Source organism: Amblyomma maculatum, chromosome 11 (genome assembly GCF_055883805.1).
Source record: "Amblyomma maculatum isolate TAMU_Amacu chromosome 11, ASM5588380v1, whole genome shotgun sequence".
NCBI classification, from domain to species: domain Eukaryota; kingdom Metazoa; phylum Arthropoda; class Arachnida; order Ixodida; family Ixodidae; genus Amblyomma; species Amblyomma maculatum.
Window position 1 is genome coordinate 63,181,104 of NC_139354.1, and position 144,179 is coordinate 63,325,282.

The window sequence follows — 144,179 nt, forward strand, 5'->3', positions numbered from 1 at the left end:
TGACTTTCGTTTTTTTTCTTTCTTACATTTAGAGCTGCTTAACTAGATAGGTTATTCTTGTGCTTGTACTAATAAATGTAATGGGTAGCGCTTTCTCCCACAGTAGAAAAGCAGCGGTTACATTGTTCCTCATTCAGCTATCTGCACAATGAAGCCAGCTTATATGACAAACACTCTACTCACTGCTTTATGCCAATCAGGTTGAGTGAACAGCAAACATGGCACAATAGAACTTGCCAGCGAGAACAATGCAAAAACTGTAGGCTTAAGCCTAAAATAACTTTGCTTTCCATATAATAGTTGTGGAGTTGTTTTTCTACTGCGCTATATAAATACTTGAATCAATGAATTTCTTGACTCTTCTTTTGTATTATTCATTGCAGTCAAGCCGGTTCAAGATGAATACATTTTAGCTTGCTTCAGTATAAATCTGCGATTATGTGCGCGGAGCACCAGTGCGCTTAAAAACAAGATGAAGGCATGCTTGGCGCTGACGCTTATCTTTTTTGTGGTTTTATGCCTTGGAAAGAAGCTAAAAAAATATGGTAAGTGGGTGACGTTTCAACTATTTTGTCTCGTGTTCAATGTTCCTGCTCTCTACGCAGCGTAGTGAGCCAGGTTATTTATTGAGTCCCCAGAAAAAAAAAATAAAAAATTTGTGCCCTTAGTCTGTTTACGGTAAATAATTATTATACACAGAGAATGCAGATAGAACATGAAATGGAAGCAGATTCAGTTGCCCGCTCCTAATAGTGTAGCTGTGTGAAGTTGCTAACCTGGAACTAAATAAAAATATCAAGCCATACAAATACCGGAGCAAAATCTCACCAATATATAAAAATGTCCAATAACCGCACAAGTGGAATTGCGTTAGCTGATTGTTTTTCAAGCAAAAAAAAGCTCCAAACTTTGTGAAACGTTCCATGCAGAGCAAATTAAATTCTTGCTTAAAAAAAATTGTTATATGTCAAGCTGAAGAGAATATCTTTCCGCGCAGCGTACATAGAATAACGCGTATGTGTGACTGAATGGCCATAGTAAAAACACCAACATGTATATTACGTGTTCACTGAATGCCCATAGTAAAAACACCAACATGTATATTACGTGTTCACCCGAAATAAACGACTAATCCAAGAATACGTGCGTGTCAATAACGAAATGCTACGAACAATTTGCGCGAGGAAATCTAGCTAGCATGCCTCCTTTAAATACTGAAGGAATAAAGGAATGTGTATTTAGGCCGGACGGTTCGGCAGGTACCTTAAGAAACGCCTATAAACAGGCTTGTGGTATTAGAAAACAAAATTTGACACGAATTCAACACTGCGGCGGGCGCTAGAAATATTCGAAGACAAATAATTTTACAGTTGAAAAGCAAAATTCTAATGTTTTACATGCAATACCTGCATTCTGTTGCTCTATGAAAAGTTGTCCGTAGTCACAGCCAATAACGTATTCATAAAATGAGTATTCTGAGGCCTCAGCAGCGCGAGAACATATGGTGTTTTCCCAGCAGAACTACACTCAATTAAACAATTTGAATCAATCTGGAATTCTAAATATTAACTCGCGACCAAAAGCATAGGCTGTGTAGGTATACTGTGAAGGTAATATTTGTGTACCAAACAAAGAAGCATAAACTAGAACGTTAAAGTACTAGGTGCGTGGAATGTGTCGCTTGCTTTTAACAAATTAGAATTGGGAGGTGAGTTGTAAGGCATAATATATGCGCTACATATGTTACTTAAATCAATTGCGATCAAGTTGTTTTTGTTTCCAAATTTAATAAACGCGAACATATTCCTAGGTACAAAAACCATGAGAGATTTGCTTAATAAGGGGTACTACATTTCAATCATTGTAACGAGTTCAGTGTTTTAGTAAATGCTTCCTAAACGTTGGCTGATTACCGAGCTACAAAGGTATTTTGAGCTATACTGTTCACGTGGTTGACAATTTCATCCTGAAAACGATTTTTTTTTTCTGTTTTGGAAAACATAGTTGCAGGAAGTGTGTAGGTATTTGCAGAAATGTTTCATTCAACATTCATATAACTATAACCAGCAACTGACGCCAAGAAATGCACAATTGGTTTGTTTCCATTGTGAATTAAAGCGAAAAAAATGTAATCATAAGGATAACACCTAAGATAGACAAATGTAAAACAACCACATGGTGTTTGCGGTATTCTAATCGGTTAATATTAAGCTGAAAACATTTCCTTTTGTGTGTCAAGGGCTCTATGTTTAGGCCGTTAGATAAGGTTTTGATCCTATATCAGGAGCATAAACCATAAAACAGCCGTGTCATAACAAAAGGTAGTTTACTGGGTATTGTTATCGGTGCGGTTCAGTGCGAACTGTTAACATGATCGTGAAACAAATGTATAGTATATAAGAAAAGCCTCGACCATACTTGCTGCGCAATCCGTAATCTATTGCTTGAGGGTTGTGAAATGCTGCGGCTTTCGTTCTTGAGAATATGTTGAAACACCAGCAAAAAGATGGCCATTACCATTCCGGGCATCATCGTGGACGATATATTTCAAGTGGATTCATTTTAAAATTTTGTGTGACAGGAATATCACCGCGCTACACTCGCGGGACGCTGCTAGAATTCAAATCTATGTGTAAAAAAGATAAACATTTGCTGAGATTTTCAAGTCGGAAAAAATTTGATCCTTACAGCGATTCGCAGCACCCCAAACATAAATATCCCATTATTTTCCCGGCAATTTGTTTAGAGTTTAAAATTCTACTATACCAGGACTGTAGACAGCAAGATCGCTATTACAACTGTACTATATAAAAGTTCTAATCATATCTTTCTTCCTGGCTTGGCTCTCTGCAGAGCTCTATGCACTGCCTATGCGGAACCATATTAAAACTTCGACGCAGCAATGCAAAACACAAGCTGCAAACGTGCTGTGACACTTCTTACTTTCGCCTTTCTAAGAAGCGCCTGTGTTTTGACGGTCTGTTTTCGCGGTTGCTAATATTATAGAACAACAGTTGCCCGACACTTTCTAGTCCGTGCGCAGTGTAAAATGATCTTCTCAACATAAAGCCAGTGCATAAACAGTGCGGTTCAGAACATAAAGTTGGTATCCATCAAAATATTCTGATCATAATGAAAGAAATCATACTAGCCAAAAGCTGATTTTAAAAGCAATAGTTCTGATACACTTTGAAATAAAAACGTTTCCTGACTGCCGCAGCAATAGCAATATGTTTACTGACTAAAATTTTGTTGTTTATATATTTCTCCTTTACAGCAGGCGTTTGTTTTCGGCATAAGCATACAAACTCTTAAACTAGGCTTTGGCATTCATTAGTGTCCTGTACCATTTTTGCAGAAACGCCGAGAGTAAGGTGTTTACCGTATCCCTTAACATTTGTGTTTTGGGCTCTTACTTTTCTTTGGCAATGGTATATGTTTTCATTAGGTGCACATTAGGTGTTTGCTAAGCATATTTAATTTGATCACTTTATATTAAACTTTTGTTTTGTATTTGTTGCATACCTTCATATCTGTATTAAATTTTGGTTTCCTTGTAAAAAGTGCTGGATCGTCAAGTGTTGTGCGCAATGTGAGCAATATTCCTACACTGAATACTCTGTACTACGCGGTGTGACGCCGTCAGGAGAACATGGTCGAAACGCGAAAAATTCTGCTATGAGTAGCTTGACGCGCACCGATTCCTGATTTCTTCTGTTTCCAGCTAATCCTAGAAACAAAGCCATTCTTTTAGGAATTTGGCGGAGCATGCTTCCATTTATTGACCTGCTGAACCTTGGCAGAACAAATGGTTTGCTGCGCTGTCAACTGATTGAAGAGCCATTGCGAGCACTGATGGATAAAATCTCTCTGCCCGCATGACTGAAATATATCCCAACTCAATGCGCTAAAAGCAGGATCAGGAGAGTTACTGGTCACATAAGCGTGAGCCTACAAAGGTTTCGGGTCCTTGGAGATGAGGATGGCGAATATTGCCTGTCGCACCACAAATTCGTTCCCAAATTGAATCGCTGCGACTAAGCTATGCAGCTTGCCAAAGTGGTTCAATTTCTGGCCGGAGAGCACTGCTGCGGTTGCAGAACCACCAAGGCACCATCTCTACGTTGGCTACGTTTATTGATGAGATCACTCAACAGAGGAGACTCCCCATCACAGAGAGGCAAGGCAGAGCAAAGACGACTAAACAAGGGGGGTTGCCTCCAGAAACTCAAATACTTACATCGAATAATATGTGAGGTTCTACCACACAGTTCATAGGCGCGTGTCCGTAGAAATGGTGATCATACTAACGAAAATTCCAGATGTTTATCCTTTTTTTGTGACTATGCGCAATCTTGCCAGTAAGTCTAGCAGTGCCGCAAGCTGAGGCGTTTAAAAAAATTGGGAAATTTGTCGGAGCTTTAGCGTTTTCAAGCGCGCCAAATGTGAGCCGCGTAGGCGGAAAATGTTGATTACCAGTTTGTTTCGCTGGTTCATACATTATCACACAGAATTTAGTTAAAAACTGACTACGCACTTACAAAGCCTTGGCGGATCCCTTGTGAGCTGTGAAGGCGCCGAACAGCCACCGCATGATGAAGCCCCTCCTGCGTGGACTTTAACATATTTATCCGCACTTCTTCTCATGCAACGATAGCGTCTGTACGCTCTATATATACGGTATTTAATACACGGATACGTGCACCGCGCCGCCACGGCACCACTTATCGACCACCTTTCGATTTCTCCGGTCCCATGCTCTTCATGACCAGCCGGTGTGTTACAACTGGCCATCCGGTCACATCGAGCTATTTTGTCACCCCAATGTCATGCCATCCTTAGATGCAATCTTAGCGAGGTTTGCGGGGCAAGGCTTCATGGTCTAAACCTTGCAAACAATTGCTTCGACGTGACGTTTTTGGCGTAGCTCTCACACTAATGCAGCAGCTACAGACCACAACCATTCGCGGAGTTCTTACAGCTGAACTTTGCCTTCGCTGCTCGCTTTTGCCATCGCTGGGAGCTAAGGGAAGCAGCCGGTACAGATGTGGTAAAATTTCTCGCCTGACGTAATGATCAAGAAATTAATAAATCATTGTGTAAATGATGTAAATGCTTTTGTCTTCGTTGAAATTGCTCCCACAGTCTTCGCAATAAGTCATAGTTTCAGAAATTGCATTCGAAAATTTGAAATATTCGCTAGGGGCTGAAGAGCCAGGTTTAGCGGGGAGAATATTTGCCTCTCTTTCTAGCACCTCTTTCGCTTGCCAGTCGCTATTCGTGGGGAAATGTTTCTGGTCTAAACGTTGTTTTAGCACGAGCCACACATTACGTATCGCCTGTGAATACGCGTGCATGTGGAACGATGGTCAGTTGGCAACCAGCGAAGATTCTCTTCAGCGCAATATTGACTCTGCTTACAGAAAGAGCTATTAAACCTAATTATGGACCATTTTAGGCAACTTGCGATATGTTATCATTTTTAACGACAGCGTCCTTGCCTCTCCACAGCTCCGCCCTTTGAGCAGGTAGCCATCCTATTGTTCAGTGAAACCGCCTTGAACAATGCCGCTAAAAAATTGCGAGTGTCCCTTGCCAGTCTTATGCCCGAATGTGGTTTCCCGATGGGCTGTACTGTGCAGAATGTTTCAGACCCTGTTTCTTACTCTCCTGTATCAATCTTTCTAAACTTAAAAGATGTCTAATCCTTACCATTTCTACAGTTTCACCTCATCCGCACCCCAAAGAAGATACTGAATACCGAAAAAAACCTTCACCGGCTGATAAACGTTTTCATTCTCAGCGCTACCAGATTAACCTATCTGCAATTTCGGCACATTATACAACTGTGTTCACTTTTGCTCAAAAAGCCAATGTTTCGGTGCCACCAACTTCGCAGATGTCACATAAGATCAACACTAGTTACACGACCTTGAGCAGGCAGAAGTCCTTAGAAGAGTGACTGAGATAGCTGTGCTTAGTGCGATGCAACACTAGCTTGGTATCCTAATTTTACATTGCAGCACAGCCTAAGTGCTTGGCTGGACGTAAATGACTTTAGGCTATGTCATATTTCAATCATTCAGTCACTGTTTTATAATCACTATGCATTACATTATATTATACCAAAATGTCTATAATTTTAGGAATAATAATGTATAAGTATCATATTACACCATTCTCAGGATCTTGCGGTATGCTTCGAATACATGGCTGCATACTGGATGTGCGTTAATCTGTTTAATGCGACAGCAATAAATTCATTGGGATAAAAAATGGGGACGTGTCTCCGTGAGAAGCGTAGTATGGCGCAGAAAGAGTTAGCGAAAATTGCAAATTCCTCGGCGTTGATGGTTGCGCCTTGTTCCCTATACTATAAGCTGTGGTTTATTTAAAATGCTGTACGCCAATAATTAGATTCCTTTAGCGGCTAAAGGAATATTTTTATGTTAGAATTATCGTTTTACACCGATTCCCCTTTAAATAGGGATAAAGTTTTCATACATACGCTAAGAAAGTAAAAACCACAAAATTTGGTGTTATATTTAGAAAGAGCAGGTTTATTTACGTATAATCAACATCTCTGGCTACAACGTATATCGATAGCCTACATCGCACCTTTCATTTATGAGGTTCCAATCAAAATTAGTGCTTTATATAAGAACTAATTGTTTTCCCCTCCTATTTTACCTGCATGGCTGGTTAGCATTCTTATCCCATTGAATGGTTTGAAATATTTAGGGTGGTTAATAAAGCCAGTTTTTACCGTGGCTGAGCTCTAGGACGTGCGAGTAATATTACGTAATCAGAAAATAATCATATTCACAACCTATTTACCTGGGCTCTTGCTGCAACATTTAGAACTAGTGCTCATACAGCACTCAAGAAGAAGAAAGAAGCCGGTAGCTAGAAGCAACTTCATACTGCTCCTAAACATATATCGCCGCTTGAATTCTGCAAGTATATATCCATATATACATAACTTATTCCTCAATAAACTTCAATCTTATGCACTATACAACTAGACATTCTGGGCGGCCTTGGGTCTCGCGAACTAGGACAAGACAGCTGCTGGCATAAATATGTCTAAGAAGAGAAACAATCTATCTTCCTATGTCATCGTACCTGAATGTAAACATTGGATAACGATTGAACTGTATTCAGTTATTCTGTGGAGGGACGGAAATGCATTCACATAGATTTCTGCACGAAAATACTCAACCGCAGTTTTGAATAGTTTGGAGGACAAATTCAGAATTGCCAGAAGGATTGAAACAAAAGGACGCTTTCATTTACCTCTTCTGATAACTGCGGACAACTTAGCGGTGCTAAATGCGTCCGGTGAGCATATGCGAACTCCTTCTCAGGTATGAAGACTCCAGAGTTTATGCAAAACCAAGGCCGATACACATCCCAAGCCACGGTAAAAGCACAAAGGAACGCTGAGGCACACTAAGCTGTCTTTGTCACCTAAACAAAAAACTTTAGAAATATATCGGGGCTAGTGTGTGTGAGCTCATGACTATAAGACACACTTTATTTAATATTTTGGTAAGCAAATTAGACAACAAAAATAATTTTACTTTCCAGACTTATCCCTCGGAGTGTTGTCCTGTTGTGAGCTGTATTACGACCCCGGAAAAATTTCCGCGATTTGAAATTACCAAAATTCTTAGTAATTACTACAAACATCTTGTTGTGACTAATACGTCTGATAAAACTTGTAATCACCACAATCACCCCTTACAAAAATAGATATTGAATTTCTATTACGCACGTAATGTGTTTTTGCTGAGTCATCAAATACTCAAAGGAGATTCAAGATTAGATGTGTTTTAACATCAGATCCGCAACAGACTTTCCTTTGAGATCACACAAGAAGTTTTGTGCTTGGAAAACGCAGCAGTTTTTTGGTGTAGGAGCTAATATGGAAATACATTGACTTTCTCAAATGAGGAAAAGTATACATCACTAAGTGAATATATATTTTTTCCTCGTTAACTGCACACTTTCAAAGCCCTATGTTTTCATTTCTGTTTAGCATATGTAGGATGTTGCCTAAGAAACAACTTTTATGTGTTTTAACATGACATCCGCAACAGACTTTCACTTGAGATTACGCAAGAAGTTTTGTGCTTGGAAAACACAGTATTTTTTATAGGAGCTAATGTGGAAATACATAGACTTTCTCAAATGAGGGAAAGTATACATCACTAAGCGAATGTATATCTTTACTATGTTTTCATTTCTTTTTCGCGTACACTGTAAAAACAAAAACAACTTTTTGGGCAGTTGCTTCATTCAAAACACGCTAACACCCTCAGTCTTGGGCGTTTGGGCCATTGCAAATCACTTCTTGCGTAGCGAAGGGGTGCTATGGTTGGACAATATGCTTTAGGGTGTTACGGGCAAGGATATTGTTGTGTACGCGACCCGACGCACTGCCACACCGCCTCCAAGCAAACGGACGCACGGCCGCTCCATTTCCAATGCCTCCTTGCACCTGCGAGCAGGCCGCTTCGGAGAGACCAGCGGGGCCCTGCGCCGACGACGACGTGCGGACGTAACCCGAGCCGTGCGTTGCCTCTGAACTGGACCGTCCTGGGACCATGTGCGCGACCAGGGCACGAGAAGCAATGACTTCTTTACAGGCGCTCGCGTTTCTCTCTTTCCTTCTCTTCCCTCTCTCCCAAAGCACAATAAAGTAGTCCACCCAGCAACCGAATCGAGAGGTTCCTCGCTCACGGGGCTCCGACGCCCCGAACATAACAGATATCACTTAACATGCTGGAAGTGGGGCTGGGTAGCTTCGTAGCCTTTCATACACAAGTGGCGCTGCTGATATAACCCAACACCTTAATAAAGCACCACAAATAACGCTAAAATTAAAACTACACACAAGTGTTTTTTAAAAATGAAACTGAAACTGAAACAAAATTTCACTGCTAGGAGGCCGCCGGTAGCTACCCACTACCAATGCTCTTTTCAAATTTCACAATATGGCCGTTAGCATGATGGGGTTCGTTTCGACCACATTTCGGCGAATGATGAATGTGCTTCTTCGATTGTTTACCGTCTGGAAATATGTTGCGTTTCGCGTGCATACCTGTTACAGAAGTGAGTAGGCTTGTGAAGTGCCTTCTAGATGTGGTGTTTAACGCAAACGGGCATTTATCGTGTCCGCAAGTGTCCGTGTTTCTTTGTGATTTGCTCAGGCGGAAGGACTGCTGCATCGGGTCATGTTTGAGATGTTAAAAAGAAGGCATGGACGAGTTTTGTTTCTGCGTGACTAAGAGGTATATGCGCCGACTACATTGCCCTCGCGCTGAAATCGCACTGGTTGGTTCGGTGCCGGTGATACGAAGGTGGACAGCGCAATGCATCGCTGAGACGATCGCCTGTAAAGGTAAGCATATTCCTGCGCACATTGCGCTTTGTGGGAACAGTGTCCTAACTAATTGCTGCATTCTGTGTCTTTTTGTGCCGGAATGCTCCGGAATGTGCTGTAATGAAAAAGTGGGAACTGCGCTTGTTTTCACCTGGCTGCCAAAATGACATCGCACATGTGGTTAGATGTCGCGGCGAGTTAGGCTGATTTCGCGCAAGAACATCAGACTCAACTTTCTTTAACAGAACTAATGTGTGTGATACGTTTTCCTTGCATTTAGTACGCGCAGGAAGTTCATGAAACCATTTTAGTTCGACAGTTTGATATTTCGCACAGTTTGCAACCTCTCGGTTTGTTCTACCGTTTCCGTTCGTGCCGCAAGGTCCATGTTGGCGTACTTTTATTCTCCTCGCACCCTAGGCTCCTCTCTCATACACTTCGCGCTCACTCACCTGAAACCACCTTCTTCCTTTTTCTTTTCTCTTCTTCGCCTCCTTTCACTCGGCGCGGCGCCGTGGACCCCCCCCCCCTCCTTTTTTCTTTTCTTTTTACTCGGGGCATAGGTGCGCTCCTCCGCCTCCCGTCCTGCTGTTCGGGAGCGTCCCCCCAGCCATTCTGTTTACACTTTTGTTCTCCGCGGCCAGTCAGCGCGGCATGCCTCTGAGCTCGCTCTCGGCCTCAAAGGGCGTGGTCGGCCGGCTTGGTTGTATAACAGTTTATTCCAAACTGCGTAAACTATATGCCGCTATCATCAACCTGTGACTTTCCCGGCTTCAAGATTTGCGTTTTTAATCACAATGGGAGCATTTTTCATATTACCGGGATCGTATTGCGCGGTTGCATGGAATGTGAAGTTGCATTTTTACTGTGTGCGTTTGTTATGGCATTTACTTCTGCTCTCGAAGAATCGTTTAGCTATGTATTTTATTTTCAACAAGACTTCCAATAAGGCCCTTGTATACATGCTAAGTGAGCTGGTGAGGTTCAAATCATCCAATTTTCATTATTTTTTGGTCATATTTCAACACAACTCTTTGACCGCATTACTTGATTTTTGTAGTGTTTTTAGTAGTGACGACTAGAATAAATGGATATTTGCTACTGATGCCTGAGCATTCAAGTAGAGGTCGACAGCTTGAATTCTGTGTCCAAACATTGTACCGGATGTTGGTATTACAGAGTTTGGGTGTGACCAGATGTTTACTTTTTTTTGCTTAAATATGCATATTAAGCGGTTATAATAGCCCTAGCCGCATTTTTACCTACTTTAGTCATTACAGTGCGCATATTGCAGGCAAATATGCGACTTACTGTTATTAAACATTTCCATTGATTGAATGAAACGCCATACTTGTACAAGGTTTGAGTCATCTCATGTGACACTGCTTTGGCTAAATATATTGAGACTTGTATATGTGTGTTACATCGTTTCCTTGGTTGGTTGGTAAATTCCTATGCAGATCCCTCTTGGTGATAGTGTCCTGGTGGAAAAGACCACCCTAGATCGGTTACGTACGGACTGAAAAGCAACAGCGGCAAAATTTTCAAGGGCATGATGCGGGCAATGTTCACCGAACAACTGAGAGGAAAGCCCTCTACGACAAGTGAAGCAACCTGAATAAAGATGCAACGTGCAAAGAAGTTCTGGAGCCTGTTCGGGTAAATGATATCACCGGTAAGCACGGCACTGTAGCAAATTGAGCATGTGAGCAGTAAATGCCATCTGTGTGACACTAATTTAATTAAATGCCTCTTCTCTATTCTCAGGTTACACTTGTGGCCATTTAAACACCACTGTGGTGAAAAAAAATGAGGAGCCTGTCGTCAATGGTTGCATGCAAAATTAAATAATATGTGAAGTTTGGACTTCATCTTCAACTGACGATCTGAAAATCGAATTACTTCAAAGCCTTCTGGGATAATTGCAGTGTCAGTGGCCATAACAGTCCACTACACTAGGGTGCGCACTAGAATCTCTAGGGACATTAGAAACACATCAAACAATACACATTATGGTGACAATAGCCACTCATGCATTAAGAGTTCAAAAACAATTCATGCACTAAGAGTGCATCAGAAACACGGTGGCCAACTTTCTCGTGAAACTGATCAAGAATGCATCAAGAAAATGTATTGAAATGTTAATGTGCATAATGAGAAATGTATTCAACATATAATCAGAAACTCATTAAGCTTTTTTGTAAGGGACTGGACAGATACACCTACTGCAGGCCGAAATAATCTTTAGCATGCCTCCAATTAAACCCATTTTGTGCTAGCTGCATCCACTTGTCCCCTGCCAACTTCCTAACTTCATCCGCCCATCTAGCTTTCTGCCATTCCCACCTATACTTTGCCATAGTCGGAATCCAAGTTTTTGCCCGAAGTGGCCATCGGATATAGTGGCAGATTATTCGCCTTTTAGTCGTATAACTTCGATGAGAATTTACATTTTATGGTGAAGTCTCATATATATATATATATATATATATATATATATATATATATATATATATATATATATATATATATATATATATAGCATAAGTAAATAGACGTACTTGGTTGCTGCTTCATACTGTTTCCAAGTTTATGCGACTTAAACAGCATCGCTACTAAAAAATACAGCATTGTTGTGATAACACTTTATACAGAGGGATCATTTTTACCAATGCTTTATTTAATAACACATACGAATTTAAAATTCTGTAATTGAGTCAACGGCTGCTTCTTGTTCCGGTTGATGGCGTATAAAATTTACCTTCTCGAATATACTTCTTTTCTTCACTACAGTCAATTTCGAATAAGAAGCTGGATCTCAATTTGTTGCGGCTCGCGGTCCTAGAAACAAAAATTATCACATTAATAGACATTGTCTCTTCTTGGACAAATAAAATACATCGCCCTTAATGTCTTTCATAGCTGTAAGGTGTAGCAAAAAGGGCGTTAGAGTAGGTGCTTGTGCAAAAGTTTAATATGGAGGCCTGCCTTTTTGGCGCAGTAATATAGGTATGTACCTAATGTTTTGTAGGATAGTTTACAAAGTGGATCATGTGGATCTGCTTGGTAATAAAGTGTGCCCCTGTAATTGAACTTTATTCTGTTATTTGCGCCCTGTTCTCTGCCAAAAGGCCTAGGGTGCCGACAACACTGTCGCTTAAGCTTCTCTGGCCATGACGGCAATGTAGATACATTTTGTTCTTAAGCGTGTACTTATCAGGTAAACAAATGTGCCGACCACACGTCAATGTGTATCCTCGAGCGTGTGCCTTTCAGTAGTTCAAGAAATAGAAGTTCAAGTTTTAATCGGTCGTGCTGAGACAAAGACAAGGAATTATCACAATGGCAATTGAAGAAAAGAATTTATGGAGAACACACAACGCCATACTTTCATAACTCACGACTGCAGGCTTGAGGCGGTGCATAAACCATAAAATATAAATAGCACATAGGTTCACTGTTACGAGAGGAGTCACCGTCTACATACTGTATATATCCCCTAACATCAAAAGCGCGTGTAGAGACTGGGGCAATATGAAGCAGATACAGCCATCTACTGTAGTAAACGGAATAGTATCGAAACAAAGGCTGCAGATGCCGGAGCGAAAATTTTATGTTTACATCCTTGAACTCTCGTCGACGAGATGTATAGCTTTTGTTATTTTTCGTATCTATGATACCGTCTTTAATACCAACATAAGTGCAGCTATCACGACAGATCCACGTTAGAATTTCTCAATCCAGTTTTGTAGAAAGCATGATGTGGACTCAGGAGAAAAACGTCAAAACGTTCATGACAATAAAACCAGGATGTGTCAGCATTAGTTACCTGTTTTGAGTTCTGTGATAACCTGCATCCTACTGAACATACCGTGCCACCTTTATTTTATTGCGAATATTTTGAAACATCTTGAAATAAAACTATATGAAGTCAGTCACTCATTCCGAGTTTATTTCGTACTAATTTGGGTGCGTAAACATATCTTGGAAGCTTTTCTGCGTGATCCTCCAAAGATAATTGCTGCAAACTATCACATTAAGGTAGGATATCATAAAAAAGCAATTTCAATTTCAAATCTAGCCATGCAAATTATGAGAACTAGTATTCTATGTTCTGACTCGCATGTCTACTATTTCCTATCAATTTATGCATTTATCTGCTGTCACCTTCTAGCAGCGCTGCATATTAATATTCTATTGCCATTCAAGGCATTTTTGTATTGGAATGCTAGTATATCTCTCACCTTGAGCCAATATACTTTGGCAAGCGGTAACCGTTCTTCAGTTGTATGGGAAATGTGATCTTGGTTATAGAATTGTACAATATTATCCAGCCAAAGTACTAGGGATGCCACTTTTGGCCCTTTTGTCTAAAAATGTGGTGAAATTGAAACACTGCACTTTCGTTCTGTTGAAACAAAAAGGTACGCATTTATTTTTCGCCTTAGTTAATTGCCCAGGCGTAAGGACGTACGGCGGTATGCAAGGCTAATCACTTGTAATTTAATGTGGATTTCATCAGTATCGCGGGAAGAATATTTAAAAAAATGGCATAAAAGATTATCAGAGTGCTCAAGAGGGGACGCAAGGCGCGTTTAACAGCCCATTTGCATTCCTGGAAAAATTGGATAATGTTTGCTTAGGTTAGTTTTTGGGGAAAGGAAGGAGCAGTGTATGGCTTTTCAGTGGACACCTACGCTTCTATGAGATACGCATTTCTTTGGTTGGAATCCCTACCAAATTCATGCTCAATGGGAGCCGAAATTATATGCCATCCCTCTGAATGAGGCACAAACAACTTTGAGTCTTCATTTTGATACCAATAATTCTTTGTATTTTTATGCAACATTGTATTTTTCAAATTCGGTTACGGCGATGGTTTTTTGGCCCAACGAGCTCTACACGCTTCGTGTGAAATGCTGCGCCTCAGCGACCTCGCAGGGTTTTTATTATGACCTGTTCTGTCAAGGAGAGCTATTTGCACCATATTCATGTAGGTATAAAGAGTAGCAGAAACAAATAAAGGGCGTAGGACGGGAGCATCCAGTCTAACAAGACACTGCGTTGTTAGGTGCTACAGGCCTAAGCTTGAAACTAGAGCATCACCACGAACTAATTCGCTTCCGGTGGATGCTTCAAGCGCAATACTGATAATGGTAATAAAATCAGATATCTGTAGTTAACAGGAAGGGAAATATGGCAGAGACGAATCAAAATCATGTGCAGCGGAAATGTGCTATGCGGTACAGTAAGATAGAGGAAACTGAAATATTTGAAGGCCAGTTTTGATATGAAAAAAGATTTCATGTAGCATGTGCACACTTCGCTCGTTCACCTCGAGTAAAGAGGTAGTGCATTCATGGCAGACGAAAAAGCATGGAACTTATAAAACAAGAGCGGACCGACTAGTGTGATGTATATAGCCTAGAATATGCAGACGTACCTCAGTTAATTTGCTATAGAAATTTTGAGTTGGCACAGTTTTACTGAGGCACATCTGACAAACTTTTGTTTAGTAAAGCATTCATATACAGCTACATATAAGTATGGTTTATGATACGCTTAGGTTAGTTGTGTCTCCTTCCCTGACAGGACACATTCTGCTTTAATATAGGCTGCAGGTGCATCATTGTGATCACGAAGACAGTAGCTTCTATTATGTTCGACTTACCGTATGGAGATATGCCGCGAGAACGTGCTGATCTACAGCCGGTTGTTTCCACTGCCACGTGAATGGACCCAGTTGTCACCTACCATCACAGGCTTCGGCTGATGTCGCCCTGTTGATGAAGTTTGGCTGAAACTCATCACCGTAGGATAGAGAGGACTGTGCATACAATCTGACGACAGTGATACACACAACTAAATGCGTTTCACTCAGGTAAGCAATTAATAGTCTTGCTCGTATAGTGTTACACAATCTAATAATTTGTAGATAAAACAAAAACAATCGCATTTTATAACTAGACTGCATTAGGACCCTAAAGGTCATGGCATCTCATTGCCTGCAGCCTCGAAGAGTCAAACCCAATCCTGAAGCCCCATCCTTATCATGCGAACGATGTTGAAGTGCGTCACACCGGCCAATAAAATATCCTTAAATTTTGTTCTTGACCCATTTTCACATTGCCTAGATTTTATGCATCCTCAACTCAACCAAAATATTTCAAGAAGCTCCATTTACTTCCCCCTATAAAGCACAATGCTTTAAGAGCCTGAGATGGAGCAGAGCATGTTTTATGTAGTGGTGCACTTATTGCGGGTTTAGTAATCAGAAACCATGCAGTAGTCGACATGATCTAGAAGTTGACAGTAGGCAGAAACTCGCCACCCTTTAAGTGACGGATGCTTCACAAGAGGCACATTAGATTTTCTTCCTACCAAAGGCGCTTCTGAAATTGTTTTCAGAACCAGGATACTGCCGGTAATACTTTTCGGTTACAAGACAGTCATCAGACAAACTACGTAGTCATGGAAATGCCTGAGCTCTAAATTGAAACATCTATTATGCTACTCACCTTATGCACTATAATGCGTTGGTGCTACCGGGTTTCGACACAAATTTTCGAGATAACCCTACAAGATTGTTTTTGCAAGTGTAGGAAGCATGAAGCTTCATGAACAAATGGAAAGTCAGAAAATAAACTGATATATTGGTCTTAGTTGATAACAAAAGTGCTGACGGTCTCTCTAAGATATCGTTTGCCGTTTAATAACATTAAGGTTTTGAGCAACAATTTTCCTCATACTTTAATCTGGATGTGCTTTAGCGAAGTAATTTCCGGAAAACCATATGGTGTGCCTTCTGGTTTACATTTCATAAATTTATACTTTCACAATACTGAAAACCATTTTGGAGGGCTGCATAATTAGGCCGTCAAAATATATATTCTGAAGCTTACAATTCCCTATTTACACTTTAAGCTAAAATTCAGAAAACATTACCGCTGCAGCAATAAGTTTTCTCCGGACTTTGATCGGTACGCGAACAACGGCATAGGCACGCAAGTATTTTTCCTCTTTTTATATTTTGTTAGCTTTGTTTTACACATTTAATGTTGTTTATTTTTAATGCGATATTTTAAATGCATTGCTCCTCTAAAAGTGCGGCGTTTACGTTATGGGCGTTGGCGTGGTAATATCATCAGCTAGCTTTTGATGATGGGAGATAAGCTAGAAACTTAACCCACTGGGACTCTGATCACTTGTCAGGCACAGTACGTATTTCTCGACTACGCTTGTATGTTTGTATTGCATATATAATGCGAACTTGGCATTTGACGGGCTTGGTCGTTAAGTTATCGGGACCAACGTCTGCATGCTAATGTGAATGTTTGTGATATTAGAGGCAAAATGCTGAAATTATTGACTAAACGAGCCCAACTTCAATCTATCAGAAGGAGATCCAGGAAGGAAGCACGAGCGCTCTTGTGCCCTAATCTGAAAGGTGGACCTTGTGGCCCCTAAATTCTCTTTCTGCGGCAAAGGTCAAATTCCCTATAATCGACTTATGTATGAAGGATGCAAAAGATATCCATAATTCATTCATGACTCACCAATTTTATTGTTTCTCGTTAAATGTGTACCTATGTTACTGCTGTACGCATTGATGCGTTATTTTATAATACCGCTTCAAATGCGTCATTTCCAATCCCGACAGTGGTCTGTCAGGGTATTGGTGAATTTGTTGAATTACTTCATCTGCGTCATGATTAAAAATTTAGGCGACTGTTGGTTTTTCTAATGCAAACTTGGCCACAGGTCAATGGAATTTCGTAGACAATTTTTGTAGCATTCAAAGTATCTGTTGACATGTCTGACGCCGGAAAATTTACAGGCTGAACGGAATGTGGCTTCCGCCTGTTTTTGGATGGCCGCACAAAGAAGAACAAATTTGGACAGGCGGAGACAACATCAGCATTATCATCATGATCATCAAGCCTAAGTGCTTGTTTTTGCCAATCAGAAGTTGTGGGTATGTATGAGATTATGGCTACCTTTCGTTTTCACACTAGTGCTTTTTTTAAATAGTGTGGGACCTCATGGAACTAGCCAGCCTAACGCAAGCTTGAGAGGGCAGCTTGTGGTAACCCTGACGCTCTCAGGCTAGCAATTTGTTCATGAAAAGCTTTCTGATCGTTATGCAGACTTTATTTCGCAAGGCCTTATGTCAGATAAGAAACGGCTACCCTATATGTAACGGCTTTTTATTTAGCAGAAGTGTAATTCATCAGCGAAACACCTGGCAATAAAACGCCTACTAAGATGATCCCTCAAAGAGTGAAAGCCCAGAGTGAAAAACGGGCATTTTCTCTTTCCGCTGTTTGGTACTGAAGACAGCTCAGTGGCCTTTTTAACACATTTACAATTTTAGCAAAGCACATCTTGAATTGGCAATTTTTGTGAAAGTCAGAGTCATCTACATATCTAAATGTGCGAGGGTGAAGGTTACTGAGGCTTGCTTTCACTGAGCACCCCTAGTTCCGCATCATCAAGTTCTTGTTTTCTTTGTAGCTTCCCCTTCTTGTGCATGTACTGCATTTTTAAATATTTAATAAAGCATTCCGTAAAATGGTCACTTTTTCCTTTGTAGTCTTCCCTGCTGTGGTCGAGTTATTTTTCGTTCTCGTTTGCCACGAATAATACTTCTCTCGGAAGAGTCTGGTTTAGAGGAGTACAGCTTGCCACAAGTTCGATCGACACTGCTGGTCTTCTGAGGAGCCACTGTGTGCGTTCTCTGGTTGGGCAAACAGACACTAGTAAATGCGTTGGACAGACGCTTTATTAGTATTATGCTGACTCCGGGCCAATTCGCTGAGGAATGAGGGATGTACACTTTTAGATGCATATTTCAGTATTCTTCTTCACGCGGTCTTGCGGGAGCCACTGCGCCGCCTGCCAATCCTGTTTATGGGGTTGTTATTTTACGGGAACTAGGCAATGAAAGATGCTGGCACAACCAAATCGACCGAGCCTTCTCCAGGCACCCAATAATCGGCTATTTTCACACGCAAACGTGTGGGAGGCGCTGCGATTACGCCATTCTTGTGCTATTTGTATTCGTTTTCTGAAATAAAGCTAACAAAACTTTGCATTCGCACAAGTTGCACCTACACCGACCACATCCTCTGTGGACTTTAGATCTCGTTCATTGGACATGCGTGAAGTTTGAAGAGCTATGGCTAGGGTTTGAACGGGAACGCGCCTTGGCGCCATTCACATATTGTTCGGCGATATGCCTTCCCAACTGAGGCTTTAGTGTTTTAACGCGGTAGCGTTAAGGAGCTGGTGTCGCAGAAAAGCCGGTGTCGTCGGCGGCGTTGGCCGTGAGCGATAAATCCCGGCATGCACTTCATAAATAAAAAGCAACTTCCAAGATGGGCTGGGTGGGAATCGAACCAGGGTCTCCGGAGTGTGAGACGGAGACGCTACCACTCAGCCACGAGTTTTTTTTCTTTATTTCCTGACCGAGGACGTACAGAAAAAAGATACATGTGACATCAATAACATGACAAAATAAAAGGTCAAGCATTGACTAAAAGCCTCAGCCTTCCTTAGCTGAAGTTGTCGGCTTAAAAATTCCTCATATGTGACAACCCTTCAAAACTAACTAACCCTTCTGGCTCTAGTTTTAAAGCTTTCTGTTCGTCCACATATGCCCGTATGCTCTCTCTAAAGAGCTGTCTCGCTGAACGTGCATCGACGTCACCGTGCTCTACAGCCATTCTGCTTTTCCATATGCTGTGGAGAGCCAGTAGCATCAAAAGATCCAACGGTGTATCATTGTTCGCTTCTACTGCAAGAATCGGATACCATGTGGGCTTATGGGTAGTTCTTTTTTAAGCGTCCTCTGGAGCACGTCCCATAAATATACGGCATCCCAGCATTCGAGAAACACGTGTTCAATCGTCTCCTCTTTCCACTCGGCCAAGAGTTCGATGCTTGAAAGTGGTACAAAAGCGCTTCTAGTGAATGCGGTGTTGCCTTAGAAACGTGCCGTAGAACGTTATACTGCGGTGTATATCGGTAATAGGCTCCCAAAGCATCGCTGGGAGGCGCTGCTGCTCCTGATGGGCAACGCCATCTGTGGCAGAAAAACAGACTGGGACGCCTCCGGCTCGGCTCGCTGCCTTCGCGACGTGCGCCGCGCGCTTTCTCTCGAACGAGCACGCGCCCTGACGCGCCCCCGCAGGCGCATCGTAACATGCAGCCTGCATTCCGTCTTGATTATTGGACAACCTGCCGCGTATTTCCATGGAGGAAACGTAATTATAGGCGAGAAAATGTTTATTCACGTCTGCACTGTAGAGCAGACGACAGACGGCGATGAGTAAATATTGATTGTGAATGCGTTTCCCAAGTTAGCGAAAACGTGGGAAGTCTATCTCGAGGTAAGTGAGCTATGCAACTATATCGTCGTATACAACATGTTTAAAAACTGCGGAAGTATTATCAGTACTCTGAGATAAAGTTGCTCACTTGTTGATTATCGTTTTGGCCTGTAGCATGAGATCTACATACAGTTTTGCTTTTATTATTACGATGTTACTAAAGCAAATCTTGCAGTAGAAGAATAAGCTATAGTCCCAAGGAGACGTTTCTTTAAAGGATTGGATTGGCACGAACGCTAGCAGTCTCAAAAGCACATGCGTGCTCCGCGCGCTGCACGCGACATAACCGGCTGGCTGGCTCGGAAGGAAGGTGAGATCCAAGCTTGTACTACAATCGTGCTTTATGTCGGTTCTTACTGAATGGTTGTGCTTTGTTTATATTTGGTTTGCATTTACGAAACCTGTGACGCGAGTAGGGTGCTCCGTGCGAGTAGTGTCAACCGAGCCATAACAAGGATCGCTTTTGTATTGCACTTCCAAAATATCTTGGTTATGAATAACAATAATGTTGGTTCATTTATTGGCCAATTTGCGGAAATCTGTAAAAGCGGCTCAGCCAAGCATGTTCCCCCCCCCCCCCCCCAAGAAAAAAGGCCTCGTTCCTAGATATTTTCTTGGTCGTAGGGCACATTCACACATCATTATCGGTCGCGGACATCGCACGCTGGATATCTGTTGATTTGGTTGCTTTCAGAGCACTCGCAAAGCAGGGAGACAGCACAGAAAATCGGCAAAGCAAGACACGCGCGGAGCGAAGAGCAGGATAATCCTCCACCCCCTTCACTTCGTATAGATGGTGTTAAACCATTGTACTCTTTTGATGCCTCTTTAAGACGTCGTTGTCAACTGTCAAACATTTCTGAGTTTATGGAGAAGGGGAAAGTTGGCCCTTTTCGTTTCCACAAAGAACGCGAGACTTCTCAGAATGCTGTCATGCGGTTGGAAAACAGGTCTTGCGGAAACGCTTCCAATGAAATCTGCAAAGTTCCACACGTGAGCCTCGTCTTTTGGCGCTTCGCCTACTATTGTGGCTACCCATGACACAATGCTACTTAGTACCTCCGCTTCGCATCAGCAGAAGCGTTTTTGTATCGCCAAATAACTGCAAGGCGCAACTCGATCGCCGCACGTGCACAGGAAGCTAGCGGAGCGTCTGCTCCGGCAAAGTCCCATCGTTTCACATTTCGCCACCATGCCAGGAATGCGGCGCTGCCATCGCGCGGCGAAACTTGAGCTTGGGTTCCCTATTATGAGCATGTTACTTACAGAAGTCGCAGTTACACGAGTAGCGAAGTACGTTTCCGCTACATTTCTTCTGCGCTCTGCGCCCATGCAGAGCCATCTTGCGGCATACACAGAAGAACCCCTCCTCGCAATGTGCGGCGCTGCCCCGACACGTGGCGCGCCACTAGCCCCTGACGTTTCGCCGTGCACCCTCACGGGTTGTAGAATCAAGCGTCTTTCCTTTCTTTAGATCACTATCTTCGCTCACCCGCTTCTCCCCTTCGGGCCGCGCGGGTACCGGTGCGAGGATGCCCCAATACCCTTGCGTTTAATAAGTTTTCTCGCTCTCTCCCCTTCCAACATCCAGCGTGCGTCACTCGAACAGTGGTGTTTAGGCGACGCGGCTCCTCTTTCCGCTCACAGCGCGATTGCTAGGTGCAGCGTCTGATGCCGGACGCCTCTGACGTGATCGCTGCGCCGTAGCGCTTCTGCTGGGAAAGCCTCCCCTGCGATGTGTGACTGACCGACATACTCAGTGCGTGTGAACGCTAAAGGAACACGGGAGCAAGAAACGTTGTAGTGTGCACAACACAGCGCGATAATGTAGATTGTGAGAAGCACTTGTTTGAACAAATAATTAGAAAAAAGTTGTACAGTGCACTTAGAAGTGTTGAGTATGAAAACTGTCTTTGTGTGACTCAAGAGCATACCGAGCGAATGAGTGGGCGGTGCGAACGAGGTGCAATAACGCTATCGCGTTCCACTCTTGAAGGCGAAGCTTAAGCCTCCTCCAAATTTTTCATCATCAATATGGTCATCCATATACTAATACCTTTAACAGCATTCTGTTAATTTAGCTGTGAAATTTGAAACTTTTTATATATGTTTATATTTTAATACATCTCCCAAACATTCTGTATTTTATTCTTGAGCACTTGAATAATAAATTTAAAACTACACGAAAACCAAAATGTTGAATCGCGTTCTAATGCTGACTGGCTTTTTTCCCAACGATGGGTTCTGTTTCTTGTGTTTTCGATTAAATTTTTGCACATTGGTATGCTAAGCGTTCGATGCTTAGGATCCGGATAAACGAAAGGCCAGCACCAAATTAGAATGGAATTTGAAATAATATTAGCAATAACACGTATGTCGGGGCAGATAAATTTCTAAATATTGTTGCCATGGCGAATTTTTTTGGCTGGTTCGACAAATATTAGCTTATTACGTCTTCCTTCACCACAGCTTGAGGACGTGCCGCCTGGGCATGTAAGGCGCGGCTCTTCCTGCATGATTTGAAAAACGAATCTCTCTAAAGTTTTCTTTATTAGCGCTCGGCCAGCTGGGATGGCTTAATGAGAAGATTGGTGTGTATGGTTTACATCCTTTAACGGCCTAAAGCTACTCGGGTCATAAGAAACACCGTAGTAGAGGGCTTCGGGAATTTTGAGCACTTGGGCTTCTTTAACGGCACTGGCATCGAGCAACACAGAGACGCCTTGCTTTTCGTCTCCATCGGAAAGCGACTACCATGGCAGGGAGTTCATCCCACATCTTTGGGCACAGCAGCCGAGCGCCCTTACTATTGCACTCCTACTGCGGGGGTTTAGAAAAAAAGAGATTCATTAGAAGTTGTTCTGGCAGCGCAGGTTTTAGATTACGATTCCGTGACGAGTACGTTGATAGTGGTTAGTGGGCCTTGCAGGAGACCAACAACGACTACAGCAATGATGTTACACAATAAAATCTCAGTTTGGCTTCATCGACCAGATAGCCGTCGGCGTCACGGGCGAGTAGCTTCATTTCCTCAACATACCACTGGAAAACCTCGTTGGTAAGCCTGGTTCTGCTTCAGAAGAGGGTCTTATTATTTGAGGCCATGATTTTGACTGACATGACTTGTCTTGTTGACCTTCCACCCAGACATCACGATTTCTCGATTCCTATGTTCGTGGTGGTAAGGCTATCTATTGAATAACACGTTTATGACATTCGCCGAGTAATCCGAGCAGCTTAGAAATGCACAAGGCCACATCTACATGGTCGAAGGTTTTTCAAAAATTATTGTTTAGTTCACGTTGAAATGTCGGCGGCATTGAAGCTTATTAGAGAATTGGCAACATACTTTGGTGGATGTTGAACCACTGAAACATAGCTGGGTCCCAGCAAATTCAAAGCGTCATATTCCACGCAGTTTAAACAGCAGCGTCAGACTAAGCAGTAGGTTCGCACTTGGGTCTAACTAAACACTTTATTGGGTGTACATGCCCTTGAATAAAAATAATTCGATTTGCGTTAATGGCCGTTAGTTCAATGAACTATGCTGAAGAAGGGATCGCCGACGGGGCATCTAATCTCAACTGCATGGCGGAGAGTAACTGTCGAAATAGGAGTCGAACATCCCGTACTTAAATGTTTAAAGTTTCAGAGCATATGGCTGGAATCTTCGGAAACAGTTCGGCCTACTTTTTTGTCAAGCCCGGAACTCAAGCACTAGAGTTCACTTCAGTTCTTAGCGGTGCGTCTAGCGGAACAGTTTAGCAAGACTGTGCAATGATTCTAATTACCAGCGATATTTCGCATCTTTTCTGTGACATCTTTGCAAATTACGTTTTATATACTTACATTTCATGCAGGTTTTTTCACACTCTCTTCGATCAGGAAAATTGTTTCCGCTAAAAGTGCAGCTTCGGGTTCGATAACATTGACCACTCCGAGGGTCGTAGTAGTACACGTAGTAAAGAGTACCCGCGCAGTATGCTAACGGGCGAGGAGCATTGCAGACTTTTACTGGAAAAAAGAAACAAGCATTTGTTTTATAAACATGTATAGCTTAGCAGCACGTTATATAACATTATCACCGTCACCTTAAAGTAGCTTTGGTGCGCGCAACAAGAAATTTTAGCGTGACTCTGGATTCAGCCAACCGAGCTTATAGTTTGGTTTATTTGGTTTAGCAGGCATTGTTTGGGTGCTCAATTTTCACATGGTTACAACCTTTACGTTTGAGGAACACCAAAAAACACTACCTAGAGTGGCACAAACCTTAGGTGCCTACCGCAAATAATTCCTGAAAGGGTAAATACATCTGCGACATTTCGTACCATACTCTTGCATCATGGCGTATTATTAACGCACAAAACCGTTAAAAAAGCTGTATTTGGAATCAATAGTTTCATGCTTTCAATGCGTGGGCTTGAATTTGCCGGTCATTAAGAAATTAGTTAGATACCTACAGAGAGTATACTATGTGCTTTTAAATTCAGCCTTTTTGCGCTTATAATGCATGTTCTGTGCAAGTGGCAGGTTTGGCTTGGTTTGTGGGGCTTAATGGCTCAAAACAACTCTGGCTATAGAGACGCAGTAGTGGAGGACTCCGGAAACTTTGACCACCAAAAGTTTTTAAACCTGCACTGACATCATTCCGGGCGCATTGCTTTTTGCCCCCATTAAAACGCGGCCGCCAAGACCAAGATTCGATCCCGCATCCTTGGGCACAGCAATCAAGCGCTGTAACAATTGTTCCACTCCGAAGTGGTAGGTGCTACCTACACAGCTGCAGTTTAGATCCAGCACCGCAAGTATCCCTTTCAGGAAAGGCGCATCGCAGTGTTGCGCATTTGCGTTGTGTTTGTCTACACTATCACACAGTGGAAGGAAGGGTAAGGGAAGGAGCAGTTTTGGCGACGCACTGATTTGGCGATTTTCTCTTGAATAGGTGCCGAATTATCAATTTTTAACCCAGTACGAAAATTTACAAGCACTCAGTCAGAAGTCAAAAGTAAAATATAGGCAATACATTAGCATGCTTAAAGTATTATAGGAAAGCATTGCTAATTATCATTCTGTATTGCTGCCAAGTGATGATTTTTAGTTAGGAAATAATTGTTATTAGGTGTGCCAAGTAGCAAGGGTAAGTAGAAGTGACTCTCATCAGGTCTTCTTAGAAAGACTAGTGAGTCCTCCTCACTCTATCAAAGAATTACCTTCCTGTTATGCAGGGCTTTCATCTTATGCATAATGCTCTCGCATTACACCTCGGAACAATCTGACTGATCCGGTACCCCATGGTGGTACTGAGATGGTACGTTCGTGCAGTAACCCAAGGAATGCGATTAGAATCCAGCTTAAATGTCTTCGCCAAATTTCTTTGCCACTTTTGAAGTACTCAGTGATATCGCTGTAATGAGCTTGCGCTTCGATTTATTGTATCAGGAACCTCCAGAAACCCCGCCATTCGAAGTAGTCAGGACGTCTTAAGCCACGCCGATCAATAATCTCTCGGCCATGTGACATCCAGACCACCTGCCAATAGAGTGCGAAGCTACATCACGAGTCTAGTGAAAGTTTGACAATCTCAAAAGTGAACTTAGCAGGTAAGCCTTCATTATTACTACAATTCGACAGTTTTGTGACGCAGGCAGGACGCCGCAAAGCTGCTTTCTTCAGAGTGCGAACTCCAATTTGTTGTATAAGCACAAGTTTAACTAAGAAATGTCAACTTAGCGGCAATAAAGTGTTGAGGGCCTGCTTTGCATAGATGCTTCACGCTTGCCACTCAATATAATCGACAAATCAGGAAGGATAGGTTTATTTAGTGCCTAAATACAAACTCGGGCTTGGCCGCTCACACGCAACAGCACATGTCTATAGGTTGGTGCTCCTCCAGAGTTTGATTCTTTGTGCGAAACTGTCTGTACTGCGAGAGCTTTGACGAAAAAAGTCTTTTTAAAGAACTTCAGAAAATGTGCTGCAATGAAGGCGCAGATGTTGCTACAGCTTTGTTGCCAGGCCAGTTAGTGACAAGAATATTACTATATATTCTTTTATTAAATTATGTGATTTAAAGAACAACATATTTTGATAACTCACCTTTACTGGTACAGCAGTTAGGGCACTTCACGTCTACGCGCAACGATGCAGGATTGAATCCTGGCCGTTGCGGCCGCTTTTTGAGGGGGGCAAATAGCAAGGCGCCTGTGGGCTGTACGATGTCAGCGCACGTTAAAGAACCCCAGGTGGTCGAGCGTTTCAGAATCCTTGTCGGGAAGCTAGAGCAGCCCAGGAATGAGCTACCGAGTGAAATGAATCCCAAACAAAGACTGATATTTATTATTCCTGTTCGCACTAGGCGCCTTCATGCTTCACCCTCTATTCTCTGGTGAGGTCCTCCTCACTAGAGGCACGCGGCGCCCGTCATATAGATCGCCATACTTCCTCTCGGCGTCTATCATAGCCTAAGTCGCAACAAACAAACAACCGCAACCCCCAAAACAAAGAAAATATTTTGATACATCCATAAACAGAATGAAATACGTGAAGTGTTCGAAAACAATTCGATCAACTTGCATGCTGATTGACTAAAGCCAGGCCTCATTTCTAAATCGATATTTCTTGAAACGGAGCCCAACCAATGCAGCTCACCTTAATTATGAAGTTATGCGCACGTTGAAGGATTGAGTGCCGCTAAGCAGTCCATTCGTGGCGAAGCGTTTGTAATGGTGAGACATCTTTCTTAAAACTGGACCTTTCGGCAAGGCTTACTCAAGCATACGAGCGTTCTTTTTTGCTTTATCTAGAAGGCTGTAGGCGATGTGAGCTGTCGCCCGTGTCATGTCTTGAGGTGCGGGAAATATTTTCTTCCGCCATGAGAAAGATAACGGAACTTTCCTATAAGTGTAACTTGGCGCTTATTCAGATCCATATTATGTCTATTTGGTGGAGTTTAAATTCGAACTTCTAAACTGCTATACATTTATCTTCAATCAATTACACAATACCACAGCGTCGCCAGCTGCTTCAGTTACCGTTTTAGTTTGGTTTAGTTTAGTTTATTAGGTTCAACGTCCAAAAGTGACTCTAACAATTAGGGGCGCAATGTGGAAGGCTCCTGAAAATTTCTACAATATCAGGCTCTTTAACCTGCACTGACATCACACAGCGCCCGGGCCCCTTGCATATCGCCTCCATCGAAAAGCGGCCGCCACGGCTGGGGCTCAAGCCCACATTCTTGGATTCAGCAGCCGAGCGCGATAACCGCTGAGGCACCGTAGCATGCCTGTTGTTCGTTTAGTAGACGTGCAGCAGGTATTGATACACGCATTTGATTTCTGTTCAATTCTATGCTACCAGTATTCATTTCGCGATCAAAACAGTAGGAATGTTGCGTTCGCTGTATTAAATTTGGGAGCAGAGGTACACTTCCCATATTCTGTTCGGTTCGTAAAATAGCACCGTTCTCATACCACCCCAGGTGTTCGTCTCTGCAGTACCGCAACATATACATTTTCTACTTTTTCTTCAGTTAGTTATTAGCTGTACAAGTCTTTCTTTATGCTTAAATATAATGAGATTCGCATTTTTGAGAACAATGATACGCTGCCCGTACATTTGCATATTGTTCACCCTTGTATTGTGCTCTAAACTTCGTTTGCCACCTGCTAATGTGATTTTTATGCTTGCCTCTGCTTCCTGTCGCACGTCGGTTTGCAAGACACGCATCTATTTTGCAGCTGGGAGGTCGTGATAAGCCCTCGTGCTTCAAACACAGGACTGCAAAGGAGGCAGACAGGCTTCAAGCTTTTTGTTTGACTTGGAAGTGTACCTTTTACACCGCTACGTGGGAAGGCGTCCCACCGTTAATTACCTGCTTTTTTTTTAGCGCTACATTGTGTTACTGATAATTATTTGGTGAACGGGAAAAATACTTTTAGTTATATTATTCTTATTGAACAAAATTACAAACTTTCGCAGAACATTCTTTTTGAAGATTTCTGTTGCAGTAACCGCGAGTTTCATTAAAATCCTAGCGGTCACATTTCAGGAAATAATGTTCAGTAAAAACGTTTACAAATGCACACAATGCTGAAGAGAACGCTACAATCATACCTACCACTGCGGCACACTGAATCGCATGTCTCTTTGGAACGGAAAGTCCCTCTAGGACTGCACGTGCGGTAGCAACGCCGGCTTCGGGGGTCAAACACAAATGTCAAACGATTGCATCTGCCAGTCGGAGCTGAAATTCGCCTACCATTGCATCTGACATCTGAAAAGCAGAGAGGTAAACGACTGTTTCGGCACACTTGTTCGAATTTTCGTAGCAGTGCTTTACGTGGAAAAATACCATCTGAAGTAGTGTCGAAGAAAGTTATACCGTTATAAAAAGGCGTCAGGCGTCTGTGGCTAAACATTGACGCCAAAGTATCAGCCATTTAGGTTTTGCTGTCGACTTTCCCCATAACAATCTTCCGCATTTTCATTTTCTTGATGACTATACGCTTCCTTCAGGGTACAGCGGTCGCCACGTTATGTACTGACATAAAAGACGTTCAGTGCGAAAGCAGTTGCGCCATCGCTAACACCGATCAAGCGGAAGAACCGTCTCGCCGAATCTTGTTTGTGTGGTCACTCTGATTGGCTAAGCTGTTAGAGAGGTTACAATTGCGGGGCATAGCGTGCCTAATTCAAACCAAGTATGGTATAACGGCTCCTACGCACGAGCTCTCCCACGGGTCTTTTCAGTTCGCCAACAAAGACAGTGATGTAGCCTGAGTAACAGTGGCTGCTCACGGCCTCTTGTAGTGTTTTCACACTAAGAATCATTGCAACAGATTCCAACCGGTCGAAATAAATCGCAGGCACTCAGGTTGAATAGCAGAACGTCTTAGACGGGAAGGTATTGTGCCGAGTACCTTCCCACAATATAACGACGTTCAAAGGCGGTAAGACATACGCCATTTGATGCGGCGGCTCCCAGATGGCTTCACAAACCCGTTGTCTCCGCAATCAAGCGCCCCGTTCCATCGTCGCTCATCTCGGAGGCCATAGGTAAACATCAGCCATTTGCCCTAAAGGCTTCCAGATGGCGCCACATTTACAGCAGAAACGGGAGCTTTTTGTGGTGTCGTGCTATCGTAGCCTTAATATAGATAATCCCTGCAAATGTTTTTGAACCAGAGAAAATAACTACATCACTATATAACGGCAGTGAAAAGCGAAAAACCCAGGAATGCTCAGGCAAATGTGAGGCTAGATGTTTTCCTGAAGATTACACAGCTCATAGTTGCGAAAATCAAGGTTAACCAATAGGGAAACATGTATGTTCCCAGCTGCCCATTTGTAGCAAGGAAAGCACAATTTTGGCTTATGAAAACAATCACAAAGAAGAAAAATAAATACTGTTTTTTTTCCTTTAGTGAACCAAATATGTCTTGTGAACCCTTAAGACAGAAATTGCAGGCATTCCAGAAGGGAGGTTAGATGACTCGTAAAAGCTATCTGAGTGCTTTTATCATTTATGTATAAACCGGATAATCGTTAAATGCCATAACTGAAGTGGTCTATCTTTGTCTCCATGTTTCCTTAAAGACAAGACAGGGCTGAGATTTTTCTATCATAATGCTTACCTCGTTAGATTGTACTTCATTTGCCGTTACGTAGTCAGCAAGCGCACGCAACAGGTCTTTATTCTGTCCATCAGCCCGCTGGACGCTAGAATAACGTAGTTTAGCATTTCTTCAGCATTTAAGGCTAAAATATTTATTTAGCGTTCGTGTGTTTCTCTATCTCGTGAAAATTATTGAATAGTTCGTAAATGATCCATTGAGCCTCCTTCTATTTCGTGCTCAGGTTTTTCTCTTGGTGGTAACTATTTCATGGGAATAGTTGGGCTGTTATTTATAGCTTAGTTTGATTTCAGTTGACGGTACAAACGATATTCTCACCAGGCTTTCGCTCTTACGTCCCTTACCGCCTTCGTGTGGCACCGAAATTTCAAGCAATGCATTTTATATCTAAGAATGTAGATATTGAAAGTATCTCCTCATTATTACTCCGTGTGTGTTTTAGATAAGGGTAACAAGAAATGTTTCGAAAGAAAGTCGCAAAGCACTCAGTCATTTAGAGTCTCTACTATATTTTAGTTAAAAAAAATATATATACTGGTTTCTAGCTAGCAGCACCTTTATTTCTTGCATTTTACCGGTTCTGGTGCGCATTTATCCCCTTCCTTCGTGCTCTGTTCGGGTAAGCAGTCTACATGTTGTATGTCTATATACACCAATATACAAACGTTTTTCAGTTATTTCTTCCAAGAGTGCAATTTATTTCATTATGTGCATCATGACACCATGACTTTAAGAATTGGTTGCAATGCATCGCTTTAATAACGGCGAAGAGGTGCAAATTTACGAAGACGTGCAAGGTTTTTAGATTGTGCTCGAGCGCGCGAAATTTAAGACTGTTAAAAAGTTTCAGATTACTGTAATTTCTGCATTTTAATATATTGGGACCAACTTTCAAGCAACGCCATTCAAAACTTGAACATCCATAGCAGCAGCAGCCGGAAACGCAGTGACTACGAACATTTTCCTGATATCTGAAATATACAAAGCTTTTTTCAAAATATGCAGTCAGCTGCTCAACAATACAACATCCCATCCAGTTGCTTTAAAGCTGCATACTTACCGTATCTCTGAGGCCTTCGTGCACTGCATAGGGCAATGAACAAAAAAATGATCACCGCCACCGATGCTTTCATTTTGCCTTCTACACAGTTCTGCTTCGTTGAGCATATTTATACTGAAGCAAGCGAAGTACCACCTGTGGGAATAGCTGTACTCATGTCAAAGCTAAGAAAAAAGCACTGACCAAACATTTCTTCTTTGGTAGCAAAAAAAAAAAACAGCTATAGCAGCAGTGCTACAGTGAGGGCTAAAGAATATTTGTTCTTTACGCTTGAAGTATTAATTTATTGTTCGAGAATATAATGCTTATTGTGCAGCATTCATTTCGCCCTTATCGCTATGTCCTTAAGAAAAAAAAAAGCTTTTGTCATGCTTCTATTTTCTGGTACTTGGGTGTACAGCCGTGCAGGGTACTTGCATGACCTACGTATGAAATGTGTTATAATACTGTCCATAGACTGTGAGAGCATCTGTGCAAGGTTCCTCGTGCAGGAAACCACGACACTTCACTAAGAAAAAATACCCTAAAAGGTATCCAACTTAGTCAGCGCGTAATGTTAATTTCTGAGAACAGAAATATGTCACCTGCTTTCAAACAGAATACATAGCCGCAACGTAGGACGATAAAGCTGTCAAAATGAAATTTATTACAGGCACCTTATTAAGCTTTTGTCTCACAATAGTGTTGGTGCTTGGCACATTAAAGCATATGTCACTTTTTAGTGTCGCAATTATCCTAGCATTATTTCAGTGGCTAGGTTACACGTATTTCCACTGGAAATTAAGGGCTATGTTTTCAAACATTATTCCTCTTTTCAATCCTACAGGAATGTTGAAATTTATTTTTCAGGTTGCGTATGGGTACATATTCCAGAGTGCCAATATTTTAAAAAATACAACAGCATATTTTTTTGAAAAAGCTTATCTAGGGATTAGCTTCAGTTAAGTCCGGTTTGGTTGTGAAAGTAATAATAGCATGGCTACGTTATAGTTCTGCTGCCACTCTTCTTTTGTTTTCTGAACGCATCGTTACCGCCTAGTTTCATACCTACGTTCTTTTTGGCTGATTGAACACGTCGAGAAAGAGACTTCACTGTTCAAAGCGTTCATTACAATCCATTCTGAGTCGTCACCTGTTGGGGACAATTCAAGAGACGCGCTACACGTTCGTCTAGCTGCATCTTGAGAGTGCCCTCGAGCGAGACGCTGTTCCTTTCTTCATTTCCCTATTGAAAAAACCTATTTGCGGTTTTAATAGGTCCTGTATGAAATAATATTGGAGTACGCAGGAGCCGAAATGGGGCATAAAGGACACATAAAGAAGCATGTAAGCCTAGTAGGTGGACGCTCAGGATATGCATATAGGTCCTGTTTCTCCTTTGCAGACTCCTTTAGCTCCTGTATATCACATGTGGGATATATATTAGGAGTTATCGGAGTCGTGAATAGGGCCTGTGTACCATAATAGAGGAGTTAGATGGGCTCCTTAATCAGGATTTGTTTATTAAAGGTCGAAAAGCAAAGTTTGATATACGCATGCGGTGTCCCAGCTAAATTGAATCAAGAATTAAAAACAAGAAAGCCTTTTTCAAATTTGGGTGAATCGAACATGAAAGTTTATTTTTCATTTCGATCTGCATGCGCTCCTGCGAGCGCATGTAGTAATTACAATCAACAATCGCTGCACGTCTTCCAACCTTATGGCGCAAGTTCATATCTTTAACTGATGACGAGTCTGCAATGCGGAAATGCAGGGTATAAATTCGCCTTTCCACATGAACATAAGTATGCTCGAGCATAACTCAAAACCCCCCTCGCCGCCCACCAAACTATTCATTGATAGCTGCATATCAACAGCGATGTTTATTTAAGGGTTTGCATATGCAAAATCATGATGGGAAGTGAAATACTGCCGCCGCTGCTCCGCTGGCAGCATGTGAAATAAAAATGTGATATATGACAAGCGGCTCTGTACGAAATATATCTGTAGAAGAAGAAAAAATGCGCTCTAAGACGGCGAAAAAAATAGCCAGTACGTAACATATTCGCACCTTCTTAGGTGTACGTGCAAAAAAACTGATACGTTTGAATGATAGATGATAATGCGTATCTGTGGTGATAGAAAAAATAAAGGTTCAACGTGTTTACAGGGCAATCGTCGAAGGACGACCGCACTTGATAAAAAGATGCAATGCGAAACAGCAAAGTAGCAATAGGAAAGGACGAATATAAACAAACTAACCAACTGGCAAGCTTGTCATCGACTCTGTTTTTCTGCATGTTGACTTCGCCGGTCACCTCTACCGTGCCCAAGACTTCAGAGACGCCCTTTTGGAACGGGATGGATTTGGAATAAGCTCTATCAAACAATTTCAAATGTCGCATGTCTGGATGGTTACATGTAAATAGGCGCACTCTAAAGCAAAACTAGTCTCATGTGGAGATTAATTGGTTAAGAACCGCCGCTGTGTTGATGTGGATCCGGAACCGAAGGAGATAAAGGCGAAACATCTCTGGCTGCCTGAACATTTGGATAACTCCTTTATTCGTGAAGCTCTACAAGATTATGGCAAAGTCATCTCGATTTCGAGGGAAAAATGGAAAGTTGCCGATATGGAACAGATGAAGACGCTCAGCCGAGATGTGACTTCGACTCTAGCCGAAGGGGTTAACGTTGGTTGACGTTCCACATCAGCTAACTGTGTGTGGAGTGCAGAGCGTCGTTTTGATACCTGGCTGACCACCTCTCTGCCTCCGCTGCAGCCGTGTAGGGCACATTCGTTGAAACTGCCGTACGCCGCGTTGCGAAGATTGCTGGCGTTTCGGCCACACAGCGGAAGAGTGTGTGATTACATACGCGGACAAGGTTCGGCACCGAGTCCGGCCTCCTGACGATGCATTACGGGAGCACATTATGGACGCGTCTGAGATAATTGATGCGTCTGACGACCTTCCTGCTGGCGTTGTGGCCAAGTCCTCAAGTGCTACTCCACAGGCTACTGAGGAACAAAATACTGCTCATGTGTCCGAGGGTAATTGGAACAACTCAGCGTCTAAGGCCTTGGACGAGATGTGTCAAGCTTCCGACAAGGAGCCAACCGCAGAAGATACACCACTCGCTCGCGAACACCAAGCGAGTGCCACCGCGGATATTGTGGCCCCTGTGGCCGTTGCTGTGCAACAACGTCTAGACCAGGGCCCAGTTCCTGTGGCTGACGGGCTCGCGGCTGCCGACGAGCCAGTCCTGAAACGCCGTGCATCATGTGCCTCGAGTTCATTGAGGAGGACGATCAAGCTGGCAACAAACATCGTCGTCGCGGTCGAGCGTCGAAGCACAAAGGGAAGTACTGGCGTTCACGGTCTAGGAGGCCTAGCGGTGGTTCGGGGCAGCTTGGCCGTCTTCCTAAAGCCAAATGGAATTGTAGGCAAAAGTATGTGCTGTCGCCATGGCGGTCTCTGAAGAGATAGTGCTTGCAACTCTCAATGTACGGGGTCTTAGGTCTCGCCAGAGACAGATGCAACTTCGCTGACTTTTGCATAGCAGGCGTCTAGATATTGTGGCAGTGCAAGAGACAAAGATAGAGAGAAAGGAGAAAACCGAGAGGGCGCTACAGCCCTTTTTGGCAGATTTTAATGTCATTGTTGCGCATGCTGTGAACTTGTCGGCAGGTTGTTTTCTGTTTCTGAGAAAGACGCTGCCTTGTTCTGGCCTAACTTATAATATCAACACCGAGGGCCGGTGTATATGTTGCGATCTTCTACTCTTTAGGAAGCCATGGTGGATAGTTATTGTTTATGCTTTCAATACTATGACACAGCGCATAAATTTTTTGAACACATAGCCAGCTCACTTGACTGTGACCGACATCTTTTGCTGATGGGCGACTTCAACTGTGTTTGCAACACCATAGATCGTTCTAGTCCAGACACACGCATTGACAGGAGTGGGGAACTTTTGTTCCGTGTTACGGAAGATGCGAGACTGGTTGATACAAGGGCATCCTGCCGTGCTTCTAGATCATTCACCCACATTCAGGGGCATTCTCACGCTCGTCTAGACCGGATCTATGCATCTTGTACATTAGTTTCCCGCTGGCTTGTTTGTGTGTTTCGTTTTCTGATCATAGCATGGTAGTAGCCCCATTCAAAGCCCATGACCATTCAAAGTTTAGGCCGCAGTGGGAACTTTGGAAGTTAAACTCATTGCTGGTAAAGGACCAAGAATTTATCATTCGTGTGCGCTCACTGCTCCAATCTTGTTTTTCCAGAAATCTACCATTGTTCGCCGCTTGGGAAATGTTCAAGCAGCAAGTACGTGCGCTAGCAATTGGACATGGCTCAATTAAATCATTCTACAGGAAACATCAGGCGGAGGCACTTAACAAAAACCTGTGTAACCTATATGAACTAGAATGTGAATCCCCTGGATCATATACGGACGAAATCGCTAGTGTCAAAAGGGAGTTACAAAGGCATGATGCGGAACGATACAGGGATGCCTTAATTTGATTTCGTGTCAAGCGTGCTTTGCACTGCGAATGGCCGATGCAGCAAGCTTTGCTTGAACGTCATCATGCGACTGCAAAGCTGATTCCCGGATTAATGCATAATGGCACATTGGTTACGAATACGAATGAGGTTACATCCGCACTCGTGGATTATTACTCGATGCTGTTTAGTGCCACTCCTACTGTAAGAAATTCTGACATTATCTCGCGTTTCACATCCTTGGTGACCCATTTATCACAAGATGATTGTTCTGTAATTAGTAGCTCTTGCACGCAGCAAGAGGTAGAAGTGGCAATTGATCAATTACCTCTCTCAAAAACGCCTGTTCCTGATGGCACATCCCCTGAATTTTACAAAGCTTTTAAAACTGTTCTTGTTCCTATCCTGATAGATGTCTTCGTGATGAGTTTTGATCTAGAAACCCTTCCCGAGACTTTTACAAACTTCCACACGGTCCTAATTCTAAAGAGTACTGAAGAATAAAATTTACGCTCAGTGGAAGGCTATAGACCAATCACACTGGCAAATGTGGATTACAAGATTTACGCCAAAATTTAGTCATATCGCCTACAGTTCGCAATGACGGTTCTCATTGGTCCTCACCAGACGTGCGGCTTGAGGGGCCGTGCCATACAAAGTAATGTACACATTGCGCGCACAATCCTCGAATCGTGCTCCTGCTCTCATGATCAGGTTGCTTTACTTCAGGTCGACCTCGCAAAAGCATTTGATCGAGTTCGTTGTTCTTCTGGAATGAGCGAACCTCGGTCCTATAGTACTGAAGGGGCTGCAACTTTGCTGTAGAAATTGTTCGACTCGCCTAATTGTAAATGGCCACCTATCAAGCCCCGTACCAATCAAGTCTTCTGTGAAGCAAGGCTGTCCGATGTCTCCGCTGCTTTTTGCTCTTTACTTGTAGCACTTTGTCAGAGTGTTTTACATAACAGTAGTATCCATGGATTCCCTCTCCTGGGAAATGAGGTTAAAGAGCTTGCGTATGCGGATGATCGTGCGTTTTTCTGCACTGACAAACCAAGCATAGAAAAAGTTATATCCAGCATAGAACAATTTGGCATTGTTTCTGGTGCTCAGATGAGTCAGTCCATGAGTTCCGGCCTTTGGCTTGGTTCATGGGGCTCAACGCCACCCCTATATGCAAGAGTTGAATGGTCATGTGTGCCCCCTAAATATCTAGGCATTCCACTGCACGCTTTTAAGTCAAGTGCAAATTACTGGAAACCGCACGTGCCAGTCGTCCAGCGTTATGCTAATTCATTTGTCCCTTATTTGCTTTCAATATTCGGTCGGGCTCAGGCCTGCAACACGTTTTTGGCGACAAAACTTTATTATGTGCTTCAGGTCCTCCACTGTGCTAGGCATTACATCCAGCGTTTTCACCGCATATTTGCGACGTTGATTTGGTCATCCAATTTTGAACTGATTCGACGTGATAACCTATTCAGACCTGTTTGTGCAGTGGGGCTCGGCTTAGGGCAAATGTATGTAAGGCAGTTAGTTGCCCGTTTCTTTTTTTCGTGATTGTTCACATCTGATTATTAGAGCATTCCTACAAGTTAATTTCATGAATCTGCTTCCCGACTTAGTGGTTTCTTCAGATTTTACTGATTGCCCGCAGTTACTAGGATTTATGCAGGAAGTTTATGCTTCGGTGAGGTTTTTGACAGTGCAATTCTCGAATGAGTACTTATATTCTGTTTCGCGCAAGATACTATACAAGAATTTGGTAGCAATGCTTTTTTGGCAAGCACTGTATTGTTCTGTACACTTTGGCTTTAAGGGTCATGATGTGTTAAAGAGGATGCGCAAAATGCAGATTTCTCCTTGCACGAAAACATTTTTTTTTAAATTACACACCGAAGCTTTACCTGTTAACACGACTCCATATAAAAAATATTATTGTATCTTCTGTAAATTGCCGGGTGTGTGATGTGCCTGAAACAATTGAGCACTGTTTCTGTTACATCCACAGTAAGTAGGCGTAGGCTTGAAGAAACAGTTTTATTCACAGTGCTGCATATTGGCAGCTAGAAATAAACTCCCCCCCCCCCCCCCCAGTACAGCGCATGACAAACGCATATATACACACACAGCAGCCTGACACATGCGCAGAACAGACAGATGGTGATACCATTATATCTTATCACACAACAGTAAACGCACGTGTCGCACCCCAGATACCGACACAACACTTCCTCCCCTACTAGATCAAAAACGGTCATAGCCCCAACGCTCCGGAGGTCTCCTTTCCCTGTTGCTCCGCCTTAACGGAATAGGTTCATTATCAGATGGCAACTGATCCTGTGGGCTGGGTCCAACCTGAGGTGCAGGCTGCGCCGAAGGCATTGGAGGAGAGGCGATCTCTGATGCGTGTGGCAGGCACATTTCTTTTGCAATTGGTTTTTCATCATCAAGAACAGAATATCGCAAATGATCAGCATGCACAAAACGCACTTTGTTTCCAATGACAACCAAGTACGTAGTGGGGGACTTTACACGCGTAATTTTTCCAGGACGCCAGTTCACCGAATCACCGCGCACGGAACGCACTAGTACCCTGTCCCCAGCAGCAAAGGATCGTGGCTTCGCTCTACGCTTATCTGCAGCCTGTTTCACCCTTTCGCTTTTCTCTGTCATTGCACTTGTCAATTATGGTCTCAACAAGCAAAATCTGGTTCGCAACTTTCTTCTTAAGAACAATTCAGCCGGAGTCTTTCCGGTGAATGTGAGCGGCGTTGTTCTATAACAAAATAGGAAATTGTCTATTCTGTGCTGCAAGGTTCTTGTAGTTCCCTTTTCTCTGTCCTCCAACAACTGATTGAATAGTGCAGTCTTTGTTCTCTGCACAGCCCGCTCCGCCGACCCATTCGACTGTGGGTGGTACGGAGGGGTGCATGTGTGCTTTACTCCATTTGCTTTCAGGAAGTTTTCAAAGTCAGCAGCACGGAATTGCGGCCCGTTATCAGTTACAACTTCAACAGGTAGACCATGGGCAGCAAACATGGATCTTACAACTTCAACAGTCCTAGCGGCCGTCGTCGTTGTACACACCTTCACTTCCAACCACTTGCTATATGCATCAACTGCTAAAAGGAACATTTTTCCTTCCTTCTCGGCGAAATCGAGATGAACCCTTTCCCAAGGGTGTTCGCACACTTTCCAGGGAGCCAAGGGTGCTGGTTGTGCTGCAGGTTGAACAGTTTGACAAATGCGGCAAGTTCGTACAGTTTGTTCCAGCGCTTCGTCGATACCTGGCCACCACACCATTGACCTTGCGACTATTTTCATCTTCGTGATTCCAAGGTGCTGCTCGTGCAGCAAGTTTAGTACAACACTGCGCAAACACTCCGGGACGATTACTCTGTTTGTCCAAATAATGCAGCCCGCTTCAATGGAAAGTTCGAAGCGTCGAACCCAGAAAGGCTGCAGGTCCTGAGAAACAGATTTTGGCCAACCATGCCATATCATGTCGCGAACCACCGTTAGCAGCCTGTCGCGCGTTGTTTCCCGTTCAATGTCTTTTGCCGTCAAAGGAAGCTCGTCAAGTGTAGAAAAATAAAAAATGTCTTCAGTCTGCTCTGACGTTTCTGGCAAAGGAAGTCTAGATAAGGCATCGGCATGGCCAATTTCCGTACCAGGTTTGTGCGCTATTTTATAGCTGTAGTTCGCGAGGAACACAAACCAACGGTGCACCCTAGCAGTTGCCACAGCACTGTTGTTTCTTTTCGGGTCGAAAAGTACGGTTAGTGGTTGATGGTCTGTCAACACCTTAAATGTTCTACCATAGAGGTAGTTATGAAACCTTTTCACACCAAAAACAATACTCAATGCTTCTTTTTCGATTTGGCCATAATTGCGCTCTGCAGGTGACAGTGACCGGGATGCAAATGCAATTGGTTTATCTTTTCCATTCACGATGTGCGACAGTACAACACCAAGACCATATTCGGACGCGTCACATGTTAGCTGTATTTCTTTTTTGACATCGTACAACTCCAGAACACGCTCGTTAGTAAGCATCTCTTTAGAATTCGTAAAAGCAGTATCACACTGACGCGACCAGTGCCATGCAGTGTCTTTGCGCAACAAGTTATGCAGGGGTTCGAGAACTGTAGCCAGATTAGACAAAAATTTTGAGTAAAAATTAATTAAGCCCAGAAAGGCCTTTAGCTGGGTCACATTTCCAGGTTTTGGTGCATTCTTTATGGCTGCCACTTTATCAGCTGTGGGATGTAATCCATCTCTGTCAATTTCATGGCCCAGATAACGTATTCGTTTCTGGAACAGCTTACATTTCGCAGTGCTGACCCTTATGCCATGTTCTCTTAGGCGTATGAGTACCTGCTCCAATCGGTCATGGCACTGTTTTTGATCTTTGCCCGCGATGACAATGTCATCTAAGTAGCAGGCTGTGCCAGTCGGTCCGTGTAGGACTTTGTCCATCACAGCTTGAAACACTCCTAGCGCGCAGGCTACGCCGTATGGCAAGCGTCGGAACCGGTACAGGCCGAGGTGTGTATTGACAGTGAGCAGTTCTTGCGCTGGATCGTCTAATTCCAGCTGCAAGTACGCCTTAGACAAATCCAAAACTGAAAACACGGACCCGCTTTGTAACATTGCAAAAATGTCCTCTGGTAGAGGGAGCGGATACTGGTCAACCTCAATTGCCGGATTTACCGTGACTCGGTAATCACCACACAGCCGAAGCTCCTCGCCGTTTTTCTTCGGAACAATCACCAGTGGTGTCGCCCAAGCACTGCGGCGCACCTTATATATGACTCCAGCTTTTTCCAAATTGGCCAATTCCTGCTCGACCCGTTCTCGCAGCGCGTACGGCACTGATCGCGCCTTACAAAATACAGGGGACGCGTTCTCTTTAACTACAATGCTCGCCTTGAACCCTTTTATCGCTCCGTAGCCCTGCTCGAACACTTCGCGATATTTCTCAGTCAATGTCATCAAAGGCATTTCTTTCGTCAGTGACTGCACATGCATCACTTCATTCCACCGGATTTTGATTTTACTCAGCCAGTTGCGGCCAAACAACGTAGGCATTCTGGCACCTTTCGTCTCTTTAGCAATTACTAGCGGCAAGCGAAAACACTGCTCGTAGTACTTAACTTCCACATCCATTATACCCTTGATATCAACCGGAGTGCCATTGTACGTAACCAGTTTGACGTCTGCTGGCCTGAGCTTAGTGTTTGGAAAGTGCTTCGCACACTCTGCCTCTGACATCACGGAAACCGCTGCTCCTGTGTCTAACTCCATGGGTACGTTTTCCCCATTTAACCATACACTGACTACAATAGCAGGACTGGCCGCACAGTTGTCGGTGTGGCAAAGGGTAAGAAGTTTACTGTCCGACGATTCCTGCTCTGGCTGATGTATGTCACGAAATCGGCGCCCATTTTCACCAAGCCGGTACAGCGCTAGGCGCGCGCGGCGTCGCGTGGAGAGAAAAGCCCCTTCCCCGCGAGGGAGAGCGCGTAGCTTTGTACGCGCTGCCGTGACCCTCTTTCCCTTTGCCCGGGGAGGACGGTGGTTCATCGGCCTGGAATGTGCCAGGCCTTTCGAGAAAGTTCTATGGGACCTGGCCAATGACGACGCGCGGCTCGACTGGAGGAGAAGAGGGAGCTATAACCAGCGAAGCTATGTGTGTGTGCGCGCTAGCTTTGACGCGTGCTAACAAACAGACGCGGCGCGCCCTATTTAAAGAGACCGCGCCGCTTGATGAGTCAGTCAGTCAGTCAGTTCGTCCGTGTTTTGCGACGTATTCGCCTGTGCTTCGGCTGGACTCCCGGGGATCACCCGCTGCTGGCAAGCCCACGGACTTTCAAGGGAGCGGCGCTCGTCTCGTATGGCGGCCACATCGTGACTCTTGAGGCGTCGGACTGCAACAGTGCCCGGTGAACAATTTGGTGTTTGTTTATGTAACCCTCTCGTGTTTGATCTATTGTAAAGACTCTGAGTTATTGAATCATACTGTAGTTGCATGCTTAGCGTTTGTATTCTGTGAACCTCTCGTCTGTGTATTTCAAGCGATCTTGTGTATCCCTTTGTATCGTCTCTTGCTGTGCATAAATTGTGTTTTGTTTGCTACTTCTGACTCCGATCCTTTCTCTGGTTTGAACCGGCGACCGCTGGGCACCAAACGACCACCCCCTTCTGTCACCACAAGGTAGTTGAATTCCGGCTGAGCTTGCCACGCAGGTCCAGGGCAACTCCTTTGCGACCGGAACAGCTACACCCACTCACTCAAAGGGTGTCTGGGAGTGTGCGCACCGTTAAGGGCGCATCGTTAATAATAATACCCCCTTAATTATTAACGGGTGACAATTAATTCTGGCGTCCGCGACAGGACGTTTGGTGCATTCAAGCTCAGAGGACGGAGAACGAGTTGGAAGAGTTTACGAAGAGGTCGTAAACGGTGTAGCAGCAGAGCGATAGTGAGAGGTACCGCGCTGAAGCGGTTGTGTAAGGTCCATTGAGAGTGCTATGTGTTAGCATTAGGCAGCTCAGATTGAAGATGAATCTCAAGGAGATTATTGCGTTGGGCCTAGAGAAAGGTCTTAAAGGAGCTGAACTGCGAGAATGGGTGGACCGAAAAGAAAGGGAGGTTCTAGAAGAGGCTAAGAAGAAAAAAGAGAGTCAGCGAAAAGAAAATGAAAGGCAAAGGCCGATTTATATAGAAGCCTCTGCAAATGAAGAACAGAGGAAAAGATGCAAGGCAGAGAGCTCTCGAGTAGCTGCTCAAAAAGCCCGATTAGGGGCGCCAAGAGAAAGGGCAAGAGCCCGAGAAGTAACCGAAATAACCCATTTTGGGAGAGAAGAAAAAGAAAGCGCCCGAGGATGGCAGCGAAATATCAAATGGCGCAAGAAACAAAATTTGACCACCAGGAGAAAATGCTCGCCTGTGTTTCGGCTGGACTCCCGGGGATCACCCGCTGCTGGCAAGCCCACGGACTTTCAAGGGAGCGGCGCTCGTCTCGTATGGCGGCCACATCGTGACTCTTGAGGCGTCGGATTGCAACAGTGCCCGGTGAACAATTTGGTGTTTGTTTATGTAACTCTCTCGTGTTTGATCTGTTGTAAAGCCTCTCTGTTATTGAATCATACTGTAGTTGCATGCTTAGCGTTTGTATTCTGTGAACCTCTCGTCTGTGTATTTCAAGCGATCTTGTGTATTCCTTTGTATCGTCTCTTGCTGTACATAAATTGTGTTTTGTTTCTTACTTCTGACTCCGATCCTTACTCTGGTTTGAACCGGCGACAGCTGGGCACCAAACGACCACCCCCTTCTGTCACTACAAGGTAGTTGGATTCCGGCTGAGCTTGCCACGCAGGTCGAGGGCATCTCCTTTGCGACCGGAACAGCTACCCCCACTCACTCAAAGGGTGTCTGGGAGTGTGCGCACCGTTAAGGGCGCATCGTTAATAATACCCCCTTAATTATTAACGGGTGACAATGTACAACTCTAGTTTTGTACATTTTAGCAACATGGCCTATCTTCTGACATTTGTAACACACCCTGTTCAAGAAAGGACAACTTACAGGTGCGTGCTGCCCACCGCATCGATGACAATTCGATTTAGTCCTTTGAGCCGTAGACTTCGTTTTTGGCTTGTCCGAGGCGTGACAGCTATAACGACACCCCTTCGGAGACCGGTCTCGCCATCGACGACTTGCTCTGCCAGAGGACATCACTGCCGCTTGAGTGCTCCCCACTGGTTTCAGACATCATTGCCACTGTGTCTCTCACTGCCATTTCCATGGCCGTAGCGATGCTGCAAACACGGTCCCAGGTGAGTTCGGTGTCGGTCATGGCCAACAGCCGGCAACGTATCGCCTCCGAGTATAGGCTAGCAATCAGGCGGTCCCGCAGGGCTTGTTCCAATAAGCTGCCGAAGTCGCATGAGGCTGCCGCTTGCTTGAGCTTCACTATGAAATCCGCGATACTTTCTTGAGGTCCTTGCTTCCTTCGATTAAAATCATATCTCTCGCTCACCACGGACCGCTTCGGAGTGTAGTGCTTCTGCAGAGCCGATACGACTTCCTCGTAAGTTGATTTGCTGGGTGACTTTGGAAGAAGCAGACTTCGGAGCGTGACATACGCTTTTTCTCCTATGGCGCTGAGGAACAGATGCAGTTTCTTTTCCTCGGCTACTTCCTTCCCCGTGAAGTACAACTCGAAGCGCTCGATGAAGACGTCCACGTTTCCGCTGTCAGGATCAAACTCCGGTAGCTTGCCGACTGTGGATGCCATCCTCAGTTCGTGTGATTCCATCCCCGTCGCCAGTTTGCTACATCCACAGTAAGTAGGCGTACGCTTGAAGAAACGGCTTTATTCACAGTGCTGCATACTGGCAGCTAGAAATAAACTCCCCCCTCCAGTACAGCACATGACAAACGTATATATACACACACAGCAGCCTGACACATGCGCAGAACAGACAGATGGTGATACCATTATATCTTATCACGCAACAGTAAACGCACGTGTCGCACCCCAGATACCGACACAACAGTTTCAATAATTGCAAAGACGCAATTCGTTTTTGGGATGTGCTGCAAAGAACTCTAAAGAAAGACTTTATTCTAAATTCGTACAGTGTGCGCTATCTTGCTGTTACACAATCTGATTACGAACCATATGACATGTTTTTCCTTAATAAACTTCATAGCTTATGGAAGACACGCATGTCACATCACAACGCAGAACCTGTTGTTCCACCTAGACTCCATTTTAGCAGAATGATGCTGCAACTGAAGGACACTTATGATGAAAATGACTTTCAAGCTGATTGGTTTCCGCTGGTGACACGGTGCTTATCTTTTCCTGCCTTTTAGTTGTGTTTTATATTGTGCATCTCAGCAATGGCTCAGTGCATTGTAAATAGTCTGTGTACATAACCCTTTCTGTACATAGCCACGTATAATAAATACCATGTCAGAAAGAAAAGTCGGCGCGGTGTAGTGGTTAGAGAGCTGGGCTGTTACGCGGTGTGGTCCGTGGGATCATGGTTCAATTCCTGGCGCGGCAAGTAGTTTCTTGTTCCTATTTCTTTTTTACGTACATTTTTTATTTACCTGAACGTCTTTTTAGCCTGCTTCCGCATTTTCCCCACAACCAGGGGCGCTGACCACATTCTACAACGCACATGATCTGCAACTCCTAGAACTCCTACCATTCCTGCCACGCCCACAACTCCCACAACTCCCATGTCCAATAACCCAACATGAATGGGTCCTATATATATAAGTTTTTCAATAGGACTCTTTCTGTAGCCCGCTGTGCTTTCCTGATTCATCGAGATGGCGTGACATTTATTTCTGTTTTTCAGGATGCATAGCGAGTGCCTCAGCTGAGCAAGCGCGAGCATTTATATACTCATCGTTTTCCTCCTCCTCCTATTCCTCTCAACTGCGAGAGAAGAGGTGACCGCAGCACCTCCACTCGAATACTGTTCCCAAGGACGCGGGATTGAATCCCGGCCTCGGCGGCCGCTTTTCGCTGGAAGCGAGAAGTAAGGCGCCCGTGTCTTGTGCGATGTCAGTGCACGTTAAAGAACCTCAGGTTGTCTAATATTTCCGGAGTCCTCCACTACGGCCTCTCATAACCTGAGTCGCTTTCGGACGATAAACCCCACAAACCATAAACAAAGCAAACCATATTCTAACGAGGTTTCAAAAGCCGTCAACGAAATTGACGTCGTGCCTTTGTCTGCAGGGCGCAAATATTTCGATGAGATGTGTTCTCTTGTGGCATTCACAAAAAAAAAACAATTTCATGTCACCCCATATACATTAATAACAAATCAGTTCCCTGTGATCCAAGCCATCGTTTCTTTGGAGTTGTCATTGATCAAATACTATAGTGGAGTCCCCGTATCAGAAAAATTAGACGCACAATTATAGCGATAGTTGAATTTCTATTCTACCTCAGCGGAAACCCCTAAGGCGCACCAGTGCACTAGACGCTTCAAATGTACAGTTTACTGTTTCAGGGCAATGTGGGAGACAGCTTCGCAATATTTAATGATATTACAAGAACGAGCCTCAGGACTCTTAACATTTTGTAAGCTCTACCTCTTCCTATATGCCTTTGACACCCTGTTGTGTCTCAACAGCAGCTACTGTTCTTGCCGCCCCGGAACATCCAGTTACTACAATTATAGCTGTTGACACAATGAGAACCCATATTCGACAATCGACCAGGGTCCCCAGCCATCTTCTAAAAACTCTTCCAGTAATTAGGACACGTACGTATTACATTCTCCAAAGTTATAAAAGCTAATCTCACCTATCTCCTTTCGCAGTTTACCTCTGCCGTAAGACCATCCTAAATACTTTTTTTTTTCAATTGTTGAGAATAAGGCAACGTCACACGTACATTTTCTGGTATTGCGCTGGCCAAATTCAAAACTCCGTCTGCCGTGACTTCAATGCCAAACAAACAAGGCCTGGCGTAAACAAGGGAGCAGTGCACATCCAGACGCTGTACTTTGCTCGTAGCGCTCGCAGTTGGCAACTTAGAGGTCAGCTCGCGTTTTGCGGTGCTGCACGTAAGCGGTGAGAATTTGTGCACTTTCATGATGCCAGTGAGGGCACGCTTTTTTTCACGAACGTTCCAATTAATTGTAAAGACATCGCATAAACGAATGATGCCAGAAAGATGGAGCGGGGCTATTGTATCCTGTTGCAGCGCTGTCCGTCGTTACCGGAAGATTGACCTCAGCCGTTTTATTTGTAGGCCCTGGGACATAATATAAAGCAGAAATGTATGATTGGTGCGATGTTGAATCGCATCAGCTCGGGCACGTTTCGCATTCAGGCGCCCATGCGCACTTTCAGTCTGCCCACGCCACCCCAATCTCAGTGGCCGACACGAACCGAAGCGCCAAGCAGGGTTCGAGCATGCAGCCCTCGAGCAAACGACTTTAGCAGCTACTCTTTTTTTCGGCGGTGACGTCGTGGCCCGCCTGGCGCTACAGAGAAGTGCAGCTTCTAGCTGCCTGTTATTCTCCGTAGTGCTGACGTATCATCCCAAGTAGAATTACTTGTAATTCAAACCTCCTCGCGAAGACAAATTGGCCCGCGTGTTTCAAAAAAGTTTTAAAAATTCATTATAAATCCAAGAAGATTTACTTTAAGCCAATAATCAAATTGCTTTGTTCAACGCATTCAAACGTTTATCAGTGGCAGTTCCAGTCATTTCATGGTCAGTTTAACGGAAATTTCTCAACAAAAATTACGAATGCATCAGCTTCTGCATTTACAATAGGCGCGTGAATAAAATCACCCGCAAGAACGTCTCTCTTATGCACCGAATAGACGACGCTCTTGACTATTTGCAAAGCGCTGAATTTTTCTCATCTTTAGACCGGCCTTCAGGGTACTCGCAAGTCCCACTGGCCAATGCCAGTCGTGTCAAGACCGCTTTCGTGACTCCAGACCCACCGCCCGAATTTAGCGTCATTCTGTTCGGACTCCAATGCAGCTGCCAAGTTCCAATCCCGGATGGACATCATACTGTGCGGCTTCAAGTGGAAGACCTCTCTGTGCTACTCGGATGACGTTTTCTCACAGCATTTCTCGACGCATCTTCCTCTATTGAAACATGTGTTGGAGTACCTTACTTCAGCTGTCATCCGACTTGTTTCAAAGCAATGCCACTTCGCCGCACGCCAACTAAAATTTTTGGCCATTTCGTCTCTAAAGACGGTGCGCTTCAACTTCATGCTGTCACTGCGTTTCCAAAGCCGTCCACGATTAAGAAAGTTTGAATTTTCGTCGTCCTCTGCGTTTAATCCAACGCTACATCCGCAAGTTTGCTTTCATCATGGCGCCACTCACATCCCTTCTTCGCGGAAGCGACGATCTCTCCGGCTGGTGTTCTGCATGTGACGAAGCGTTTAGCACACTCCACCGACTGCTTACCTCACCCCCTATATTACGGTATTTTAACCCTGATACTCCTACTGAGATCCACACTGCTAGCAGCGCAGGTATCTGTGCTGCTCTAATGCAACGCAAACAGAGGTGTGCTGACTATGTTGTAGCCTAAAGCGAGCCGCGCACCTTGACAAAGCCAGATGTAAACAACTGAATTACTGGGAAGGAGTGCCTAGGCATAGTTTGGTGGATAGGGTCATTCCGCCCTTACTTGTACGGCTGACCATGAGAACACGTTACGGACTACCGTTCTCTGTGTTGGCTATCCACTCTTAAAAGGGTCATGGCCGCTAACAATTGAGAATAAACTGATTTTCTTATAAAAGAGCGCATGGACACGGGACAAAGAAGAAGGAAGAAGAAGAGGAAGCTGAACTTGCAAATGCGTTTATTGGAAAGAACACACTGTCTTATAACTGCAGGCATCAGGCTTGTGCGAATGGTCCTTGTCGGAAATGCGCCAGTGGCTCATATCCGCTCATATCCGCACATGTGATCATGATCGTTCTCCCTGTTTAACATGTCCATTCCCTTGGAAGATAAGGATATTGATTGCTCCCTGACAAAGGCTTCCCTTCCTCTCGATATGGCATGCCTCGACAAAGTTTTTGGGGCTACAATCATACTATATCAGCAAGACTACGGTGTCGGCGAAGAACGAAGCGTACGAATACTCTAGAGAATGTTTAGCCAATTTTGAGAACATTTCTCTAAACGATCAGTTCAGTGCAGTCGTTCAGTCGTGTCCGACTTTTCGTGGCCCTATGAAAAACATCCCACCATGCTTTCCGGTCTCTCACTATCTTCCTAACATCACATAACTTCATCTGCAGAGCCTCAAGGATGCCATCTAACCATAGCGTTCGCTGACTACCCCTTCTCCGGTGACCCTCAACCTTTCCAAACATCAAATCTTTCTCCAGCGACTCCTCTCTCCTCATCAGATGACCAAAGTAGCTGAGCTCTAACTTTATAACGTGACCCTCCGATGAGCAGTCAGGGTTTATGGTCGACAATATTGACTGATTTGATCTTCTGGCAGTCCAAGGAACTCTCAATAGTCTCCGCCAGCACCACAATTCAAAAGCGTCAATTCTTCGGCGGTCAGCCTTCTTTGCAGTCCAACTCTCACATCCATACATCCCAACGGGAAAGACCATACCACGAGCTATACGGATCTTGGTTGGCAGAATAATGTCTCTGCTCTTGACTAGGTGGTCGAGGCTAGCCATGGCTCTCTTTCCCAAAAGCAGGCGTCTCCCACGTTTATGGCTGCAGTCTCCTGCCTGGGTAATCTTGAAGCCCGAGAAGAGAAAACCTGTCACAGCTTCCACTTCTTGTCCCTTGATTCTCCAGCACTTGATAGGGCAAGACGCCATGATATTTGGCTTTTTAATGTTTAGTTTCAGTCCCAACTTATCACTATCTTCTTGTACACGCGTCATAAGTCTCTTGAGTTCTACTTAACTTTCTGCCATTAAAGTGGTATCATCGGCATATCCAAGGTTGTTGGTACGTTTTCCAGCAATCTTCACTTCAGCTGAAGACTCGTCCAGATCGGCCTTCCTCATGATGCCCTCAACATATAGGTTAAATAGGCAGGGCGACAGTATGCAGCCTTGTCTCACTTCTTTCTCAATCGGAAAGCAATCATTAAGCCATGGACTTTGGGGTTGTACCCTGGCACTGCTTTGCCCATTCCTCTGTTTACTATGGGAGCGGCCCCAATCCTTCTCCTAGATTCGTGCCCACAATAAAAGACATAATGTTCACCGGAATTAAATTCTCCCATTCCGGTCCACATGAGCTCGCTGATACCCAAGATATCAATGTTCAATCTGTCCATTTTTCGCTTGACGACATCCAGTTTACCTTGCGTCATAGATCTTACATTCCATGTTGCTATGTGATATATCTCCTTGCAACATCGGGCTTTCCGGTCGCTTCTCTACACATGCACAACTGAGCGTCCTTTTGAATTTAGCCCAGCGGCTTCATTCGTCTTGGAGCTACTAGGAATCGTCCTTTGTTCATCCCCAGTAACATGTGGGACGCCTTCCAACCTGGGGGGGCTCATCTTCCGACACTCTATCATTAATGCTATTGTGACAGTCCTTAGGGTTTTCCTGGCAGAAATACTGGAGTTTGTTGCCATTACCTTCTCCAGTGAATCACATTTTGTGAGAACTCTCTGCCGTGACCTGTCTATCATGGGTGGTCCTACGCAGCAGAGCTCACGACTTCGTCGAGTTTCGCAAGCCCCTCCGCCACGACAAGGCAGTGATCCATGAAGGGGTCCTAAACAATATTGGTGCTCCAAAATCCTTGTATTGAGGCACAGAGAGGAATCTGGTAGACCACAGCAAACTTACACGGAGGAACTTATCTTTATAATCAATTCTACAACTTGTTTTTTGTTTTGCATTTCAAGCTTTCTTTGTACCGCTGCTAAAGCCTTGGCAACCTTATTACGAGCCGAAAACACAACGTTTGCACCCATATTCGGCACCCAATTTCTCAAATCTGTGTGAAAGAGAATACACGTATGGCATCGCAGCGATATTTTTCTTTCTTATCAGGACAGCCGAGCTACTTTGAGAAGGTTTAAATTTTTTGAGGTTCTTTCCTGCACATAAAACAAGAACGGGGTAAGTGAAACTAGAGTTACTAAGGCTAAGTGAAGCCAGCTTGCCTACAGTGGTGTAAGCTGACTGCAGGGTTATCGCATATATTGTGAAACCAAGTTTTTTCAACACCATAGTCATGCATCCAGTTGCTATTGCATTCTTAACTAATCTCGAGCGACAATATTTGTCGGCCAACAGGGGTTTTTCGCTCAGAGGGGAATAGTGACGGTGTATTCTTTCCAATAAATGCAAAATCAAGTTCAGCGCCGTGTGTGCCCATTCCTTCTTAATCGCGTGCCTATGGGTTGTTTTACAATAAAATGCATAACCAACTCGTCCAGACTGCCGTTATGCTACAATAAACTGATTATTTCATTTCGGTCCAAATACTTCACCTTATACTACCTCGGGATTCGAGTTCATTCAATACAGTATAAATGTTTAAGATAAATGCTTTTTATTATTTTGAAAGCATGCTTCCTGGTCTGGTAACCATTATCTGATTACTTCACAATGGCACATCATCACCGTGTCGTCTGCTATTCGCTGTGTCGGCTGTACTCTTGCATGCACACCGTGGACGGCGGTCGCTGATAGACGTTTTCTCCGCAAAAAGATTTTATTTACATATCCTTTTTTTTAAGCCTTCACTACAATATGCAACTTTAGTGATCCCCGAAGAACTGGACTTGTTTTTTGTATCACAAGATACCTTCAGCCAATTTTACAGCAATGTATTTACTATTAGGATGGAAGGATTGTGGCAACTGGCTCATAAGGTGCCGTGGGTGCCTACTTTAAGCAGAAGTTGAGATTAAGTTACGCGGTGTGCACTTTTTTGGGGAGATGTCAGGGTAGACTCCTGTGAATCGCAATTGTAGGGTCTCGTTTTACCTGACCTGATAACATGAGAGCTACAGATCAAGCACTGCACTAAAGAGACTGAAGGCGTGCCCAACTGCCATAAAAAGAAGGCACCCAATGCGTGCAGTAACACAGCAGCTGCTCCCTCCTCACATTAAAAGAAAAAAACACTTGAACTCGTTTTTTTTTCAGACCTCAGCACTAGACTATGAGAAAGACTGTTGTGCACTGCTTGAAATTGGTCACAGTGCAATTGTTCAGCCCTCCACGGCTGTTCCATAGCACGAACTAAAACGATCTGCTTAGGTCGAAGTTTCAATGGGCTGCTTAGTAAGTTGAAGAATCATAAGGAGCAAAAGGAAATGAAGCAAATGAAGCACACGCTTTCATAGATGAACTTCTGTTTTCCTTTTTCCCACTGTGTTCGTTTCATCTGGCCTCTGTTCCTTTTAGAATGACATTATTATGCATATACATTAAAAACTTCATGCTCTAATGGCCACGAACATTCATTTTTTGAAGCTGACCAAATGGGAGCTTAGTGAATGTGCTTTGCAAAGTGCAGGAACTCCGTAGTACAATATGTGTCAACTTTACGGCGTAAATGTATCTGACAGACATAGAACGCTCAATATGATTCCTTTGAAAATAAATGGCAGCTTGAAAACATGGCAATTTATCATTTTGAGCCTGTATGTAGTGCAATTATAATGAGATCTTTGTAAGTTTCGGCCATGTACGCGAAGTCTTCCTTGGATGTGTTCGTGGCCGCTCGCTTACGTGCTTGCAGTGGCTTGATTTGTTTTCGCGGTGTGTGATTCTTTTTCGCATCTGGTTGGCTCATTGCATACATAAAATAGCTATACTTATGTATTAGCCTACGTGAAGCCTAGTTGTTGCTTTTTCCCTCTAGACGCATCGCATATGAGCATGCTAACTTTATGAGGGACCAGAGACAAATCATTGCGCTTACACTCTTATTACAGGCGAAAATTAGGCATATACATACGGTGCATCACTTACGTCAAGCTTGCTTATCCGAGGTGCTTATGGGGCGTAAGAAAGAGTTGACTAATTTTCCTTTAGTTAACTGCATCCAGATAACTAGCGCAAGCTCTATTACGTAGTCCTCGCGCTAGGTTGCATAAGTAGGATTGTACGATTCAGCCTGACGCTTGAGATAGAGTAGACATTGACGGCCTAAGCCCTTGCTAACCCATGGCTAGGCGGAGGAAGGGAACTGTGTCCAAGCAGCTGTTATTTGGCGTCAAGAGCGGCAGTTTATACCAGAGGCACAGTGGAGGAACATTGCACTGCTCAAATGGGGTTCACGCCATAGAGATGCAGACGTCCACTGGCAGTTTGGCCGGTAGCCAGCACTCGTCGCAGCTAGCGCAGCTATTGTGAGTCGGGAATACAAATGCGACATGCGCAGTCACTAGCTTTCGCAGATGAATGAAATTAGGGAATGGTAGCAGGTAAAAGTTACATTGCAAAAATCTTTATGCTTTTCCTTGCGCATACTTACCTTTGCTATCTTGAACAGTGTGGGTGCATTAGTGCAATGAGATAATAAAAAAACAATGGGAGAGCTTTGCCAGCCTAAAGTCCAATAGGCGATACCCTTCGCCGCGTCCTGCAAATGACGGCCGATTACAACTGAGGCCACACCATTATTTCCTTCTTTATGAATGTTTATTGCCGTTGACGCATTCGTTCGTTGATCGTCCGCTGTTTTGTATTGGAGGAATCCGCCTTCATGCACTTATCCGAACTGCTTTCTCAGAATCACTGGACCGCGTGGGAGCCATCCAGCTCATTCACTTCACCGCAACGACCCGTCTGGCGGAGGAGTGCCGTCCCAGAGCATACTCGCTCCGCCTGCCGGTGCAGGTGACGTCACTGCTGCGATGCACAGATGTGAATGTGGTTCGGCGCCGCCACCTGTCAACGAAGAGCGAGGAGGGTGTGCGTTGGTGCGGAGTCAGTCTTGGCACTGTTCCAGCCTTTGGATGTAACGGACGAACGGTCAGCGCGTGTATGAGCGCTTTGCCTTTAAATGTAGCCAGCAAATTGCTCTACGAACAAGTCTGATGTGCTTTGCCTTGATGAATGTTATTCGAGTTACTGATTTGCTAGCGGACAAATGCGATATGCTTCAAAATGATAACTTCCGGTGTATAAATTATGGCCTCAAATAGAAATAAGTCTATGGCTGAAAATTTGTATGGATTGTGCACATGCATGCACTCAAACCCGCTCTTTGTCCAACGATAGGTATCTTAAACAGACTAAGATGTTATCTTTAAGTTACTATGATACGACAATTATATTACTATCTCATATACTCACGTCTTAGCTATTGCTCCCTCGTGTGGCAAACCACGACAAAAATGAATATATACGGCCGCTTATCATTTCGAAAAAGAGCACAACATGCAATCGGTAACTTAGAGTTGTCAGATAGTTGTGTCCCTACTTTAAATCATTAGAAATACGGGACGTGCGTAAGCTATACACGTGCAACCCAAGTCTTGAAGTGTTTCGCCAATAGGGGTTCAATAAATTGGACTATCGGACAGAATGCCTATAAAGAATTGCATACGCTTAAAGAAAAACTTTATAATAAGGCCGTAAGCCGGAACTAACTGCGGATACCAAATATCTTGAGCTGTCAAGTACCATAATTATTGAACTGCCACCCAATCATTTAGGGTCTATTCAGCGGCTCCTGTTCATTAATATATGTTAAGAAAATACTTGAACAATTGTACTTAGCGGAATAATAGTAATTTGGAACTGACGATTTTGCTTTTAAGTGCCATGTTTTCTATCCTACTATCTATATCTGCATAGAAGTGTTTTCATTGCCATGCGTTGTGCTTTAGGACTTCTATACGCAACATTTTTGTGGCTGTAGAACCTTCTGCCCTGTAAAACACCACTTGCTGCGTTCGTGAAAAAATATTTGAACTGTGTTTAGCCTGCGCTTGAGTGTTGAGCGCTGCTTGCCTTAGAGTTGCGTGACATCGTTAAGCAATCTCCTGGTTTTAGTTACGTTCCCCAAGACAATTGTCTTGTGTGATTGTTTTGATAAATAAAATAAATATCTTGTTTTTCAAATTATGTGGTGCGAGTTTTCTGTTGTGCTAGTGCCTGTGAAGAACTAACTGCTTCGCTTGAGCGATACGAATCAAAACTAGATGTGAGTGGCATGTAAACCTGCAAGTTTCAAGTAAACCATATGCACGAATGATCACAAAACCGACACCTACAACTAATATCGATGTCTCGGCGATGATTGAAATGCAACCATTTTGGGCATTTTGTCTGATTCTCCGTCGTTGTGGCTCCGTTTCCCAAGAAGAAGGCGATAAGACAAATTATGGAAAACGAATTCGCGTCTCGACTGTAAGGTGAGAAAAGGGCACAATTCTATCAAATTTATCACCCCCTTCTGAAGGCAAATGATTCAGAGAAAATGGTAGCAACCTCTTGCTGTTAAAAACGGGATGACATGTGGCACAAGCAACGCTACTACTTTTTGAGAAATCGTTGGCGCCTGTGACAAGTGCAGCAGTGTCGAATATTCGCGAAGCCCGCCCCGATATCCTTTCTTTGACAAGTTTCCATCATTTCATTACCATGAAGCATCTCCAGTGCCAAAGTTAAAATCTCGAATTGCTTGAAATATACATCTCACATTGGTTCGCGGTGTGCTGCGGGTGTTTGCCTCCGGCGACGCAGGACTGCCGCAATGTTAAGGCTACGGCAAAGGAATGATTCTCTGTCGCGGGGCCTTTTGTTGTTTTGCTATTCTGTTTATGTGACCGTATTGTCTGCATTATGTTACGGTGAAGCGACTGGTCATTTTATATGGGTATTACTACGGAAATGGTGCGCATCTTGACTTTACAATGTAGAAAGCTTAAAGGTCTTTTAGCGCTGCAAATCTTTTTAGTAGCTTGAAATGTTTTTAGCTTGGAGGTTGTATGTTGCATCAGCGCTGTATAATATATTGTTACTGAGCGGTATTCGCTGGTCGTGCTTACAAAAAGGAAGTGCGACAGACTCCCAGAAGAAGAACACGCAGACGAGTGCTGTGCTGTGCGAGAGCTGTGCTGTAATCATCCTCAGTGGTGTGGACAACTGCCGTACTGAAAAAACAGCGTTCATAACCCCTGACGGTCTTTATCAATTCAAAGTCATGTCTTTTGGCCTTTGCAATACCCCAGCAACCTTCGAACGCATGATAGACTCTTTGCTCCGAGGCTTCATGTGGACCACTTGTTTGTGTTATCTTGACGATGTAATAGTTTTCTCGTCTACATTTGAAAGCCATCTCCGTCGCCTTTCTACAATCCTAGCACTTTTTCGCCGCGCGGGACTGCAGCTAAAGTCCAAAAAGTGCAGCTTTCGTAATCGACAAATCAAAGTCCTTGGTCACTTGGTTAATGCTGCCGGCATTCAGCCTGCCCCCGACAAGATTCGTACCATCAGAGATTTTCCCACTCCACGTTCATCCAGCGATGTTCGAAGCTTTATTGGCCTGTGTTCTTTTTTCCGACGATTCGTCCCGAATTTCTCAGCGCTAGCTCGCCCTCTCACCATTCTCCTATAGAAAGACGTTTCCTTTTCCTGGGGGCCTGAACAAGTTGCAGCTTTCTTGGAACTTATTGCTGCTCTCAAAACCCCACCCGACTTGGCCCATTTCAACCAATCTGCCAATACTGAACTCCGCACCGACGCAAGTGGCCATGGCATTGGAGCTATACTTGCCCAGCGACAACACGGCCGCACAAGGGTGATTTCGTATGCCAGCCGCCTCTTATCTACGTCCGAACAAAATTACACTCGCAGAGCGAGAGTGCCTGGCACTTGTTTGGGCTATTACAAAATTCCGGCCTTATTTGTTTGGCCGGCATTTTACTGTTATAACAGACCATCATGCCTTGTGTTGGCTTTCCTCCCTCAAAGATCCTACAGGCCGTTTGGGGCGCTGGGCGCTTCGATTACAAGAGTACACATTTTCCGTCGTGTACAAGTCCGGCCGGCTCCACCAATATGCAGACTGCTTGTCCCGTCATCCCGTCGACTCCCCTAGTCCTACCAACTCTGACGATGACGCATGTGTCTTGTCTGTGTCGGCCTTTTCTAGCATTGCCGACGAACAACACTTAGATCCCTTGCTCCATTCCATTATCCTCCGTCTGACCTGCGACCGACCTGATCCATCTCTTGTCTTATATGTGCTCCACGAGAACCCCCTATACCGACGCAATATGCGACCAGACGGCGCAGACCTTTTGCTCGTCGTTCCTTAACATCTGCGTTCCACCATCTTTGACCAGTTTCATGATGCTCCAACGGCTGGCCACCTGGCTGTCTCTCGCACATACGACAGCCTGCGCCGACGCTTCTACTGGCCAGGGCTCTACCGCTCCGTCCAGCAATACATTGCCGCATGTGAATTATGTCAGCGTCGAAAGAAGCCCACAATTTTGCCTTCAGGCCATTTGCAGCCGATCCCCATACCCACTGACCCGTTTTCCCGTGTAGGTGTTGACCTCCTTGGGCCCTTTCCACTTTCCGCCTTAGGGAACAAATGGATCGCCGTCGCTACCGATTATGCTACGCGGTATGCTATTACCACAGCCATCCCGACCAGCTGCGCTACAGACGTCGCTGACTTCCTCCTAAAATACGTGATACTACATAATGGTGCCCCTCGTGAACTACTAACTGACCGTGGCCGCTGCTTTCTGTCGCGAGTGGTTGACGAAATTCTCCGTTCGTGCTCCGTCCACCACAAATTCACCACAGCCTATCACCCCCAGACCAACGGCCTCACGGAACGCCTAAACCGTACCCTCACAGATATGCTGTTCATGTATGTGTCTGACGACCACCGGGATTGGGACGTTCATCTACCCCTTGTGACATTCGCCTACAATTCATCTGTCCATTCTACCGCTGGATACTCCCCATTTTATCTGTTATTTGGCCGACACCCGTTACTGCCCTTCGACACCTCACTACCCGCGGCAGACGCCACCAATACTTATGCCAGTGATGCCGTAGCCCGCGCTCATGATGCCCGCCGGATAGCTCATGCCAGGCTCTCTGCATCCCAAGACTCTCAAAAGTTCTGGTACGACAGTCGCCACCGTGATGTCCACTACACTTCTGGGTCACTCGTCTTGCTGTGGCTCCCGTGTCGTCACGTGGGCTTGTGTGAAAAACTTTTGCCCCGTTACACAGGCCCTTGCCTAGTTTTGCACCCCGTGACAGACCTCAAATACGAAGTTGAATCTGTGCCTCCGAACTTCTCGTCCAGAGCGCCATCCTCTTAAATAGTGCATGTGTCCCGCCTGAAGTCCTATTATGCACGTTCTGTTTCACAAACGTAGAACGCACCGGGACTGTGCTTTTCCCGATGGGGGGTAGTGTTACTGAGCGGTATTCGCTGGTCCTGCTGACGAAAAAGAAGTCTGACAGACTCCCGGAAGAAGAAGACGCAGACGAGTGCTGTGCTCTCCGAGAGCTGTGCTGTAATCATCATCAGTGGTGTGGACAACTGCCATACTGTGAATATTTCCCGTAACATTAATAATGTGGTTGGATGTTTTCGTTGCATAAAAGTTCTCTCAGTCTACAGATATGAAGCGGACAGCAATTGACAGCTGTGTATATGTCCTTTATTCTGTCTTTATATAAACGTATTCGTTTTTCTGCAGTCTGTCACATCTGCATCCGTGTACTGTGCACTCTCGTAAGCTGCAAGGTAGAAATTGTCGATCCAAATAAAGACACGTAGTCTAAACTGCCTATTTGTTCTACACTCTCATATAATGTTGCCGACGTAATGGACAGTAATAATTTTATCACAACTCAGCAATCACACGCCCCATCTTTCCAAGCAAAGAGACCATGGGCGGAAGCAGAGAAGTATAATGTAATTGCAGTTTTTGCTAATGAAGGTGGAGAGATAATGCTTGGAAATATGATAGCCGTGCACAGATAATAACCTAGGACCTCAACAGGGCCGGGATCTTGGATTAATGCTCATATCTCAATCCATTTGATATGCGGCGTCGAGGGCACGGAAATGTGCAGATTGATCAACTTAGTATTCGCTAGCACAAAGTTTCAATAAGGGTATTTTTAGTAAGTTAGGTCAACTTTAGTCCTCAGTCAACCGTATGGTAATTCTACTGAAAACATTTAGGTCGGTTCTTATGCTTCCCCTTAAAAATAAATTTGAAAACACGTTTATTGCGGCATTATCATTTCGCTATGTTTTCTTGAATTTTATAAATAATATTTCGCACAAATATTGCTACTGCTACGAGAGTATGCCTTCTAAACACACGTTATTATGTCGGTTGCTCCGTTTTCACTAAGAATCCCTCAACGCACTTGTTACCAACGTCCCTTGTGCCTTCCTGGCCAATGAAAAATGGGATAGAGTGGCCCACTAGGCCCTTTAGGCCCCTTAATTATTCGTGGTTTGTTCCTGCTTTCGACATATGCTGAAGAGATAACCCCAAGTATTTTGACAGAGATTGTGCACTCGAGGCTTAACACCGGACAGAAATGTTTTGAGAAGTATCGTGTGCCACTCCTGATTTAAACAATACCAAATGCTTTGTGTTGTGACGATTGGATTTTAAGTCCAGACATGTTGGTAACTTAGGGTGGGCTTTTTGGCACCCTTCATAGCCTAGGATTTATTCGGGATAGATTTTGCAACAGTGGAGCATACAGGGTTTTAGAAATCTTGCTTTGGAGGTGACAATCTCAGGGTTGCATCGGTCGTGAACTCTCGATGTTTCCTCACCCATAAGTATGCAAGACCTTCTCGTATTTAATGCTTCCCTACGTTGTGCAGTTTCCGCACTGTGCGAGAAAGAATGTAGAGGTGATGCGCAAAACATTTGTAATCTAGTGTGTTGTTCTCGTGGGTGCCCATGCCTAATCACAGCCTGTTTATTTCTTTAGAGTATGACTGAATAGCATTTAGTCTCGTGTTATTTTAGTGTTTTTGTGCATTAACTTGTACCGCGTTTTTTCTTGTTTTTCAAATTGTAAAACCACCACGTTTAATACCGTTTTACTATTCGTCGTTGCCAAGTTCATTTGCCTTACCTTATCTCACTGATAAAGGCTCGAGAACGGACTATACGCAAGTTCCCAAAGAAACTTGAGGACACCTTCAATTACCTCAGCGTGCTTTTGTATACTTGGCCTGTACACGCATGCCAGCAGGTAGAATGCCCAGATTCTTACTGGATATTTCTTTCTTATTACGTTGTACTTGCACCCTTCTCAAGAGTTACCTGACACTATCATTGTAATACTCCTAAGGTGCATTCGCATTCAATCTGCGGCAAAAAACGCTGTTTTTTTTTAGGTTACAGAAGTCAAACCTCCTGACAAAACACGCCTTCACGTCAAGAAGATATTTATGCCACGGTCATGTAAATGGCCATCGGAGTCAATTGGTCATTCGTATATATGTCGCAAGGCTTCGTTCCTGTGGGGTATAATAAAGTGAACGCATAGTAGGGTATTGTAATCACACCGTCCAGTATTCTGTTTCTGCCGGTCAAGAGAAACTGCAATCTGCCCTACATGTCGTTTACAAGATGTTACACCAACTGATCTGTGAATACATTTTGACCCTGTTTTAATGAATGGGAGGTAAAATAAACGTTAAGATAAATCACTTGAAGAAGAGCAAGAACAAATCCAAGCCACCGGTGAAATACAAACTCATAGTCTGCGAATTTCGCGTCAGTTACTTCAACACTGAGCTGTGATGATGATTGTTTAAACTTCCAAATTCTTACCAATATATGTTGTTTGTACCCTGTACTGCAGAGTGTTCACTATTACCAACCGCCTCTACAGCGGCGGTCGTGTTACTGCACGTTTGAAATAGACATCAATGAAGAGAGAAAGATGGGAACTGTGTGAAAACCTCCTTACTATGCCTGTGGTGCCAATGGTGTTAAATTCGAAGAGCTTGTTATACAAATCAAGAAAAAAATGAGGTGCTCAGTATCAGGAATCACGACACCTACGGCGCGATTCCGTTACCAGGTTATACATGAGCTAAGTCTCAAACACTGAATCATCATGCGAACAAATTGCAGGAGTGTATGTATATATACAACGTTTAAGGTGAAAATAAAGTCGGTAAAAAGAAAATTGCCTATAGTAGGTCAATGTTTTACTTTATCCATCTATTGTTAGAAAACTTGCACAATGATAGTTATTGGTACTTGCACAACATGATGCCGACGTTCTCCGCAGTAGGCGCGCATCCTTCAAGTGATCGCTTTCTGTATATTTCTACTGTATTATGTATTTGTTCAATCAATTCCTGTTGCGCATTCTGCTGTCCTTGAGAAAATGTTTCTTAGATTCGATCTGTGATCAGGAATGCCAGGATAGCAATCGAAATATATAATTTACCATGTAATGAAAACTAAGATTTTATTTCTGTCCACATAAAGTCCTTGCACGATACTCTCAAATTTTCGAGGTGTAGAAGCAGCTTGGCCGCGCATGGAGATTTTCTTCATCGCAGGGACTACTCTACCTATTGGGTATGCAACAACCTACCACCCTACTGGGAGCGGCTAGACGCATTGTTGATTTTACCATTTATTTTACGTAAGTATCTTATTAAAATACCAGTTGTGAATGCACTCTAAGAGCCGGCACATAAACTCATGTATGCTAGAATTTTTACCGCTGAAAATATTTGAGCGAATTTTCATGGTATTGTTCATTACAGGAATAATGTAAGATATTACCGGTGATTGCACTACACAAATAAATGCCTACATTTCCCTCCGATCAGTATTTGTGGATCTCCAACTAAAGTGAAAAAAAAGGAGAACACAGTTGTGCATACACAACAGCGCGACAGACGTCCCGTCTGTCGCGCCGTTGTTTTGATCACCGTGCATACCAACTCGCCCAACAACTGGTATATAGGAGAACACATACATTCACATTTCGGAGTTTCTAGTGTGCTAAAAGTTTTTATTTATTTAAAAGCACTAGCAGACTTAGTGTGGGAGTGCAGTGGGCTTTTGGGGCTAGGACAGAAAACATTTTCCTGTGTGATGAGAAAACAGCTGACATTGGAGAGAAGAAAGCAATTTATTCACAGAAGGATGATGTATTTTGTTATCGCAACACTGCTGTTTTTTAGGAACCAAGCATGTTAACTTTAGCCGACCTTGTTCAAGGTCCGTTGAAAGCCGCACATTGCTGGAACAATATTCCTGGAACAAATATTTCTCAGAATGTTTGTTTTTATTTGACATATACCGCTGCCCGTTGTTTGACGCCTCATTGATCTGCAAGAGATGCACAACTTGCATAATTATTTCGGATGCCCGGCAGTGAGTTATATATAGATGTACAGTAGTTTGTGCCTTACAAAATGTTAACTACTGGATTTCTGCTTTCATGCTGAAGTAAGTTGTTTCTTGCAGTTCAACACCAAATTTTCGCGCATTTAAAATAAAGTAAAATAAAGGTTTTCAAATTTGCTTATTATTTCCAGGTCTTAACTTGAATCAGACATGACATTCACAGCCCCTTCTAGAATTAAAAGTAAGCGTTCCATTAAGCCAAACTTTAGAGATGCTTGCGATAGGAATAATGGCCCCCTTCTGCGTCTACCCTTTCATATATATCTTGTTCGTCGATCATGCAATGCACCACTTGCTTGAGCAATCAGCCAATAATGATTGAGTATTCTCGCAAGCATATTTATTATCATGCAGTTGCAAGATTTTATGTAATGCAAAGGACTCCTTGTCTTATCGAAAAGCCTCGCTTTATCCAGGTCATGTACGAGCGTGTCTGCTTAGCCAATGAATACTACACCTGGCTAGGGATCGGGGATTTCTGCTCAAGCCTCCGAGGATCAAAACCAACGCCCGAGTTACTATTTCAGGATCTTTCATGAGCCCTTGTGTGGTCGCTCAACCCAATTAATAAACAGTTCCTAGCCGTGTCACTGCCTGTTACCGCCAGCCGAAACCAGATGCAATTTTCACGGGACCTAGATATCACCGACACAACCTTTTCGCAGCACGAGGCTTTAACGCGAACATAACAGAAGAGTGTGAACAAAACTGGCGTAAAGTGTGAGTGAAATGAACAACATGGGCTTGTATAAAACATAGAACATATTTTTGCGCCTGTTAGACTCCGAAACATATAAAATCTGCCATAGGGCTAGCAAAAACAGGCTATGCGTACGATGGTGGAATGAGGATTTCATAAAAACTAAAGAAACATACGTACAGGATGCCTCCCTTTCCGATAACAACGCAATGCCCAACGAAAAATTAGACGTCCCGCTCACGGAAGGAGAGGTAGCGGTCGTCACTGACCGATATAATACAGTGGCGGCCACCACCCTGTGTTGGCGGAGTATAGAAGCTGCCGATAAAGTTGCTATAGCGTTAGCTTTCTTAGGAAAAGGAATAAAAACCACTAATAAGCGAGAGCAAATCTGCCAACCGCGATTATTGCAAGATAAGGTTTCTTGACGGCCAAAATGCTAGGCTAAAGAAAGTTGAACAGGAAAATTCAGGTAATTGGGACATCGACGTACACCGCCGTAACTGGGAATGAAAGGGCCTCAGCGTTGAATCAAGACTTCTACGACTGATAAGCTAAAATGTACTTAGACCACCGGGCTAGCGAAGAGCGCCTGCTAAATAAAAATAAATTATGCAGAATTATAGATTCAAATGGCAAGTGCCCCCACCACAAGCAAAACTCGATAAAAGATAGCCAATCGAGGGGAGACGACGACATCAAATTTATACGCACCCTCACCCGGTTATGGCAAATCACATGTTCCCCGAGGCCAGGGATGATGAATCCAAACAATGTGATGAAATAGGGACACTCCCAGTCTCTTGGGAATGCACAAAATAGATAGAAGAAACACGTAGGAGACTTCGCTGCATAGCTTGGATCCAGAGCTCGAGCTCCAAACCATCCAACTGCCGGGAGAAGCCGCCGGGACACAAGACTTCCCGGCAAGAATCTAAAGTGCTATCATGCCCCTTTACCGTAGGCCTGCGAGCCAGGGGCTCGGGGAACAAACCATTCAATGTTGGATAGGCTTTTTTATTCTATTACACATTGGCAGGTGCTAAGTTCGCAATTCACAACGAAACGATTGAAACAGACCGGAACTAATAAATCTGCATAGAATAAATAAAATACCATTAAAAAAGCGTAACAAGGCTAGGAAAAAGAACGGAACTTGCATGAAGGCTACTAATAACTGTCTCGCTGTAGGCATTGGTTTACAGGCCCATTGCCTGGAGTTTTTTCTTTATCCAGTGTGTCGTGTTCTATGGTGTGCTAAAAATAATAGTCGTTGATCGCTCCAATCCTTCTCTATAGATAGCTGTATGCCAGTTGCCATTTAGGCAAGGTTTAATGCTACTAAACTTAAGTAAACAAAAAGAAAGAATGTGACTCCTCCATGGCTGTCTGAGAACCTCAAGGACACCACATCCGAGTCTGGACTACACAAAAGTGTTGAGTGCATGAAAGGGGAGATCCTAGAAGAACGCCAGATGGAAAACCTTTATTGTGGAGGGAAAGGGAATGCAGGAGACTGGAAGGCGGCATGGCATTGGATTACGCAGTGTCGTGCATTTGCGAAGATATGTGCTGGTGATTGAAGTCAGTCAGGTGTGTGAAGAATAACCAGAAGTGAGATGTAGAAGAGAACCAGCAGCAGCAGAAGTCGAAAAAGCGAGAGCAGCCGAATCCGCCTGCCACAGGCGCGAAAATTGGTGCTGGGGACAAAAACATTTATTGCCTCTGAAAAGAGGGAGTTAGAACAGGACATCAGTCCCTAGAACTGGACATCAGTGACTTGCGCTACCGCCATTGCTCGTTTGACCATCGCTTTTTGGGCTTCCAGGTCGGGGCAGGCGAGTGGAGTCGCCTCCCACTCCTCACTGGTAGGGTTTGGTTAAATGTAAGGACAGGCATAAAGGGGCACGACAGCACAAAGTCGAAGAGCTCCGAAGACATTTCCCCACACTACGGACACTTCCAGGAGACGACTGTCACAGTGTTCCAGGGACGGTGCGCACATCATGGTGTTCTTGAGGAGACAGAGAAACAATGCGTCTCAATCTTTTACTTGGGTGTGGTTAAAATTAGAGATTGCTAAGGCCACCAGCATTGGAGGAATGCGAAAGAATTGCAGCCTCCTTCTTAATCGTCACCTCTCTTTGCTGCCCTTAGGACTAGGAGCGATGGCCTACCATTCAATCGTACACTTACACGAGTGCAGCAACGAACTTGTGCCAAAAAACGCCACGCGAGCAGTGCACGGCAAAGAATTCGCGTCAAGAAACGGAAATTTCTAATGTGCGTGCGCGAAATTACACACCAAATTAAAACACGAGCACTAGTCGAATGGCGTGATCCAAGAGCTAGCGGAGGCGACGCGCACCCTGCCACCTCTCCCATGGCGGGACAGTGTATCAAGACATTTCATGGCATTTGTTTTGCGTCCCCTCTCTTAACACACCGCCATCCTCTCCCATGACGTCATGCGTTGATATTATTCATAGGGCACGTGACCACTTTAATGTCTCCAATACTCTGATTGGCTTTTCGACGTTCAAATAATTCGATTGGCTCTAAATACATATTTACTTATCCCACATGCACCAAATATGAAAGCCAGGAAGATTTGTTTATCCTCTATCGCATGCAACTCCTTGCTGTTTTTCTAACTTGTTCCTGTGCAACATAACGTCTCGAAAAATTTCCGGTAACAAGCCACTCAGACATAGCCACTTAAGAATTACGCTGAAAACTTTTATGTTTATCTTGTTATATTCTTTCTTGAATATGTAGACTAGAACGGATTCCGCTTCTTCTCAGGAGGAGAGGAATGAGATTGCCCGGTTAGAAAGAGAGCGTGCGGCGGCGTCTGCTGCCTCTTTTCCTGCTAGGCCCGAGAGGGCTGGAGTGCAGACTATAAAGGGGAGGGATGGAATGAACTTCGCGCGTACGAGCAGTAGCTGAGAGTACAGGCAAAAGACCCAGCCCTGTCGGGAGTTATTAGACGCTCCTAGCGAGTCGCCTATAATTGTCTTAGAATCGAAGTGTGTTACCGCTAAAGCGAGTACGACCTCCTCTACTTATTTTTTTTATAAGTAGAGGAGGTCGTACTAAAATATTTAATAATATTTGGTATGTATCACGTGTTAGTTAAACTTAACGCCACCGTTTCATGAAGACTATAGCAAACAATTAGGCGACATCAGTCTGAACTCTTTGTATCTCAGTGTTCTTGATTCAAAACTCTGATGTAGGCCGATTTTTATTCCGAGAAGATTTTCGTACATTTTCCTAAAAGCTTTATGCGGAATAACAGGGCCTAAAATAACCCTACTGAGAACACAACAGAAAACCACCCCAAAACACGGTTGCGCCGAATATAGAGTATCGCTAGACATTAGGACATGGTGACAAAGGCAAAAAATAGACCTTTGCTGCAAGCTCTTACTGAACAGACTTTCTCGCTATTGTTGACATTTCCGCGTAAAAAAAAAATGAAAAAATTATGTACAATGTAAAGGAACAAAAAAAATTTGACCTCACTGCGCAATTCTAAATTCATGAGAAATAGGAAAACGATAAACTGCGCACGATAAATATATTAAGACAACTGTAAGACTTTATTCGATCGACAAAAGGCAAAAGGGCGAAAGTAGAGTTGTCTCCTCTACTGTCGTTCGGGAGTTTTTTCATCGTTCAAATAATGTCTCACAATTACGCCAACGACCATCTAACCAGCTTTATATGCTTAGTGTTAGGACAACTCTAATTTTGCCCTTTCCTTTTTCGCTTACGATATTGAAAAAGGAAGGAACAGCAACCTTCCTAGACCCCTCGTCCATTCATTGCAGCAAACGCTTATCCTTCCTGCATTCAGACGGGGCTAATAGTGTAATCGCTATATCCGCCTTTTTGGCTAAAATATACCGCAGGCATCCACATATCCTTCTCAGTTAATAAAAACGTAGCACTGGTTAAAGAAGAAATGAAACTACGAGCGAAAATTTTCGGCCGACAAAGACCCAGTTGAGAAAGATCTCTAGCGCGAGTAGGTTCGGGCCATTTTAATCGGTACATCGGTAGGACCAGGCTTGTTTTTTTTTTATTTTTTTTAAATAAAGAATTTGGACACAATCTGCATTTTGACAAAATGTTTTCCACTCCAATATGCTTATAAAGCTCATTGTTTTTCTTTTGCAGCACGTTTTCATAAAAGAAATATTTTTAGTGGACATTTCTTATCAAGAAAATGAGACAGCATCGCGTTGTGGATTAAGCGCAATTTTAGAATAAAGAAAATTGTCATTTGCACATCCCTTGGATTATTCGAAGGCAGAAATATGCAAAGAGCTTTCAAAGAACAGTGACAGAGACATAAATATAGCGTATACATAGCGCTGAAGGTATTTTAAAATTACCACGAAATTTATAATGTGATTCGGAGAAGTTCGTCTATATAATACTGCGTAGAGGGAAAAAGCGACATTAGCTATTGCGGTTGGTAAGTGTTGGCTTTAATGTTCTGAGAAATAATAGGCGGAACATATAAAATTATAGCGATGCTCCTGATGACGTTTGTTCTGTGCATATTGCCACGGGCAATATGATTAATCTACCCTTATCTTCGAGGCAGCCTTAGTCACTGCAACGCAGTGGAACAGAAGTTTTTGAGAATTCACCAATTATGTAGTAATCGTTCCTGACTACAAAGGCTTGCGGTGTACATGCTGATATATGGCCATCTGATGTACTCTTGATTATTTCTATGCGGATAGGAGTTCAGCGTACCGCACCCCATTGGGGAACACATTTTATGGTGCACTTGCGGTTTACGACACACTTTGTTGATGATAATACAACGTCACATATTTGGTAGACTTTAAATTGACGCTACTGTTAACGCACACTATTGACAATAAGAAACAAGAAGTTTTCGCATTTTTCAGGTGGTACGATGATCAAGTTCGCACAGGAGACAGAACCTAGAACAGTGGAACTTTGGCTTCGTAGAATCGGTGCTTTCTCACATGGTGTTGATCACTGTACATACAGTACACGTGTTTGCCCAGAATGAAGACATAGAAAGAATCCCAATACTGCGAACATAAAATCCGTTACCGCAAGCTTAGATGGTACCTAAGTTCAGGGAAGGGCGTGGGTATGAATTACCGAAGTTATCAACCTGCCTACCCTTCGCTTCCAACACGCCATAATTAGCTGGTGCAACTTTTGCGGCTGAAAGAGGCTCCAAGCTTTGTACGTAATCTTATACTTACCGACCTCTGAAGTAAGTGAAGTCACGTTTTAAATGTTTTAGCACGGCCGCTCAATGGGGAGGCGCACTTGGGTGCGGCCCGTCGCGTCTCCCGAAAGAGCCGTATTGCGCCTAGTTCTCATCGCCACCGCCGCGGCGCCACCGCTCCGGGACAAGTCCAGGCGGAGAATTGCGCGCAGCGGCCGTGCCTGTGCTTTCGTTTAGGAGTCCGCGCGAGCGGCGCTGGATCATTTTAGGATTTATGAGCTGCGTTTCACACATTATGGTGATGCCACGTGCAAATTTGTGATTGATAAGGTGATAGCGGCATGTCACCATGAAAGCGCTTTTCCAAGTTAGACATGGACCCGTTTACAACGAGAATCGAAGAAGCAGTGAGCCTCGCCGAGTGGGCACCCATTTAGTTACGGGCGTTTAAACCGCTGTAATAAAATATAACATATTACAATCTTGAACTCATGACAAAGTTTGGGGCCATTTATTCAGCGTGCACTTTGTGGAAACTCACAATTCAGGACGTAGCGTTCAGCATTATTGTTCAGCGTGTTCCTCCATTTTCGCTAGAAATAATATTGAAGTGAGAAGCACCACCTGAATATACTAGCTAACACAACCTTACAAAAGAAACAACACGAGACAACCAGTTCAACCAGACGCCCGAAGGTTAGGCAATTTTTTCTTTTTATTTTGAAGCCACATGACGCACAGAGGACACCCAAGCCTATTATAAACGAAGAACTTTCCTAGAAAGAGGTTTATGTGCAAGTATTATTTTTTCCACTGTCAGGTTTATATTTCCTGCCCAGTTGGTCAGCAGGGGTCGCATTAGTTTCGTTAAAAACGTTTTGCAGAGGTCCTTGGTGTGACTGCGGTCTCCTCTCTCGCAAATCAACTCCGGACATTGCACAAAATAGGGGAGAAGGGATAAAACCAACATGTTGCATAACTTGCTGCTTCTTCTCACCTCTGGGCACTTCATCACTTTGCTAACAAAGGTGCATGTAAGCTTGCACAAGGCAACTACCTCCATTTTTGGATACCTTAGGTGTCCATTGTCAAGATTCTTGATAATTCCATAAATTGCTTCAGTTGGCTTTGCTACCTGCAGCAGGGTTTTGCAGGAATCACAAGGCACCTGAAAACGAGCACAAACCTTTATCAAAGGATTGGGACAAATAAAAAAATAATGACACTCTAAAGTAAGCACTCGAATACTTTTAAACTTTTGTTAAATATAAATAATAAAGACCCCCCTCCCCCCAGGGCAAGCACTGAAAACAACCAAATTAAAAAAAAAAAGAATGTTTCATGCAATTTTGTAAAAATGTTCATACCTTCTCTTCACATGCACGTGCAAGGTAACCAGCCAAGTATGCGATCGGTGCTGACTCTATATCTGCTGCTGGTTCACACCACACATGAATGTATCCAAGCTCTCTCGAAAACTCTCTCGCAGCAGAGGTGATGGCAGCGGGCAAGGTACGACTTTCGTAATCTTTAATGCCAAATTTTATAGCTGCCTTCGCCTCAGAGTTAATAGGTGCATTTGCGGACTTTGATGCTTGCAAGATGCCAACCTGCACAAAGCATGGCAAAATTTGTATTATCTCCGTTGATTTTCGTTTGTCGCTAATGGTACCTTCAGTATTTTCTCTGAAGTGAAAACTGCAGCCCTTGCGTCAACTCTGTCGTTCCCGCCATTGAATTGCCTTAGGCTGCTAAAAAGCGATTCTACAGGATCGCTGTTCAGGGCCTGCGTTAGGACGTATCGGAAGCTGAAAATAGGAGATTCGGTCAGATGCAATGCACTAGTAAGGCGCACAGAAGACATTATTGTAAAGATACTTACTTGACGTGATCAAGCAGGTACTCAATTAGCGCCACTGTTGATCTAGTTGTCATGATTGTTGCTTCGTACGCTTCCTTGGTTAGTCTTTGCTTCGACGTGCCTCCTTGAACCTGAATGTCTTCGATATAGCAAACAAAGTCCAACTCTAACCAAGAGAGCCGCTCGTCATCTGACAGATAGAATGGCTCCTCTTGGTGCTTCCATGCCTTCACTGATGCAATGTTGTGCAAGGCATACCATTTCGATATCATTTGCATAAACGTGATTGTGGCGGAACTATCTTGAAACTCACACGCTTCAGGGTCGCACTGAGGGTTGCTCTGGAGGAACTGAAGTGTGGCTATCACAGGTGGGGAAAATATATCTACTGCCCTGCGCACCTTCATTTTTTCAAGGTTGCTTGGCTCAACATGAGCCCGCGTGAGGAACTTTACAGGTTTAACTAGAAGTTGGGATTGTATGTCAAAAATCTTCTTCAAGTAATATCCACCTCGAATGGCCTGCCCCTCATCCATCATTTCTCTTTCCAGAAAGTTCGTGCGGAGATTTTTTATCAAGTGGTTTGGGTCAAACGCCAAAAAAAGGGGGTCACTTCTGAAAGGGTGAGGCACCGCATGTACAAGTGCACCTTCCTCTGAAAGGCTCTTGAAAAAGGCAACGTTAGTTTGATGGTTGTCCGCAACAATTCTTGCGATGCGAAAGCCAACCTCTTCGACTGACTGCATGACTTCCATGGCCATTGAATGAAGCTTATCATTCTTAAGGCAGCGGGTGAAAAAATAACCCACTGGTATGATGTAAGATGTTGATAAGCCTCTCAAAACAAAACACAACAGACGGTTTGCCACCTGAGGGATTGTTGTTGAGAGCTCTGCAGAGCCGATGTCTACGAGGCCGAACACTTTGTCGACTTGCCAGTCATATATGACCTTTTGAGCTATAGACATCTCATCAACAATTAATGAACAGTAGGCCTCTTGCGGCACACTCAAGTTTTCGTATTCCACACGAAGGCGTTCTTTGATGAGAGATGTCACACCAACTTCTTCTGTTGACTGACCAACATATTTCTGCAGAGTGGTACGGCACGGCAGCTTAAAAAGACCTCTTGATCGGACGTGCTCGTAGCCTTTGCTTGAGCATGCTTTCCAAAGTATGCACTCTCTCAGAACATGCTCACTGTACACAGTTTTTTTCATGCAACAGTTGGTCACTTGATTTCTGATGAAGAGAGCTGTTTTTTCACCTGCTTCGGCTGATTTTAGTAACTTCATGAAGTCCTGAACCGCCTTGTTTTCTTCATAACCTTGCAAGCGCTCTTTCAATTTGTCGTGCTCGGCTTGCAGTTTTTGCAGCGCTTTTGCTTGGCGAGCGATTTTTGATTTCAGCCTGTTCTCGGCCTTCTTTGCATCGTCCAACACGCTCGCGAGATCGAATGCAGTCTGACAAGCCTCATCAACCAGCAGAGCATTTTTGCTACAGATTTCCAACTCAGACTGGCATGCATCCTCCACCAACACGTTACTTTTGATGTTCACTTGCGTGCTTACTTCAGGAGCAACATCGTGGTAGCAATCAGAAAGACAAGACCCACTCACATTTGGATCCTCTCTGGAATCATCACGCTCAGCTGGAGTTCTCCGAACTGTGCCATCAGCAGACCGGTCAACTCGAGGTCTCTTTGTTCTTTGCGAACTTGTTGGTTGCATGTAATGTGGGTAGTTCGCGAATACGGAGGGGACGGCTGATGGAAGCAGGATCTTCAGTTTTGTGTTCTTCCTGTAGTCGTCGTCTGTGAAGTGCAGTGAGCATACCAGTGACCTGTCATTCGGCTCCCACTGGCTTCCTTTTCCGGCCGAGCCCTCCCGAGATATGTTTTTCAGCCATGCTGCTCGACGTTGTAAATCGCACGGGAACTCGTGGTAACCGATATTCGGATCTTTCCTTGAGTTCGTGGTGCATAGCGGCACACAGCAGTTGCGTGGCATAGTGACGCATGCGTTTAGGACGCTGTTGACACAGGCATCGATGACATGCACGCAGAACTAGCAGAACCACGCAGGCATGCTGAGCAGCAACAACTAAAACACGCGCCAAAACAGCGAGCGAAGTCCTTTCCGCGTCGTCTGGCCGTCCGTGCCGGCGGTAGCCGGCGGCGCCTCGTCCCGGAGTGGTGGCGCCCCCACGAAGAATGACGGCGGAAACTGTAACTTCTCCCAATACGCGCTTCCCCAGCCATTGCGGCGCGACGCGACGGGCCGCACCAAGTGCGCCTCCATTGAGCGGCCGTGGTTTTAGAGTGTTTGCTCTCATATTAAATATTCCATAATAGACCACTACGGATATCAGTACTTCCGGCAAAGCTCATAGCACCTGCGAGATAATTTTGCGTCTGCCTACTCAATTATTTCAGTTCTTGTGATCTTCTTTCTTACATATAGTAGTGCACTGTCAACAGAAATGTGTCCTGTCATGTAAACTGTAAATATTATATTTGTACGTTTTAAAATTTAGGCAATAGCAGCAAGATTATAGAACCTCTTGGAAACATACACTGCATTCTGAATACGCGAAATCACGCGCACAACGTAGATAATACGGTAGGGTATATACCGGGTGTCCCAGCTAACATGAACCAAGGGTTACAAAATAATATATTTGAGGTAGGTCAGTGAAACCAGTTGCATACAACTACCAGCCTGCTTGCGCACTACAGGCAATTTTTTGTTTTGCAATTACTCAATTAGCTAATCATGTTAATTTATCTGATTTATTAAATACCGACTTTAGACTAAACATGCAAATTGGAAAGTTGTAGAGCACCTTTCGAAACCCCCATTTCATTAATTGCGATAAAGAAAGTCTCACGTGTATCTTTTTTTCCGGGCTCAGAAGAAAGCCCGCGAAATACAAATAATACCACGTGACTAGTGCATTTGTGCGCCGCGATTGTGGTGCTCTCAGTCGTGGTTTGAGCGAACGAAATCAGCTGCGGCCGTGACCCGATGGTCCCGTTGCAGCGGCAGGCAGAAATTTTGGCGATGGTTGGAGCGAGCTCGAGCTCGCCCGTTGTCACCGCGATCTTGGCCAGGCCTGTGCACCGCAGCAGTCTACATCACAACAGGCGGATGACGATAAAGAACCGGCAAATGAAGGTGCAGCGCTAATTTTAGTCGAGTCACATGATGTCATCTCACCCCTTTACCCAAGCCTGTATGCACAGATTCAGTGGCTGATACCTTATCGCTCATCCGTTTGCCGTAAAGTTCGCTGATGGGAGAGAAGGAGGGTTTGTTAGAATCCCGGTGGTGTCGGCTCGCCGCTCTGGGTGCTACTTGCACCATCACGTAGGCCGGCTGTCGGACGCAGGCGAAGAAGCCATCGCAGGCATATCGGCCTGCCGCTTTAACGGGGCAAAGGAGACACGGCCGCAGCTAATTTCGTTCTCTCAAACCACGACTGAGAGCACCACAATCGCGGCGCACAAATGCACTAGTCACGTGGTATTATTTGTATTTCGCGGGCTTTCTTCTGAGCCCAGAAAAAAAGATACACGTGAGACTTTCTTTATCGCAATTAATGGAATGGGGGTTTCTGAAGGTGCTCTACAAGTTTCCAATTCACATGTTTGGTCTAAAGTCGATATTTAATCAATTAGAAAAATTAACATAATTAGCTAATTAAGTAATTGCAAAACAAAAAATCGCCTGTAGTACGCAAGGAGGCTGGCAGTTGAATGCAATTGGTTTCACTGACCTACCTCAAATGTATTATTTTGTATCCCTTGGTTCAAGTTAGTTGGGACACCCGGTATATCTCAATACATCATCGCTTTCCTATTAATTTTGCCGCCACTCTAACGTTTTCATGCAGTCGTGGTTCGGTAAATGGAAAAAAGGGCTTCTTGTGGTTGAGCGTGGTCTTGTGGATGCTCAGGCAACACGTAAGAACGTCAACAACTACTCAGCAGAATTGTAATTTCTACTCTCAACTTGAGAGGTAACATTACTGGGATAGCAACGTTTTATAGCACACCAAAGACGGCTGTTCTTTCTACTCACGTTTTTTACAAGTCTCTTCGCACTCCTCTCTCCTCAGAAAGTTATTGCCTTTCCTAGTGCAGCTTGTGTCAGGGAGGCATCTCCCGATGGATGGGTCGTAGAAGAAAACAATATAGGGAGAGAAATTGCATGTTGATTTCGGCCGTGTTGCTCGGCAGACATTTACTAAAATAAGAGAAATAAAAACGGAATAACTATTTGGCACGCCTGCACAACTTAATGCAATGACCTAAAAACAAGGACAACTGCCCAAGCATCACATCTCCTGAAAACGAACGCCTGCAGAAGCAGACACTAAGACGGCAAATTCATCTTCTAGACTGTATACGCGCCACCGAAATGTGGCTGCAGAACCTCCCGACTGGCTCTGAAGGATAGAGTCTTTGTTGTAGTGGCGGTAGTTTTAGGTCACTACGCCAGGCTATCGTTGATCATGATGCCCATATATGTAGACATAGAGATATCATGGCATCATAACATTCTAAGATTAACAAAACGGCGAAACATCTGTCGACTTCTATTACTTAATAAAAATAGTTCACTAGACATTCTATATTGCGTTCATCAAGCTACTAGAAGATAATCAAGGAATACTACACAACAAACGCCAACTCCAACGTTTGCAAAAACAAGCTCTTATGAGAACAGTTTTTCTCTAAAACTGTGATGGAAAAAAAACAAACTGCCCCCAATTATTTTCGAGGCAAACGACGTCCTGAGGACAGCAAAAAAAGACGAAGGAGATTTGAGTTGCACTGTGCTATTGAGATTCGTATTATTTTTTAAGATGACCAGAGCTGATATCGTACCCTTAGTTTTTGTCTTTTTCGTATATAGTTGCTTTATAGTGTTCATTTTATTGGCTGTAATGTTCCTCCTGCTAGGTCCAAACCATTGACTTATAGTTTGATAAATAAATATATCAATAAACTGTAGCCATGAGCTCCTCTTGTTGTGATTTGGGTTTCTTTTCGTCAAATATTCTGGGTCAAAACCATTCAATAAAAACAGAAGCACAGTATGGAGTAATGTTAGCGCGGTAGGCTTGGAATCGGAGAGTAGTTGCTGGATTTGTGGTAGTGGCAGACATTTTTGTTCATAATTTCCTAGTGCGAACATCGTCGGCGAATAGACCTAACCGGCGAACAAGTCCAACGAAAGCATCGGAAAGTCACCAAGAGCCTAACAAGTCTTTTGCATTAACAACCAGTCAGACTTGGCAGTAATTGAATTACACTAATTAAATTACTGTAAATAAATATTTTTAGTATTTTGTAATGTAATAAATTACTTTTTCGATTTGGTATTTTAGCAATATAATAAATTATTTTGTAGTAATTTTAAAGCGAAACTAATTAATTACCTTGAAATTACTTTTACTAAAGTGCGCCACCACTCTTTCAATAGACAACAATGTAGAGGGCCGCGAAGTCAGGAATGACGTGCGGCAAGCCGAAGCCAGTGTGATGGTTCGGCAAAAGGAGACAGAATTTAGCAGGACAATGCATCTGAGACCTCGTGTGCTGCAGGGTCACTTAGTGCAGCTATCCCATGGCAACCAATCACCAAGCAGCAGGATACAAGGCGTAAATGGAATGCCGAAGGGAGAGATGGTGCAAGAAGGCTGGTTTAAAACTAGTTGGGAGCGCGGTACAGTGGCACAACCTGTTGCGTCGGCAAGGGCACTGTGGTGCCCGGATACACTCGTCACCACGGGTCGAGCGAAGGTTGGGTTGGGGGAGATAGGCGTTAAGCTCCATGGCGTGATCCGCCGTGGCTTGAGCATTACTGAGCAGCGAGCGCAAGGGGCCGACGTCGATGTTTCGGGATTGCGGAAGCAATAAATAACCTAGCTTCTTCGGACCCTTCAAATAGCGGAGACATCTCCGGGCTAGCAAAACGCTGGTTTCTCCGGCCATTTCACGATAGTTCGACCGTGCTTCTGCTTTTGTTGTTGTTATTGCTTTTGTTTTAGCTGTTGTCTTGTTTTTGTAATGTCAAGTGCTGTAGGAAATATTGAAGGGATAGCTCTCTGGGACGGAATTTGGAGGGAAGACGAAGGAATCTGGGTTCTTCGCGTCTGGAGAACAAGTTGTTCTTTTGTTTACTAGCTTTGCTTACAATTTGCATACATGTAAACTAAAAAGCAATTTAAGAGTAATGGAATTACTGAGTAGAAGTAACTGGGATGTAAATTTATTACTTTTTGGGAGCAGTAATGACTAATGTCATTTGATTATTTTTCTGAGAATTTCAGCAAAGCAACTATATTTTAATTCATTTTGAAAAGTAATTTTGTCATGTATGCAACAAGTATTGCAGGTCATTGCGCATTAAGAACTTCGAGTAATACAAGCTTCCTACTGCCGCATAAGCTCGAACAATAAGGCGTCCACATAGCTAATAGAAAACGTCGAGTACATATTAATTTACTTCTACCGCACGGGGATGGTGCAGTAGTTCGGGTTATCGACTGCTGTGCCCAAGGATGTCGGAATAAATCCCGGCCTCGGCTACCGCTTTTGAGGGTCGACGAAAAGATAGGCACCCGGGTACTCTCCGATATCAGTGCCCGTTAAAGTATCCCAGGTGTCGACATTTTCGGAGCCCTCCTTTACTGCGTCTGTCATAACCTGAGTCGCTTTGGGACCTTAAACCATAAAGCCAAACCCAAACCTCTTTAGTTCAACTAATGTTGAAGCGACACCAGCGTCTTGGGTATGAGGGAAACAAAATTGATGCGATTAAAGTAGTTTTTTCTTCCATTTCATATCGAATTACACACATTGATTACAAGTGTCACGAAACATCACTTGTGAAATACCACTACTGTGAAAGGTCATCCAATATTAGATACATTTCGCAGCTTCATCTAGCCTGAAGAACATACCTGCATGACCAAGAGGAATCATGCGCATTGCCTAGTATCCCAGGAACAGGTTGTTGTGGGTACGATTGCCATAAAAGCTTGCACCGAAATAAGAAGGTTCCAGAAATTCGGCTCTGATAAGCGGTCTTTTGGCGTCACACACAAGCCACTGAGTATCCCGTGTCGTGTCCGGTATGCCACCTGCCATCTATCATCTGTCAGGTCATGCTCCTGAGAAGATTACGATTTGGTCCTGTCATTGTAAGAGGTTATAAGTAAAAACTAAGTAATAAAAATAGATTTATTTGACGCTTCGATCCAAGCTGGAAGGGCGGGCTACAATTGATGCGTTGAATGAACCGTTTTTATACTTATGAGTCCTTACTATACAAGAAGTCTTATCTAATGCAATCTAGATTTCACAACCTGAAATATTAACACCGAATGGAACAAACTGAAGTTTTTTGAGAGTCCTAATTTCTTGCTTGCTGCAGTTTTTGTTCTTAAATAAGAAATAATTATTAGATACGTATTTTTAGAGTGACTGAAACGCAGAAAGTAAAGTTGGGGATTATCCTGAGATAAAAAGCTCTCCCATATGCTTGCACGCACCTTTTTTACCCGCGAGAAAGTCTAGATAATAGAAAAAAATCTATATGACACGCGCATATCTTCAAAGTCACAAGACATGCCTTGGAGTGCTGATAACTGTGTCTAAGATTAGCGGCAGCACTATAGACACTCTCTTATTTGCGCTCAAAATATTTGAAATAGATGAAGTATAAACGAGAAAAAAAGTAAATATTGCCACGTGCCTAGCGCCGCGCGACAGCCGTGTTTGGTGCCGACGACAACGAAGCGGTGGTTGGCACGAGCGGCGCGCTGGTGCTGGACGCTGTGACTCTGTGTTCGAAACGACAAGCCGACCTCATTTCTCGGGTCCTTGGCTACGTGGTACTTTCACGGCTCCCTCTGACTTCAGTCGTGACACTGGTGGAGGTGCTGGGTAGCAGGGCTGGGCTGCGTGTGACATCAGCATAAGTCATCCGCTCGGTGGGGCCCGGGGGTGGTGGTGGAACGACTGTACTTGTTGGTGGCGTGAGTGCATTCTGGACCTCTTCGCGGATGATGCTGGCCAGGGAAGCTGCGCCAGGAGCTCCATAAACTTTCTGGAGCTCCTCGCGAACCACGGTGCGAATGAGGTCGCGAAGGGAGCTCATATCTGCCCCGGGATTGTAGTCGGTTCGGTCAGACGGCGGTAGTGTGGATATGGAATTCAGCGGCCGACCGTACTGGCTGCATCGCTGCTGTAACAGTTTCTCCATGGTCACAGCTTCAGCCAGAAACGCCGCGACGGTGGTGGGCGGGTTCCGCACGAGGCCGGAAAAAAGCTGTTCTTTGACGCCGTGCATCAGGTGCCGAACCTTCTTCTCCTCACTCATGGACGGGTCGGCGCGATGGCAAAGGCGCATGACGTCTTCAACGTACATTGCGACCCCCTCGTTTTGACGCTGAACACGAGAGGTCAGGGCACGCTCGGCATTCTCTCGGCGGTCACTGTTGGCGTACGTACCGAGGAGCTGACTTCGGAAGGCCGGCCACGTAGAGAATGTGGCCTCGCGGTTCTCGAACCATGTCCGAGCAGCGTCTTCAAGGCTGAAGTAGACGTTCCGCATTTTCGCAGCGTCGTCCCAGCCGTTAAACGTCGCGACCCTTTCATAGTGAGCTAGCCAGTCGTCGGCGTCTTCAAACTGCTCACCGTGAAATGGTTTAGGGGTACGTGGGGTCTGAAGGATGAGACAGGACGAAGGGGTGGAAGGGACAGTCATGGTACGGGCGGGCGGTGTCGTTGCCACAGCCAGAGTCTCTTCGTCAAGAGGGAAGGCCTCGGGGGACAAGCCTCGGAGCCGTCGGCTGGTGCGATGAACCGGAGTGGTCACGAGAGGCGGCCGCGTAGGGTCGTCCGCAGGAGAAGGGATCATCGATCGCACCTCCACCAGTGTCTTTCTTTTCTCCTCTCACCTTGTCATCGGGACGATGTTTTCTTTCACGGGGGGGGGGGGGGGGGGGGATAATGCCACGTGCCTAGCGCCGCGCGACAGCCGTGTTTGGTGCCGACGACAACGAAGCGGTGGTTGGCACGAGCGGCGCGCTGGTGCTGGACGCTGTGACTCTGTGTTCGAAACGACAAGCCGACCTCATTTCTCGGGTCCTTGGCTACGTGGTACTTTCACGGCTCCCTCTGACTTCAGTCGTGACAATATAAATGTTTTACGTTGAAACAATTGGACGCCCGCAATAAAAGTTTATAGGGCAACAGGTATGACGTAAAACAAAGAATGTAGGAATAAATATTATGAAAAAATAACAACATGATGCAAATAAAAGATTGGAAACAAGAAAACTGTACCTACATTGTCCCTGTTGTAAAGAGAAAATTGTCTATAGATAGAGACAAGCAAAACACAGATAAGAATGTTTCACCCAGCCCGACTTGAAATGTCAATGGGCGCAATTTATTGCAACGAGAAAAAAAAAGTTTAAGTTGCGCAAATCTATTTCACGCACAGCACGACGAAAAAGTAGTCATTGGACCAACCGCTAGCGAACCTCCGCAGGAGATTTAGAGCCTGCGTTAGTATTTGCACCTTGCAATCAAAGGATATAAGTTAAAACATCTTATCACCGCCAAATATTCAAATAAATGATGATACTTGGTCTAAATTTATGTACGTTTTAGAAGCATATGTTTTTTAAGGTTCAAACAACATCAATTTATGAGCACCCATTGCCCCAGAGCAACGCCTCAAGAGCTTTGTAAGCGCTGATGTCCATGCGATGTCGGCTTCGGGCATGCTATGCATCCAGAAGCCATCATCCAGTAGAGTTTAAACATTTAATAGTGACCTAATATATTTAAATGTTATCAATTCGAAACATTTATTCGGTATTGGAAGAGCACAATGTTTCTAAAGACAGTTATGTTGGTACATTTTATCAAAACAACAAAACGATGTTTGCTGTTTCAAAGCGGGCCTCATGTTAGTATGTTTAGCTATATTGTTGTTGTGACTCGTCTTTTTTTTTGAAATTTTGTAGTTCGATAACTATAATGCCGTGAAAGCTCTTTCCCTTCTTTGGGTGCTTCACCGCGAAAGATAAATGCTCTAAATTTACGCGTTTGTCTGTGAACAATATTTCCAATGTTGAAAAAAAAAAATGAAATACTTCTACGCGGCACTGTCTGCTCCTATTGAAATGTTAACTGTTGACTTTTCACTTGGTGGGGAACATGTCGAAGGCAGTAGACGAAGGGACTATCGTGAAATAGGAAAGAAATATTTATTGTGCTGACTTCATTACCACCCCCCCTCCCCCTCCTAAAAAATATGAACTATCCGCCTACGAGGCAGCAATAGCATCCAGCCTGCTCAAAATTTCCGACTTATGAGTGCCTATTGCATCTGGCACTAATCAATTTAAATTCAGTGAACGTATATGTAGGTAAACTGGCTTAAGCAAAATGTACCTCTCTATAACATTGTGGGAGCAGTCGAATCTTTGCGCGATCATTCCAAAAAATCTCGCTGTATCTTGCGCCACAAAGAATGTAATAATGCCGCTTCTCGGCGGCTCTGAGGAAAAGAGATCACAGCACAAGATCTTTATGAGTGCCACAAGACAAATAATGAAGCAAAAGCTGCATCCACTAGTAGTTTTAACGTGGTCAGTGTTATATAAACGCCATTGCCACCGACCCGTCCACGCAATGAAGCCATCACCAGCGCCACCAAGTCAACCTTAGTTTGTGGCACTTTCCTTTGATATGCAGCCTCGTCGGCCTCAATGATGTTTTGAATACAGTGGCCATGTTTTAACGAAGAATTGATAATTATTACGTGCTAGTGGTTAATGGGGACACTATATAAGCTGCGATAAATCGCGGCAGTATAATCTGCTAAACAAAAACTCGCGGCCTTTTACTGAGCAATGTACGTAATTACAACCTCCAATATAGATGTGGAAATGCCCTTAAAAGCAGCCCGGATTTATTATTGGCAAGTGTCTGAAATTTGCGACATATTTGTAGCAACACGCTTGAAGCTCGCCAAGACGCAGCTAATATGGATTGAGGTTGAAATGAATCACCTCTGAAAATAATTTGTTTATAGCTGGAATTATAATTCAACAAAAATAGTTTTTTTTTTGACGGCGCACAAAAAAAAATATTGTCAGCCTATTGCGCCCAAGCTAAAATTGTTCTTGCTTTATAGGTCGTTAAATAAAAATTATGTAGTTATGGTGGTCATGTTATAAGTTTGAAAAAGATTTCAGAACATTGATTTCATTTGCAATGTTGGTATAAAAGAAAATTTGGCACAAATACGCATAAGGCACAAGTCTTGCATATCACCCAAATAAACTATGTTGTCTCTGGGCGCAGCGGGAAAACGTGGTTGTAGGAGCCAAAATTTCATATAGCGACATTCACTAGTGTACGAGTTTTATCTATTCGAGATTGAGTTTTAGCTATTCGAGTACATCTCAAGGTGGCACGTTTACTACACGCGGCCGAAAGGCCTTAAGGCACAATGGTTGTGGCCTAGATTTATAAGTATCCGCCTCGTATGGAGTAGGCGCAGGGCTTGATGCCCGAGTGGAAATTAATAACAAATATTAGGTGTCGCTCCAATCCCACCGGTGATATAAATATCAGCTTTCCTCAGACCCGGTTTTTGACTCAGCTGGAAAGGATTATTCGGCAAATTGGTCTATCATTCCCCTCCCCCCCCGTAATCAAAACAATAGATGCCTTTTGTTGTGGCACTTTTGTCAAACAAACCTGCCCTTCCGCTGAAGAAATTCATCATGATCAGCATTAAAATACCTAAAACCACCTTGTGATATGTGCTTTGGCTAAAATGCACCAATCATTACGCGACAGGATGAACCCAGTCGATCATAAAGAGCAAACTCCGCGCTTACCACTCCTGCAGGTGAAGTCACAAGCTGTTCGGAACTTGAAACCGCCAGTATTTATGCAATATGGGACGCATTGTCTGGTTTCGGGGTGGAAGAAATATCTGATATTTTGGTAGCATGACTTTGGATTGACTAAGAAGCGTTGTCGTGGCCGAGAAAAGCAGCGAGGATCTGAAGGAAAACAAAAATAAATACTGGTCATAAAAAGACGGTGTGGAAACCGTGAAATCTACACAAGTGAATTTATCGTGTGAGAAAGTTCAACAAAATTGTAGTCGAAATGATGAGAAATAAAAGGCAACTATTTTAATGCATCAGTAGGATGCCTTGTGTGTTAAGCAATATATTCAGGAACTGGGCCTGCGCTATACGGTAATTTTATTATTTCTAAAATCAAAGACGATACGCCACATTCAAATTTTTTACCGTTACATCACACTTTAGTGGGTTGAGGGTGGTTCTAATCCGTAAAGACGTTTAAAGCATTAAACCATAAAAGGAAAGGCTGTAATGCATGCTAATAAATTCTCACGGAAGAAAGTAATCATTTGTAATATATGCTGTAAGGAATTTCAATAAATACATACTAAGCATATGCGAAATGTGTTAAAATATACAAGAACATAAATGGCTGGACAGGTTGCGTGAAAGAGTACAGCAACAAAGAAAACTTTCATAATTGAGTTTAAAAAGTAATATTTTTATGTTGGTGCACACTATGATAGTAAAACATGTACTAGTAGATTTTACCGATTTGTTAACTTTGTTGGCACCTTCCTGAAGTATGACAAGCCATTTATCGCGTCATTATTTGTTGCTCAATGAAAAGCTTTGGAATGAATGCTTTTCAGGACTCTCTCGAGCTTTTTGAGATTTTAACTTGAGAGAATACACCTTGCTAAAATATTTTTGTTTTAAAAGAGCCACTTTCTACTATATTACAATTAATCTAGTAGGTCACACAAGCTCTAGTGTCACTATTGATTCTGAAGCTCACGAAATATAGGTTTAGGGCAGCTGCACCAGTTAGCATATAAAACGCCACATTGGTGTCTGGCGTCCGGCCCCGTTGTCAGTTCAACAATTCGCGATAATAACCACTGAAGAACTGGCCTAACCGCTACCATAAGAGGAGTTCGTAGGCTGGTTTAGAGGAAGTAGGCCTGAAGGCTACCTTCACTATAGGAATACGGTCACAACAGCAGCATTTTTGGGAAACCGTGACATTGACGCACGAGGCAATGAAAATAACCACTCCCTCATCCATTTTGCAGTGGCTCTAATTGTCATTAATGACACACTTTATGTAATACAATTCAAAAGCGACAACACATGAAATAATGTATCAAACACAAAGAACGACTAGGTTTCAGTGCACTGTACCAATTCTATAACTGAAAAACTTTGAAGATGGACATAAATACCCGAATAAATAGCACAATAAATGAAAAGAAAAGGCTGTAAATGTTGTAAATTTAAAAATGCACATATTAGACACCCTTATTAAGTAACTGTAAGCACGCCTACGCTGCTTCTACTGCTCAGATTTCACTGCTCTTTGTGTTTAATTTTACTACTTTTTGTACGTTTTTAATTGCTCTAAGCCCCTCAAAAGGTTTAGTTTATTGTCTCAAAGGCTATCTGTGCTCTTTTGAAGGTACATGATGTCAAATACACGATGACTTCGCCTTAGTATAGCGCTTACGTAATAAACTGCTTGTTAGTCTTCCGTTTCAACAAAGGCACAATGTCATTAACTTCCATGGTACCAACGTTATGTTGCCTTTGAAGTGCTCACTAATCGTCTACAACATCTCTTTCACGTTCGAAGCTTTCAAATTTCAAACAAGTTTTTGTTTCGTTTTCTTTAGATATTTGCTGCTTCGTTACGAAAACTGTTTGTTTTATGAAAAACAACTTTCTATTTTCCGCACATATGAATGCATCATTAGCGAACTTTAAAAACAGGTAGGGTTCTAGTTGAGCTGATGATGCTTTCAGTTATTTGTAGCTCCGGCCTAACAGCAATCAAATATTGCCCTTTCAGAGATAAACATCGCCGTATGTGTACGTCTCAGCGCCAAATTGATAGGGCACACAGCTTCCTAGATTTCTCGTTTGGTCAGGAGCCAAATAGACCATGTCATCTAGCAGTCCTTTTTATTTCGATGCAGTATTATAGGGGACCGCATTTATTTAACGAAGTACCATTCGTCCGATTGTTCTCTCGATATGTATTTCGGCCTTAGGATATGTCTTTGATAAACGAATATTGAGTATCAACCACGCATACTTTTCTTTAATGTGATGAAGAAGGAACCCAAAAAGGAACAGATCCAAATTGTACCACTAGTTAGGCGATGTCAGCGAAAACATTCAAAGTGGGTCTGTTCAAATGGGCAGATTTTGCGTTTTATCTCGTGATTAGGATAAAAGGAAGGGCGTTCATAAGTCATGTTCATAGATACAAAATAGTTGCCCTTGCAAAATGTAGCAATTGATATTGTTCTCGTTGTACATGAATTCGCGTAGCGTTAGAGGATGTTTTTCTAATTGCGTTTGCAAAGGTGTTCATTTATTGAGTCCAAACAAATACACTCTTCATTTAGTTTTTTCCTCTAACAACTATTCTGGCTCGAAATCGTTGAAAAGAAATCCGCAAGTGCGCACATGTTGTGTTTTACGGATCACGCCAGGATTCGGCTGTAGATTTTTGCTTGGCATGTAACCACCATAGGAGCGGAAAATAATCATCACTATAAAAAATTTATATTCCTTATCATGGTCGCAATTTTATTTTGATTTTTCATATCGGAACTGTCCTACTTACAATTTTATTATGTAAGGAAACACAATATACTTATTCGAAAACTGCCTAGAGCTTTTATTTCATCGGTGTCAATAAATAGCACTAATGGAACACTATGAAAATTTATTGCGCAAATGTGTTAGAAAACGAGCAATAACATCTGTGTAAACTTTCAAGAGGAATATAAGAGAAGATGCACCCTTTCGATGCTATGCAAATAAAATGACACTACAGCTTCGAACAATGACGATTTCTTAAAGGAGTATCACTTCTTTGCGGCAGGCACAATATGTGTTTTCATGATTCTCTTCGATGTCAAATACACAACCTGTTTTATGCCGTAATGTTTATTATATTTCGCTTTTTGTCTTGCTTTTATTCACTGTGATAAAATATATTTAAAACTTGTGCTTAAACTTGATAAGCATTGATTATCACCTTGACAATGTTTTCAGGTTTCCCTTACGGCCTAGCGAAATGCAAATGTGACACTTAAGTGTGTGGCAACGAGAAGCGACCTCCTTATTTTCTGTTCCTTCGCTATTCTATTAGAAAAGGCTGGGGCTTGCCACTTTGCGGTGTTATGCTAGAGTGATCTTATACTTTTGGGAGTACTCACCTGGATCTTAAATTATACTCTGATACAGCGGCTGCCATGCTGACGCTTAGTCTCAAGCTTATTGTTCCTTACCAGCAAAATACTTGTACTTACATTTAGGGTCCGCTAGCCGCGCGTAGCATACGACTGCGCATGCCATAAAGATGGTCAAATTACATCCGTTCATTGCTGAAAGAGTGGGACTTTACCCTTCGATAATGGCTAATCAAAGTGGCATACAGAAGCCTAACCAATGGCCAACCAGCAACACTACTTCGTGAATATTTGCTACTTGGAGAAACCAAATGCGCTTGTTACTATAATGCATCACGATTCTGAAATCACAATGTTTCGATTAGGTGCGACTATATAACGTAGTGTCAGCAATATCTTCTATTTGTTTCATTCTAAAAGGCGAAACCCCTTCTCTCCTCTTCACTGTTATTCCCCAACCAAATACAAAACAAATGATTTATTTCCTTGCGTAACTTCTCGGAGCTACTTTGACCAGAGCAGGTATAGTCCTCTCTCATATAACTTGACTGTGCAAATTATTATAGCTTGCCGCCTGCCGTTATAGAGTGTTCCTCTTGCCACGAACAATGCACAATGGTAAACATTGTCAGAGCTCAAACAGACAGCTACGTTGCTGGAAGCTCAGGGCTCTCCTAGAACGATCGCTTGGGGCAACAGTGGAGAATGTACATAATAACTCTGAATAGATTCGGTTTTCTAGGAGAAGCACATGGCCCACAAACCAAATGCATTTTTCCTCCTAGTAATAGCTCCGCAATTGCTATTTTAAATATGCTAGTAACTACTGCGGAGAGAAAACTGCAGTGCTTATTTGCGAGCTGAGAAGTGCCACGAACTGCAGAATAACCGTAATGGTGTAGCATATACTGACGAGTTTGTTGTGTTTTTATTTGCGATACTATTGCAACTCATACTACGCCTCATGAACGTTCTGTATTTTTCGGCGGAATTAAAACATTTATTAAATATAGGCATTCTTTCCTTTACGCAATATTTATATTTTTATAACACAGTTTTCAAACTCCAACGCATTCCTTCATGTCTAATAAATATACGCTGAACGTCATGCAGGTAACCTGTCACATGTGAGGGCTACAGAAAAATGCCCGCTTTGTATTTTGAGAAGCACCATGAATTCCTGAAAGTTTTGATGCGCTATACGCGGTTGCTTTCAGCACGAGATCTCTAATCCGGCGGATTGGAGTCTAGAAAAATCATCTGAGGCTTGCGTGTTCATTTACGATGCCTTCTCAAACTGAATACGATATACATACATCACGTAAAAAAACATGCCTGTCCCAGCGATAACCTATTTCGAAGATTTAACGGCTTTTGTTGAAATTAGGGTGCCTCTACGCTCAAAATTCGCCTTTGCATCGCGCAAAATTTTAACTACAGCTTGCTAGAATCATTTGGAATTTGAAAATAATTATTACTGTAGCATCCGCACGCGTCCTAAATGCAGGTGACTAACTCAGACACACCACGAAGCGTTCACTAGGTGCCATTCTAGCACGCTTGTTACCAACGATCCCACGTGGCCTATGGTTGCGTGCCCATCTGAAATTGAGAGCACCTTCACTGCAACCCCAATGGAGACAAATTAGTTTTACATTTCTTTATAGTGTGTAGTGTATCACATTTCCACCAGAGGTGATGTGGTTGCGACGTCATAAAGCTCTGGACAAATCTAAGGTTTTCCGCACGAATATTTCCGTCACGCTGGTTCCGACCCCTACTACTAATGAAACGAGAGCCCTTCAGAAAGTTTGATTATTGGCAAACGAAAGGCTGCTACGAACATGCGGCTGAGGTGGAAGTTTCATCGTCAAAAGTCATGCACTTCAGCCACTGATGGATGAGTTTGCGACTACCACCGCTTTAGACCTCTTCATTACTTCGGCTCTGGAAGAGCAGAAGCTTGAAATGTCACTTCCTCCTCGTCATCGAAGTGCTCACGCGGAGTCTGTTACTTGTGAGGAGGAAGAAGAACGAGTTAACCAGTGAGAGGTACGTGAAATGTGGAGGAAGATGAAATTTTTTATAGCCTAAAATGGTCGTGTATGTCACGATCACCTCGGAATTAGTAAACCGGTGCAATGTCATGGAGCAATCAAAAAATGTTCGCAAGAGCAGGCACTCCGTGTTCACTTTTCTCCCGACAGTTATTCACCGGTCATTTAGTGTTAGAAGCCCCGCTTTCGTCAAAATTTCTCATACACTAGCCAGAGACGGTCAGTCTGTTCCTGATCGTCGTGGCTTGTTTAAGTGGCGTAACCCATACAAAAATTTCCTATGGTCCGCTATAGAAAATATTTCTTTGTTTCGACTATAGACATTTGGCCCAAATATCTATTACCGCTTCTATGGTTGTCTTTAGGTTTTTCTATAGTCTGTTCTATAGAAGTCTTTAACCTGTTATATGGACGTATGGCTCCCTATTTACTGCAGCCTTTAGCATTTTTTTATGGTCAGGTATAGACTTTTATGGTCAGCTATAGAAAATTTGTTTTATGGTCGGCTACAGATATTTGGCCCAAAAAGCTATAGCCGTTCCTATAGTATTCTAGGTTTTTCTATAGTCTATTTTATAAAAGTCTTCAACGTATTCTATAGACTTATGGCTCCCTATGTATTGCAGTCTTTAGCATTTTCTGTGATCGCATACAAACGTTTGCGGCCAGCCATAGAAAATTCCGTGTATCGTGAGCTATAGATATTTGGCCCAAAAAGCTAAAGCCTGGTATAGAAGTCTATAACCTATGGACTAATTCTGGTGTCCTAATGTAAGTATTTGTAGTCTTTTGCATTTGCTATCGTCAGCTATAGAATATTCGCGCACGCGCGCATGTGTATGTGCGTGCGTGTGCTTGTAAATGCGCAGTGGGTATGTGCATGTGTGTCATGCTCTTTATCTTCGGACGTTTATTTTCAATGCGATGAATAATAAAGTCAAAATTGGCCAGCAGTCCCCACGACTAAAACCATCATGGGTAGGAGGTACTCACTGCAGGCGTACTTCCATGCGGCGAAAGTGCTCCCACCAGTTATACCAAGATGGTGGCGTAATCCATTTGTCGTACAGTGTTGTAGTTAATTACATACGGTTTCTCGTTGCATACAGCACAGAACTCTTTATCAAGCTAGAGGACAAGTCGCACGAGGGATTCGAACCGACGATATATGTACTTTCATATAAGGGTGTACGCCTACTGGTCTATAGCTTTTGGTATATACAATATTCTATAGTCAGCTAAAACAGGTTATATGACTTGCAGTTTGTAGCTTTGACGGCATTGACATTTCTATAGATGGCTAAAGATAACTATGGCTACTAGTCTATAGCTTCGAGAGCATGAACGTTTCTATAACCAGTTAAGGCAGCTTATATGACTTCGGGTCTGTAGCTTTAGAGGCATTGACATTCCTATAGACAGCTAAAGATAACTGTATGACTACTAGTCTATAGCCTCAGGAGCATACACGTTTCTATAGCCAGCTAAAGCAGCTTATATGGCTATCAGTCTGTAGCTTTAGAACCATTTAAATTTCTATAGACAGCTAAAGATAACTGTATGACTAATAGTATATAACTTTAGGAGCATACACTGTTCTATAGCCAGATAATTAGCCTATATAGCTTGTAGTCTTTAGCTTTAGAGACATTCACATTTCTATAGACTGCTAAAGGTAACTGTATGACTACTAGTCTATAGCTTCGAGAGCATGTACTTTTCTATAGCCAGTTAAAACAGCTTATATGACTTCGGGTCTGTAGTTTTAAAGGCATTGACATTTCTATAGACAGCTAAAGTTATCGGTAATACTAAGATTCTATAGTTTCAGGAGCATAAACGTTTCTATAGCTTGCTAAAACATATTCTATGGCTTGCAGTCTGCAGCTTTAGGGGCATTGCAATTGCTATAGACAGCTAAAGATAACGGTATGACTAATAGTATATAGCTTCATGGACATATGGTTTTCTATAGTTAGCTAAAGAGGTTCTGTATGATCCAGAAGCTATAGACAAAGTGGTATAGAATTTTGTATAGCTGCTATAATTATTTCAATGGTACTTTATAGCCGACATTAAAAGGCCATAGATAGACATAGCTGACTATAAACTTTTCCAATGAACTACACAGAATATTTTTGTATGGGAAAACCTTCTGCACTAATTAAGGACATTTTTATGACTAGAACATTGTCTCTATACACCATCGTCAGCCCAGTATCATGTTTAAATGGACGCTCTTTAAGTACCGAAAGTGAATCAGTGCTAGTGCTTATAAGATCCCAAAAGCTTCTGCCGCTTTTCGGCTTATTGCTCTAGCGGTATTAAGGCGAACGCCTTTACAGTTCATCAGGTTTAGCAAGATGTGTGCGTTTGCGAGATGTCTCCGCGAGATTCTGTGGAATTCTGCTGGATATCCGTGGAGCTCTGCTTAACCTTTAAAATAAAGCGTTCTTCACCGCGAATCCAACTGCTACCCACTCAATCACCAGACGAACGCTTTAACCTACTGCGCCACGCCCGACATTTTTTCTGAATAGAGCTTTGTAAAGTATTGTTTTGAATTTATTTGGCGCCAAAAAGAAATTGTGATGTAACCAAGTGTCCTATTAGCGTTACTTGTTGTATAGTCCACATGAACCTGCCAGGAAAATTACTGGAGATATCAACGCAAAGATATCTGTAACACGAAACATGAGTTACCGCAGTATCACTGAGTGAATATTCATAATAAAACTCGTTAAATTCTGTCAGCGTTCTCATGGCATATGGACTCTGACCTCAAAATCGAACGTCACGCAGCTAGCTCGGGGCACAAACGTGGCCTGTGAAGAACGACACACTGAGGCACAGCCAGCGGCCCAGCCCTTTATTGGGAGCGCCCAACGTTTTTCCTCGTTTTCGAACCAGCATTCGCGCGCTCCTCTTCTGACCTCCGAGAAGGAAAGGGTCGCGGGAGGAGGGGGTCGCCGGTGCTCTGCGCCAGGGATCCCAATGTTGTTTAAAGCGATACCTCGCTATATACATCAGGCGCACACGTAGCAATAGTGGTTGTTCACAGCGACAGCTGCCCTGTCACAGCAGGAATCATTTACACCACTTAGCCATCTCTTCCTGGCAATACTGCCAAGCGTTTATAAGACCCTCAAAGAGTCATCCTAAATGTTAACTCGACCCCTACCAGAAAGGTAATACTCATCTGGGCGCCAGCTCTTGCGGGACTACCCGGAAACGAAGAGGCACATACCCTCGCCCGACATCTTCCCCTCCGGGCGGGAAAGCACCACGGCGCCTCCGTCGATGGGGAGTGTCTGCTAAACTTCAGAGGGATTATCGAATACTATCGCTGCAATAGACAGATACACGCACCTGCTCATCCATCGCTATTAAACAGGCACTCAACTTTCTGGCCGCGGCTGCAAACCCGTACTCTGCCATACCTGACAGTCATGCACGGACGACGTTTCGCCGACCTTTTTTCCGCCTCCTGCCGACTATGCGGCAAGCCAGCCGATTATCCTTCATGCAGTAGGAAACCGAGGATGCTACCCTCCGCGTACACAGATAAACTACGCCCCGTGTTGGAAAAGGGGAAGCAAAGGTCGCTGTTTGCTACTGTGGGCCTCGCAATTCAGTTGCCCGTGAGGAAGGGACCGAGTTGGTCCTTAAACATCGGGTCTTAATAAATATTTTTGGTTGGTGATAGTGTTTCTCAAACCTGTTTTTCAACGACCCAACCAGGCAGATTTCCGGCGTAGATGTTTTCGTTCACTACTTATATGTTCGACATAATGACATCGTCCCTCCCCAGAGGTAGCACTTGCTTACTGGGAACAGCTGATGTCGAGCTGATTACTGCAGGATCGATGACTAACGGTCACCAGTGCTATTAATAGGCTCGCGCTCAAGAGTCGGGCTAATCATTTGTAAGGAAGAAGCTGTTGTGCGGGCCCCTCACAAAGGTTATGAGGGGGCTCGCCCCCCCCCCCTGCATTTTAATGGCCAATAAAGTTTACACCACCACCTTTGGTGTCGCTGCTGAAACGCGTATGATCGCCTCCAAGTGGGTGTGGCTCTGCGGGCAGAACGGACATCGGACTCATTCAGTTGAAACCTTCCCGCTTCCGACACAGGGATGATGAAGGGCGAGGTCTGCTGTACCGCCATCCAGTCACGAGCCGCCGGTATGCCCGCCATGCGCTGCTCTGCCCCAGACGCGCCGACACTCCGCAGATCGTAAATCAGCACAGCAGGTTCCGTCCCTCCTCGCAGAGCTCCGTGTACAGGAACGCGCCGGCCTGCGTGTCTACACAGGCCGGGTTCTTTGGCAGAATCATTTTTCACCATCTGACTTGGCGATCGGCAGTGTTGACATTCGGCGAGCCCACCGATTTCGCATATTGTACATCTGGTTACGAAGATCTCCTCGCATTAAAACCACCTGCGCGCGAGCTAGCGCGTCTGCTGTTACTGCCTTGGCAGATCGTGCTGCATAGACAGCATAGACAAAAAAACACGATATTGTGCCGTAAACAGCGCGGCTAGTAAATGAGAAGCATGGAAGCCGGGGTTTTCCCATTTAGAAGGGGATGCGGAAAGGCAAGCAACACAAGGTGGCTTCCTTTGCTATGGCGGCAATATTACCTCTCTTAGGTAACAATCCATCCGCGCTTATACGGTGAACCTGAAATATAAACTTCTGCTTGTCGAAATAATGCATTTCTGGGGATGCTACTTAACCCCGTGTGCCAGTACCTGCTGAAAACTTCCCTCAGTGTGTCAGTGTTCTCGAGTTTTTCCGCGACTACTACGTCGTGCAAGTCAACCTGAACGCCCGGAATGCCTTGCAAAATCCATTCCTTGCGTCTCTGAAAACTCCCAAGAGCAGAGGATGCACCAAAAAGGAAGTCGACTGACGCAAAACAGGCCTTTCGGGGTGTTCACGACCAAAAGGTTTTTGGTTTCCTTATGAAGAGAGGTGAAAGTGCTGGAAGATATATATAGTGGCTGCACAGCAACCATAGTTCTGCATAAAGAAAGTAACAAAATTCCCATAAAGAAAGGCGTTAGGCAAGGAGACACAATCTCCCCAGTACTATTCACAGCTTGTTTAGAGGAAGTATTCAGAGACTTGGAATGGGAGCAGTTAAGGATAAGGGTAGATGGAGAATACCTCAGTAATCTGCGATTTGCTGATGACATTGCCTTGCTAAGCAACTCGGGGGATGAACTGCAAATAATGATTGATGACCTAGACAGAAAAAGTAGAAAGGTAGGCTTGAAAACCAATATGCAGAAGACTAAGGTAATGTTCAACAGCCTCGGGAAGGAACAGCAGTTAATATTAGTTAGCGAAATACTGGAAGTAGTAGGCGAATATGTCTACGTAGGACAGATAGTAACCGCAGATCCGGACCATGAAAAGGAAATAAGAAGAATAAGATTGGGTTGGAGCGCATTTGGCAAGTACTCGCAGATTATGACCAGCCGCTTGCCGGTATCGCTCAAGAGGAAAGTATGCAACAGTTGCATCTTGCCTGTACTCACCTATGGAGCTGAAACGTGGAGGCTAACCAAGAGAGTTCGACTTAAGTTGAGGACAACCCAGAGGCTATGGAACGAAAAATGGTAGGGGTAACATTAAGAGATAAAAAGTGTGCGGAGTGGGTCAGAGAAATAACTCTAGTTACCGACATTCTAGTGGAAATTAAGAAGAAGAAATGGACGTGGGCAGGACATGTAGTGCGAAGAGAGGATAACCGATGCTCCCTGAGGGTAACAAAATGGATTCCAAGGGAAGGAAAGCGTAGCAGGGGGCGGCAGAAAGTTAGGTGGGCGGATGAGATTAAGAAGTTCGCCGGGGTCAAGTGGATGTAGCTAGCACAGAACCGGGTTAAGTGGAGAAATATGTGAGAGGCCTTCGCCCTGCAGTGGGTATAATCAGGCTGATGATGATGATGATGAAGAGGCCACTGATTGTAAGAATCTTTCAAGTCGATGTTGCTGAAGTCTGCACCGGTCTTTAGGTTAGGTAACATATCAGTATTTTCGACAATAGGTACTGCTCCATGGCACATTCAACATTTGCAGTCCCCTTAAAATCGCCACACAACGGAATGGTGCCATTCTTCTTGATAACGGGAACCAGAGGCGTGGCTCACTCCGCACTGTCAATAGGCGGCGAAGAATACCATGTTTAACCAGCCGGTCTATTTCATGCCACACTTGTTCCCGCATTGCGTATGGTACAGGCCGAGCTTTGCAGAAACGCGGCTTCGCATTTTTATGCAAACGCATATGAGCTGCGGAACCATTAATGCGCCCTAGGCATCGTATATATCAGATCGCTCAATTGTTCTAACAGTGCGCTAACCGAAGGTTGGTGTGAAAATCCTTGCTCGCCAGGGGTTGCATCGCTAGCAGCAATGAAGACAGGTCTTCCGCTATGCTCAAATGGGCTGATGGTGTTGCGTCCGCACAAGTCAGCGCCAGCGCACTGCAGCACGGTCAGCGTCGCTTTCAAAGTTTCTCCCGCATACTTGAGCTTATGCTAATGGCATTGCTGTATTTCGCTCAAAGAAAGTGTAACTGCAATTATACCTGTTCTGAATTCCTGCAGGTCAACTGGTGGACAAACAAACTGAAATAAAAGTTCTGGGTTTTGGCACGTGGACTGAGAGCAAACACCAAGCTACCACTCCCAACTTCAGGAGTCAAACATTTCTGCAATATACCTTGGTGTCCTACTTGAGTGTTATCGACTTCAGAACACTACTAGAATGGGCAGGTCAGAAACAAAAAGGCCAACGCATAGCAGGGGCGGCCAATTTCAATGCTTTTGAGTGCCACCATCCGTAAAATGTTCTTCGCGCCGCGATGTAGTATCCCATAAATGTATCGAGTGTTTGTGGTCTTCATATGGGCTTCTACTTGGGAAAGGGCAAGTCGAGCAATCTTGTTATAGATGTGAAGGAGATAGATGGTCTAGTGCATTTATTTTTCCAACAGGTTGTATCGCCCTTTATATTCTTTCGGGATCAACAGGATGTATATTTAAGGACAATCAATCAGTGACGAATGCCCGTCTGCTGCCCCAATTTGTTTGCCCGTCAGAAACCACGAGTGGTGTAGGGAGGGGTAGATGCGAAAATTGCCGCTCTTTTACAGGATATTGCACGTGCAGTTATCCATTGATTACCTGAATAACGTCAGTAGGAACATAGTGTATAGACGCTTGGTGGACATCATGCTTCCGCTGCCGATCTGCCGTTTGCCGCACTGCGGAGGCCAAGGAGGAGACGTCCGCAAGAGAGTTAAATGAATGATAGGCTTACCGTCTGTAAAAATCATTTTCTTTAAACTGACGCTAATACATTATGAGTGAAAACATGGGTGTATGCAAAGGCCTTTTTGACTCTTGGACGACACAATATTTCATCTGTGAGAAACCCAGATAAAATAGAAACCGCGATTTGGATCCTTAGCGAAGGGAGGGGGGGGGGGGGGGGGGGGTTATGCGGTATTCATTCAAAGAACATTATAGAAAAAGTTTCTGTTAAATCCTTATGACATTAGGCTCTTACCTGTACAAACAGCTGCATTCCTTTTGAAGCTATTATGCTCTTGGGTCTCCACATCTTGTAGAAAATGAGGACGCAGTACAACAACGCAGGTATCGCAGTGAGATCTGTACTTGAGCACTTCATTCAAATAGTCATACGGTTCAAAAAAGAGCATCGAGTATTTCCTAACCAGCCAACATGAATTGGTGCTGTTAAAAAATTTTAAACTTGTCACGTCAGTGAATGTATTCCTGACGGATTATCCATTAATCTTGGTACATGTCCCATGTCAAAGTCGGTAATAAAGAAAAATAAAATATCGGGCGTGGCGCAGTTGGATAAAGCAATTGGCAAGGGATCGAAGGGTTGGAGGTTCGATATCCGGTCGAGACAGAACTTGCATCTTTTAGCTAGCTTCTTCACGGTATACTTGCCGATGACATCGTCAGGTGATGACGCGAAGAAGCCTAACAATTCTCTTGGTCAGATGAACAGGGTCATAGCCGCCAGTATAAAGCATTACAGGCTTTGGCCTCAAATTAAACATCCGAAAAAACAGCACCACACATATATAAACAAATCGCTACGTTGTAATACAACAGAAAGTACGTAACCGCCGTCATTTTTAAATAACTGTGAGCGCGCTAGCGCTGCTGCGACTGCATGAATTTGCTCCTGACTGTGTTCAATTTTTGTGCAGAAAGCTACACTAGGTTAGGGAAAGCAAATTTTGCGGAGCCGGGCAGAGGCTACTCCTGGGCATGCGCTGTTGGCAGTGCAACTAGCTGCGACTTTCCACGGGTGTTCGGCCGCTGCACACGCTACAGAGACGATGATGAGGTCAACGTAATCCCAACCGATGCGCGCGCAGGCGCGGAGAGGTAGAGAAGGGTAGTTTCGCAATGTGCATCTACGCGCCGTCGTTGGGAGCTCACCGCCATTGGAGCATGAAGGCGTCTTGGGGCATCGCATGCGTAGAGCGTGATAGTGCCTTTTCCTTAGCACGGCAGTGGACTTTGATATGTTCGACTGATCGCTAGTTGTGTTCGTTGCAAAGCTCGGTCGCTCAAAGTGCGAGCTTTCGCTTCACATTTTTTCCAGAAGTGTTTAACAACTCTAATTTTCTAGCATTACTCGATGTTTTAGTTGAATTGCTCAACTAAGGACATAAAAGTCCAGCGTCTATTAGCGCAAAGTCTGAGACTAATGCTCTTCCGAAGGAACATGATGATAAATACACGGTGACAGTGCCTTACTGCAGCGCTAACTGATAAACTGCTTGCTACTCTACCTTTTTGACTGAAGCGCAATCTCATTAATGTTCATGGAACCGGTTTTATGTTGTCCTTGAGGCGCCAGTGAACCGTCTACCATATCTTTTGCAAAATCGATACTTTCAAAATTCAAACAAGTGGTTGCTTCTTTTTCTTCAAATATTCGTTGGTTGCCTCACGAAGCCCATGCTGGTTTATTTAAAGCAAGTTGCTGTTTTCTACATACGTGAAAAAAGTTCTCAACTTTCAATGCAAATATGCTTCTTTTTGAGCTGTCGAAACAAGCAGCTATTCGTTACTCCGCGTTCGGCGTAAATAAAATATTTTTAGATATGACACAGGGTTTCGTAAGTTTTGTTTGGTCAGGAGCCGATTAGGCCGCGTCATTTAGTGGATATTTTTGTTTCGTTAGAGCAATATAAGAGACCTTATTCATTGAATAAATTACGGGCAGTTGTGGGAATGTTGTCTTGGTATGTATATTTGCAGCCTTTGGATATATTTTGATCAAATGGTGTCTAGTGTCAGCCGGAGATACTAAGTATCTCCGGCTGATACTAGATACCCTTCGATACCCTTCGCAAAGTATTTGCTTTAGCCCTATGAAGAAGGATCTCTGAAGGGGAACAGAGCCAAAATCGCATCACAACGTGGGCAATGTGGGGAACAAACTTTGACAACTAAAACATTGAAAATGGGCCACTTGAATTGATGTAGATTTTACATTCTATCTGAAAGGAAGAACTTTCATAGCTCATGCTCATAAATATAAATTAATATTCCTTGCAAAATATAGCAATTTTGAGTGCGTTCTTTCACTCTCCAGGTGATTTCGCGTAATGTTTGAGAGAGATGTCCATTGTTAATTGTAGTTTGAAAAGGTGTACTCAATACCTCATGCAAGTAAATAAATTATTGAATTTTCTTTTTCTCTAACAACTATTGTGCCTCGAAAACTTTAAGACGTACGCAAGTCCGCGTGATTTGTATTGTACTGCTCAGGTCAGGATTAAGCTGTAGATTTTTTAAGCTGCGCGTAACCACCATAGGAGTGGAAATACCGCCTCATAATCAATAGTTTACTTTCTTCTCACTGGTATTCACTTGTTTTTTATATGACCTGGCAGAACTGTCGCACTTATAATTAACTGTGCACCAAGAAACAAAAGATATTTATTTATAAATCGCCTAGAGTTTTTATCTTGTCGGTATAATAAAGTACAGTAATAGTACACTGGAAAATTGCGATGTGTAAAAACTTATGATGTGACCGGATGGGCAATAAAATCTACGAATTCAAAACTAATCTTAAAGCAGCTGGTCCCATTTGTTGGCATGTATATAAAATGAAACTAAAATGCCGAATAATGAGGATTTCCTAAATGACTAGCACTTTCTTATGGCAGGAACATTATATTTTTAAGAGTCTCTTTGGACATCGAATACTCCACCTTTTTTATGGCGCAATGCTCAAAATGCTTTCTGTTTGGTTTTGTTGTGTTTTTACCCTCTGGCTTTAATATGACAAACAAATGTCATCACCTTGATGTTTTCAGACTTCACTTAAGGTCTAGCGAAATGCAAATAAGCTCTGATTCTGGCAACGAGACGCGATGTGTGTTGTTTTCTCAATCTACATTATTCTGTTAGAAAAGGCTGATGCTTTCCACAGTGTGATGTTATGCTAGAATATTGCAGGTTTTTTGCACTCTTGTAAGTTACTCACCTAGAGCATAAATTACACTCTGCCGCAGCGGCTGTTATGCAAACGCTCAGTCTCAAACTTATTGCTCCTTACAAGCAAAATTCCACAACATTTTGGGTCCGTTACCTTCGCGTAGCATACGACTGAGCATGCTATAAAAATGACCACACTATACGCGTTCATTGTTGAGCGAGGTTGACTTTACCTCTCAATAACTACTATTAAAAGCAGCATGGACTATTAAACCAATTTCTGAGCATCTACAATGCGTTATGAATATTTCACACTTGGAGAATCCAAATGCCCTGGTTACTGTAATGCATCACGGTTATAAAATCACAAAGAGTGAAGCTAGAATTTCAAAACATTTTCGATAACAACATCAAGGCCGTTGTTTTCTCGCTTGTTTTTCCTTCCTCTTCGGCGGAAAGTTTCGACTAGGTGCGACTATAAAAGTGTCAGCGATGTTCCTTCCATTATTTTCATTGTAAAACGCGAAGCGCATTCTCTCCTTCCCATTGTTATCTCCCGAGAAAAAAACTAAACATTACCGTTTCTTCCTTTTCCTGTTAAATCTTTCCAAGGTACTCTAAAGGGCAGATATATATTGTCTTCTCTCACATAACATGATTGCGCAGGTTAGGATAGGTGTTCGCCAGCAGTTATAGAGTGCTTGCTGCTCTCGCCACGAACAATGCTCAATACTATATACTCTAAGAGTTGAAGTCAGCAGCTTCGTTTTTAGTATAGTAGAACAATTGCGCTAGGCAACAGTGAAAAATGTACAAAACAGCTCCGACTGGATTGCTTCTTCTAGAAGAAGCACATAGTCAACAATTCAAGCAGATTTGTCCTATTGGGAAAGTTCAGTATATACTATATCATAATAGCAGCTGTGTACAAAAAAGTGCAATGCCTATTTGCGAGCTAAAAAGTGCTTTAAAATGCAGAGCGACCGTAGCGATGTAGCATATAGAAGGCAGTTTTTTTTTTCTTTTTTAATTTCAAATATATTCCAAGTCTTATTACGCCTCGGCAACATCATCCAGATTTACATTGTACTAGAATATTTTGATATATACAGAGACTCCGACCTTTCCGCAATATTTCTATTTTTATACCACCGTTTTCAATCTTCAGGGCATTGCTTCATGTGTAGTAACTATACGGTGAACGTCAGGCAAATTGTCTGGCAAACATCAGGGCAACAAAATATCCCCAATTATACTTTGAGGCAACGTGACTTCCTGGAAGATTCGACGTTCTGTGCGCGGTTGCTTTAAGCACGAAAACACTAATAAGGAATTTCAGAAGCTAGGAAAATTATCTGAAGCTTCCGTATCCATTTCTGATGTCTTCACACTGAACAATGCGAAGGTTTATCCCACTTAAACCTAATTATCCGACCATGAGCACGGTTAAGCAAGGTTACAGGGCCCTACTGGCGTTTTTTTTCACTGTGAGATACTCTTGCTCTTCATTGATCTCTGCTTCCTTCGAGCATATCAAGCTTTCTCAACACTGATGCTTCTTGCCGAGCTATATCGGTATGATGATGAGACACAACTTGACGCACCTAACGTAACGTTGACGCACTCGGGCCGGCACGCACCTCATTTATGGCGAGCGTAATTGCAACTAAGCTTCTGATGACACAGCCCTAAACTACACGACTAGTAATGTGGTATGACTGCAGAGAACATTCATGTCAACGATCAGGACGATCGCTCAGTGGCCCCGATACTGCTAGAGACGAGGTGAAGAGGACAATGGAATAACAAGCAGCGTTTGCGCTAGGCCCTCTCCTCCGGATAAACGTCAAACGCGCAAATTAATGACCTTAGTGTACAGTGTGAAGCGTTAGATCTATGCTCTAAAGAAAACTTTGCAGCGGATTGGATTCGAACCCTGATGATTACCTTTTGGAAGCGAGTAAGGAACGTCGTATGTATGGCCGCAGGTGGTCATCTTTCGGGCAGATTATAACCCACTCTCATGGTGTGCATTTCCCGTCATCGTCTTTGTCAACTTCTATCAGCGGGAGAAAGTTTTCGAATGTCCTGCTGGTTTACCCGCATTAAAAATCTACCAGCTTTTTTACCACTGGGGGATTTCTCAAACTGCATAAAATGTAAATATACCAAGTAGCAAACCATGTCGTGGCAAGTGATCTTTTTAAACAGTTTCACACTTTGTCCTTGAAAAAAACATTAGGGCGCGCCTACTCTTAAAAATTTGGCTTATGAGTGGAAGGTGCGCACTTTTGTTACCGCCTTTTAATTGTGCAATTGCTTAAACTTTTTCGTCCATAGATTATCACAATTTTTAAATTAATATTACTGTAACATCAGTACACACCTAAAATGGTCGTCAGTAGTTTATACGCACCACAAAACGTTCACTAGGTGCCTTCTCTTACCATCGATCCCTCGTGGCCTATGCGTTGCATCCCCTACTGGCCTGCACAGGACCTGGGCTGCAACCCCAAGTTCAATAAATTACATTGATTGAATACGTTTCATAAATTTATTTTGAATTTGTAGTGTTTGTAGTTTCCGCCTGAGGTCTTGTAGTTGTCATATTATACACCTGGCGACCAATCAGGATCTTTCCGCGCGAATATTTCCCACACGTGGATGTCGACAATTACTACTAATACAACGAGGGCCGTCCATAAGATTTGAATATTTGCATGAAAAAAGGTAGGCGCAAAAATGTAGCTGGAGTGCGAGTTCTATCATTGTATGCATCTTTTGCGCCAAAGGCCGCGAATTTCTGCCTCTCATGGAATGGATGAGCTGTGCAGACAATTGCTATAGACCTCTTTATTATTTGCGTTGTGGAAGAGCAGGTTCTTGAAAACTCACTTCCTCTCCATAGTAGAAAGGCTCTCGCGTAGTGTGTTCTCCTTAGGAAGAAAGAAAAAGAGGTTATTCAAGTTTCAAGCTTCAAGTTTAAAGTTTATTTTCTTTTAGCAAGAAAAGGAGGGGCCAGAACTAAAAGCTGTAAAAACAGCTTGACGGTGTCCTGGCCCCCTTACAAAGTTAGCAGTGAAGCAGACAGGATTAAAAATCAGTTCACATGTTTATAGCTAAACACGTTTATACAAATAAAAAGCTGGTAAAACTGTGTACTTTTCCCTCTCTACAAACGTAGGAGCGTTATAAAATACAGCGCAAAGATACGAGGAAAGAAGAGGGAAAGCACTTGTGGCACAGAAAGCGATGGTAGACAAAGATGCAAAAACAGAATTACAAATTCAGAACACCTGTACTTGACAATAGAGGCTGATTCACGGTTCGACATGCAAACTGCATCATATCCGGCAATTCCTTGGCAGGTTGTGTGAATATTGAGGGTGATGCAATATTTTGCAGTCTACGACGGCTGCGTGAGTCACGGCCACTTGTGCTGAGTGAATAGGTGAAGCATTCGGAGAGCCACACCACAAACAAGATCACACAAGATTCTTGATCAGTGGTGGCGAGCGTTAGAATTGTTTTCGAACTGAAAGCAAAACGTCAATGTACTGTGTGATTTCTGCAATCGGTAAACAACAGCCAGTGTTCGAACTTTTCCAAACATTCCCCTACGGCGTCTCTCATCCCCTGAGTCGCTGTGGGACTGTTAACCGTGTAAACCAAACCAAACATATTTTAGGCTATTCGGTTACATTCATTTGAATGTTTCCAGAGGCAAGCAAAATTAATTTCAAGTATTCAAAAAAGGCATCGATGCATGGCATCCCAACCATAAAACTCGTATGATTTTGCTTTCGTACAAGTGACAGGGGACGACGCTTTCTTAAAAGCTTTGTGGTAAGATCTTACATGAAGCAAAATGACAGATGCTGTGCTGCTATGCTAAGTGGTTTCTGTAAAAAGCGCATGATTTTGCTTTCGTAGAAGGGCTTAGTTGTAAAGCTTCATGAAGGTGTTCGTCTTATAAGGTTACATAAAACAACATGGCAGCCACTGTGTTGCTGTGCTAAGTAATATCATTATTAAATTTCGCTACGGTCAATATTTCACATAAAATGCACAAAACGCGGTACGCAGGGTATAATATTTCTGAAGAAAATAAAATATATTATACATGCGCAGGAACCTGTAGACGCAAAAAAAAAACCGACTAGCAGCGGCTTGTTTAGGGAACAAACTCCGTAATATTTCTATATATTAGTCCCGCAGGAAATATTGCTTTTTATAGTTACCTATAAAGCAAGTTTCTAAATTCAGCGCTAACAAGTAATGCATTTGCGAAAATTTGAATATGCACTTCTTTATACAGCCGCCCACTGATTAGCACAAATGAATGAAAACAGCTTGGACTGCCGGCAGCGCCGCGAAGCGATAGTCATTGGGTGCAGGAAAATGCTCTTTGTGCGTTTACGGCATCTGACAAAGGCTGATGCGCAAGTCGCTTCAACTGCTTTTATGAATATGGCCGACAATCGTGTACAAAACGTGCTCGTTACGTAGGTACTTCTTCACGTTTTTCCCTCAGATGCGTCATCCCAGGCACGGACAATGCGTTGAAGTATTTTGAAGCGACTTCGCCGTAGCACCAAATTCAACCGTGGTTTTCACCGCTCTTAGCGCCACTGCCTAGGAACCACCTTTTCATTGTCTAGCGTACATATGAGCAAACCCGTTGCCTAGCGAACGACGCAGCTTGCGGGAACCACCCGCTCGCAGCGGCATCTAGAAAGACGTCCCCACGCCGGACCGGTCTCGTCATGAAAAAACACGTCTCCAGTGGCAATCGAACCTTCATCGTTCGGATTGTCCGGAGAACGCTTTACCAACTGCGCAACGCCCGGGATCGGGAGTAGCGCATCTTAATTCTCCTTTCTAGCGTGACGATAACAGTAGTACGGATGATGATAGGATAGTCAGCAGTGCGCTTTAAGCGAGGGTGTACTCTACTCTGCATTGGACAAGATTAGATTAGACTGGATTTGATTGGACTCGATTGGACAGGTTTGGATTGAATTGAAGAGGCCTGGATTGTAATTTACAAGGACTTAACTGCACCTAATTGGACTTGATCGGATTACACTGGATTGGAAATGAGTCTGAAGCCTAGCGCCAGGCACACATGTTTTCGTTACGTATATCCTGGCCTAGCTGAGCTAAGCCACGGACAATTCTTTTTTCACCTCAAGAACCCAAAATTTCGCGCTAAGCTTCGGCAGCTCGCGCGCATCTCTGGTTTCGTGTGAGTGATCAGGGCCTAACAAATTCAATGCTTTGACAAGTGTCGCACGCTTCCCATTGAATTGCACAGGAAATCAGACCTACTTTTCCTAATCGAGGCAGAAAAAAGAAACTGGAGCAAGGTAAAAGCAAGCCCGAGCAACCGGTAAAAAATTTTAAATTAAACTGACGCATTATTTGATGTGCCGTACTTCTCGTGAGGCGCGCTGGCTGCGGCAGCTTAGCGCACCATTTCTGGATCCCGAAGTATGAGAGCTGTAACGCATTGGTAGGTCTGCGAGACCGCATGTGGCCAGCAAAATGCGGAAAACGCATACGTAATGACCGAGCTTCATGGCGACTTTCTACTTACTCCACTCCATACTGTATAGTATCATGTATGTTTTGTATAATTATGAGTAGTGCAGAATAAAACATTTAGCGGTTAGTTAGCGCGTGTATATGTCATCCTCTTGCAGTTGTCTCACATCTACTTCGCGTTGTTACATCCATAATAAACAACCGCCAACTCGGTCACCTTTCCATGCTGCTTCAGTGCCAAAAAAGCTGTCAAATTCAACTGCATGTCACGCCTTCTGTCGTTCACGTTAAATCTGAAGGCAGCTGTACACAAATACAACCGTTAATGATGCGATTAACGTTTTCAATATGCGAAACTATCCTGTGCAGAGCTCCGTTCTTAGTGATCAGACTCACTTTCGGGAATCGCATATAACCACTTCTCGCACCCTGCTGCCATTCCTATCATTTTCAAGAAACTGTAAACAAACTATACACACAGTACGTATATTGTATAGACGGAAAAGCTAAAATCGCATTCATCCCCCTCATCATCATCATCAACCGGACTATACCTACTGCAATTCGAAGGCTGCTACCATATTCCTCTACTTAATCCGGTCCTCTGCGAGCTGCATCTACTTCCCTCCTGCGAACGTCTTAACCTCATCAACCCACCGCACTTCCTGCCGCCCACTGGCACGCTTTCTTCCCTTAGAATCTAATTTGTTGCCCTACGCGACCATGGGTTACCATCACTTCGCACTACATGCCCTGCCAATGCGCATCAAAGGAGATGAAAGATTTAAAAAAGGCCAAATCATGAAAGCTTCCAAATCAACAGACAGGATAGAACTGGCAGAGATATCAAAGCTAACCAATAAGTGTAGCATAGCCGATATAGAGAACTATAACAGTGGGAAATTTAGCATGTTCTAAAGAACGAGGCAGCCTCAAGGCGATGAAGCGGAAATTAGACATAGAGTGGAGGGGGACAAAATCATATGTATGCGCTAAGGGACAAGCAGGCAATGACATCACGAATATGGACAAGATAGAGTAGCCAGTGAGTTTTATACTGATCTATACAGTGGCCAAAGTAGTCAGGACATTATTAATATTGGCAGTCTTGAAAATGTGAAATTGTGTCAGAAGGACGAGGTTAAGAAAATTTTAGAAACTATGAAGAAGGGGAGAGCAGCTGGAGAGGCTTAGGTAATGACTGATTTGTTGAAATAGAGGGCGGGGATGTATTGTTAGGAAAGCTGGCCACCCTTTATTCAGAATGCCTGGCGTCATAATAAATTCATAAGAAAGGGGACGCTATAAGGATTTCAATAATTACAGCATAATGACCTTAATATCTGCTACGTGCAAGGCCTTTACTAAAGTAATCTCTAACACAAGGAAGACCACCCTAGACCGAATCAAGCAAAAGATCAAGCAGGTTTTCATAAAGTGTAGTCTACTATCGATATTATGGACTCCATCCTCCAAGTGATCGAAATAAGCTTGAAATATAACTAGATCTTATGCAAGGCATTTATTGATTACGAAAAAGCATTCGACTTAATAGGAACCTCGGCAGTCATGCAGGCGTTGCGAGAAAAGTGTGCTGACGAGCCCTATGTGAGAGTACTGAAAGATGGACTGCTGGGCTGCTGTGCAGCCACTGAAAGTGGCCGCACAGCAGCCCTAGTCCTACATAAAATCGAATTGCTCATTATTTGAGTACCTCATTACATAAGGATTAGGCAACCTTTCCGGATGTTGAATGAAACGTTTGACATGCTGTTTGGCTCTGGTGGCCATTGCTTCAATCAGTGGGCATGGAAGCACCGCGAGGATAATGCACTCACACGTTATTGTCTTTTTTGTGCAGCTTTTCGCTATCTGCTGTCGTGGTGCGGGAACGCCCTTCTTCAAAACTGGAGCACACTACACAAGCGAAAAGACTACTGGATTGGCTGAACAATGCTTCGTTGAATAGCCGCAGCTGAGCGACATAGGCTGCTGTTTTGCCAGCAGGACTGCCAACCCAGGCCTTATCCACCGTAGCGCGGCCTCATCGGCATCAACCCCTCGAGCAACGGAGTGCCTAAAAGCCGGCGCCGAGCGCTCCCTCGTCAGTGGGCATGGAAACACCTCGAGGATTATGCACTTTCACGTTATCGTCTTTTTTGTGCAGGCTAGTTGTCCATTTCTCTGTAGTGAATGCATTAAATCAGATGATCTTTTTATTGTTGTGCTTCTATGCAATGGAACACTGGTAGCGCCGTTTTGCTCGCTCTTTCTCTTGATGTGCGGTGATGTCGATGAAAACTCGGGACCGGATGATAACGATATGGCCGATTTGTTGAAGATGGTAAAAGAAACCAATGAGAGATGCATTAGGATAGAAGCTAACCAAGCTACCTTGTCCCAAACTATTGCTGAAATTAAGCAAGAACAGGTCTCGCTCTCCAGTACCATATCCAAAATAAACGAACGCCTAGCAAGCGTTGAGCAGCAAACCGCTCCACTCGAAGATATGATTGGTTTGGTTGGTTTGTGGGGTTTACCGTCCCAAAGCGATTCAGGCTATGAGAGACGCCGTTGTGGAGGACTCCGGAAATTTTGACCACCTTGTGTTCTTTAGCGTGCACTGACATCGCACAGCACACAGGCGCATTGCTTTTCGCCTCCATCGAAAAGCGGCCGCCAAAGCCGCGATTCAATCCCGCGCCCTTGAGAACAGTAATCGAACGCCGTAACCACTGCGCCACCCCGGCGGGGCTCGAAGATATGAAGCAGGACATAGGTGATGCATGGGGAAGCATTAACCGCCTTGAGTGAAATTCCGCAGTGTTTCGCGCTCAACTTTATCAAATTGAAGGTCATTCTTGTCGCGATAATTGGATTTTTTTTTCGGAAGAAATTATGACTCCTCAGAAATGCCCCAGCACTTAAAAAAAAAAAATTGCTCTTCTTTCTGACGAGCTTGAACTAAACTTATCATCAGATGCGATAGTGCGTGCTCATAGAATTTGCCGATTCGACTCTGAGAAAACAAGATCACTTATCGCTAAATTCACAACGCTCAAGACCAAAGAAACGGTACTTTCCAAGCAGCCTGGCCTTCGTGATAGCGATTTTGGCATGAGCCATGACTTTTTCCCAGCTACACGACAGGCTCGAAAGAGTCTTGAGTTCGCCAAAACACTCAAGACAAAGTATAAGCTGCGACACAATAAATTGCTTGCCGACGGCAAATGCTACGTTTCTTACGCGCTTACGAACAACATTCGCGAGGTGCCATCCACTAGCCAAACAGTTGATACCGAGGCCGCACCTTCCAAGGCTACACGTTCGGGACGCGTTTATACTGCAAATCGTTAAGAATGCGCGAGGGTAAGCGGCTCCGTATCTAACGTTTCTGTTGTATACACTAATGTACACTAATTAAAGACAGCTTTTCACGTGTATTGATGCCTCGCAAGCAGATATAATTGTCATAACGAAAACATGGCTCTCTGAGAAAAAATCTTCAAATGAACTACTTGACTGCAATAGTCGCTTCATTATATTTGTTTGTGATCGAGCTGATAGAACATATGAAGGAGTTCTAATTGGTGTCAATGAACGGCTTCATTGTTTTCCCCTAACGGTTGTTTGTGGCTTATAAATAATTCGGGGCTGTATAAGAATTGCTTTAAAAAAATTGTCATTGGAGCTTATTACCGCTCTCCCAATTCCAGCAGAGTTTTCTGTGAAGGTTTACACAATTGTTTGAACCAAATCACCTTGCAATTTCCTGGTGCGACTTTATTTTTGATTGGACACTAATTTTCCAAGCATTGACTGGTCCTATTCTTGTGCTTGTTCTACCGCCACTCAGGCGTCCAATTTTGCTAATGTTTGTTCGGATTTCAATTTATCGCAACTTTTAAGCTACCAACACGTGAAACACCATCATCATTGTCCTTGTTTGACCTAATCCTGATATCAGATCCTGATATCAGCTCCTGATATCAGTCGTACCAGGCCTCAGCGACCACGACATATTACACTTTTCGTTTTCAGTTCCATCTATGCGATCAAGCGACCAACAAGCTTATCGCAGATTACAAAAAAGCTAATTTCGATGCTATTAACACGGAGCTTTCCTCGTTTCTCGATGCATTTTGCCAATCTACTTGAAGCTTTCGGTTGCCGAACTTTAGTCGTCCTTTTAAAGTAAACTTCTCCATCTGACTGACAAGTATATTCCATTAGGAACGATCCATCAGTCATCTAACGCCCCCTGGTATAATAGTTACCTAAACCCTTATCTAATAAAACAAGAAAGTTCTTTCGCCAAGCTAAGATAAATTGTAGCCCTAACCGGCGGTCAGCGTACAATATGGCAGCAAAAAGCTATGTGAACGCTCTGAAAACAGCGAAATTCCAATCCTTTAACACCATGCTTCCTTCCCGAGTTAAGACAAATTCTAAACAATTTTGGAACATTGTCAAAAGCTCCAACGCTCGAAAAAGTACCCTGATTGATGAATCTGGCGAACAGCTCCTGAACCTTTATGTGCTGCATTATTAAATGACACTTTTTCCCTCTCGTTCTCTAGTACCACAGCCAATCAATACCAATCAATGGACCCATTGCATTTGATCCGGCCGGAATCAGAGCTATCATTAGTCAGCTGAAACGAGCATCGTCATGTGGTGTTGGTGGAATCACACCAAAATTCCTGTATTACACTATTGAATACTGCTCTATTTTACTAAGCTTCATTTTTACTGAATCGATTATTAAGAGCTATTACCAAAAGACTGGAAAACAGAAATTTATCCCTATTTACAAATATCTCGTCTCACACAAACCATCCAACTATCGCGGCATATCCTTGACATCAGTACCTTGCAAATTGCTTGAGCAAGTGATCTACACCAGCCTTGTTAAGTTTCTTCAATCTAACCAGTTTTTCTACCCTTCCCAGAATGAATTCCGCAAATTCTACTCGTGCGAAGCACAGCTACATATGTTCACTAATGATCTTAATTCATTTTTGGGTTCAGGGTTCGTTACTGATTGTGCTTTCCTAGACTTCTCCAAGATTCTTGGTAAGATTAACCATCAACTTCTTATTCTAAAACTCAGTCGCCTTAACATCGATCGTGTAGTACTTAACTGGATAATTGCATATTTGTCCAGTCGCCCTGTAACAGCTAATGATGTTGTAATTGCAATATGGAACAGCTAATGATGTTGACTCCCCTCAGGAACCAGTCCAATCAGGGGTACCTCAGGGATCCATCTTGGCTCCACTACGTTTTCTTATCTATATTGATGACTTGCCAAATTTTGTTTCTAACTCCATCTGTCTCTTCGCTGACGACTGCGTAATCTACCGCAAAATAACTAACGATTCTGATATGATATTACTTCAGAGTGACCTAAATATCATCGCTTCTAGGTGCATGCTCTGTTTGGCAAGTGGAACTAAACGCTACAAAATGCAAAACAACGCGAATTTCTCGCAGTCAGTTATTCTGACCCAGCTACTTTATTGATTATTCCCCACTGGCGTCTGTTTCAGCTTGTAAGTACCTCGGCGTTCATATTACGAATAATCATTCTCGTAAGATCCATATTAACTAAAAAACATCCAAAGCTAATCGCATGCTTGGGTTTTTAAAACGAAACCTTTCACTTGCATCATCTTCACTGAAAAAACAACTGTAAAATACATATGTCCGACCGAACCTTGAGTACGCCTTTTCCATATAGGACCTCGGCCTCATATCATTATATAACACACTGGAGAGTGTACAATATCGCTCAGCTCGTTTTGTCATCAACAGTTATCACCGTACTGCAAGCGCAAGCGTCAATAACCTGTGGCTAACTCTAAAATTGCCGCTCATCACTGCCCGTCAAAAGATTTCCCGTATCTGCCTCTTTCATAGGATTTATCACCACAACGACCAACACAGATCGAGCCTTCTTATACACGCCCCTTATGTTTCTGCCCGTGTCGATCATCGCTACAAAGTTGCTATACTTCGTCAAAACACGATGACGTATGGACACTCATTTTTACCAATAACATGCCTTGACTGGAGCTTACCTGCTGACGTTGTCACTATCACCGACAAGCATCACTTTCGCATTTCGCTTACTAACTTACTGTGAAACTTTTACTGCTCGCACATGCCGTTCATTTTTTTCTGCACTTCATTCCTACATACATTGGTACAAAAACAATTGATGTTACATGCAACAACCTGTCGCGGTCAATTTACCTTATATTTTGCAACTTACAAGTGTGTTTAAAATAAGTGCAGCTTTGCTGTTTATTGTTGTTCTTTCCCCCATTTTCTTTCCTTCAATCCAATTCAATGGTACCATTTGTACCTTTTAGCCTCCTCTCTAGAATGCTTTTGTAAGCTCTGAGGGTAAAATAAACAAATAAATGACCATATTTTTCGGTCCGCAAAATAGCGTGTTTTGCTGGTTTTTATCGAGAAAAGTGACGTCTTCGTTGCGATTGAAGGTGGGAAATGCGACGCAACACCACATCATGTCTGCCAACATTAATGTGCAGGCTTTGTGAAATGTTTCGGGATCAATTATTTTTGATTTCAAAACTGCGACACTAAACAGAAACTCAAATTGGTAATCTACTATCTGGTATACATTTGTGCAGAATTATTGTATTTGGTGTATTTCCAAGCTGCAGAAAGAGACTACATTGAATTTTGGGATGTATAAATGAAAAAAAGAACAAAGACAAATTTTGCCCGTTGATCTTCCAGAATAACAAAATTTATTGTACAGCTTTTTTCTATATCGGTGTCCACTCCTTCAATTATCATAGAAAAAGTGCCGGACTTGAAATAGGGGTGGCGCGAAAACTCTTCCTTGGTTTGCAAATCTATTCGGCTTTTGAAGTTTGGCACTCTCCTAGAACGCATGATTTCTGGAAGATTGCACAGAAAAAGCACATATTAAAAAGTGTAGAGTTGTTCATCATTTCACTCAATGAACCAAAATGCAGAAGGAAATGCTGCTTTTCTGGTGTTCATAACCTTTTGTTCATATTCTTCGCCCGGCCAAGTGCCATACGCCTGCGCATCATATTATTACAATTTTTGTGCTAGACTGTGAATAAGTATGGAATAAAATCCACGTTTTTTAGCGACTCAGCCATGCTTTCTGAGGCGTTGTCTTTGTCGTTAATGTAAGCTAGCCGCATGCTTTGAGTGCGTCGCTGCATTAAACGAAGCAGTGACGGCTTTTAGCCAGTCAGGTAAAGCCACACCTTTCGTGTTTTACTTTTGTTTGTTATGCTAGTTCTCGATTTCGCATGCCAAAAATGCAAGCTAGGATCGATCTGCAGCAGATGTCGAAAACACACAGACGAGTACTGCTTCCACGCTTTTTAAGTTTATCGGCAGCTCGCAAGTCAGCCAAAGCTTCATCAAAAAATTAACACTGCTGCTTTATACTGTTCTCCTTTGCCGCCTAGATATAATTTTTAAAGCATGTCGCGCGGCTGACGGACGCACTCAGGTGAAAGCGAGTTTAACCGACGCCGAAATCGCATACGTATGGGTGTAACACGCTGACCATTTTAGCGCAACATCCGTTTCGACATTCTGTTTTGACGTTTCAGCACCCAGTAATATTATAACGTGAACATATTTCGACAAAATACAAGCTGAAATACTCTGGTGAGAGCCGGCGCCTGCTCCGTAGAGCACTGCACGTCTTTCCTCCTTTCTCTTTCACCCTTGCAAGTGGCGGCCCACCATCGCAGGTTCCACGCCGCTGCTCAGCTCTCACCGAGTCACTTGGAATAAACAATTAAAACGTACGCACATCTCCGTTGTCTCGTGCTTTCTCGGGGATCGCGCGGCGCCCTACATTTCAATGCCCTGTTGACCAGTGTGCTTTGCAGTTTCAGAGGACTATATCCTAAAAGGAAAACCAATGTAATCCTTACGACTTCAATGGGCAACGTCTGCACAAAAGGATCAGGAGTTCCTATGAGCGCTAAATTTTACTTATTCAGAGAGCCTGATATTCTGGCCAATGCGACAGCCTTGCAGGTTTACAGTAGCAAGTAACATGAAATTAATGCATTAACATCACTGCTTCCTCTCATTTAAACACTAATGGTTTGTAGATGACATGCGACAAATGAACAGGGGTTGTTTTCTGCATATCATCCTAGTATTTGCACTTTGTAAGACAAAGCGGAGTAGCAGTATATAGGAATAGCTTATATGTACATCATCTGTACCTCGAAACTAAGAAGATTATATCATTTCCACGGAGTCAGCGGCCTCACTAGTAAAATGTAGCGGAGCGCATGCACGCATGATAATCTAAACAGAACCTTTTAAGAGTAGATTGTACCAAATTGCTTGAATTGATGCGAATATTTATTTTTTGTTGTCGATCAGCAAGCGCACTAGATGTCGAAAGTGAACACATTTATAGACCTCAACAAAATGGCAAACTACAGTGCTAAACCTGCTATGCCTGCAGGGCTAAAGGAGCGATACCAAATAACAGCTTCCAAAAGGCGGCCTTTTACAAAATATTTTGAGCTGAAGATTCTTTCTTAACCGTGGGTATAGGCTCAGAAAGTACCCTTAAACTTCTTACTGTTTTAAACTTTAGGGCAACAATTTTTTATTTTTTTTCGACTAATCTAAAACATCAGAGCTCGATGCAATAGGCAGAGTTTCGTTGATGCCAAATGTGCTCTAACTTTATCTTGCATAAAGGAAATGTGGGTGCGCACTGTAACTATTTATCATTTAGAACTGTGGCCGAGGCGGATGGCTCCAATATATAATGCTGCAACCTCTGAGATATGTTTCGTCGCTATATAAGGTTACTTTGTGAACTACTTTTAACAACGTATACTAGTGGCAGCCAGAACAAATATACCGGTAATAGGCACTTGTCTCTTCCCTATATATATGGACACTCTGTTGTTTATGTATTGCTCCTCTGTTTTGAGATTATAGACACTGGAAATATGTCAAACATTGACTTCCATTCTACCGCTGAAAAGAAAGAACAAATATGATCCAGTGGCATTTATCTGTTTCTATAATATAAATGATACTAGCAGAAATTTACCTCCCGGTTGAGTTTTAGACATATTTGCTTTCACCAGTTTTCCTTTCGGGGAATGCATTTTTTTGCCTTTTACACATTTTGAATCCCTTTGAGCCTATCAGTTTGTTGAAATGTTATAATTAATGCCGAATCATGATGTCACGACTTCTTCGGTTGCGCAAAGCATTTTGAATACACCTGCTTCGCCACATTTTTGATTGCGTCACAAAACTTTCTTTATCGCATCGGCTAAAAGCAGAGATAAAAGCACATATATGGACGGGAATGACATTGCGCGTACCACAAACATTCTTAGATATTCAGACTAATGAAATTGCGATGTCTCAGTCAATTCTGTGAAAAGCCTTAGAGCAGCGAATAACCACGTTTTCAACATACCGATTATAGGTATGTTGAAAACCATTTAGCTAAATATAATTCTTGTTGTTCATTCTAGCGTAGTCCATCTTTCTCATTGAGGTAACCACACGATGTATAATGAAAGAAAACATGAATATTCACAGCAAGTACTATATTTATGGCCTAGGGGCTCATTTTAATGAGATATTTGAGTATATATGTACATCTAAAATAAGTAAGGAGATTTATTGATGTTAACGCCGCACCCTGCGGATGTTTGGTGTGCAACGTTAAGAGTGAACTAACGGTCTCTGCGTCTGTTCAAATCTCCTGAAAACTAAGCATAGGCCTAATACCTGCGACGAAAAAAATGAAGAAAAGTGCTAAGGTTAAGACTTCCATATCACTTTTAGTGAACCCAAAATTATACCCTTCTTCCTCACAACAACAAAATATCCTTTACTTTTAAATTTGCTGCTCTACATCTCATACACCAGCTTTTAGGTTTTATTTTCTCATTTATTGCACAAACTATGGGGAATTTGAGATATTTTATTACTAAACATTTTGGTGATTAAATAGAACGTGCAAAAGTTTACCTTTCTTTTCTGATCTCTCGCGTCGCACTTGGCTCCGTCAGGCACAGATACCCAGACGTCAAGGTTTTGTGACCGGCTGATGCACTTCACCATACAGGATTTCACTCTTAAATTCTGCACAAAATGTCGAATAATAGCATCTCACGGCTAAAATAGTTATGCTGACCTCGAAATAGAAGAACGCTAGATATAAACGTAAAAATAGCGAAGACATCCAACTCGTCATATTAACAAAAAACTGTGAGATGAAAAAAACTAAAAGAAAATCGTTTTCGAAACTTTAACAACCAGCGTACAGGACAGTGAGGTTCGTGAAAAGTATCCAGATTTAAGAAGGATGTAATCTTGAAAGATTCTTTTTCAGCACTCACATTTTCGTCATTGCTTGCTAAATAATAGTCGCTTCAGTTGTATTCTTTTCGTTTTATTATCTAGTGGTGCGTTCAATATATCCTCTATCTCTCACGACTCATTTATTCAAGCGAAGGCATAATATTCTGTAGCACTTGATTAACTAGTGAATAATATCGATATTAGCGTCCCCCTTGTGGCTGAGGAATCCCATCTGAGAGACAGGCTTACCGACAGGAAAAAATGAAGCAAAGTGATAGCGTAAGGTTATTGGTTTCCAAAAAGCAATCATGAAGAGTCCGCGCTTTGCCATTCGCTACAGATATCGCAATAGATAACATGATAGCGTGTGATTCAAAGTTAGCGGTATAGTATAGGGCGTTGCTTGCCCGAAGAACCATCTCAATTTCAATACGTGAATGATAATTAGCAGTAGTAGCAGTAGAATTAGTACATGTGTTTTATTGAGCTACATTTACATCCCGAACATGTTGATTCCCTGTATGGGTGATTAGTCGACGCTGTTTTTCCGCTTTAGCGCAAAGCCAGTAGGCCAGTTGGTGATGTAAGCAGAGGGATGAGAACCCAGTTACTGAGCAGGTGAACAGCGAAGGAACCAATAGGATAGGTTTTCATGGGTGGAGGCGTGATATAGACTGGAGGATTCGGATCAACAGCTATGTAGGAAAAGGCGGAATGAGATAATGAGGGTATTCATTTCGATGTGCAGAAGGAGAACCTCTGACACTGTGATTGATTAATGAGGAGTAAGCTATAGACGCTTATCGAGGCAAATCTGAAGGTAGATCTTCTTAATTGTGCAGCGCATTGAAAGTCCACTGGCTATTTTATATTGATAATGCAGACGTTGAAGTTATGCTGGCCCTGCATTTACAAGGAAACAGCAAATTTGTCAGTAACGTTCACGCACTGCGCCAGAAGCTCTTTATCTGAGGGCGTCATAAAAAGTACACGGCCGTACGCTATCAAGCTACAAAAACAAATAGTGCGTTGTTTTGCTTTCATCTCAGCCCTTCCTGTACTGATCAGTGTGCTAGCCGCACTGAACAGTTTTTACAGCACATTAGTGGGCATTTTAAGTCTCTTGATCACGCACCAAAATTCTCTTTCTTCCCCTTTTATCTGCGCAACATCCCACTTTATTATAGACCTGGCTAATTTTGTTTTCAATTTGAAGGAAAAATCCATGTCTGTCTGCATGATCCGCGAATACGTAGCCGGCTGCTTTTTTATAACGGCCAACTTTCTCACCAGCAGAAGCTGAATGCATACATTCGCGATAACGAGGTGCACGGTGAATTTCGTTACCCTGTCATATGTGACATCCTTGTACTGGTTGTATAGACGCTTGCAGTACTTTTCAGCACCAATAACGTTGCCAGGGAGAAGGTCTGTATTGCTTGTTCTTGACCAAGACCGACGCCGTAGGCACGTATATGTTGTTTTTCTGAAAAGGCAAATTGGGGTGAGAAAAACTCTTTAAAACTAAGAAAACTGACATGGTATTGGACACAACTTACTATCATTGGAAACTACTCGAATTTCAACACTCTTTCGACCCTTAAGAAATTTCGGATCTAGTTTTGGGGGTGGTCGACCTGATTTTGGTGGCTTGGCCAAGTTAATATTGGACGTTACTCAACTAAATTTTATATTTGATTTGATAAATGCGCGGTATATTTTGTGTTTACCCAAATATAGTTTTGGACATGACGTAAAAGTGAGCAGAAAATCAAGCCAGTAGACAAGGGACCAAACATACAACACAAGCGCTGACATCCAACTGAGAGAAATCCAAAACACCAAGGGGAAACAAGACACGAGTAGAATAACACATTCAAGAGCCAAAAATTACCAAAAACCGACAAAGAGAGAACGAGGAAGGAAAAAAAGAAGAAAAAGGGGAAGGTAGCCATCAATAAAAGGTTCAAGCCTTTTTTGAACTCGCTTGGCAAACGAAATTTGCTCTCGACATTGTATTGTTCTAAAGGAAGCTATAGTTCCTAAATTACAAAGTTCCGCAATCATTTCCGTTGCGAATATTTCACCTTCGGGTCTGTTTTCAGCCGTTGTTGTTTTTCCTTTGTCTGTGGCTAAGCAAAGCATCGCTTCAAACTTAGCACTGACACCTTACTCACGTTTTGCAGCCTTGCCGGGAAGGAATGCAATCGCTGCACTAAACTGTGACGCGTCGCTCAAAGATGCAATAAAAAGTCATCAGACTTAACTAGAGACAAGTCGCGTGTCTCACGCTACATAACGTTCTCTCGTTTCTCTCCGATGTATTTCGCTTTCAGGAAAGCACTGCATCTGTAGGTCAGTATTCTATATTGATTTTTTTAATCTTTTCTGGAATTGTTCAAGGCACCCAATTTTCGCTTGCTGCGTTTGGGGCCGTAATATAAAACTTGCTGCACATAGTACGTGTTTCAGTAAATCCCGCTACTAAATTTTAAGAACGGGGTTAGTGAGATGTGCAGATGAATTTTCCGGTGCAAATGTTGCAGTGTTGGCAGACAGTGTTGACAGCTAGAGATTATGGACGCGATGTCCAGTTTGACTAGTTTTTATGAATAACTCTTGCTACTCTTACTTTTCAACAAAAGAGAAAAATACCTTACTACAAACCCCGCCTTTACGCGAATTCTCTTTAATTTCGAATCATGAAGTATATTGATACGTTCTAAGTGAAGAAGAGTACGGAATATGTAAAGGATATTAAATTGCGGTACATAACACTTGTGAACAAATCAACATTGGAAGAGGTGAGGGCTATATATTTTATTTGAAAAATATAAAATTAAAACTAAAATGTCTTCTATAAACTCGGTAGCGAACAGTTCTTAAAGTTTCAATAAATGTACAGTAACGGCAGTCTTTATTAAGACACCATATTTATTTACTGCCCTAATAAAAGCATTATGAGCTAGCGAGATTTTGGCTACTGCACCGCACAAGGATGATCCTGCGACAAAAATGCCTACCATTCATGGAAGGCGAAGTAAAACATTCGCATATATATAAGAGAATCGGAGTGCTATAAACGGAGCACAAAATTGCTTACTTATACAGATGACGAATTTCTCGTTCGCAGCAGTCCGAGAAATAGTACTGGTTCTCATTCAATAATGCATAGCTCATGATAAAACTCTCGGACCATGGGCAGTCGGCTGACCCTATGTGGTCTTTTACTGTCGACATGGGCCCGTAGCCATCGTGGTTGCAGCCAAGTCTGAAAGAAAGAGCTGTCAATTCGACGTCTACTTTCAGAAATAAACAGCCAGAGTATTCTCCAATAGCCATAAAATATTGAATCGCATCGCTCGGTACTTACAGCAAACCTATTTGATGCACGAGGAGAAATACACCATAAAAGCTTCCTGGTATGTCTTCACTCATTCCAACTTTATGCTTAGTGCAAGCCATCCCAACGTACGCGTATCCTGCAAAAACGTTTCCACGTATGTTTTACGCAATCACAACACACCTAAGTGGAAACATGGTACTACTAAGTAGAATATTAGCGCTGATCTTAATTAAAACATTGTGATTTTACCCGATTTTTAAACTTATTTTCTGCTTCTTTCTCACTTTGATAAACGGTCTATCTTGAAGATAGGCCTCGAGATGTTTTTCTGCGAATACTGTATAGTAGCAACCCCTCAAAATTTAAAGCTACCTTCCCATCTCAACTTCATATTTTAAATGGTGCGTATTTGAGGTTCGGAGGACGATGAATCTCAAGAATCAATGCGAGATTTTTAGAAAAAATCGGAAAAAATGCAAGCGTGAAATGTTGATGGGCATAGCGCATTTTCGGCAGAGACGAGTAGTCTTTTGCTGTGACTTGTAATTCGCAAAACAATCGCTTTCCGCAAGAAACTGTTGCTTCTCTCTCCTCATCAGGCTCCAGGTTCGATTGTTCTGCATGAGCTGAGACGCTGACGGACTGACGAACGAAACGATGCTCAAGCGTACGCAGCCATCACGCGAAGCAGGCCTCAAAAGAGTCTAAGAGCAGCAGCGCATTAGAATTCTCCTCTAGCGCGTGTACTATCATCTACAAAAATAGGGAAATACGATGAATTGTCGCCACAACACTGGGACGCACTTGATTACAAATATCCGAGCGCGTATCCAACCACCTCCACCGCTAAAGCCGGGCTGTGTCCTACGTGCAATGTTGTCCCATTTTCGGGCAAGAATGGAACCATTAAAGGGCAGAGGACTCGTCGTGTTAAATCTTGTTCGATGTCCGGATGTTCATATTTTGTTTCCCGGTATAAGGGAAATGGGAGTCTGGGGGAACGCGAATCGCTGGCTGGTTGCTCACTTAAAAGTAGCTAGAAGCATGATATGCTTCCAGCTGAATTGCAGGAGCTAACTGGAATCGTAAGCTCTACTGACCGACAAAAACTACAAGGTTTTTATAAAGTTGAACGCCAGTTTTAGATAACCGAGCACTCCAGCTTAGTAAAATAAACTATGTCGGGAAGAAATCAAAAGCGTGACCCTATTCTATTCTTGCAGCGCCATCTTGCTTCAAAGAGCCAATACGATGAAGCTGTCAAAATTTTACCCCACCTTCTGGGTTCGTCTGCCATACTTTGCCACTGTGCCCTGACTTCGTCAACTGAGATTCACACTGACGCCAGCGGTATTGAGCAAGTTGCCGCCATAATCCACCGCAAACCAGATTTCTGCGAATATATTGTCAAGCTATATTTTGGCGTACGTCAGCCAAACCCTGATGAAAACGGAATCTACATATTCATTTACGGAAAGAAAATATTTGCCATTATTTGGACTATTGGAATATTTCTGTCGACGGCCGACCATTTTAGGTGGCCAGCGATCCCTATAGGCCTTGTTCTGAGTTTCCTGTCTTAAACCCCTCCTGTCGCCTTGCTCGCTGGGTTCTTCGTGTCCAGCTGTATGACTCCGTGCCATTTATCCATCAGGCCATGGGCATACAGACGCAGACGCAGGATATGTTTTCTCTTTCGCGCTCGCCACTTCCTTTCGCCTTATGTTCTGATCAAACATGCGTATACGATTTGTCGTCGCTTGCCAGTGTCGACATGGCCAACAGCGGAACGACCCGTCGATGCTCCACTTCGAGACTACTAGTCCCAGTCCAGGTTATTCGTCCAGAGCATTGGTCAGCCAGATGCACACGTTTCAATTAGTGACGACTTGCTCTGTCGCCGCTATTACCTTTTCGACCGAAGGAAATTGCTGCTATTCAATGTCCGTCATCTCCGTGCCAATATTTTCGCGGCTTTTCATGCTGTCCTACAGTGTGCCCACAGTGGAGTGTTCAAACCCTACACGTCCTTGCTTCAGCGCTTTTACTGGCGCAGAATGTGTCGCTTTTTGCGTCACTTTTTCCTGACAATGCCAGAGCATACCTCCTAGTAAGTCCCCTGCAGCCGTTTTCCTGCCTTGCTCGCCCGTTCGATCGCTTTTGCATAGGTATTTAATTAGCCCTCTTTCTACAACTCTAGCTGCGAACCGCTGAATTATTATGGGAACAGACATCTCACTCTATACATTGAGACATTCCCGTTACTCTCTGCTTACCTATGAGACGTCACTGTCTTCTCAAGAACCTGGTTCTTGGTCATGCTCTCCCCCACGAACTCCTCAGAGACCGCGGACGCGTTTTCCAGTCTGACGCTTTTAAGGCCTTCTTAAAGGAATGCCGCATCGTTCACCGCACCGTTACATGTTGCCGCCCTCAGACGAATGGCCCGACAAAACGTTTGAACCGTACTCTCACTCAGATGCTGGCCATATACGTGAACCCCGATAATTCAAATAAGGCCAGGTTCTGTCTTTGGTCACATACGCATATAACACTGGGACAAAAGCCACCACTGGATTCTATTCTTTCTTACTTACTTACAGGCACGAACCAACCTGCTTTATGAATGCACTTCTTCCCTACAACCCTGACATTTCCTAATCGACGCCGCTGTCCAAAGCCGCGAGGCACGCAGAATACTGTCCGCTCGTCAGATTACTTGCAAGGAAATCCTAGTGAGAGCAGAAACACCTCCATAGCACCGGCCAGGCTTCATCCTATCTCCCCAACACAGGCCTGGCTCTGGGTTTCTTTCGCAACACCTGGTCTTTCTAAAAAGCTGCTTGCGCGCTATAACCGTCCCTAAGAGATCTTCAGCAAATATCTGACAACAATTACATAGTTGAGCCCGTTGCGTCCTTTGCTGTCCTACTTCCCTGTGGCCGCGAAAAAGCCCATGTCAGCCGACTAAAGCAGTACTGCGATCCCTCTATATTTTCCGCCATATAACTCGCCAGGAGTATCCTAAATGTCATGTAGTCGCATTAAATAATATTAGTCAAACGATTCTGAACGAGTTAGGTGGTAAAGGTGGTGTCCAATACAGTGCACGATCACGGTTGCCAATTTTTTATTCACAGGATGCTGCTAACCAGAAGTGAGTACTGACTATGTTGTGCCAATTACAACTGAAACGATGAAATCATTGATGCATGTATAATTCTCGATGCGAGTTGTCAATTTTCTGTAGATTTCAATTGAGGTACTTTGCAAAAGAAAAAGTGCTCAAAAGTAGGAAACTGTGACTTTGAATATAAATTTCTTGTGCCAAAAAGAACAAACGATCACTGTAAATAAGCGCACGAGTGATCACCGCTGCTTTGCCACCGGCGGCCCACCGTTAGGAGTGTCCAAAGCAATCCTTCACAGCCACCGCTTCGTTAAACACACGCCTGTATCAGCTATGCCTGATGTAAAAGGAAGCTGGGCCCCCACCTTCCTCCTGAATATAGCAAGTTATCAAATCCGACTCAACCAATCACGCCGCCATAGCTTTGCCTCGCGGCACACCGCAAAATATAACATTCTACAAGCTATAACCGCATTGGTACACATCATGCTAACTTTCATCTTGTCATAATTTGAACAGGAAAGTCACCGTTTTATATATTTACTGTACGGTATACTTGAAACAAGTAATGCACTAACCGGAAGGGCATAAAGGAGTCACACTAAACAAACTAAGTAGTGGGAGGGGAGGGGGGGTGGGTGATCACATGAGTCAAGGTTTCTCGACAGCCTTTACAAAGTCCACAATGCGCAAGGGATGTTCAGGTTTCAGTGAAATCACAGTAACTAAATAAAACTGGGTGTGTATCGAGAGCTAAGTGTAATAGCTTAACATCATTCGTATACCTATCTGAGGGCGACACCAGAGCTATGGGAGACACCGAATTCTACCAAAACAGAGGCATCCTGCATTGAGTCACGGAACTTGCCTTTTCAAACATGTTTCAAAGGTAACTTGAAAGTGTACGTACCACCTGCGGTTGTGTCGAGCTGCTTATTCACCCATTCTGACATGTCTTGCCTATGTATAATAAAAATGCATGCTATGAGTAATAATCAGAAAACACTCGTACAATGAATGATATTCCTCACTATTTCATTGTTTCATTCTTGTATTTGACAAAACAACCATTTCGTGCTGAATTATCAGGCCTTGTACCATGTACTTTTTGTTTAGGAATAAATTCTTTAGTGTTCTCAAATACAAAGCCCAAATAATTATTATTTAATACAGCAGATCTAACACTCATGATCTACCTATAATGACACGCAGTGAAGATTAATGGATTATTTCTAGCTTCCGCAAGAACTACAAGCGTTTGTCACTAAAACATAACCTGCAGTGCCTGCTAAACCAGCCATAAAACCCCGTACAACTAATTATTATATGAAAGCTTTCTTCCTCTTGTACAAGCTTTTGGTTCAGTTGTAATTGCATGACTGTAGTTGAACGCATTTACGTATATATGTATAACTGAACAGAAAACATTTCACAGCAGTGTATACTTGATATTTTGTGTTGTATTGTATTTCTTCTATTTTATCTTTCCACAGCCTTGTACAGCTGTTTTGAGCCATGTAATGCTGTGATTTGCAGCATTTAGCCCAATAACTACTGCTTATCTAGCAAAACTAAAGAGTTTCAGCGATTAATAGATTACAAAACAAAATAAAGCAAAACTTATATCAATTTTTTTGCCAACAAAGAGGCAGCAATCCGCGTGATGTCGCCTGTAGCTTGGGAACCTAGGAATAATTGAGCTGATAAGCAAACGCTATAGGGCGGGTCAGGAAAGTAATGGAAGTTTATCGATAAAAAAGCAATTCTAGATACGTGTGCAAAGGACGAGATTTCTTTGAAGTAATCCCCTTTGGCATCTACATCATTTTTAGCCAGCGACTGTGCCATGCACTGTGCGCATCCTGGAAGGTGTTGGGTGGAACTTCGCTTGCACCATTAGTGATATCGGCTTCAATGCTGCCAAAACAAACTCATTTCAGCACGCTCTGATGCTTGGGAACAGGAAGAATTATGCCGGAGCCAGGTCAAGACTACAAGGGGGCTAGGGCTGCGTCGCAAAGTTATGCTTAGATAACTTCCGTACACGCAGAGATGTGCGGCTGAGAGCACTGCCGTGCTGCAAGTTCCAGGTATCGACGATCACCTATCGCGCTCGGAGGGTCCTTTCTCTCACTCAGTCGAGCACAGCCATCTATATACTGCCTTGATTGCTCTCCAGTGGACATGAATGTTTTGTGAACCACAATCTTAGCGCTAAAAAAAGACAATCTGCGTTTCTTTTTTTCCCTTTTGACTGGATCCTTCTTCCCCTTTTGGGGCGACGAGGACTCCCAGGTGTGTCTTTCGGAGGTTTGGCGTGTCTTGTCACGGTCGTATTCAAATAGGCCTGTTTCGACACCGGTAATATAACTTTCTTATAAATGGGGTTCAATTTGAGGATTCGAATTGGAATCCTCAATAAATATGTAGGTAATATAACGCTTATTGGCGAGTGCAATGAAGGTAGCAATTTAGGAAGTGAGACTTCCTACATACCCTGTCATAAGAAAAACAATATCTGATTTCTCAAAATAAGTTTCATTCTGCACGTAGTTGTTAAAGGCTGTCAGTGTCTCAAGGTAAAGAACGTGTTCATTGTACTGCGGATATCCCTCGACGTGCTTGAAATACGGCTCCTGATCTTTCTGAAAAACAAAAACAAAAACCTAAGAGAGCCAGAATGAGCCTCTACTATATACAAGTAAGCAATTTGACACCACTTTTGGTATTAAGCCGCTCACAGACAATAGGTAGAAATATATACAAACTTAAACCACAAAATAGTTGAAAATTTAAAGAAACGCTCAGGGTCATTTGTTCCTTTGTCCTATATATTATGTAATTGCCGTGTTTTTTTCCGCTCGAGGAGGATACATATACAATTTCAAATTACCACAGCATGCGAAAGAAAACATGCCTTCTTTTGGGTAGCTAGCACGCAGCGCATATTCATATTCACCAAACAACGACCGATAAAAGTAACGATAAAAGATTAGGCATGCGAAAAAAAATAAAAATGTTTATTTTACCTTGCTATTGATCTTGATTCCAGCTATTCGCACTCGTACCCTCGGTGACCTAATTGTCGCGAACCTAAGATTGCCCTGAAATGTAACGAAGGGTTAAAACCATGAAGCTTTATACCAAAGCAAACACAGGTCTATGAATGAAGCAGATTCTAGCCCGTTTCTTAACTCTCAATGTAAAATCCAAACATAAGGTTATCACATGATTTCGGGCGGATTGCCCATTCACCAACATGCATTAAATGTGACCGAATCAGTAGTATTGTGCGATTGTAGTTTTTTTTTTTTTTTTTTAACGAGAGAGATGCTACCAGATGTGCACAATTTATTACGCCTAGCACATACAGCTCGTCTGGTCGAAAAGCCGTCAACATAGTAATATTAGTAGTACTAGTTGTCGACACAAGCGCGTCGATTATATTTGTGAGGAAAAATCAAGATTGGTCGTTAGGGTTATGACATCAGAAGCACATGAGTTCGTGCTGGAGTTTGAAACACCTCCTGTTTAAAATAAAGGTATGAAATATATTAAATAAAATAAATTTGTGGCCTTTGGGGCTCGAACCCAGGTCCCCGATGAGTGTACAGCACATAGGCAACGAAGTGTTTTTTTTATTTATAGCCAGGCTTTAACAGATACCAAAGCACATTGAAGAAAACATAAAAAAAACGCGAACTCCTACGAGTATGACTTTGACAAACGAAACTTCTCTAAGCGCCACAGAGGGCTCTAAACTTGGTAAGCAGCTCGGGGGACAAGTTGAAGCGTTGTTGATAGCGGTCGTATGAGAGGGGCACCTAGTGAATGCTTTGTGGTGCGTGCGACTTACTAGCCTGTGTTTAGAATATCTGCTCATGTTACAGTAATATTATTTTAAACCTGAAATTACTTGAGCAGCAAAGAGTTCTTAAAAATCGCGCAATAAAACTGGGGCGTCAAAGGCGCTTTACGTCTGCTCTTACTGCGAAGCTTAAGCGTCCCCCTTTTTGTTTTCCTTGTCCTATATGGGAGAAGCAAAGGAAACAAACTAGACATTTATATATTGTATTTGCTTTGAAGGTGACAAGTGTCTGAGCAAAATGCAAGTTTGCAGTAAGTACTTCTGGACGGAATTCGACTTATCAATGTGCCAAATTTTCATTGAAATAAAGTTGTGAAGGAGAATGGAGGTCAGAGGTACCAATGATTTATGTTATAAATTGCGAGTATATGCAGTTAAAGCACGCTACCAACGCTACCAGGGCATATGAATTGACGAAGAGTACTGCACTATGGTAGAAGTAAGAAGACGCTTGAAAGTCCCAAATAAAATCAGTTCATGCTATATTGCTTGTCTAGATATTAACTGCGAACTAAACCTTAATCCCTGATTTACCACCGCCCCAGGCTCTGTCACCCCCCCCCCCCCCCGCATCCCTATCACTGAAGAATCGCGGGGCACGATTACAACATTATTCATGACGGTTAAGTATTTCTGTTATTGCTTTAAATATTGCGCTTCGTATACAGGTTCTAAATATCTACCAAATACGCCAGTATATTACATAGAACGCCTCGGGGATATACATTCATATTTTAAATTCCACATACAATACAAATTTCGGGTAAAGTTTGGCCATTATATTCTTAGAGAGATGGGAGTTGCCCATCTGTTGAGTATGGTCGTGATTATGTTTTTTTTTTATACAGAACTCTGAGCACCAACACACTAGTTTACTCATTTTTTTCACTGACAGCCTTTGCATGGGATCAAAGGTTTTCACGGTGTAGCTGTCGCTCTTGAAGTTTCTATCACGGACACAATGTTTCTCTTGCTCGCAGCCGCAGTAAGATATTTTTATTCAGTCTCGCAAAAAACATCCAAAACAGGGAAGCCTTTGCACCAAACATAGAGTCTATAACAAGCTACTCGTTCTGTGGCAATTGTTTTCAACATTTTAAGTGAAATAATCGTAGGGTTCTTCCGCTGCTGTCTTTTGATTATAATTCTCATGTTTTTACGTTTCGTGTGTTCACTCTCTATTGCAAGGTTATTCCTGCTCTTTCTTCTTATTGCACATTTACCTGTTTTATTATATTTATCTTGCGTGACTGTATGTTTATTCTTTTTAAGTTCTATATCTATATTTGAAATCAGCGGCCTTCTGCGGTGCCTCTGCATTTCAGTGTATGCGAAATAAAGGAATTCACAGGGTGGAAAGCTAAGTCGGTTGGTGCAAGATCTTGTGGCTAAAAACAGCGCTAACACGAGACGAAGGAATGAGGGCATCCAGCGTCGTTTCCTCTTTTTCGTCTCGTATTAGCACCGATATAAACCGAAACAGATGAATATAAATGAATTGATGTCATCATCACCTTCATCAGCCTGACTTTACCCACTGCAAGGCGAAGGCCTCTCCCATATTTCTCCACTTAACCCGGTTCTGTGCTAGCTGCATCCACTTGACCCCTGCGAACTTCTTAACCTCGTCCGCTCACCTAACTTTCTGCCGCCCCCTGCTACGCTTTCCTTTCCTTGAAATCCAGTTTGTTACCCTAAGCGACCATCGGTTATCCTCTCTTCGAACTACATGTCCTGCCCATGCCTATTTCTTCTTCTTAATTTCCACTACAATGTCGGTAACCTGAGTTATTTCTCTGACCCACTCTGCATGCTTCCTATCTCTTAATGTTACCCCTACCATTTTTCGTTCCATAGCCCTCTGGGGTGTCCTCAACTTAAGTAGAACTTTTTTGGTTAGCCTCTACGTTTCAGCCCCATAGGTGAGTACAGGTACGATGCAACTGTTATATACTTTCCTGAGCTTTAGACGAAAAGCAGATTCTCAAACGTTTTGCAAGCCGAGCATTTAAACAATATAACAATATTGAGGTTCGTGTTTTAGGTTTTTGTCGCGCAAAATGTTGCAAATGAACTCAGGTACTCTGCGGCGACCGCTTATACTTAGGAGGGTAGCAAGATGGTTCCAGAAAACCCTCTTTTACGTTGGTTGTGTAGCATTTGTGCAACGATAACATTACGGTCACAGCAGCATCGTCGTTCTGCAGGAGGGCTGATACATATCCAGAGGTGATATCCTTTACATTCTACATCTTCATTCATTATTTCGGTTTCGTTTTTACATTGATGCATGTATTTAGGAAGGTTTGTGTTACTAAATGTTTTCGTTGCGCACAGCGCGGTAAAAACGAGGTATGTGAGACACAGATAAAAACGTCTTTTAGAAACAAAAATGAAGTTTTCTTAAATCAGTTATGTGATTCCAGACAAAATGAATGCACACTCACAGCATTCACGAGTATAGCCAGGTATTCCATAATTTTTGTCTTTTCGAAAGCAAAAAACGTAGCTATGACGGTGTCAATGACGAAATATACTTCAGCCTCTACTAGACCAATCTTTGTTTCTGCAATAAAGGAAGTAAGTGATATCACTCGGGGGAAATGCTTTTGAACTGTGGCAAGACGAAGGCTTGTATCTACTGACTATAAGGAAAGGTGTGACGGTCTGGGCTCGCATAAAAATTGAACACAATGAACAACTTAACCAGGCCAATACCCACTCGTGCGTATATACCAGGAGCAGAGGAATCAATAAAGAAATTTGTGACTTTTGTTAACTACATGTACGAAACACCTTTCGCGCTTTTTATGAAAACTTTCCTTCTTTGTGTAATGTGCATAGGCGAAAAATATTTGCTGAAGAAATACAGCAGAAAGACTGCGTATTCAGATTGAAGTGAGCGCAAACGCTTCGAAGGAAAGGATTAACGAATGTGATTGCAGTTACTTGTTTTTATAGCATATTCCTTCGACCAAAGAAGATATTGCTCGCATCAATTTTCAAGGCATATCCCTTCCCTTACGGCGCGGTTCAGGTGTCCACAGAGCAAGTGTGACAGATACTGCGCCTTTCCCTTCCTGTGAACCAACCAACCAACCAACCAACCATGGGGACTTCCATGAATAGCGTCGGGTTGCAATTAGCATGCGAACCCATGACTCCTGTTTTCACTAACCGTAGTCTTTGAAATGAACTACAGCGGTGGCTGTCAAGCCTGTGGCTCGTACTTGCCTATAATTTCGTTTTGAACAGAAATTTGTTCTACGCAGAATTATTAAGTCCACTAATATTTGGACCTTACAATAAAACTTTTTTGATAACTGCACTTTTGTTTGAGTTGTCGGTGTTCAATTGATGGGCTCCATTCTTCTTGCATAAGTAATAAAGAGATCCTAAATTTCCTCCGCAGCTGGCTAGTGGGTTAGAAACTAGTCTTTTAGACGGTTCGCAAGTCAATGCCAATTGCACTGTTTCAGGATCAGGAAACTTGGCATGACGCTTATTTTCTACTGCCATTGTCAAGAGTGGTATTGATGAATAATTCAATGTTTAAGCTGAGACGCCTATAATTAGGCATTGCGTGTAGAGCATAGTATGGTCGCCCTAGCTTTGTTGGTTAGACACTGCACACAGCCCACATATACTGTGTTAAGTCCTACCTTGTTGCTTTATTTGACTTGATTTTATATGTAATAGATGTAGTCAATTCAACTGCAACTTGCATGCCTAATTATTTAATAGATTTCCTGATAGATTCTGTTTCATTGAGTAACATAATAAACAAGTAAAGTTTGCGCTGCATAGACTCCCGCATTTACGCATACTAATTAGAGGGTGTGAACCCAAAAACAAAAATAAATGCCTTACTCAACTTTGCTATGGTTACACATTGCATATACGCACTGCCTATCAGAAAAAACTCTATAATTAAAACACCATTAATGTGGATTTAGGTCGCGTCTTATACGCGGCAGGCGCTAATATGTCTATTGCATTATGCAATACGCCCCAACCCTCCCCAGCAGCTATGAAGTTTTAACCACACAAGCTTCCCTTACCACCTGCCTCTAATTGCCGAATCATGCAATTGTGAGATTGCTCCATATCGCTAGACTGAAATCGGTTCATGACACGACAAGCAACAAATTCGACAAAATATCTTCTTTTGAACATAAGGAAGGCAGAACGATCGTATTCCTTACATCTGGCGCGGTATTCTTCCCGTGGGAATCTCTTTCTCTCATCCGAATAGATGACACCGCCATTAAATGTCTAACAGAATGTTTTAGCTAATCCTTCGTTATGTACAGAACTACATTTTTTTCGTATTAACGGTAGTAGTCCGCATTTCTGCGACAAGCATACCTTACAGTTACGGGTTCGAATAGCATGCTTTCTTTTACGATAAAAGTAAAAAGAAAGGGCTGGATTTCGCTGCTTATAGAGCGGAAAAATGTAACGTATATAAAGCGAAAACGTAGCATGCAAACGCTTCCTGTTGATAAAGAGAGCAGTCAATGGCGTATGGTGCATGGTACAGTGATGCATCAGTTAGTCCCCGGAGATGGTTTTTAAGAGCGGCTGGAAAGCGGTTGTCATCTAATGAAACTACTGCGTTTGGGAGGAACTTCTTGTGCGTCACTTATTGTGCGTGGGAAATAAGCTGATTTAAATGCAGATGTGCGACATGCAATTTCGCGTGTTTTACGGCTATGGTCTCTTCTACGGGAAATGTATGTGGGAGGTGCAAGGTAGGCATCACGGTCACTGCCAATTTTTCTGATCATAATGTCGTTTTAGAAGACTAATCTTAACAAGGTACGACAGAGCAGTAGGGAATCTCAACCTGAATGTTTTTCTTTAATTAATTAGTGGAACATTTAGTTAGTTAGCTAACAGTTATTTAGCTGACAGTCATTCCGACCGAGTGAATCGAAATCAGAAGTTGCACCTCAAGTCGCAAGTTTACGCTCTATAATAAGGCCTCGTAGTCTCTCAACATAATAAAATTCCGTTCATGGAAACAATCGAGACCAGACAGGATAGATATACACAAAATTACTGCATTTTGCTACCCTTTTCCTTACACTGCGATTGCACAGTGTGGTTTTCAGCTGGAGAATCGTACATGAAATATTACTCAGTACATATCTTATGATTTTACATCTCAGTCAGACAGTAATATTTATCTCCTATACCTACTAACTCGTAAAAACAATGGCACGATCTTGAAAGCTGGATAAGGTTTACTTGCAAGTCTATCGCCATATACCGTCGATATCTAACATAATGTCCCTATTCAATAGTATTCGTCACCAAACATCAAGTCCCCAATTCTGTGCTCCTGCAATTCGAACAGATGCAACATTTCGTCTGACTGGATACTTTATCTCACGTTGCCCAAGAATATAGCCTGCTGGTTCAATGTCATACCTTCTTCAATCTGTAATTTACATTTACACAGATTTATAAAGAACAAAACACACCTAAAGAAGTCTTTTAGGTATTTGAACTCTAAAATACAATAGCTATTTTTATGTTTGTACCAGCGTTTCACGAGCAGACCTTTCAGGCCTGAGGGCAGTGGCATAAGGACGATGAGAAAAAATAGCATCTTCAGAGTGCGCCTGCATTTTAACTGCTGAATCCTATGCTAACTTTGTGGCTCAATGAAGAACAATAGAGAGTATAATATTTACTCATCTTTATTGTCCTTACGTCCATTTATTCAGAACTTTTTTTATTATCACAGAATCCATGGCCCACGGAAGAACATAAAATTTCGAAATTTCGCTGCAGCCCAAGTCATTTAAATTTACAATTAACGAGAGGCCAGAGATGTGCGCGGCTCGGGAAATAAAGGAACCTTTTAACGCGCTCTTGAATACAACAAGCTGAAAATTATAGCAATGTGCTTGAGTTGACGAATTAACGAACCACTGAGACATGATAAAAGATGGCAATCAGGCTCACGCCAGGCTCGTTTAATGACACGAGTTTAGGCAGTCTTCGCCTTTGACATGTGCACTATAAGCATATATTTGTACTTACAAAAACCTCATGAGCCCCTATGTGATGCTTGCAGAGGCGATGTTCTGTAAAGTCGCGTATGATGCTCAGGACAATAATCAAACCACGAAACAAAACACGTACAGCCTTTTTAGATGAACAGATTGCTCTTCGCCTGAAGTTTTCTTTTGAGGAACAATCTCAAAATACCGTTATCTTTAACTTGAACAATTTCAAGGAATCAAGCTTTCTGAGCAATTTGTATAGTTAAATATATAGTCCTATACCTAAATTAGATTTCTAACCGGTTTGTTGCACATGACAGCCTAGCGCTTATATGCAAAAAAGTCCCAACACAATACTGCAATACTAAACTAACTTTCAGAAGAATGGCGATTATGAACAGAAGAGAAAAACCACTCCAATCCTGCCGGGCGTGCTAAATATTAATTTTAGCTAAGTTCCCATACAAGAAGATAAACTGCATTTTTTTTCGCCTTTAATATAGGACGAATTTGTCATTGTATTCATAGTGCGCCTACTCACTTTTATTGTGCGAAGTCGATTTTCGGGGAGTTGCAGGCCCACGTTTCAATGTATGTTCTCCTGTCGAGAGAAAATTCGCTCTTTCTTAGTTGTAAATACAATGTGTTCTCATAAAATCTTACTGTATTAGTGCTACCTATCATTCTAAGAAGAAGCTCCATCGTCTACCCTGAAATGATTGCCTAAATACACTGCGGGTTGCATACCTTCGCGAACAGTTGGTACAGGTAACGTACAATGGCAAAACCCATTATGCCCCGTTGTGGCTTCAGGTCATTGGGTTATATGACGGGCAAAGTACTTTGTTTATTATTCTTATTGCTGATAAATACAATACAGCTTAGTAAGGTTTAGTTATATTCAGCCCTGCCTTTCTGAGTGGCCTCTTCTTTTTTTTTTCAATTTGTGTCGCTGACTCATCTGCACTGGACCTTTGATTAAAAATTATTTATACTAGCATCTCTAGATTTGGCAGATACATTCCTATCGCTTACTTCTGAGGATGCAAAATAGTATAATAAGCATGATTCTATGGTGTGCATAATGTTTATATACACTCTATACCCAACAATAATTTAAGGAAGTGCCGCATCATGCTACGACGACCGGTCAATGCCCGGCCATGTCACCTGCCTACTTCTATCTTACACGAGCGCTCTCGTGTAAAGTTCTCGGATGCATGGCTTTCACAGTACAAAAATAGTTGTAATGCCGCGTTTTAAAGAAACGATAAGAACGTTTCCTAATGTATGGGAATAGAGTACTTAATTGGGATCTAAAGGTCAAAGTGGTTTCCAGACATGTTGCAAATGTGCTGTACCGATTAATGAGCTATTGCAAATTTCATTGCGTCATTTCTTCTTGAGACGTCGTAATAAGTCGGCGTTGATGGGCGCAAGGCAGCGTTGAGCAGGAGTTTGTGGCACTAATGTCGTTTTAAAATATAGCATGAAGGTAATTTCTTTAGACCGCGTTTACCTCTTTGTCTTCTCTTTTTATCTTATCCCTAGATACGTTTTTTTTTTCTCTTAGCAAGTTAAATTAAAAAGAGGCACTGGAAGGTGGAATATAATATTTAAGAAAAAAGTATTAAGGAGGACAGTTAAGTTCCGCCTTTAAGGATATCATATAGCAAAGGCTACCAGCCCACATATGAAGCTCAACTTTAACCAAGCTGTATGAACGTGCCTGAATGGTCAAGCGATATCGTAAATGCAAGCGTCCTGGGTGACTGATTTTCATATAACGCTTTCATGTGAAAGGAGAAAACCATGTAGCAGCTCCCACGAAACGTAACGCTTGGTGGGGGGGGGGGGCTACCTTCATCGAGGCTGAGGGAGGAGAATCGCCTGGACAAGCAATAAGGGAAATGAAAAGGAAGGTGCTTAATTGGGTGATCATAGCATTTCTACTTCTGTGGAGGGACCGCTTGTATAAACAATTGGCGGCGAAAACTGTCGCTGTAATCTGTATCAAAAAGGGAAATTATTTTCTCTATCAAAACTCCGCGCGGGGAATGCGTGCAGGCGGCAGTGGATATGTAAAGTCTACCCGGTGGCGACCAGCGCTGCAGTGGACACGTGCCTAGAGGTGTAGACACCATATTTGTGTTTTGCGTACTGCTCGTTTCTTATAACTCCACGAAGCATGATATTTGGTCGAAGATAACTCATACATGGGCAATAAATATTTAATAACACATTATTTATGTAAACAATTTTCTGTGTCTGTTTCTGGACGCAGATTTAGATAGTGACATCATTGCATACAACAATGACAACTAGGCCTCGTCTGGTAGGCCTATAGATCTGTGAATCACTCTTTAATGCATTGTTGGCTCTCCACGCAAGTGCTGCCGAGCGCAGGCAAACAGGCAGGTGGAAAAATGTCACCACTAGCTGCAGCGTTTCCTCTTCGGACCATGACACGTCTTCATCGAACCACAGTCAGGTCCGCTGCTCTTTTTTATGGCAGAGGTTAGGACGATAATGAAAGCGGCTGCGTAAAAATTCCAGATAATCATTTCATATTTGACGCGCTAGCCAGCCATGACGAAGTCCTGTACGGCTATAATGTGAAAATAAAGGTGTGGCAGGGCATATGTCTTCAGCACATGTTTTAGAGGTGATTAAGGACCCGGGCAAAACAGGCCAATGGCACAACTCAGGTTTGGACGTCCAGGTCATCGCTAGCCTTTACTTCATTTCAAGATCCCCCATAAGTTTTCTTTGGGGTAGATGGCCTACCTATCCCAAATTATATGATTTAGTGATAATATTTCATTGTCGCCCACAAGGAGCGACAGATTGCGCTAGTTACTCAATTAAAAAATTCTGAAACGAGAAACGTGCAGCAGAATGTCTCATTTCAGAGTTTTCTCCACACCACCTCTTTCTCTCTTGACAGTGAGCTATGTGGTCATGAGTATGTTTTTCTCCTAACATCTTGTAGTGTGTAATGTAATCAGGTGAAGGGCTCTCCAAAGGCTTCCAGGTAGTAGGCGATGTCAACAGCTCGGTCGACTTCAACTCGAGCATAGGGTTGGCTGTCTCGCTGCCTTGATTCCTCGCGTGTGTTAGCCATAGTCATAGTCAGAGAGTGTTTTGTTGTCAGAACAACCCCCGAAATTTTCTGACTGCTGCATCTGCCCCTCTGCATCTCCCATCTGTTTTCTATTTCTTTACCGCTGGGGTATAGCACCACCTGAAAAATATTTCTCGCGACGACACTGGTGCTGGCACTCAACGCAGATCCATTTCTCTGAATTATTCAATGAAGTGAATTCGAGGAGCTTTACCGAGTGATGTAGGACATTCTTCCTCCGATATATTTGTATATTTCGTACTTGAAGTACCACGATTTGGTTGTGGCTCTGATTCAGGCTATATCAATTTCAACTGCTGTTTTTCCCGTGGCTGAAGAGTTTCAGGCTTTGACGGCATTCAGCATTGTTAGTCGTGCCAAGATTTCAAATTTTGCTTGTGGGACCCCGAAAATTATTAACCTAGGTGGAGGATCGTGAATAAAGGCAGCGTCTACGTATACTACGTCTTCGAGGTTTTGCTAGCGACGACGAAAATACCAGGCCAGAGGCAGTTAACAACAAAAAAGATAAGCATTAAGTTCGACGGAGAAGTAATACCGGCTAATATGACACGTGCATAAGTCTAATTACAGCGAACAAAGCAAAGCATTCTTAAATTCACCCTGCATCCACATGTGGTGCCCGGTAGCCCGAACAAAGTGTAGTAAGCGTTTTTTTCTGCGTCGTCCCGAGTAAATTTATACAAACTTATTAGATCTATGACTTTTCTGAAGCATACGTCCATAAAACAGTTGTATAAGGTATGACATTTGCTCCTCAAGCAATCGTCCGGCTGCTTTCAACACTTCAGTACGATCACACGTTCAATGTATGTCGCCTTACAGCTTCGCCAGCCGGCCAATATACTTTCGCGAAATGCCGGAAAACTTGGATGCTTGGGTAATACGCCAAGAAAATAAATTATGAGGGACACGTAAGCTCCGCATTTAAAGGTATGGCGCTATAGTGTAGAATACCACCCCGCATATAAAGCGCCGCTGTAACCAAGCCGTATGGTAATGCTTGTGTGGCCTAGGGGTACGTGAATGCAACGGTAATGGCAGGTTGATCCTGACATCCCCATCCCATATGAAACGAGAGGTCCCTGTGGGCCAACATGTCAGACAGCCGTACACGTCCAGTTAGTGCTCGGCCGTGTCAGCTGGCAGCTACCGCCTGCCAACGCGTCGGTCTTGAGTGTTGGATGGATGGATGGAATATTGGAGCGTCCCCTTTGAAACGGGGTGGTAGCAGTAGCTATCATGCTCATTTTTCTCCATATATCTTAATTATTGATTTAGAATGGTTACCTAAACCATCATTCTATTTATTAAATTTTTGTTCCTACATTACTAACATTATGTCACTTCTCTGCTTTTAAGCCACCAATCTTCCAGTCGTTTTTTGCTAGTTTCCACCGCCGGTTTATTCACCCGGCCACTGGTATCTCTAAACCCCAGAGCATCACGAACAGTTACTGCGCCTGCATCAACTTCCGGATGGATACCATTACATTCGAGTATAATATGGTCAATTGTTTCACTGGAGTTTCCACATCCACTCGTTCACTTACACCACCAACGCCGACTGACGGCCGCCTAAACCACCTTGTCGCTGAGTATGGCCTTCAACGCTACGGCCTAAAAAGGGTCAGTGTTTAACCAATTGTTTGAATCCAGTTATATAAGCAAAAAACTAAGGTAATTACGGTTTTGCAGGGATTAGCAAGGTTGTACAAGGTTAGACGCTTTGAATAGGAAGGAAGCGCCTTTACACTTCCGGCTCATTCCGCAATTTTTTACATTCTTTTTAAATTTTGATCTTTTTTTGGAAAGGAAGGTGCAATATCAGTATCTCTTTGTTGTGGACAACTACACCCAAAGTAGCACCCAAAGTTACGCAGCTGATAGGACTTTCTGGTGCTTCGGCAGCGCTGGGTAGTCAAGGCTCGCTGCTTTGCGTGCGTGACTTTTGGTTATATTACGTCACTGGAACCTTTCTTGCGCTTTCAGCACAGGGAGGTCAAAATAAATGGTTTTAAAGTATATTTTAAGCACTCGTTCTTTCAAGCCATTAGTCGTGAGTGGACCTGCATAGAGAGGAAGCCCATATCAGTTTTTTAAGATGTCACAGTTTGGTGTATAAGCGTCTCTAATAGACATATTTTTTTAGTAAAGTCCACCGCATGCGACAAGTCACCTTTGGCTTTTCTATACCGAGTGAAAATTGCACACGAATTCGCTGCACGTGCTCTTCCAAGCCATACGACCACTAGAATATACCTCGTCGAATAAGAATATCTTTTATTAAAAGAAGTCGAGTAACAACAACAGCCACAAAAAAGTAACGCTTGTTTTGTGCTCTGAAAGCTCGTTCGGGGAAAAACCAGCATACTTCCCGCACAGATTTGGCTTTCCACGATCCAAAGTACAGGCTTGCCGTAGTATTTGTCTATTACTCCTCGTGTGAATTCAAAAAGTTGCTTAAGAAACGGTGATTTCGTGGAACACCATTGAGCCAAATAAATTAAAACAAAAGTGCGATGTCAGCGCACGTTAAAGATCCCCAGGTGGTCGAAATTTCCGGAGTCCTCCACTACGGCGTCTCTCATAGCCCCAGTCGCTTTGGGACTTTAAACCCCACAAACCACCAAACCAACCAAAAGTGATAAAAGTCAAATTGATGTGCAATATTTACTAGAAAAGCGTACCGCGAAACAAACTTTTCTTCTAACTTCATTTTTTTCTTCTAACAATCTTTTCTTCTAATTTAATGGCAGCTTTAGTCAGGCGCATACCGATGAGGATCATTATTATATTTTTTGCACTCCTATTCTATTTGTCGTCGCTCGTTCGAAACTTTTTGCTGTGGTATATAAAATGAAGTGGATAGAAAAAAAAAACAAAAACTCAGTACCAAGTGGTGTAAAAAGGAGCGCATTAAGGTAATGAACCCGTTCGATACCAGTTTGAAATTGTTCTAGCAGTGTCGGACCGCTTCGGTCGAGAACGGAATAAGTCTTCAGAACAGAGACTAGATCCAAATATGATAGGCGTGAACCTAACCCGAACTCCACCAACCAATTACTGTTTCGACACCCTGGTCTGTGTTGACAGGGACTCGTAACTGGCGTGAGGCCTTCCTTTATGATAGCGTCCCGATGCCAGGATTTTGCACCTTAATAGCAGGTGGGCAAAAGCACCGCGCGCTAAAGTGTTGTCGCAGATTTTTCGTGACGCACATTATTATCAAACGGTGCAGCCGAGGTCTTCTTGGTGGAGCGCAAGTTAGGGGTCGCCAAAATGTTGTGAGCTCATTGTGCACGAACGGCACGAACTAGAAAAGATCAAAGTAGGAGGAGGATACATCTGTGTTATCTTTCTGCTCTTGTTTTTCGCTTAGTTCGCGCTGTTTCACTAACAACGAATAACTACCAGCTCGCCCAGTTTTCTATCCTTCTTTAATACTTCAATATTTTGAGCTGTAAGACACTAAATACCGTATAAGGAATGAGAAAATGAAATTAAGTAGTAATAGTATGCTTATAATCTGTTTATTGTATTAAAATTAAGGATGGTGGATGTCGTTAAAAGATTAACAAAGGGCGGCCGCTTAATAGACCACATGAAAAAACAGAGCATCTAGTTGAATACCCATCTACAATATAAACAGGCATCGGAATGAAAGGCTATGAATATAGGGGGTTTGTCAAAAACGCACACGTGCAAAGCAAGCAGTCAAAATGCCTGCGAAAGGATTTTTGACTGCAGGAGAACACTTCGGCCTCTGGAGAGCACGGCCTGCCAAGAACACTACACGGCCTCCTTCGTGTCCTGTTCTAGCACCTAAGCTCATTGTGGGACTTCTATGAGCCGCCTATGACAAAGGCTGAACCGCCGCGGCATACGAATGCAGCGCCACAGTAAGGCAAACGATGTATAGAGGCACACATTACCGGCAGTATTCTGGATATATTGGCGGCCACCTACGAAGTGTTGCACTTTTTCTCGTACCTTATGGCGCTACACTCTTGCGCTTTTGATTAGAGATTTGCTCAAGAACGACTTTTTAATCCCCTGAATTTAAGGAGAAATGTCTTTACCCAGGTTTGGGATACTCAAGTTGCAGCAATCTATTTTGATCGTCTGATACCATAGAGTTCCTTACACTACCTAGAGGGAAAGCAGAGGGCACTGCACTTCAACCACCATGGGCGCGCTAAGAATTATGGGCCGGTGTGCTACTTTTTGCGGGACAGTCGGTTTTTCTCGAGTACGTGGAGTGGCGTTACTGCAATGTTTTTTTTTCGTTATCATCATCTGAAGGTGCGTACATAGACCGCGAAAGCCATAGTAGCGAAGGCGCAAAAGCAGACGTCGCCAATAAATGGTTTCTGTTTCCCGAAATGCCACTAAAAACTTCCTTAAGTGATTGCACAACCATAAATATTTTCATAACATTTTTTTTTTGTTTCAAAGTTTGCCTATTAAGTGCGAAATATTGGTATTTGTGCTGCTCAAAACGAAGCCAATAGGAGAAAGAGCCATCGCTTATTTTGGATAAATATCACACAAACATGCTGTTTCTCTCTCTTTTTGTAATTTACAGTCACAATATTCAATCTAAGGACATTATTTACGGTAGAACAACGTTTATCTTTGCATTAGTTTTGGCCAAAAGTTTTAGTTCTGCACTCGGTAGCTCACCGGCCCATGATGCTTTGAGCGCCCATGGTGGCTGAACTGGCCGTCTGGAAACTCCATGTAAACGCCCATAGACGGCAGCACAGCTTTCCCTCTAGGTAAGAGTAAGAAACTCTATGTCTGATACTTCTGCTTTCTACTGTGACCGATTGCTGGAGAACAGTTTCATTCTTTGTGACATTCACTGATTCGCTAGTCACTAACGTAGATTTGACAATCTGAAATGACGATGTGGGCACGTTTGGCTAAAAAAAAACCACGTACAAAGAATATGTGATTGTAAACACACACGCTTAAAACTGACGTCCTATTAATTTTATCTTACTCAAGAGATCTTGAATTCATTTCTTGACAAATCTAGGAGAGCCTACAACTCCGCCTTGTCCCAAGACTGAATTCTCACCATCTCTTGCTGATATTCAGTGTTGAAAACCAGTTCAGACTTTTTAAAAATGTCTCGTTTTTCATTAACAGGAAAGTTCATTTTTGAAAACTTCGATTGGTACTACCGTGCTGTCAGTGCATATCCAGTATATTCTAAACATTACGTCATGATACAGCTTGAGGGACACAGCTTTATCAGATGAATAGTTAGGTGTAGTTATTATTTAGCTATTCGTCTTCGATTTGTGGGTTAATTATGTAGTAAACAATGAAGGTCAATAACAGCAAACATTTAGCACCGTTTTTATTTTTTCGAACGTGCTTAATCGACCCGGAGGTTGAAAATGAAAATATGAAGCCGAAACCTTGTTGGGGTGATCTCCCAGATATGCTTATCCATAAAATGGCATGTATCTAATTTTTAGCGCGTCATACATAGGAAAGATATTAGGCTATTATTTCAGCGCATTATTAAGGTTATAAAATGGCGGAATTAGTACTGATATGACAGATTTAGTTTAGGCTAATCTACTATACCAGTGTGCCGTAGGTGTATCGGTATATCAACAGGACAAGCCATTAATTATCTCTGTGTGCTGGGTGTACTGCCATAAAAGGAAGTGCACGTCTGATATATAATGTCAATAGATTCCGAGTAATCTCCAACTATCAAGGAGAGTGCTACACGGCTCCCGAGGCTTCAGAGATACTTTTGCTTGCCGGAAAGTAACATTTCCATTTTCCTTGAAAACAGCGCATGCTCCGTTTAAAGCTTCTTTTTCGAAGGTGTCTTCTCAGCGAACGCTACTAGAATGGAAACCAAGTATTGGCCAGTGACAAATATTCGGTGTGTACTTTGGCTACTGTCTATCATCGTATGTCGTCGTCATGCCATGACTCCCGAAAGAAACTAGACTACCCTGTTCGAAATTCTTTTGTTGCGCACGTTCGCAGACACGATATATTCAAGAACAAATAGACACGACTGCAAATTTGGAAACTTAGTGAATCGAATGGCTAAATATTTACGGACGTTGCATTTGTTGATTCCCACGTTATGATTCGGTGAGGTGCCGTTTCCGAATTTATATAGGAAGAAATACAGGATGAGTGTGTCGTGGTCTTACCGTTAGGAGGTCTCTTATCCGACTTCACTGTTGCTTGCACGCGATATATGGCATGTGGAAGTGAACCATTTATCGAACGTGGCATCGTTATTAATGGTTCAATACGTAGAGTGGGAGTGATTAAACCTTCCTGCACAAAAACGATGAAAGATGTAAGTATGAAGTTACGCCCGGCTTTCAATATTAGGCCCAGCAATATTTCACTCAATTGTAAACAAAGAAGTTAGGCAAAATTATTGCTTCAGGCCTGAAACAGCTCTGAATAACGTAACTGCATAGCAGCTCAGTGGGACTGGCGAAGGCTATCATAGACTTCATTTTCGTGAGGCATGAGAAAAACCAGTAATAAAAAAAAGTAAATATATGACACATTTAATTACCCAGGAAGTAAATTCCTTGCTAAAAACGAAACATTGACGGAGTAGTAATGTTGCCGTCAGAGCAAACTGAAAATTGAAAACATTTAAGTTCATAATAAAAAGATTATCGCGCGGTGGTCTTAAAGGCCCCACCACTCTTCTGAACAAGGATTTTAGCTTCCTTCTAATTTTTACATCATATCTTGCATTATTCGTTTGGCAGAAAAGACGTGAGCTTTCCTTAGAACTGAGGAAAGATTGCATAAAAACATACGACAAGAAATTTCATCAAATCTCTAATGTGACCGTTTTGCGCAGCGTAGAGGGCGCCTACACAAAATTTCGCATTTCATTTTCGACCCATATGCTATTTCACTTGGAGGTTAATTTGTGATGGAATTTGATCCCACGATATATTTACCTACAAGTTCCATCTGTATGCGTTTCACTATGTGTACACTTGTCTACAGAGGAGCGAAGTAGAAACTACGTATTTTTTTTCAAGAAAATGCAAACCATCTAAAGACATACAACGCTTCGCCGAACTCCATACAATTCCGTGGAATAACTAGCATTTGGTGATTCCAAAGGTTGTATTATGTCGCTATCGCTCAATCGTTCAAAGCCAATGTTAAGTGAATGTCTAATTTTTCCTGCCATTTCTTCGTCATGTTTTTTTCTTTTTGTTATGTTAAATACCTTTCATTTTCATCCTAATTAAATAAAAGAAGCACTATTTGGTATTTCTCTGATTTGCATAAATAAGTACATTCATATTCGGTCGCCGTTCTTCCGGCAAAGCTTACTTTATGTCCTATGGTTTAGGCAATAAATAACAAAGTGAAACCAGTTTTTATATCCTGACAATATTCTCGCATTTTCTTAAATGTGACATGCAATAGTTTCAAACTTCGTGCGTTCTTCATGGCTTCAAAGTACGTCATACAAGGTATACCTGTATGCAGTAAAGATTTCGTTTTCAACAAGACTCTTAAAGATTGCCCCCCCCCGCCCCCATTCTACTCCACCACAATATTTAACAATTGTTTGAACATGTGGCGACTTCTGAACTTTCTGTTCTCATATTTGCCTGTTGCAAATAGATATACATAGATGGCGCCATGCAAAATAGTCAAAATTATGTGGTAAAACAGACAATATACTTGCAATTTCAAGGCCATTTGTATTTCTTAATGAAACTGAGGCCATGTTTTCTGGGTCATGATAGAGATTCTTCTCAGCTTCAACACCACTGACCTGAAAATCAATTCATCGAAAGAGGAAGTAAAAACAATTTTGTAGGCTTAAAGTGGCATACAGCAATGTGAGTAAACAAACAGAGCTAAGTAGGCATTTTTCAATAAAACAATATACATATTACATTACCACGGAGCACTGCTAGTATTTTCCAAAAATATTCCAAATTCCAGGAAACTACTTGCACCTTCAGTTTACAAGTCGTGACATACGTGGCCGAAAACATTTTGTCTCACAAAACATACATACCACACAATTTTTTTGGAATAAATGTACTACCCCCCAATTTTCGAAATCCAAATACTAGTGATAGTTGTAAATTTAAGCGCTTAGCTCCCTTGTCTACCTTTACATTGTGTGTGCATGCAGAATGCTCGAAGAGATGGCTGTGGTATAAAAACAAGGAATGTTCGAGATGTAAAACTGTCCTGGCGGTAAAGACGCTGGAGACAGAAGCGTTTATCTCTTACATTCATTTATGCCATTATGGCCAGTAGTTTTGCGTACTTACTCGTTCCCGCGCTTCCTAGACACATTCTTTATTTAATAAAGGCCAATATTGCAGTAAAATTTAATATAAAGTTTACTTTCCATTTGCCGATTTGTAGACGGCTGAGGAAATAAACCCCTTATTCCAGCATAGAGTGTGGTGTTAAAGAAGGTTTCCTTTTTTTGTATATGTCAATTCAAAGGGCTTCGTTTTACCTTCGACAACAACCTGCATTCTGCCTTGATTTTACGTCGGTTGAAATTGCATTGTATCGGTCTTAAAATTGTAAAACTAACTGCTTCTTTTTACTTGGTGTCGTTATCTTCAAAAATCAAAAATGAAGTTACAGGCCTCCTGAACAAATTTGAAATATGCACCAATTTTGCGAAAGTTGTTTCTCGTACGAAGGCAGTGAGTCTTCAGCTTAAGAATTGGGTTTTTAAGCTCTACTTCAGAAGAACAGAAGCAATATGAACCCGGACAACAGAACTTTGCTGCTAGCCACCAGAAACATACAAATAACATTAGGGCAACGGTTTTACTTTTCTACGAGGAGCATTTGCCCATGAGACATAAAAGTTCTTACCTGGCACTAAGGTTGAAGAAATGGGGAATTGGAACGACTAAGGAGTATTCGTGGTTAATTATATACTTTCCTTTTCTGTCAAAATACTGCAAAATATATGGAGTTGTGAAATCACCATTTAAAGTAACAAGTTATAGACCTAGCAGCAGCCAGAAGGCTGCCCTGCTGTAGTTAGTGCTTCTCCATCGGAAACGTATGGTCACATGATTTCATATGATCTGGAGAATAATACAAAAATGTCAGACAAATTTGCAAAGTGTCATAAGAGGCGTATTTTTATTACATTGCTTCTTCAGCACTCAAAGCAATGTACGCAAATATTTCAAAAACTTTTGTCTGGTCTTGATTATAAATAAAATTTTGGCGGCATGTTGTACAAAGTTTGTTTTATGCTCTCTTGCGACATCTGTAGCGCACCTTGTGGGATACATGGGTAATGGCGCATCCTGCCGTGTTATCTGTATGAAGGTGGTTAATTTAACCCCGAGATGAAGAGAGGGAAGGAGTCAAGCACGTAAACGCCAGAACAGGACCACAGGTGCTTCGAGATTCAGAACCACAAATTTCTTGAGGCACTTAAGATCCCTTAAGAGCTATACGCAAAAAGCTTCGGGACTGGTTCTGCTGCAATAACCGATATACTTTGTTGGGTATTTATTTGCTCGTACTCCGAAAATCACACAGTGCAGGACAGCGTCTCTTTCTGTGCCATATTTGAAGTGATTAGCTCCATATGGTGGCGATGGCGCGCTCCCGTTTCTCCACTTTGTCCATAGATGGTTCCAGAGGGTGTGCGACGCTCACTCCTAGAGGCATAGGTGAAGGCAGTGTCGCCGCACCAAGGTGGCACAGATAGGGCAAGAAAGCTGGACACAGGTAACGGTACGGGTAACTAACATAGTCTTCCCACGTGCCCGGCGAGGCGTAGTCGGTTGACGCAGTAGGCGGGTGATCGGAGCCGTAAGACTTCGATTCCAGGTGGAGGATGATTTTTTTTCTTAAAGGTTCGACAGACTCCCGCCGACATCCTGCGGAATCGAGCCCACACATCTCGCGGTGAAATCTGGCGGGCAGATATCGCTCACTAGATATTTTTACCATGAGTTAAGAAAGCGATTCGGCTTAAAATAGATGGCTTCTTTAGGCGCGTACAGAAATCACATAAGACCGCGTAGTGATAGATGGAGTGGTACGACCTGTCCAGTAGAAACGCCAGCGCACGCTGTCATACATGCGGAAGACGCCAAGGCCTCCCTCCATGGAAGCATAACAAAACTCTTCAAAGATGGTAGTGGACATATGATTGGCAACACCAATCAAATATTCGGCGCCATCAGGTCGCATATTGCGGGGGAATACTAAGTCTTCGAGCACAAACGTTGCGAGGGTAGAATCAGAGTGGCCGATAGTCCGACGATTGATGAGAGAACGGAGCGCGGAATTCAAGCGGTATTTGTCGGCACTGGGGAGAGAGGCCTATAATAAAAAGGAACATGCGTCGCACTCACATTCAGTATAGATAGGGGAATCAGTGAGGTGGCCGGAAAAGCAGTCTGCACATTGGCCCCGCTATCCAGATGTGATGACGGCAGAAAACAAAACGTACCTGGCGCACAAAACGGCCGGTGGGGTTGAATAATGAATTATAACCAAGGCATGAGACTCCATAAAGAAAATAAAGGATTGCCAAAACAAATAGGTTGCAATTTATTAATTGGCGAAACAAGAGCCAGCACTCGCTCTGTGATTGAAGTTTATCTTCAGCAAGGCATAGGAGGGGACTACGGGATCTCTACTGTGCGACCGTGGTCATGTTGACCGAAGCTACATCCATTGCCATATCCGCATTCGACACTGCGGAGTTCGGTAGCTACCTTAGTCTTAAATGAGCAGACAGGTGACGTTATGAGAGTAACAATAGCCTTTCAGGGAGCTGCAGCCTATTCCAAACACCTATAGAAATGCATGTTCTTTTTCGCAGGTTGATGAGAGATTAAGCAGAAGCTGCGATGTTCTAGACGAAGTGTTCAAAATAAGAACACGAGCAGATAAATATTAAAAGATTAGAAAAAAGTGTCATGAAAAATGCAATCACTGCGGTAAACCTCATCATCATATAAACATTGGCCTACAAGGCCAAGGTTTATATCTGCCGGCACCCGGAGAAGACGGTGAACAAAAATTTGCTGGCGCTTAGTTTTAGTTAAGCCCGGTAGGTTGCGAATGCAATAGTAGCATGGTTATGCTATAGTTCAGCTCGTGCTATAGCCAGTTGTAGTGTACCATGCTGACCATACGATTAATACAGGAAACACAACAAAGGACGCGCTCGTCTAGCTTCATCTTGGGCGCGAAGTTGAACGAGGCACTGTTCCCGTTCTTCATCTGTATCTGAAGCCTGCTGTCGTATCCTGGCTTCATTCAGACGGCGTCACGCTTCTTTCTGTTTATCAGGATGCATAACGAGTGCGTCAGCTCAGCAAGCGCGAGCATTTATATACCCATCGTTTTCCTCCTCCTCTCAACTGCGAGAGAAGCGGTGACAGGAGCGCCTCCACTCGGTAGCAGCGCGGCTCCAGCTGCAGCGCGCCGTAGCTACCTACCTTTGCCATCCGACGACTCGACTTGGTAGCCAATCTCTCGAAGCTAGTGTGACGTCACATAGACGTCACCGCCTCATCCGCAGCGCGCCGTGCCTACCGACTGCCGCCACCCAACGACTCAACTTGGTAGCCCAACTCTCGCAGCTGGTATGACGTCACAGCCATCTGGGGTCATTAAAAGTCAAACGTGCCTTCCGACCGCGGCTACGCGAAGGGCTAAAAATGGGAGTAGTATTATTTTCGCAATAAAATACCGGCAATGTATACTCGAGCGGTACATGTACCGCCTTTGTCAAAAGTGCAAAGCCAGTCGGGTCTGGTCCTGAGCAGTGTAGTGGCGCTTTTTTAACATTAATAGAGGTCCTTCTCACTGAAGAATAAAGGGCAAAAATATTACCATCAAGAGGACCGGAACACTGAAAACGCATTACAACCCCACGAAGTGGCTCAGAACCTGACCTACTGTGCTCAACCACACTTTTGACAAAGAGTGTACAGGGTGGCGCGAACTCTGGAGGAGTGCGGCTGGCGCTAGTACCACTAGTACTTTCATTAGGCGATACTGGAAGGCGGAGGTTAGTTGGGCGCCGCTGCCATTAACGGCAGAAACAGGAACACGATCCACAGGGGTATTGAAGAGGTTTTAGGGTGGAGAAGGGATGA

At 43.2% G+C, this 144,179-nt stretch overlaps 3 protein-coding genes and 1 long non-coding RNA gene across 6 annotated transcripts in view; all 4 read right to left on the minus strand.

Moving 5' to 3' along the window:
* Nucleotides 1-15,096: 15,096 nt before the first annotated feature.
* Nucleotides 15,097-30,544, minus strand: LOC146173963 (uncharacterized). Its single transcript, XR_014702260.1, has 4 exons — nt 30,472-30,544; nt 27,896-28,051; nt 23,629-23,793; nt 15,097-15,168 (listed from the first exon to the last, which is right to left on the minus strand). It is a non-coding gene; the product is annotated as an uncharacterized LOC146173963 (long non-coding RNA).
* Nucleotides 30,545-52,129: 21,585 nt separating this feature from the next.
* LOC146173964 (uncharacterized) lies at nt 52,130-84,367 on the minus strand. Of its 2 annotated transcripts, none has more exons than XM_084583334.1 (4): nt 84,142-84,367; nt 80,624-80,791; nt 72,769-72,933; nt 52,130-52,388 (listed from the first exon to the last, which is right to left on the minus strand). In XM_084583334.1, exons 1-4 carry the CDS (start codon nt 84,212-84,214, stop codon nt 52,270-52,272), a joined length of 525 nt encoding a protein of 174 aa, XP_084439460.1. In that variant the 5' UTR covers nt 84,215-84,367; the 3' UTR covers nt 52,130-52,269. The 2 variants fall into 2 exon arrangements, 1 of the variants encoding a protein (XP_084439460.1); XR_014701711.1 differs by lacking the exon at nt 52,130-52,388 and adding an exon at nt 60,602-60,820.
* On the minus strand, nt 67,583-69,654 carry LOC146173965 (uncharacterized). The gene is made up of 4 exons (XM_084584247.1): nt 68,708-69,654; nt 68,498-68,633; nt 68,193-68,435; nt 67,583-67,993 (listed from the first exon to the last, which is right to left on the minus strand). Exons 1-4 carry the CDS (start codon nt 69,652-69,654, stop codon nt 67,583-67,585), a joined length of 1,737 nt encoding a protein of 578 aa, XP_084440373.1.
* A 24,531-nt stretch (nt 84,368-108,898) lies between the features above and the next one.
* Nucleotides 108,899-144,179, minus strand: part of LOC146173966 (A disintegrin and metalloproteinase with thrombospondin motifs like) — a 45,437-nt gene continuing 10,156 nt past the window's right edge. The window contains exons 3-14 of one of the 2 annotated variants that reach the window (XM_084583590.1): nt 139,748-139,837; nt 138,222-138,351; nt 129,424-129,483; nt 125,313-125,431; nt 122,027-122,101; nt 121,494-121,642; nt 119,908-119,957; nt 115,895-116,003; nt 115,625-115,792; nt 113,869-114,007; nt 112,189-112,302; nt 108,899-109,073 (exon numbers count right to left, since the gene is read on the minus strand). In XM_084583590.1, the coding sequence (XP_084439716.1) occupies nt 109,029-109,073; nt 112,189-112,302; nt 113,869-114,007; nt 115,625-115,792; nt 115,895-116,003; nt 119,908-119,957; nt 121,494-121,642; nt 122,027-122,101; nt 125,313-125,431; nt 129,424-129,483; nt 138,222-138,351; nt 139,748-139,837 (1,248 nt within the window). In that variant the 3' untranslated portion in view covers nt 108,899-109,028. Of the gene's footprint in view, nt 109,074-112,188; nt 112,303-113,868; nt 114,008-115,624; nt 115,793-115,894; nt 116,004-119,907; nt 119,958-121,493; nt 121,643-122,026; nt 122,102-125,312; nt 125,432-129,423; nt 129,484-138,221; nt 138,352-139,743; nt 139,838-144,179 lie in introns of both variants that reach the window. The other variant, XM_084583591.1, reaches the window with a different exon arrangement.

Bases quoted from the DNA above. Each gene is read 5' to 3' on its own strand.
- LOC146173965 (XM_084584247.1), bottom strand. From the start codon at position 69,654: ATGTCTATAGCTCAAAAGGTCATATATGACTGGCAAGTCGACAAAGTG. The intron at 68,436-68,497 runs GTACCATTAGCG...TGCTTTGTGCAG, and splicing joins CTTCAGAGAAAATACTGAAG to GTTGGCATCTTGCAAGCATC. The intron at 67,994-68,192 runs GTATGAACATTT...GCTCGTTTTCAG, and splicing joins CACGTGCATGTGAAGAGAAG to GTGCCTTGTGATTCCTGCAA.
- LOC146173964 (XM_084583334.1), bottom strand. From the start codon at position 84,214: ATGAACGGATGTAATTTGACCATCTTTATGGCATGCGCAGTCGTATGC. The intron at 80,792-84,141 runs GTAAGTACAAGT...GTTTTCCTTCAG, and splicing joins GCGGCTAGCGGACCCTAAAT to ATCCTCGCTGCTTTTCTCGG. The intron at 52,389-72,768 runs GTGAGTAGAAAG...CTTCGTTGACAG, and splicing joins CGAAGAGACTTGTAAAAAAC to GTGGCGGCGCCGAACCACAT.